At 45.6% G+C, this 143,605-nt stretch overlaps 2 protein-coding genes, 1 long non-coding RNA gene and 1 pseudogene across 8 annotated transcripts; 2 read left to right on the top strand and 2 right to left on the bottom strand.

Annotated features, from left to right (window-relative positions):
- The first annotated feature begins 45,723 nt into the window (after positions 1-45,723).
- Positions 45,724-82,039, top strand: TMPRSS2 (transmembrane serine protease 2). Of its 2 annotated transcripts, none has more exons than XM_077118955.1 (14): positions 45,724-45,925; positions 54,733-54,803; positions 56,804-57,026; positions 61,299-61,385; positions 62,310-62,429; positions 67,978-68,104; positions 69,608-69,718; positions 72,888-72,931; positions 73,978-74,149; positions 75,718-75,893; positions 77,035-77,097; positions 79,149-79,291; positions 80,445-80,597; positions 81,938-82,039. In XM_077118955.1, the coding sequence occupies exons 2-14, from the start codon at positions 54,789-54,791 to the stop codon at positions 81,947-81,949; spliced, it is 1,446 nt and encodes a 481-aa protein (XP_076975070.1). In that variant the 5' UTR covers positions 45,724-45,925; positions 54,733-54,788; the 3' UTR covers positions 81,950-82,039. The 2 variants fall into 2 exon arrangements, with proteins under 2 accessions (XP_076975070.1, XP_076975069.1); XM_077118954.1 differs by having other exon boundaries at positions 77,002-77,097.
- Positions 82,040-88,375: 6,336 nt separating this feature from the next.
- On the bottom strand, positions 88,376-89,077 carry LOC143647741 (isoamyl acetate-hydrolyzing esterase 1 homolog pseudogene; annotated as a pseudogene).
- Positions 89,078-89,190: 113 nt separating this feature from the next.
- LOC143648669 (interferon-induced GTP-binding protein Mx1-like) lies at positions 89,191-126,765 on the bottom strand. 3 transcript variants are annotated; one of them, XM_077118959.1, is made up of 15 exons: positions 126,721-126,765; positions 125,088-125,166; positions 122,905-123,046; positions 109,985-110,177; positions 109,249-109,386; positions 106,685-106,839; positions 105,825-105,963; positions 104,382-104,580; positions 102,005-102,083; positions 100,273-100,395; positions 99,714-99,855; positions 94,963-95,121; positions 93,673-93,749; positions 92,255-92,503; positions 89,191-89,857 (listed from the first exon to the last, which is right to left on the bottom strand). In XM_077118959.1, exons 3-15 carry the CDS (start codon positions 123,022-123,024, stop codon positions 89,627-89,629), a joined length of 2,004 nt encoding a protein of 667 aa, XP_076975074.1. In that variant the 5' UTR covers positions 123,025-123,046; positions 125,088-125,166; positions 126,721-126,765; the 3' UTR covers positions 89,191-89,626. The 3 variants fall into 3 exon arrangements, with proteins under 3 accessions (XP_076975074.1, XP_076975072.1, XP_076975073.1); XM_077118957.1 differs by having other exon boundaries at positions 126,616-126,757; XM_077118958.1 differs by having other exon boundaries at positions 126,624-126,754.
- LOC143648670 (uncharacterized) lies at positions 100,100-123,095 on the top strand. 3 transcript variants are annotated; one of them, XR_013158717.1, is made up of 7 exons: positions 100,100-100,310; positions 100,384-100,571; positions 100,802-101,034; positions 117,108-117,185; positions 117,699-117,850; positions 120,406-120,568; positions 122,932-123,095. It is a non-coding gene; the product is annotated as an uncharacterized LOC143648670 (long non-coding RNA). The 3 variants fall into 3 exon arrangements; XR_013158718.1 differs by having other exon boundaries at positions 117,699-118,025; XR_013158719.1 differs by lacking the exons at positions 100,384-100,571; positions 100,802-101,034.
- Positions 126,766-143,605: the final 16,840 nt, after the last annotated feature.

Here is a 143,605-nt window from a genome sequence, read left to right as displayed (position 1 = left end):
AACAGAAATGGAGAGAAGTAAATATTCAACTTGCACTAGAAATATAGATAAATCACTTATTATGTCTCTGTTTCAGTTTGCCCTAGCTAGTGGAATACAGTATACATGAAATGGGTTGGCTTTTACTATGGAGATTTGTTAGCTTACAAGTTTACAATTCTAAGGCCATGAAAATGCCCAAATTAAGGTATCAACAGGATGATACCATCTTTGGAAACTGGTTACCAGTGAGCTTGGCCTCCTCATCATCACATGATGATGTCTGCTTGTCTTTCTCTCCGGAGTTTCCTTGCTTCCACTTCTGGCTTCTCTGTCTGGAGCTTTTTCTCTCAGCTTCCCTGGGACTTTTTTTCCATGAGCTTCTCTCAATTTTATCTCTTAGCTTCTGTCTGTGTTTTATCCTTTTATAAAGGACCCCAGAAAGAGGATCAAGACCCACCCTGAAAGAAATGGGCCACATCTCAACTGAAATAGCTTAATTAAAAGGTCCCACCTGCAAGAGGTCTATACCCACAGGAATGGATTAAAAAGCATGATCTTTTCTGGGGTACAAGCTTCAAATTAGCATAGTCTCCTTTAGAAAAGCATATCCACTTATAGACATGACTGATATTATAAATAGTGCTCTATAAACTTAAAAAATCATCCAATAATTTCATGGTATTGTAACCAAGAGTTAAGAATTAACAAATAGGTGGTTCGGTGGTAGAATGCTCACCTTTCATACGGAAGACCAGGGTTCAATTTCCGGATCATGCACACACACACACCCCCCAAAAAAGAATTAACAAATAATTAGGATGACTGAATCACTATATAAACGCTTTTCTTACTTTCTCAAGTACTGTAAAATGACCAAAGGGAAATGTCTGAAATTGCTGACCTGTAACCCAGCTGCCTTGATCTTTGATGATGATTGTATAACTACACAACCTTTATCTTGTGATTATACAGACCTTGTGACTGGCCCCCGTTTGTGCCCCTTATTCCTGTTTTTCAACTTCAGAGTCTTATGATCACAAAGACAGCTCCTTCTTATTTATTACAGAAGGAACTGGAGTCAGCCCAGAGCTGACCCACCCCCAATTCCTAACCTATCTTGGTAGGCAGAGCTGGATCTAACCAAAACTGGCTCACAGACACACACAGTCACTTAAATTTTAACAAATAAATGACCTAAACCAAAATCACACCCATCACCCTATTGAGGCTGTCATTTTCTTACATATGTTCTGTGAGGGGCATGTAATCAATCTGTGCACACTCAATAATTAGATCATCTCTAACCTCGTCATCTCAAGCCACTGTGTGCAATTATCTTAACATCAGCCCGTCTTTTGATACTATAAAGCCATCAGAATTGGTGTAGTTCAGGGAGACAAATTTAGGCCATTTGATCTCCTCCTTCACGCTTAGCAATAAACCCTTTTTCTCTTTGAAACCCCAATGTCTCAGGAGATGGCCATTTGAGTATATCAGGCAGAGAACCCATAACTTTTGATCGGTATTGATACTGATTTTGAAAGAATTTTGCAACTCTTTTAATCTCAACGGATGCGCAGGCAGCGGTTCATCACTGCCCGGGCACCCACTGGAGTTAGACACACTTTATCAGAAGAGATCGGGGAACACGTCTGAGCTCCACTGGCACACGGCTTCAGGGCCAATTATCAGAAAATTATAGCCAAACATTCTATTGATGAATTTATGCTGGAGTTAACCAAACCCAAAGAAAAAAACTGACAACAATGAAACTAATTTAACAGTGGTTTCTCCGCAGAAAGCATGATAGCAGCAACTGAAAACCACAACCAACTCAACACTAATAACACCCTGAAAACAAAATCTCCCATCATTGAAATCACTGAATAAACCCCCAGTGAAGTGTTTTTCTCTCCCCCAAAAAATCATCCCTAGGAAAAGATCAAGTTGCCTTATATTTAGGTTCTTTGAAAATATTTCGTATTAGAAGGCAATCTCACATTTGTTTCTTTAATTAGGGTTTTTATTTTGAAATACAGCATGACTTGCTTTTTTATTTGCCAAAAGCAAGGTTCTTTTTCAGGGAAGTGCAATAGCCTGAAGTGACCTCAGTTGGTGCTATTTGGCTTAGTGTGGCACCAGGTTGAATCACTAACAGAAGATAAAGAAGAAAAGATATTTAACAGGATTGAATTATTCCTGAGGGATGACCGCACATCAGTCACATAAAGTGATGAAATAAGCCTTTGAGAGACCTCAGTAAAAGTAGTAAGGCACCTATGTTGTGGGAATCCACCTACAAGAGGGATGAAGGGGAATCACATGTTCTAATGTTACGTAAATGATACTTACAACTGGGATAAAGTTTCCAGGGACAGTATCCTGTAGGCGTCAGAGTGCTCTAGCGCAAGGAAATTAGGCAAATCCAAAGACCTTATAATGTGCTATGGAAACCATTAGACAGCTCAAAACTGGAGCCTGCAATGACAAGGAAACGATGATAAATATGCATGTAAAAAGTTTGAATGAAATGCATTTCTCAAGTGGGAATGCCGGGACAAAAAAAAAACAATACTAGTAATTTGCAGTTAATATACATGGTATCTGATTGTTTAATGTGTGCAGATAAATTAATAAATTTAATATTTAAAGTAAAGATGTTACTTTTTAGCCTGCATTTCAATTTTATGGATTTTCCCCAAAGGAATGTGCCTTTAACGACCAGTGTCGTCTTTTTGCAGGGTCACAGGGGAGAGAGGCTGGCTGGGCTTCTGCATTGAGAACTGATTTGGAATTTTTAGTGAACTGGCAACATAGTAATTTTAGCTAATGTATACAAAACATTAGTGACCTTTAGCAATTCATTTCATAGCTTAAAAGTAAACAGCCTGAGTACTAGCCTTTCATGAGGGAGATCCAGGTTCCATTCCTGGACCATGTACCCCCCTCCAAAAAAAAAGTAAATAGCCTGTTGTCTTACCTAAAAACATAAAACCCACCAATTATGCCTCTTTTTCAGGTGTGAACCCACAATGCTGGTTCTTTCTACCCACCTCAGTCCCCAAGGGGAGCAATTCCTGGTATGGATGGACTAATGTCTGGGGGTAGACAGAGGGACAGAAATGTCACCACAGAATGAGCGAGAGGAGAGGCGGAGTGCCTGAGAAGTAGAAAAAGGAAAGACTTGGAGAACTCAGGGCTCTGGTCTCAGTAACAGAAAGTTACATCACTTTTTTCTCAGAACAACAATATGCACCATGTAAAAGCCTGGGTCCTGCCCTAGTTTGGACTTTACTGGGTGCAGCCTGGCCTCCTGGGGATTTTCAGAGCTGCCCAGGTGAGTGTAAGAGACAGCCCAGGGGGAGGACTGCTGCACCAGGGCCAGGGGGAGCTGGAAGGCTGGTAACAAGCCAGCAGCCTCCAAGCCAGAGTGCTGACCACGGCCCGGGTCTCCTCGTGTCCTCCTGTCCCTCCGCCTTGCCTGGGGCGCTGTCCAGCAGGTCACTGATAGGGGAACACCCAGCTGCACTAACAGCAGTCTTTGAGAATGAGCCCTGAGTCCAGTCTCCCACCTGGTGCTGGGAGCAGCGGTCTTCAAACATTTTGCTTGTATTACTTCTAAAATAATTTTGAAAAACCGTGAGCCCCGTGCACTTTAAATTGATATCTAAACACTTTTATCATGCATTTAATTCGTGGTGCCAGCATATTTTGAATACTATGACAATGCTAAATTTTATCGAAGCCCTCAGTTTCTGAAAAACAGCACGGTTGAAGCAATCCCCCCACCTTTTTGTTCCAGAAATCAGCTCATTGCAAAGAAAGAACTGCCCTTTCCTCGTGTGGCCCAGATAAGACTCACAGGTGTCCCTTGTTTCCAGGACAAGGCCAGACACAGCCCCACCACGGCCCTGTTCCTTGCCTCATAAATGGTTAGCTGAACTGCCTGCCCCACTGAGCAATCAGAATTAAATGTTTATTAACCAAATTTGGGTGCAGCTTCTCTCCTTCCTTGGCCCCTAAAATTCAAGGGTGCTTCCCAGAAAATAGGCTGCTTCAGCATAAAATAGTCTCAGAGCTACTATCTGATCACGCCAACCTTTCATTGCACATCCCACACCTGCTTCTTTCCTCTCTATAAAAGAAAAGCCCTTTTTTCCTGATCCTGGCGATGCTTGCAGACTTTGTGGTCAGAGGATTCTCTTACAATAATCCTTTCAGATAAACTCTCCCCTTCCCAAGGCTGGACTTCTCTCTTATTTGACAATTGATATATATATATATATGTGATATGATATATATATACATTTATAAATATATATTTATTAGAGAAGTTGTAGGTTTACAATAAAATCATGCAGAAAATACAGAATTCCCATAAAACCCACCCGCCCACACAGTTTTCTCCATTATAAACATTTTGCAGTGTGTAGTAGCTTTGTTACAATTGATGAAGTAATATTATTATAATTATGCTGTTAACTATAGTCCACAGTTTATATTTTAGTTCACTGTGTTGTATACTCCATGTTTTTCATAATTTTTATTCTAGTGACATATATGCAATCCCTAATTTACCCCATTAACCACGCTCAGATATATAATTCAGTGCTGTTAATGACTTGCAACGTTGTGCTACCATCACCACCTTTCATTACCAAAGCTTTTCCATCCCCTCATACAGAAACTCTGTACCAACTGACATCCACTCCCTATTCCCTGCCCCCACCCTGGCTCCTGGTAACCAGTTTTCTAGTTTCTGAATCTATGTATCTGTTTTTTCTATTTCATATCAGTGAGCTCACGCAATATTATTTCTTTTGTGTCTGGCTTATTTCAATCCACATGATGCCTTCAAGTGTCATCTGTGTTGTCACATGTATCATAACTTCATTCTTCTTTAAGGCTGAATAATATTCCATTGCACATGAATACCACAATTTGTTTGTCCATTCATCAGTTCATGGACACTTGGGTTGTTTCCATCTTTTGACAACTGGGAATAATGCCACCGTGAACACTGGTGTACTAATAATATCTGTTCCAGTCTTTGCTTTCAAGTCTTTTGAGTATATTCCTAGAAAAGGGATTGCCAGCTCATATGGTAATTCTATACTTATATATCTGAAGAGACATGAAACTGGCTTCCACTGTGGCTGCACCATTTTGCATTCCCACCAAAAATGAACGATTGTTTTTATATCTCCGCATCCTCTCCAGCACTTGCAATTTTCTGCTTTTTTTTTTTTTTTTTAACATGGGCTGGCACCAGGAACTGAACCTGGATCTCCAGCATGGCAGGTGAGAACTCTGCCATTGAGCCACCATTGCCTGCCCTTTTTCTTTTATATTAGTAGCCATTCTAGAGGGTGTGAAGTGATATCTCATGTGTGGTTTTGACTTTCATCTCCTTAATGACTAATGATGTGGAGCATCCTTCCATGTGTTTATTGTTTATTTGTAAATCTCCTTTTAAGAAATGTCTATTCAAGTCTTTTGCCCATTTTTTATTTGGGTCAATTGTCTTTTTGTTGTTGAGTTATAGGGTTTCTTTATATATTCTGGATATTAAACCCTTATCAGACAAGTTGTTTTTCAAATATTTTCTCCCATTCGGTAGGTTCCGTTTTTACTGTCATGATGAAGTCGATTGATGTGCAGAAATTTTAAATTTTGATGATGTCCCATATATCACTCTTTTTTTTTTTTTGCTGCTCATGCTTTGACTATAAAGTCAATGATTGCCTAACAACAAGGTCTTGAAGATGCTTCCCTATATTTTCTTCTAGGACTTTTATATATATTTTTCCTTATATTTAGGTCATTGATCCATTTTGAATTAATTTTTGTATATGGTATGAAGTTAGAGTTTTCCTCATTTTTCTGCCTTTGGGCCTCCAGTTTCCTTATCCCATTTGTTGAAAACACTATTCTTCATCTTTGAGTGAACATCCTTGACAAAAATCAATTGGTCATACATATGAGGAATTATTTATGAACTCTCAGTTTGATTCCATTGGTCTAGATGTATGTCTTTGTGCCAAAAACATGGTGTTTTAATCACTGGAGCTTTGTAACAAGTTTTAAAATGGGAGGTATAAGTCCTCCAACTTTGTTCTTCCTTTTCCAGATGTTTTTGGCTCTCCAGGGCCCTTACTCACACATACAAATTTCGTGATTGGTTTTTCTATATCTGAAATGAAGGCTGTTGGAATTTTGTGGAGATTGTGTTGAATCTGTTGATCACTTTGGGTAGAATTGACATCTTAACAATATTCTTTCAATTCATGAATGCAAATTGTTCTTCCATTTATTTAAGTCTTCTCTGATCTCTTTTAGTAATGTTTGTACTTTTCCACATATATGTCCTTTACATCCTTGCTTGTAAAAGGAATTTTTTTCTTGATTTTCTCTTCAGATTGTTCATTACTGGTGTTGGAAACACGACTGATTTTTGCATGTTGATCACATACCCTACCACTTTGCTGAATTCACTTATTAGCTCTAGTAGCTTTGTTGTGTGACAATTGACATTTTATATAACATTTTTACCATCTTTAAAACCTAACCAAGAAGATCTAAACCAGCTGGCAATGTGATATGAGTCACTAGCTGTTTTTAAAGCTCCTAAGCAAGCTTTTCTTTTATAGTCAGAAATGTTACTCCCTTCTTATTTCCTAGCTGCTAAAACAAATACCTTACAATAGGTTGCCTTAACAACAGGAATTTATTTGTTCACAGTTCCAGAGCTAGAAGGCTTGCTTCCTCCTGCATTCAGGATCTTCTGGCTGGCCGGCAAACTTTTGGGTTCCCTGGCTTTTCTGTGTCACATGGCAATGCACATGGTGATACTCTCTCCCTTCTCCTTTATGTCCCCTTGACTTCCAGCTTCTGGCAGCTCCCTGTGGTTTCCTCTACTTCTAATTTCACTTACTAATAAGGATTTCAGCCACATGGATCAAGATCCACCCTCATTTGATTTGTGCACACCCTAAATAATAACTTCTTCAAAGGGCTTGCTTATAAATGGGGTCACACCTGTAACCAATAAATTAAGGATTAACAAATAACTAGGATGACTGAATCATTATACATTGCCTTTTTCTTACTTCATATATATTGTAGAATAGCCAAAAAGAAATACCTGAAGTTACTGAAACCCACTGCACTATAAGCCTTAATCATTGATAATGATTCTATAACTATATAGCCTTTTTTTTTTTTTACTTTTTTTATTGTATAGTGTAACATATATATACAAAGCACAGAAATAAAAAAGCAATAGTTTTCAAAGTACTCTTTAGCAAGTAGTTACAGGACAGATCCCAGAGTTTGTCATGGGCTCCCATTCAATCCTCTCATATTTTTTTCTTCTAATTACTCCAGAATATAGAAGGTTAGAGGGCTTAAATATTTTTTTAGCATCACAATCGACTTTTTCTTTCTTTTTTTGTGAAAAGTAATGTATATACAAAAAAGCTATACATTTCAAAGCCCAGCACCACAATTAGTTGTAGAACATATTTCAGACTTTGACAGGGGTTACAATTTCACAATTTTAGGTTACTGGAGACTAAAAGAGATATCAATTTAATGACTCAGCATTCATAGTCATTTGCTAAATCCTATCTTCATGTATAACTCCACCATCACCTTTGATCTTTCCATACCTCTCTTTAGGGGTGTTTGGGCTATGGCAATTCTAAATTTTTTATATTGGAAGGGTCTGTCACTAATTTGGGGTAGGTAGATGTTCTGGAGAGGCTGGGCTAGGTTTCAGGACTTACCTGGACCAGGGACCCATTTGGAGGTTGTAGGTTTCTGGAAAGTTACTCTAGTGCATTGAACCCTTGTGGTATCTTATATGTTGCCCAAGGTGTTCTTTAGGATTGGCTGGAATGGTTCTGGTTGGGGGTTGGCAGGTTATGATAGGCAGCAAGGTCTAACTGAAGCTTGCATAAGAGCAACCCTCAGAGTAGCCTCTTGACTCTATTTGAACTCTCTCTGCCACTGATACTTTATTAGTTACACTTCTTTTCCCCCTTTTGGTCAGGATGGAATTGTTAATCCCATGGAATCAGGTCTGATTCATCCCTGGGAGTCATCTCCCATATCCCCAGGAAGACTTTCACCCCTGGATGTCTCGTCCCATGTAAGGGGGAGGGCAATGATTTCACTTGCAGAGTTGGGCTTAGAGAGACTGAGGCCACATCTGAGCAACAAAAGAGGTCCTCCAGAAGTAACTCTTAGGCATTCCTAAAGGTAGTCTAAGCTTCTCTGCTACCTACATAAGCTTCACAAGAAGGTTTCATAAGCCTCATGATCGAGGGCAAGGCCTATTGATTTGGGTGTCCTTAAAATTTGACACAGTATCAGGATTCTCTGATGGTAAGGTTTAATAGTTCCATGTTCTTTCTCCCCTCCCTCAGGGGACTTTGCCAATACTTTTTGATTGTCTGCTTAATATACTCTAGAATGCTTCTAGGCATTATAATAATCTATACAGGATTAAAGGAACTCTTTCTTATTCTGTGCTCCCAGTGTTTCAATTGCTCAAATGAGCTATACAGATAGGTTGAATTAGATTATGCACTACAGAAAATTTCAGTTCCAGATCAAATAAACCTTTCTTCCATTGGTCTTAAAGAGTATGTGTGGTTCTAAAATATAGATACTGTCTTTCTTACCCCTGTGTTCTGAATTAGTTTGACCCCCACCTGTTCAGCTTTGTTCTTATCTCTAAATAGCAGGTTATATATATAACACAGCCTCTCAAAATCCAGAAATAATAATCACCACTCTGGACTTGATGTGTCTACTCTTAACAGCTTAAAATCCAGGCCCTTGTTTTCTCATAAGCATTTTCTAAAGGTGACCATACCCTTGTTGTTCTTTTGCTTCTGGTTATTTTGTCTCACCAAATATCCCACATATTCATCCACATCGTTCCTTGCCTCACAACTTTGTTCCTTTTTGTAGCAGCACAGCCTTTGTTCTTAAGTATACACCATCGTTCACCAATCTACTTTTCTGTCAGTGCATCCATCAGCCACCTGCATATTGGTCATCATGTAGAGGGCCCAAAGTCCACCAACATTCTCAATTTTAGATAATTCTATATAGCCCTTTTATTGGGATTGTAAAAGCTTCTGACTAGCCCTGCTTCTACCCCCTCATCTACTTTTTCAACTTTAGAGACTGTGATCACAAAGACAGCTCCCTAATGTTTATTAATGAAGGAACCTGAGTCAGCTGAGAAACAACCCATCCCAATTCCTGAACTACCTTTCTAGAAGAAGCTGGGTCTAACGAAAATGGGCCACCTGACATGCTCAGTAGTGTAAACTTTAATAAGTTAGCTAAACCTCATTATAAGACTAAAAATCATGCCCATCACCATATTGAGGCTGCCATTTTTGTCACATTCTATGACGGAGCATGAAACAATCTGTGCGTGCTCTAAACTTGTCATCTCTTGCGACTGTACTCATTATCCTAAAACCTGCCCATCTTCTGATGCAATAAAACTATCAGAGTTACTAAGGTTCAAAGAGATGGATTTTAGGTGGATAAACCACTGTTCTTGCTTCACACAGCAATACATTTTCTCCTTTTGAATCCGGTTGTCATAGATTGGTTGTTATGTGCATTGGGCAGAGAACCCCACACTTGCTTGTTATCATACCCACAGGGCTGCCTTTTGTGGGAGACATGATTCAATCTTCAGTGTTCCTTGAACCTGCATTTCCATTCCACTGTCCCTACAGATCTTATCCAAATATAATATATATTTATATATGTGTATCTCTTTTTTGAATTAACCTGCCTTGTGCCCTTATATAAAGGGCAGTAAATTGTCAAAAATATCCTCTGAATTGAGTTAACATCACAATTTTTAATGCACATTTAATAACAATATATAGTATAAGTTTTGATACACTTGTGACTCCTAAGCTTGAGAATTGCTTGTTGGGCAGACTTGAGAACGGAAATGCGTACCCTCCCCCACAGCTCACTGTTACCTTATCAGACTTAACTTCCCACTGTATTTCTTAGCATGGTTAAAGGTGAATTCCAAGAACCTTCCCCCAGACAAATGGGTGGGGTGTTCCTCAAAGACCAGTCAACTCCTCAATGGAAAAACAAACGGTTTGTGTCCTGAGACTTTTCCAAACCCTTCAACTACACATCCTTGCCTGTTTTTGCCAAGCCTGGCCCATCATCTTATAATTCTTGCCCAATCCTAATCAAGACCCTGCATTGAATGACCTACCTCAAACCAGACTTCAAATTCTTAGTACTCCCCCAACCCCCACCCCAGAAACTGCCCACACTCCCTCCCGTCCAATCCCAGTGGAGGAGGGGCTCAGCTTTCTCTTATCACAGGTTATGGGCAGGCAAAGCAGTGACAAGCTGCTCTCCTTTTCCTGTTTTGTTCAGTTATCTGTGGATGAATGCATCCTCTTATTAATTAGCATGAGACAGGTCAACATCAATTTTATTACTGTTCTTTGATTTATATTGGTAAGTGCTGAGAAAACTCGTTTGCATAAATAGGTAGATGGAAATAAATCATCAAAGTTCTTCCAAGGCATAAGCCTGACTTGTAGGGTCAAATCCCCACTGCACCGTTTACTAGTTGTGTGACCTAGGGTGGTTCATTTAGCCCCTCTGCTTGGTTTCCCTATCTGTGAAGTGGGCATGGAATTCTCAGTGGCAGGGGTGTGAGGGTATGTGGGTGAATGCTAGCCTGGCTCTCAGAGGAGGAGGCACACAGTAAGGACTCTGTTAAAGAACCAACGCTGTGTTTCATCAATTGTAACAAAGCTATCATATTAATGAAAAAGTCTTAATAATGGGACAACTGCAAGTGTGTGGGACAGGGGAGTGGTGGTGGTGGTATATGGGATCCCTATATATATGTATTTTTTGCATGATTTTTCGGTACATCTACAACCTCTCTCATTTTTTTTTTTTAAAGGATCATCAAGACACTTTTAATGATCTCTGAGCTGGCTACGCATTTAGGTCCTGCATTGGCTGCTTAACCTGAGACTGGAGATGGCCCATCTGCTACCCTTTGAGGGCGCTGGCTCTCTCTGGATCCCTCACCTGCTCTCACTTTTGGCAAGAAGAGTGCGTGGTCAGATAGTGGAAGGGAGGGGGTCTCAGTTTGCCATCACTGCTGTAGCAAAGTCATCAGAGTGGCCCGCTTAACTGCCAGGAATGTACTGCCTCTCAGCTCTGGAGCCAGAAGTTCCCAGTCAAGGCATCCATAAGCTTTGTTCATGTGGCCGCTCGCCCTCCTCCTGCTCCTTCCTCGGGCACCAGCCCCTCCCACCATCAGGCCCATCCCTATCCAGCTTGATCATGTCCTAATTACTCACTTGTTCACACAGCCAGGGCTAGGGCTTGACCAAGTCTATATGGGGGGCACAGTTGAGTTGACGAAGCCCTGTCCTCAGTGGCATCTCAGGTAGGACAATTTTAGCAGGGGTCTGGGAAGCAAAGATGGATTTAGGTTTGGATTACCTTAACTCTATTCTTGCCTGAGGGCCCCTTGGCAAGTCCCCAATGCCCCAGGGCACACATCAGGTAACCCTTGTCTTGCAGGCTATAGGGATTCTTTAGGTAGGTCCCAAGGCTGGGACAGACACTCAGATGATAGTTCTGGTCCAGTCTCAGGCTGGAAGCAGGACCACTGAGAGAGGAAATTAAACTGTTATAGGGTCTCAGTTAGAGGCCTGGGTGTTCTTAAAAGTTAACAGTAAGGCTGTTGGTTGGGGTTTGACAATCCATAGGAATTAGCGATTTCTAGCTGAAGTGTATATAAGAGTTGCCTCCAGAGTAGCCTCTTGACTCTATTTGAACTCTCTTAGCCACTGATTCCTTATTTTGTTATATTTTTTCCTCTCTTTTGGTGAGGAAAGCATTGTTAATCCCACACTGTCAGGACCAGAATCATCCCTGGGGTCATCTTGTTACTAGACAAAGGCCCTGGATGATTTTGCCCAATGGACTCAAATGACCAATTCCTGAGACATCAGGGATTCAAAGAAAGAGTTTTTACTAGCAGGAGATCAAATGGCCTATTGGCCCAAAATCAGTCTCCCTGAACTGTAGTAATTCTGATAATTTTATCAGAGAAAGAATAGGTAGGGTTTAGGATAATGAGCACAGTGGCCCCAGATGATGTAATCAGAGGCGATCCGATGCTGAGCATGCGTAGATTGATTACATGCTTAGTTACAGAACGTTTGTAAGAAAATAGCAGCCTTCCTAGGATGATGGCATGATTTTAGTATTCTGTTGAGGTAGAGGTGACTTGTAGGGTAAAGTCTAAGCTACTGCACATGTCAGGGGGGCCCATTTTGGTTAGATCCAGTCTGGGTTATCAAGATAACTTTGGACTTGGGGTGGGTTAGTTCTGGGCTGACCTAAGACCCTTCATTAATAAACATGAGGGGCTGTCTTTAGTGATCACAAGACTCTAAAGTTGAAAAACTGGATAACTGGGTACAAATGAAGGTTAGTCACAAGGTTTTTACAATCACTGGGACAGAAGATAAAGGCTATACAATCATGATCAGAGATCAAGGCAGCTGGATTACGATTTAGAGATTTCAGGAATTTCCCTCTGTCTCCTCCAGTGCACCAGAAAGCAAAAAGGAGTATCTATGTAATGACTCAGTAATCAAAATCATACCTTAAATCGTAATTTCTCAATTATGATGTCCCACACTGTCAGAGGGATGTTTACCCCAGAATGTCATGTCCACATAGGGACGAGGGCAGTGATTTTCCTGGCAGAGCTGGGCTAAGAGAGAGAGAGAAAGGCCACATCTGAGTCACAAAAGGGGTTTCCTGGAAACAACTCTTAAGGCTTATTATAGGTAATCTTAGCTTCTCCACTGCAGAAATAAATTTCATAAAGGCAAGGCTTAAAATCAAGGGTATATTTTACTTGGGAGTCCCCATGTTTGAGAGGACGCCAGGGTTTCCCAGATGAGAAAGTTTAATAGTTCTATATTTCTTTTTTCAGTCCCTCAAGAGACTCTACCAATATTTGTTAATTATCAGCCCACCACACCCTGAGATGGGTCTGGGTATCACATTGAGTTATGCCGAATTAGGCCTTATTCCTGTCCTCCACTCCATGAGTTTTGGGTTGTTTAAATGAACTATCCAGACAGGTTGATTTAGATAGTATGTTACAGAAAACTTAGGTTCTCGACATAATAAACTTCTCCGCCTTTGGTCTCCTACAGCAGGTGAAGCTCTCGAGTGCATGCTTACCATCTTTCGTGCTGTATTCTCATTTACCAATCTTCTACATTCGTGTGAGTCTGTTTCTTGACTTGCTGTTCTACTTCACTGGTATATTTGCTGTTCTCTGAATAGTTTCATGCTTCTGTAATTATTTACTTATAAGAAATGGTATTTGGAAGGACAAGCTCAACTTCTTTGTTCTTCCTCTTCAAAATTCTTGAACTTCTGCTCTTTGTATGAATTATTTGATCAACTTACCAAGGCACAAGGAAAGCCTTTAGGAATTTTGCTCGGAATGACACTGCATTTGCAGATTCCTTATGGGACAAGACAATTGACATCACTGTGATGTTGAGTTTTCCCATCTGTTAGCATAGCACATATATTCATTTGGGTTAACTTTACGTCCTTCAAAGATGTTTTCCTTTCTTTGGCTACTCAAAGCAAAGACCAGGAAATGGTATGATTTAAACAATGGGGGGGACAGCGTGATGGCTCAGTGGCAAAATTCTTGCCTGCCATGCTGAAGACCCAGGTTCGATTCTCAGAGCCTGCCCAAGCCAAATAAATAGATAAATAAAATAAAATGAAAATAAACATTGGGAATTTATTTCCTCCTGGTTTCAAGGCCAGAAAAATGTCCAAATCAAGGCAGCATTGAGGTGATGCTTTTTTCCTTTAGACTGACTCCTGATTCCTCTTTGATTCCTCTGCCAAGTGGCAAAGCACTCCGAGGTGCCTGCAGTTCTCGCCCTTCTCTTCCGGGTTTTGTTGATTTCAACTTCTTGCTTCCATGGCTTTCTCTCTTTCCGAATTTCATTCTCTTATAAAGGGCTCCAGTCAGAGGATGACTGAAGCCTACTAACAATGGGTTCACACCCACAGGGATGGATTGCATTTAAGAACATGTTTTCCTGGGATTTCCTCTTCAAACTACCGCAAAATATGTGCTTGATTATCCTTTTCCAGCTTCTAGAAGCCCTGCATTCTTTGACTCCATCTTCAAAGCCAGTACCAACACAGCTCTCTAACCCTATTGCCATAGTTGTATCTCCTTCCAACCTTGACCGTGGTGGAATAAAAGATATTTTTATAATTATGTTGGGCCCACCAAGATAACTAGGGTTAGTCTCCCCATTCTCAAGGTCCTTAAACTTCACATCTCATAGCCCCTTTTTCCAGGTAAGGCAATTTATGGGGATATGGGCATTTTGGGGAGAAATTATCCTGTCTACCACCCTTTCTGTCAATAGAAAATTAACATTCCTGTTATTTATTAACTTCTGTGTTTACCATTGTTTCTTAAATCTCCTAACTTCTGTAGTTTCTGTTTACTTCTTAGTGAAGTACATGCTTTGATACTTTTTGAATGAGAGATGTTGAGTGGAAAATTCTATTAATCTTTAATTGTCTGAAAATGCCTTTATTTTCACTCTCACTATTGTTAAGCATAAAATTTTACTCTGTGCCTTGAAGATCTTTGTCTCTCTAATATCTGGTGGGTGATATTTGAAAAGTCTGCTGTTGGATAATTTTTGTTCTCTTATCAGTACTCCATCTATTCTCTCTGGTAGCTTTTAATATTTTCCCGTCATCCTTGATGCTCTGAAGTATCAAGGTAACATCCCACATTGGACCTCGGTCTTATAAGTACTCAGTACGAGAGCCCAGTACTTGTAGGGTGCTTGGATGACCCAGCCAGAGTAGCAGCCCTACCAATGGAATCTGATGAGTCAGTGACCTTGGTCCTTGGGGGTAGGGGAAGGGGAGGGGTCTCAATTTCCTTAGAATATTAATTTTTTTTACCTTGCTATAGAAATATTTTTTTTAACTTTCTATTTTAAAACAATTTCAAACACACAGGAAAGTTGCAAATATATTGCAAAAATAATTCAGAGAGCCCCAATATAGTCCTACCAGCTACTCAGATTTACGAACTTTTAGCATTTTGCTTCATTTGTTATATCATCTTATCTATCTATCTATCTATTATCATCCACCTATTTTCTAAACATTTGAGAGTAGGCTCCATATATCATGCTCCTGTACCATTTAATAATTCCTAAGAAGGCAACTAATGTTTTCAAAAGATTTTTTTGAGATATAACTCACATGCTATCCCTATGATTCACCCATTTAAAAGTGTACAATTCAATGTTTTTTAGTATATTCATAGATATATGCACCCATCACCACAGTCAATTTCAAACATTTGCTTCACCTCTGGAGGAAACCCGGTACCCTTTAGCTTCTTCCCCTTTTGACTTCCCACCTCCATAAGCAACCACACATTTTTTATTCTCTCTGTGGTTTTCCTCTTCCGGACATTTCATATAAATGGAATCACACAATATGTGGTCTTTGGTGACTGGCTTCTTTTTTCTTTTTTTAATTTTTAAATTAAAAAAAAATATGACAAGAAAGAAACACAAACATTCTTAACATATGTTCATTCGTTCTACATATATAATCAAGAATTCACAATATCATCACATAGTTGCATATTCAGCATCATGATCATTTCTTAGAACATTTGCATCAATTCAGAAACAGAAATAAAAACAACAGAAAAAGAAATAAAACGAAAACAGAACAAAAAAATTATACACATCATACCCCTTAACCCTCCCTTTCATTGATCACTAGCATTTCAAGCTAACTTTATTTTAACATCTGTTTCCCCATTATTTATTTTTATTCCATATGTTCTACTCATCTGTTGACAAGTTAGATAAAAGGATCATCAGACACCAGGTTTTCACAATCACACAGTCACATTGTGAAAGCTATATCGTTATACAATCATCATCAAGAAACATGGCTACTGGAACACAGCTCTACATTTTCAGGCAGTTCCCTCCAGCCTCTCTATTACATCTTCAATAACAAGGTGATATCTACTTAATGCGTAAGAATAACCTCCAGGATAACCTCTCGACTCTGTTTGGAATCTCTCAGCCATTGGCACTTTGTCTCATTTCACTCTTCCTCCTTTTGGTTGAGAAGGTTTTCTCAATCCCTTGATGCTGAGTCTCAGCTCATTCTAGGGTTTCTGTCCCACGAAATTGAACATCGAAGAAAAATCAGATTTTAAAATTTACAAATTATTTTCAAAATTAGTTACAAAGAATCTTTGCTATGTGCAAAAGATGTCTTCCAGGACACCAAGAAGTCCAAAGAAACAGAGGCAGGTATTCCTCCATGTATTAGTCAGGGTTCTCTAGGGAAACAGAAACAACAGGAGACATCTGTCAGTACCAGATTTCATGAAAGTATCTCATGCAAATGTGGGGATGCAGGGGTCCAAATTCTGTAGGGCTGGCTGTAAGCTGGCAACTCTGATGAAGGTTTTTGATTAATTCCCCAGGAGAGGCTGGCTGATTGATGTAAAGGTGAAAATTTTCTCTTCTGACTGCTGAAATCATCACTTCAGCCCTTAACTGATTGGATTAAATGCCTCTCATTGCTAGAGACACTCTCCTTAGTTGACTGTAGGTGTAATCAGTCATAGATGCAACCAACTCACTGATGATTTAAGTCTGTAAAATGTCATTGTAGCAACGGTTAGGCCAGTGCTTGCTTGACCAGACAACTGGGCACTATCACCTGGCTAAGATGACACCTGAACCTAATCATGACAGTCCACCCCTTGTCCATTTACCAACTATACACATCACCTTAAACCATATTTAATCTCTAAATTAAAAAACAATAAGATATATTTTTCACCTAACAAAACTCAACAGTCCTGTATATAACTAGAAATACACTAAATCTCTCTAGAGTAGGATACAAGTCCTTGGGTAATATTCACTCTTAAATTTGATATCCTATAACTTAAATACTGTGTGATGAACAATACAACTTATGTTAAATGAGAAGGAGAGGAGATAGAGAAGAAAACAAAAATATTTGCTTTATGTATAAATACAAATATACTCATAACAAAACAAGGAGGAAATCTTCATACCATCACAGTCCTCATTTTTGTAACTGGTTATGTGGTCATATTTATCACCACCTTTTACCACTACCAGTCCATGTTCCCTTTACACTTAGCAAGTACCTCAGCTGGAAATGGTTCTTTGCCTGGGAGTATGACCCAAACTTTCATCCCTAAAATTTCTGGACCATTGCAGTCCTGCCTGGGATGGGTTGTTTTCCATTGACTTCAATCACAGAGCATGGTAGTTCTAAGAGATGCCCTAGGGGATCTCCCATATTCCATGAAAACTGTTCTTTAATGCCATTGCATAGTTGTATTCCTATTTCCACTTGATAGGATCAATCACTCCAGACTGAACTGTAATCCCCTTTCATGTCTGTTGATTCAGAGGTATGAGAAGCCCAAAGTGGCCAGGTAGCAGTCTTAACTTCCAGTGCAATGGAATCATTGTTCTATTTCCTGGTAGGAACACTCCAGCTTTTGTAACTAAGACATACAGCAAGCAGAGCTTAAGGATTCAGAGACAGGAAGCAAACTTCTTTCTAGTGGATCACTGAGGGTAACAGTGAGTGGTGCCACTCCCATTTGCACCCCTTGAAATCTGTATGGTGAATTCTGGCTATGGGAGAAACTGCACCACAGTGGACACTGATTTAGAGCATACGCAGTCTCCTGGAGAACACTGCCCAGTCCTGCAAGGTGTTGTTACCTAGTTGGTGCTGTAACTGAGTCTTCTTCAGAAGGCCATTCCACCGATCTGTCAATCCAGTTGCCTTGGGATGATGGGAAACATGGTAAGACCAGAGAATTCCATGAACACGTGCCCATTCCCACACTTCATTTGCTATATAGTGGATTCCTTGATCAGAAGCAGTGTTGTGTGGAATACCATGACACAGTATAAGACATTCTGTAAGTCCACAGATGATAGTATTGGCAGAAACATTGTATGCAGGGAAGGCAAACCCATATCCAGGGTATGTATTTATTACAGTTAGAGCAAATTGCTGCCACTTCCATGATGGAAGTGGCCCAGTGTAATCAACCTGCCACCAGGTAACAGGTTGGTCACCTTTGGGAAAGGTGCTGTATCATGAACTAAGTGTTAGTCTCTGTTGCTGACAGATCAGGCACTCAGCAGTGGCCATAGCCTTGGTGAATGGAAATCCATGTTGCTGAGTTGATGCATAATCTCCATCCCCACCACCATGACCATTCTGTTCATGAGCCCATCGGGCAATGACAGGATTGGCTGGGGAAAGAGGCTGACTGGTATCCACAGAACGGGTCATCTTATCCACATGATTATTAAAACCTTCCTCTGCTGAAGTCACCCTCTGGTGTGCATTCACATGGGATGCAAATATCTTCATGTTTTTTGTCCATTCAAAGAGTCTATCCACATGCCTCTTCCCCCGACCTCTTTGTCACCATGTTCCTTCCAAGTCCCTGACCATCCGGCCAAACCATTAGCAAGAACGCATAAGTCAGTATACAAATGTACCTCCTGCCAGTTCTCCTTCCAAACAAAATAGACAGCCAGATGCACTGCTCAAAGTTCCACCCACTGGGATGATTTCCCCTCACCACTATCCTTCAGGAACAGCCAAGAAAGGGGCTACAGTGCTGCACCTGTCCACTTTCGGCTTGTACACCTGGATATCATGCAAAACCATCTGTAAACCAGGCCCAAGTTTTCTCTTCCTCAGTCAGCTGACTGTAAGGAATTCCCTAAGAATTGGTAATTGGCTTGAAAAACACTTCTATTTCTTCCAGGCTGGGAAAGAGAAAGCAATGTGGCTGGAGTGGGGGCCATGGCATTTGGGCCACTTCCTCATGTAACTTACTTGTGCCTTCAGGACCTGCTTCAGTCCTATCTCGTATATGCCATTTCCATTTTATGATGGAGTGCTGCTGCGCACACCCAACTTTATAACTTTGTGGGTCAGACAACACCCAGCTCATGATGGGAACTCAGGTCTCATGTGCATTAAGCATGGGATCTCAGGTCTCATGCTTAACTTGGTGGCCCATAGTTAAACATTCAGTCTCTAAGGCCCAGTAGCAGGCCAAAAGCTGTTTCTCAAAAAGAGATTGGTTATCTGCAGAGGATGGCAATGTTTTACTCCAAAAATCCAAAGGTCCTGCGTTGTGATTCCCCTATAGGAGCCTGCCAAAGGCTCCGAACAGCTTCTCTATTTGCCACTGACAATTCCAGCACCATTGGATCTGCTGGATCATATGGCTCAAGTGGCAGAACAGCTTGCTTAGCAGTCTTGACCTGTCACAGAACCTCCTCTTGTTCTGGTACCCACTCAATAACTAGCAGCTTTTCTGGTCATTTGGTAAATGGGCCAGAGTAGCTCATCCAAATGAGGAATATGTTGTCTCCAAAATCCAAAGAGACCAACTAGGCATTGTATCTCTTTCCTCTTTTGTTTTTTTAGTTATAGGACGGACCAGATGCAACAGCTTATTCTTCACCTTAGGAGGGGTATTTTAACATGCCCCACATCACTGGACATCTAAAAATTTCACTGAGGTGAAGAACCCCGGTTTTTTTTTTTTTTTTGGCTATATCTCCCAACCTCTGACATGTACATGCCTTAACAATACGTCTAGAGTAGTTGCTATTTCTTGCTCACTAGGTCTAGTCAACATGATATCACCAATACAATGGATCAGTGTGATGTCTGGTGGGAGATGACATAGGGCTGGAGAGTTGATATATCCCTGAGACAGGACAGTGAAGGTATACTTCTGGTGGTCCTTATTAATAGCAATTGAGGAAAAAGCATTTGGCAGATAAATAGTTGCATACCAGGTACCAGGGGATGTGTTGATTTGCTTAAGCAACGATACCACATCTGAAAGAGCAGATTGCAATTGAAGTTACCACCTGGTTAAGTTTACGATGATCCACTGTCATCCTCCAAGACTCATCTGTTTTCTGTTCAGGCCAAATAGTAGAGTTGAATGGGGATACGCCGGGACTCACAACCCCCACATCCCTCAAGTGCTTGATGGTGGCATTATTCTCTGAAATTCCTCCAGAATTCCAGTTTTGCTTCTGATTTACTATTTTGCTTTGTAAGGGCAGTTCTAGTGGTTTCCACTGCCCCTTTCCTATGATAATAGCCCTCATGCCACAATTCAGGGAAAAAATATGGGGATTCTGCCAGTTGCTGTGTATGTCTATTCCAATCATGCACTCCAGAGCTGGGAAATAACCACAGAAGGGGTCTGGTGAGCCCACTAGACCTACTGTGAGACAGACTCCATCAATCACCTGACCTCAATAAGCTCAACTCTGGCTGTGACATTTTGGGTCTCCTGGAATTAATGTTACTTCTGAGCCAGTGTCTATTAATCCCTTAAATGTCTGATCATTTCCTTTTCCCCAATGCACAGTTACTCTGGTAAAAGGCCTACTCTGGCAGGTCTCCTTGGGTAAAGCTGGGAGGAAGATTAACAGTATAAAATTTTGGCAGTGTAACAGGGCCCTTTCCAAGTGTACCCAGCCCTCCCTTCATTCAAGGGGCTCTGGGTCTGTAAATTGTCTCAAGTCTGGGAATTGATGAAGAGGCCATGACTCTCTATTTTTGTAATAATTCAAGTTAGACTTTTATTCACTTGACCTAGAACTCTTCTTATACAAATCAAGTAGGAGTTTAGTAGACTGCCCAACCATTTTACTTTTAGGTACCCCATGATCTACCAGCCAATGCCATAAGTCTCTGTGAGTCAAATTATTTTGAGTGCTGCTTTGAGTCTGCTGTCTATTATGATAGCCACGCTTACCTTGTCTTTGGAGATTAAATGGTGCCATGTGGTTTCTGCCTACTTGGGATCTGGTCATCCCCACTGTGTTTAAGGATTCCAGCTCAGTGACAGCAGTTCTCACAGTAATATCTGACTTACAGAAAAGTGCAACTACAGAGCTCTTCAGGAATCATAGAGCTAGACTCACAAATTTATTTCTCACAGTTCTCATAAAAGGTATGTCCTCTGGACATTCCTGGGATGTGTGAGCAGGTCTTCCATGATGAATCCACTCTAACATTCCAATCTGTCTAAGCCTTTGGATCCCTTAATCTACATTATAACAGGGCACATCTGGCATTTTGACCTCATGTCAGCCACCTTTCGATCCATGTTTCAACCAACCTTCCACACAAACTGTTAATGCCTTTTCTAACCCCTCGAGCTATAACATTGAATGCAGAATCTCTGCTTAGTGGGCCCATATCAATAAATTCAGGCTGATCAACTTTCTATTCCTTCCACCATTATACCCCACCTTTAATATCTATTCGCACACATATTGTGCAGATTTCTGTCTGTGTAAATTGGAAAACTCACGTAGTTCTTTTGGAGTATAGCACACCTCATGAGTCACACTGTATATCTCACCTTTCAGGGCCTGTTGGGACTTTAGTCTAGCTACAGGTCTTGAAGAAAAGAAGGGTGGTGGGGTTGGGTTATGAAAAGAAATAGAAGCGTTTTTCAAGCCAATTCCCTCAGGGTATTCCACTGTAGTTCCATAGGGTGAAACAGGATTGATCTCTCCAGACAGGAGCGTGAGGGCTGTTTCCCCCGGGGAGATGGTTGCAGGTTTAGCAGGCACTGAAGGATTAATCTCTTCAGTGGAGGTTAGATGGCGGACACCTCAGGACAGACAGGAGGTTGGAAAATTCCTCAGGGCAGGTTAGAGATTGGGTGTCTGTATCCTCAGGGCAGACTGAGGAAAAGTACAGGTTTATCTAGCAAAAACTCAGGAGAATCCAGAGTTTCAGTGTCCCCACTGCCATTATTCTCAACCCATATGTCCCCATCCCAAGTTTTAGGGTCCCACTCCTTTCCAATCAATGCCCTTACTTTAACAGCAAACACCCTTGAAGATTGAGAATTTACTTTCCATTGTGAATCTGCTATTCACACAATGAGGCTTTGGGTCTGGTTTTCAGAGATTTCAAGTCTGCAGACAGAAGAAAAAAGATTTTCCTCCAGGGCAAACATGGAAACTTTTACAGTTTTCACGCAGCTCTTACATTGCAAATTTGAAGCCTTTAGATCATCACTTTTCTTTCATAACTGTATCCAGTATATCTATGAACAAACAGCTAACGTTATGATACATTTTAACTTCACAAAACTCTGTTGAGATGTCAAAAACACTGTCATCCAGAGCCTTGCCTCATATAAGAGTATGATTAGCAAAAATCAAATAGCGATATTTTGCCACCTCACACCATGGACTGTCAGTGCCATCTTGATTATCGGAAATACAGTCATTTGTGCCTTTGAATCTAATCAGAGCAGGAAGCCAATTGAAAATCTCATTTTTAAGATTCTATTTCTCAAGAACCATTCCTGGTACCAAAGCTGTATTAGTCAGCGTTCTCTAGAGAAACTGAACCAACAAGAGAAATTTGTAAATATGAGATTTCACAAAAGTATCTCACGCAACTGTGGGGATGCACGAGTCCAAATTCTGTAGGGCAGGCTGCAAGCTAGCAATTCAGATGAAGGTTTCTGATGAATTCCCCAGGATAGGAGGTCTGGCTGATGCAGAAATGAAAATTCTCTCTTCTGACTGCTGAAGTCATTACTTCTCCTTTAAAAACCTTCAACTGATGGATTGAATGTCCCTCACTGCTGAAGACATTCTCCTTAATTGATTGCAGATGTAATCAGTCATAGACGAAATCAGCTCACTGATGATTTAAGTCTACAAAATGTCCTTGCTATAACAGTTAGGCCAGTGCTTGTTTGATCAGACAACTGGGCACCATCACCTGTCTAAGTTGACTTATCACACTCCTCTTCCCAGGCTTTACATACTTATCTAAAATTCTAAATCAGATTTTCCAGAACATGAATTTGCCTGGAGACAAACCCCAATCTTTTGCTGGGTTTTCTTGGTTATTTCCATTAGCATTAGCATTTAACATGTATTATAGAATTTTGGTGCCTGGGTCCCTTTCCCGCAGACCTGTTTTGTTTATGTCATTTCTTTTCTCTCTCTTGGGGACCCTCACCCTCCACTCTGCCCACCTCGTGGATTTCTGAGGCTGCCTCCACCTGGCCTGCTGGTCGCTGCCCAGAACCAGGTGTAGCCCTGGCATTAAAGGCTCCTGAGCTGACGTGGTTGGGGTATCACAGGCCCCAAAGCTCAGTCTCTCAGTCCTGCTGGGAGGCTGCCTGGTCTTCAAGGAAGGTCTAAAGCAGTTTTATGCCAGCCTATACTGCAAGTCGCGTGTCTGATTCCGGTTCCTCGTGTCTTCTGTGGACTTGGGTCCCTGCTTCCCCAGGAGACATGCTCCATCCCTCTCATCTCTGGGGCCTCAGCAACCTGAAGCTGTTCCATTTCTGTCCCACCGAAGGGGCTTATCTAGTTTCTGATTCTGTGCCTTTTTTTGTTTTCTTTATTCTATTACTACTGTGCGTTTTAAGAAAATAAAGGTTTCAAGGCCCTGAACACATACCAGTTTCCATTTCTTTAATAAATAATCCTGCAATGTTTAAACTATTTTCACATTTATCTGCTAGTTTATTATTTTAAAAAAAGACAACTTGTCCAAACCTGCAGGGCTAACGGCTCATCTCCCCACAAACTTGCCCCATCTCCATCACCAGGCATGGGGCCATCCTTCCAACTGCTTGGGGCAAAGACTTCCAGGGCCTTCCCTTCTGGATAGTGAGATGAAGGCAATGAGCTATCGGCACTTCCTTCTCAATTAGCCAAATGATGCTGCAGGTAGTTAAGGGACCAGAGGCTCAACTTCACAAGCTGGAGCTCTGCTGCCTGGCCGTACCTGCTCCTCCTTCTCTGGCAGAGGTGAGGAGGGGCTTGGAGGGGTCCCAGGAAGGGCCTTCCCAGCAGGTCAGGGCTGGCTGGATGTCTGTCCTCTAGCAGCACGTCCTTCCTCCTGAGTCCCAGAACCTCACCGTTGAGCTCAGAGGATTTACTCAGAAACTAAGGAAGCCCAAGCCTCAGAGTTCTGAGATGGTGCTCATGTGATCCTAGACTGTTGCGAAAGTGACAGAAGTGAGAGCTTGTAACTGCAGTCATTTGGGGCTGCCTCTCTGCTCTCGATTCCCACCCCCTCTTTCTGATCTCCTTGGGATATTGCTGCAGGGCCCACGGGTATGGTAGGAAGGCTGCTTCGCAGAAGTTGGCTCGGGGTACGTTAAGTTTGGGCTTAATACTGTTTTTTTGTTGCCTGCCCTCATTCCATGGACAGGGAGTTCATTGTTAGCTGTGAGATGGAATGGATTCGGGACTACTCCCGCCCTGGGTAAGCCAGCCAAGACTCCAAGATGCAGAGCTGGGAGTCTTACCACCAGTGATTCCCACGGCCCCAGCACCAGAAGTTTGTCAGGAATGGGGGAGAAAAAGCTTCCAAATGTTTGGCGCTAGAAGTTAAAAACAAGTCTGGATGATCCTTCTCTTCTCAGAACAGAAATGCTATCTTTAAATTGTTGCCATAAAAAAAGTAAGTGAGGGGCGGGCCACGGTGGCTCAGCAGGCAGACTTCTTGCCTGCCATGCCGGAGACCTGGGTTTGATTCCTGGTGCCTGCCCATGCAAAGAGAAAAGAAAAAGAAAAGTAAGTGAGGGACTGGGAGGACTCAGCCCGAACGGGTGGTACCTTGGCCAAGAAGGCCCTGCCGCCCTCTCTGCAGTCCCCTCGCCTAGAGAGTCCCCACAGAGACCCCTCAAGGCCTCCGTGGCGTCCCTGGCCTCAGGGGTCCTGCTGCGAGGTGGCTGACAGCCCCCAGTGAGCCTGCACCTGCGCCTCCCCCTCCCCCCACGCAGGCCGCCTTCTGCAGCTCAGACCTCGCCATCAGGCCCGGGACCAAGGGGCCCGCAGAAGTCCACCAGGCCACCTTACACCAGCGCGAAGACATCCAGGGGACCGAGATGTTGGGAGCTTTTGATGCCTCGGGGGATGTCCCTGACATTCCCCGCACCCCCCGCCACGGGGCGCATCTGCGGATACCTCCACTGGTCCCAGAACCCGGAGAGGACTTTCTCCTCGCTAGACAGCTGCAGAAGGGAAACCTGCACGACACGGCCTGCTGCTCAGCGCCCGCCACCCCCCACCCCCGCAGGCGTGAGGAATGCACAGCGTTTCCTTGTTCACGGGCCCCTGCAGGCTGGAGAGGGCTGCTCACTCTCCAGCAAGGGCTTCCCGCCTCTTGCTTGCCTGCCATGGAGCCAGGGCTGGGCACAGCCCCGACGGGTTGCATGCTTGCATCCTGCCCCTAGTGGGAGCCCAAGCCTGCCTAGGTTCACCCACTTTCCAACGCCCATCTTTCTCCCAGATAATGAAATAAAAACAACTACGATCCTGAGAAAAAAAATGAAAAGTGAATGAGGAGTAAGTGGCAGAAAAGTGTAGTTGCAACATTATTATAATGTTAATAGAACTGTTAGCATAACTTCTCTGGATTTGTGATATTACAGTATGGCCAGTTAAAAAAATTAATGTCATGTATTATGATTTCCTTTCTATTTCCAAAGAAATATCTGCCTTTAATTTGACTTTCTGTTTACAATTTTTATCCATTTTCCTCCCTGGATGGGCCCTGGTTGTCCAACCTCTTGCAAACACGCCTCCTTCCCCTCCCAGGGCCTTGGTAAACAGCAGGTTTGGTTTTCATTGTCAGCACAGCATTGAGCTTGAGTGAGTCTCTCCCCCAGTTCCCTTTCGCTGCCCTGTGGGTTGTGATTTTATGTTTTATTCTATGCATTGGTTTAATGCATTCTTCTCCTTTCAAAGCACTTTCAGATTTATTATTGCGAATCACCATGGGCTCTGAGAGGTGAGGTAGGACAGGCAAGTCACAAAATCCCTGCTTTCAGGGCGGACACGGGGGAGGGGGTGGGTGGTCGTCAGGAACTTAGACTCAGATTTCGTCGCCTCTAGTCCTTGTCTTGGTCCGGGTGGATCCGGTAAGGGTTGGAGCCTGGAAGTTGCAGTGACAGCCAGGGCAGGCCGAAGGAAACCTCTCCTGCAGGCCCAGTGGAGAGGGGCTGGGGGGCCGCAGGGTTAGAGGCGCCCAGTGTGCTCCTGGTCCGACCGGAAAAACTGGGCCCTGGGTGCCTGGAGGCTGCCCCTGGGGCAGAAGAGGCACCCACGGGACAAGTGTTTCCAGATGCAGGCAGCGGGCAAAGGAGGAAAGAGCAGCAGCAGCTCACCCCTTCACCAGGTGGCCGCCAGCCCCCCCGAGTTCCCCCTGGAGGGATGGCAGTGGTGGGCTCTGTGGGGCACCCCCACCCCCACCCCCAGCAGTGTGACATCCCGGCTGCAAACTGCCGCTCAGGCACCCACCAAGGACGGGCGGGTGCACTTCAGCCCCCAGCTTTTCTCGTGCCTGAATCCCGCCAGCTCTCCCCACCCCCATCCATTAAGGCGACTTCTGAGTGGGCCCCCCAGGCTCTTCCGACCACCTCAGCCTTGACCTGTCACTGGCTCCAGGTAAGGAAGGTACCGCCAGGTACGGTGGGTGTCTCCTCCACCTTCCCACCCCACCCCGCAGGCCACGTGGTGCCTGCGACTTCACTGCATGGTCTCCACTCTCCCCCACCGCCCGCTCCCTCGCTCTTTCTCTCCTTTCTCTCTGGCACCTCACCTGCAAAACCTGGCGGAGTTGTACCTGACCATCCCCCATACCCCTCCACCGCCCCCCATTATCCCCACGAGCTGAGAGAACATCCAGGAAGCACCTAACAAAATGCTGGGCACGTGCTAACCCTTCTTACAACTTTTTAAAGAAACCAAATCTGTTTGCTTACCATTTCATTATGAATCACGGAAATTTACAATGTGAATATTGACTCTAATTACTCATGTGATTGGTGTCACTGATCACAGTTTGCAAGACTGTTTTGGTCTGTTGGTTGACCAGCATCTCTCCTCTTCCAAAGACTTTCCTTGTTGCCTTATAGGCCTACACTTGTCGCCACTGAGCAAGAACCAACAAGGACCCTCGAAAACCACTTACACTCCCGGGCTCACCGATACAATGATGGGTCGTTACTTTCTTCCTAGGAGAAATTACGTTAGTCCTGGATTTGTGAAAACGAGAGGAGATGAGCTTCCCCACTCCTCTCTTCCCCATTGGATTCGGGTGAAGGGAAGGCATTTCCACATAGAGATCCAGCCACCCTGGCCAGCAGGAATTCTCCGTGTGCGCGTGTCACAGATTCCCCGGGTGAAATGATGGGTTGAAAGTTTATGAACAACCAGACTCTGAGCAGCTGACCACGGTCTCCTCCCCCAAGACCTGGCCCTGCGCTCTGTCTCCCCTGGCTGGGGGGTCTCGCTCCCACCCCTCAGTTTTGTTCCAAAGCAGTCGTGACTGTTACTGTGTAAAGGTGGAAAACCTTTTCTGTGTCTCTTAATTTTCTTGGCCTAACCTGGGACCTCGTGAATGTGAGTGGAAGAATTCCGACAGTTGTCAGAGGCTGCGCAGGTCTAGTGATAAGGGTTTGGCTTAATGTGGACTCCAGCCAGCACTGTGCTGTCGTCGCATTATAGCCAGCGTGTTCTTTTATTTTAAAGATGTCCCCTTCCAAAGTGAGGCAGACATCTGAGAAGCTCAGGATCCCTTTCTCTAGCATTTTAATCCACTCGGGAGCAATTCCCACACTCGCTGGCTTAGCCCTACAGCTTCCTCTAAAATCACCTTTCTCACCCATTTCAGTGTTTGAAATAGAACATGATTTCCAGGTCCGGTGCTGTCCTAAGGATAGTAAGCAAATAGCCAGTGGCTTGAGGTTATTTTTATAACCATTCTAACTCAGAGGACTTCAAAAAGAAAAGATTCCATGAGGTTTTAAACTGTCCCTTTAATCTTTATTAATGTTCACAGCAGTGTGCATACTTCTAATCCACAGAACAAAGAAGGGCAGGTGCTGGGGGTCTGGGCTGATTGCTGCAACCCCCACACCTACAAGCCAAGGCGTCCAGGGAGGGGCTGCCTGGGGTGGTCATGGGAACATGCCTGGGAACAGCCAGACCACAGCCCAGATGGTCCCCCAAGGACACGAGGCCGTGCCCCTGCTGGAGTGAGAAGGCAGAGCCACCCCTCCACTTCCAGGTGGACCCCTGACTTGTAGCCACCAGAAGCCAACCACCTCTGGGGGCGACCTCGCGTTCCCCAAGCCCAGTGACTAATGGGGAGGGGGAGGCAAAATGTGGTCCAACCACCTCCATCATCGTCACCCCAAACGCCCAGACCACCTTGGAGGGGGGACCAAGAAATTAGCATTTGTAAAGTCAACCATTCTTAGTGATTCTTATGTACAACAAAGTTTGGGAATTAGTGGATGTATATGCAGATGAATATGCGCGTGCATGTAACACACACCGATGCACAAATAGGATCGAAACACTCATTTTCTGACCAGAACATTCTTTCCCTCTGGATAAGTTCCATATGTCCTTCCACAGCCTGAGCCTGGCCAGGAAGCCCAGTTCTGATGTGGGCATCCCCTCCTGCCATGGGCCTGGTCAGCACTGACCTATGACACATTTCTCTAACCTTCCATGGCTGACCTGATTTTTCTGGGTAACCCAATCTTCTGTTTGTGTTTGTTTCTTAGAGCCGTGCTCATACTTTCAATCACATTAAGATAAAGTCTTGCTGACACCGAGCTACTTTATTTTTTCAACGTGAGGCCGAATACTCGTGTTCTGACACTTCGGGAGTTGGCATTTGCACTTTCACTGTCAGAAAGCAATTATTTCAGCATTTTCAAGTTCTTGGGTCCTCCATGGAGGATACCAAATGCATTTTATTCATGTGTTTGCTTGTCCTGTCTATGATATTATGATTTATTATGCAGCTGGATATTTTAGATTTCAGCTTATGTTTTTTTCTCTCATGTTTCCTTTCCCCCTTCCTCTTCCATACTAGAGCTGACTCTGGACTTCTATCTCCAGGAGAAGAAGGTGGCGGGCAGAGAGACGTGACCGGTGGGTCTTTCTGGCTTTTCTAGTCCAAATGCATAAATCCTTGGGATATTTTTAGAAGATATCCTCTAAAAAGGCTGTAAAATGAAGGGAGAAGAGAATTTACTGGGAGGGAGAGGAGTTTCCCTCCTAGGGAGATGGTGGGATATGGTCCCTCATGGGCAGGCAGAGGCACTCACTCAGCTTCTCCAAGATTTCTTTGTCCCCAGCGTTGGACGGCAGTAGCTGAGATCCGCCAGAGGGGAAAGTGCACGAGGAGGGCTGTTAGGAGGTCCCCATGGTGGATAGGGAGGGCCATGGCAGGAACCCAGACATGGCCTGGGACACAGACTCTGTCTGAACACAGAGTATAACCGGAGAGAGCCCCCCAGGTACACCTGAGGTGGTGTGGGATTGGAGCTGAGTCAGAACAGAAACATTGCTCACACACCTGAGCTAATGGACTGAGATGCCGGCCCACCAAGAATGAGCTCTCAAATGGTTATATTTCGACTGCCTTAGCGATCCCCTATTGTTGGGCATTTAGGTTACGCCCACCTTTTCCTTGTTATGAACTTTGATAAGTGTCTTGCCATTTGTTTCTGTTTAAAGTTGTTTTGGGCTACACTTTGACTGGCTTAGTGATCCCCTATTCTTGGGCATTAGGTTATGCCCCCTTTTCCCTGTTATGAAAAGAATTGCTTTGAGAAGTGTTTTATTAATTTGCTTCCTTTTGAAGTTTTTTCCCCTTTTTTGAGAATATTTCTGGAGCTAGCATTTTTAACTCTTGCCATGTAGTTTGTGAATGTTCTCCAAGAAGATTAAATCTGTTTCGGTGCCACCTGCCAAAGCTTCACACTCTGGGAACTATTGGTTTTTATTGTTTTCAGTTATTTTTATGCTTTTGCTAATATTCAGGATGTTAATTCTTTAATAGTATCCTGAATTCCTTTCTTCACTTGGAATCTACACTGTGCACTTTTCTGCATGGGGATGAACTTATTTGACTTCCTGTTAAGAATTGACCCCCTTCAGCACAGGAGATTTACGGTTGACACAGAGACACTTGCAGAGCCCAGCCTCATCCCTGGCCATGATGGCAGTGTCGCGTTTCACCAGGATCGAGCCTCATCCTCCACCCCTCTGTCTCTGGGGCTCCTTTCTCCAGGGTGCCCTTGACCTTCGTTTCGTGTCTTTCTCACAAAAGTACGAAGTCAATTGTGCCACTTTGCAGCAGGGATTCCACCTATTTTTTAGGATTTGTGCCTTTCTTTCTAAGCTGCTACATAGTGTCTATTTTAAAATTTTTATTTTGAAATAGACGGATTCATTTGGATGTGAAAATCTGAGAGGTTGATGGCAGAATTTGTGATGGAGGGTGATAGCTCCATTTAAGAAACCAAACATTCAGGACTGGGAATCACTAGAAGGATGTGGAACAATTCCAACTGACCAGGATGTCTACACTAGAACTGTTTGAACTGAACAGGTATTTTATTGGCTGCAATGGATTTATATGCCACCTGTCTCCAAATCTGCTGCAGCCTTATTAAAAAAAGAGACAAGAACTATTAAGTGACTAAAATGCAAACAACTGGGGAAGACCAGAAGAGAAGGATAGGACGAAAGCAAGAGTGAACTACGTCAACTCTAAGGATTACCAGAGTCTTGCAATAAGCAGTAACTGTTTCTGAGCTTCCTGAAAACTGAAGAGGCTTTGAATGGGAAGAAAGCACCATAGATCGTACAGAGGGAGCCAGCTTGCCAGTGGGCTGTGCCACATGCTGGACCATCTGGGAAGGACCAGGCTCTCTGTGCTCAGATTCCTCTCTGAGGCAGGTACAGGAGCTGTGTGTGACAATGTCAGCCATGAAAGCTCAGTAGCAGTGCCTTTGCAAGTTCTCAAGGCTGGGTGTTCGTTTTATAAAGAATGTAGAAGAAGAGTCCTCTATGCAGACTGGTCCGAAATTGCTGTCTCCAAAAGGAATGCAGGTGTCAACTCCTCCTCTCCTTTCATTCTCTCTTGACCCTGCTCCAGTTGAGCTTTGTCTCCAATATTCTATTGACATTGCCTTCACCAAGGTCAGAGGGGTTGATCTGGCATTAGTCTTGGTTGGCCCTTACTTCCCAGGGCCCATTGCTTCCTTCTCTTTAAGCTCGCTCTCCATTCAGCCCCCAGACAGGGTTCTCTCTTGGTCCTCTCCCTACATCACTGGATTTTCCTCCAACCTCCCTCACATGCCCCCCTCTGCCCCTCGCTGATGCCCTGTCCACAAGGTTGCTCTCCTCCCTTGGTAGCTCATTCAAATCTCTAACTTTAAGTTGTATCTCTCCTGGTGACCCCAAAGTATATAGCTCCAGTTCCTGCATGCCACCTGCCTCCTCTTCATCTCCTTAGCATCTCTAACTTCATGCACTCCAAGACAGGATCTTGATTTCACCCCTGTTTTAGTTTTCTAGGCTGCTCAAGCAAATACCAGGAAATGGATTGACTTAAACAATGGGAATTTATTTGCTCGTAGTTTTGAGGCCTGGAGAATGTTCAACTCACGGCATCATCAGTGCTTTCTCCCCGAGGACTGTGGCATTCTGGGGCTGGCTGTGCGTGCTCCTGGGCTCCTCTGACACATGGCAGGGGACACGGCCACCTCTCCTGGGCTCTCTCTTCCCTTCCAAGTTCTGTTTCATCTTCTTGCTTCCTGTGGCTTTCTCTCTCTCTGTCTGAATTTCATTCCATTTACAAGGACTCAAATAAGATGATTAAGACCCATCTTGAGTGAAGTGGCTAACATCTTAACTAAGGTGGCCTCATCAAAGGTCCAACTTACAATTGGTTCACACCCACAGGAATGGATTAGATTTAAAGACTTTTTTCCCCTGGGGTACAACCAGCTTCACAACCCCCATATCTTCTTTCCCTATCTTAATAAATGGCACCCCCATTCTTTCAGCTCTTCAGGCTAAAACCCCTGGCGTCACCTCTGACTTCCCGCTTTTTCGGGCCCCACATCCAACTTGCTGACGCTCCCTGCCCCCACCCTGTCCCAGCTCCGTGGCGGTCCTGGCACCTTTGAAATGGAACTCCTTCTCCGTGACTCTCCAGCAGTTCACTCACAGCCACCAGACAGTCCTTTCAAAATGTAAACCAGACCATGTTATTTCTCTACTTTTATTCAACTCAAAATACAATCCAAAGTCCTCAAGCTTGCAGGGCAGTCCAAAATCTGCCCCACTCCGCTGCCTTCCTGACCTCACCTCTTAGCGTTCTGTCCTCTCCACACCCGAGCCTGGCGCCTGCTCCTTTGGGGGCCTGTGAAGCCCTCCATCACCTCTGCCCGGAAAGCTCTTTCCCTTTAGCTTTCCCTGCCTCACTGGGGACTTCCCCTGGCTCCTTTCATTACCTGTCTCCTTATTCTGGCTTTATGTTTCCTTTTAGCACTTAGCACTACTACTTATATCTATGGTTTCCTTGCTCCTGCCTTCTCTGATGGAGTAGAGACTGGGCAGCAGCTCAGCTGCTTCCTCTCTCAGCTCAGTTGCTCCCTCCATCAGCTCAGCTTCTCCCTCTGTCAGCTCAGCTGCTCCCCCATCAGCTCAGCTGCTCCCTCCATCAGCTCGCTGCTCCCCCCATCCCCCTCAACCAGGGGCTGGCACTCAGCCAGAGTTCCTTAAAACCTTGTGTCCCCCTCACAGGACAGGAGCAGGTGAGGAAGCAGCCCTCTGTCTTAGTCATCCCTCCTCACCCCAGAAAATTAGGAAGTGGGGAAGGAGCACAGAGGGAAGTGGAGATGGTTGCACTTGCTTGGCCGCCGTTTCTGGCCTCAGCTCTCCAGTGGGATGGGAACTCTGGAAGGTGCTGCCTGGCATCCGAAGTAGACCTGACTCCAACCACCGCTGCTAGAATAGCACATGGAAGTGTGGTTTCAGGTTCCTATAGTGTTCCACGTGGGGGCTGAGCACTCGGATGCCTACAGGACTGGTGAGGCTGTCCTGCCCCATATGAAGGGTGCCTGGCGAATCACGAGCCCAGTGAAGCAGGTCTTCCAAATGTTTTACAGAGAAGCTGGGAATCTTTATTTTAAAGGTTGGCCTAAATGTTTTGCAAGTTCTATGTGTTCCTAGTAAGATTTGGCACAGCAGTTTGGGCCCACTGGAACCAACCACAAGCTTTGTAAGAGTGCAGCCGCGGAGTTCAATCACTCCCGTCGCACGAGACACGGCGGGGACACACAGCTCCACCGCAGCCTGGTCAGCTCTCTTTGTGCGAATTGCAATCCGCCAGCTGTCCAGGAAGCATTCTGTGGAGTGTGCTGGGAAACTGTTGTGTGAATTATACACATCTCTCATGACAACAAAAGTGAAAGGAGCCCCCTACCTTTCTGCAGGGCACAACCTGCACAACCACCCATGGCGACCGCTGGTATGGAATTCTCTGTGCAGCCCAGCCCAGCCCTAGACTGATATGAGGGTCGTGTGAATTCCCCACTTCTTGGAAAAGATAACAAATTGTTTTTGTCTAGCTCCTTGCAGTTTGATTTAATCACCCGCGATCCTGAAATACGGCATTATACCCAGTTTATAGATAAAGGAAATCATTCTTAGAGAGGTTAATTTGCTCATGAGGTTACAGAGCTAGTCAGAGGTGGGGCAGGGCCCAAACCTCAATATTTTGACGTCCTGGAGGAGTGCACATAACTCTTGCCATCTTCTCCCTTTTCAGACCCACCCCTACCCCCACCCCAATACTGGTAGCCCACAATGAGTGCTCTCCTTTCCCTCCCAGTACAGTGCCCAAGGGCTACTGGGAACCAGTGCTCTCTGTGGGCAGGTAAAAGCCGGGCTGACTGTGGGGGTGCCTGCTCAGATGTCCCAGCTTCCACGGCATCCTCACACTGGCAGCACACCTAGGCCAGGTTCTTCCCAAAATTGTGCTGTGATGGAGACAAAGCTCACCACACACACCTGTTCTGTCCTTTTATTTAAAATTTAAAAAGCTCATTCCCTTGTCGTCCATCTCACGTTGGACAGAAATCTGGAAGCTTCCTGACATTTGTATTCAGGGATCCCAGATATTAAAATAGTCTTCAGACGCTTCCGTTTTTTCTAAGGATGGGGGGGGGGGGGGGGTGATGTTTGAAGGATGTGGTAGGTGAAGGAGGAAGCAGTTTCCTTTCTCTTTCTTCTTTGTAGAAGAATTTACTGTTTTACAGCAGACCTTTTATATTCAGATTTTTATAACCTGGAACCTTGGCCCCTGTTCTATTTTCATTGTCATCTTTATGGAGTCATTTAATCCTGTGTAACCATGTAAAACTGGCCTTTACTGTCATGTGCACACCCCAGATGTCACCCAGACGAGGCCGGGTCTCATGGGCCTCGTGCTCGCGGTGGCAAGCATTCCTGTGGCAGTGCTTCCCAGGGGGGCGGCAAGGTTGGAATTTACTGAAAATTGCAAACTCGGGCTAAGGCAAGGCTTTCAGGGAAAGGGGTCTGAGTGGGATTGGCATGGACCACCCAGCAGCCACCCAGAGTTGGCGGACATGGCCAGGTGAGGGTTTGCAGGCAAGAGGGTCAAAGACTCTTAAAATGCCAAGAGCCTCTGGACACCTTCCACTGAAGAGCTGAGGGGTCTTGTGGGAAGTTCCTGCGATGGGTTTCCAAGTCGCAACAGGAGAGCCCTGCCAGTGGTGGCAGGGGACGGTGGGGGGGTGGGGGGGAGCACATCCATGGAGACAGCAAGCCCCCTGAGCGCAGGTACTTGCAGTTCTCATTTTTAAGGACGGAATCACTAGCGCAGCCATGGTTTCTAGAAACCCAGGGAAAATGATCACCTGTGTACTCGGACCTTTAACAGCAGGCATTGCACTTTTAAATTGTGCTAGGCTTGACATATATCCCGAAACGATTGAACCAGAGGTGTGCGAGTCCAGGTGGGCCCTATGGCCGGCGGTCTTCACCGTTCCCTGTGTGGTGGGGCCAGGTGGCGGCCAGGCTGTGCAGGACAGCTCGGCTGGAGAAGCCACCACCCCCGCCAGCCTCCCCGGCCCTTTCTGTCAGCTGGGAAGTGCGCTGTGCCCAGCCCACAGATTTGCTTCTTCCCCTTTATTTTCTTCGGCTCTCACCTGCAGGACATTGTGTTTCTTTGGGGAGAAAGAGATCCCAGGGTTTTATGAACCTTTGGGCCAGCCATTACCAGGGAAGCAGGGGGGAAGCAGGGGCAGCACCCACAGTTCACTTCTGATCTAGGGTGGCACTGCAGTTTGGGGGGACGGGAGCGACCTGTGGGGGGAGAGTTGAGGGGAGGAAATTCAGCAGCAGCCCCGAGGTCTGGCTAGCCAGGTTTTGGGGGCCCCAAATGTTGTCTCAGAGTTTAAAAGGCATTTAAATGTGGGTACCAAAGGGAGCACCTGAAGCATTCGCAGGCTTGGCTTAACTTTTAAATTTTATTTTCATGTATTTTAGCCAGGAAAGAAAATCATGTGTAAGGGTGAAAAAAAAGCATGTTTTATGATGAGAAATATTTGGGAAAAATTAAAATTTGACATTTTAGGTCTTTATGAACTTATCATTGACAATGTTACATTTTACCTGAACCCCATGAGCCTGGAAAACAGCAAAGGTGAAGCAATCCCCCCACCCTTTTGTTCTGGAAATCAGCTCACTGCAAAAAAAAGAACTGCCCTTTCCCCGTGTGACCCAGGTAAGACTCACAGGTGTCCCTTGTTCCCAGGACAAGGCCAGACACAGCCCCTCCAGGTTCTCACTCTTGGCTTCATAAATGATTAACCGAACTCCCCGCCCTGCTGACCAATCAGAACAAAATACTTAGGTGCAGCTTCTCTCCTTCCTCCTGGCCCCTGAACTTTGAGGGTGCCTCCCAGAAAACAGGCTGCTTCAGCATAAAACAGTCTTGGAGCTACTCTCCAATCACAACCTTTCATCCCGCTTCCCTATACCGGGTTCTTCTCTTTCTGTAGAAGAAAAGCCCTTTTTGCCTAACTCTTGAAACACTTGTAGACCTTCTGTCCCTATTGCAACAGCCCCTCCCTCCTTTGCAAGAGCCCCTTGCTCCCTTACTGTCAGCTTTGCTAATAAATCTCTCCTTGCCAAATTCAGATTTGTGTTTTATTTGACATTGTGAATGGAATAGCAGTTCCAATTTTTCTCTTTCTCAAAGAAAGAGAAATTATCCAGGTTTTGGCACTTCTGGAAAGATTGTCTTTGTTGGGTGGGGGTGGTAGCAGGACAGAGGTAAGGGGAGCTTCTGGAGAGGCTTCTCTGGGGTCCTTTTTAATCAGAGTAACTTTCTTAAGAACAAAATTGCATTTGGTAAGGAATACATTTTGAATTTGTCTCGATAGACCCTATGTAACATGGATTCTGAAACCATTCATAAAAACCGTACTGCTCATTTCAGAAAAAAATTAATAAAATGCTAAAAAATGAAAGGGTGGAAGGCTAACTGCTATGCAAAGGAAGTGGTATTCAAAACCAGTCCCCTGAGCTTTCAGTCAGACTGAGCTGTCCACCCCAAAGCAGACTCGCCTTCTCCTGCTCTGCTACCTGTGCTGGGGAGGAGGGATCAGGGAGAAGGCCGGGGTGCAAATTTGTCCCAGCCCTTCGAGGAGACCCTTACCCTGGGCTCAAACCAAACTACCCAGCAGGAGGGAGCCTGCCGTGAGCCCTGTGGGCAGACTGAGGCCGGGCTCCTCCCTGCACTGCAGGGCCCGGGAAAGCAGGGGAGCACGTGCTTCAGGGGAAACAAGGCTGACCCTACCCCAAACGGACATCGCCAGGGAAGCTCAGGAAGATGCGGAGGGTGTCGAGACTTGCTTGCTCCTTCAACCTCGGCTCCCACCCCGGGAGCTGCTCACACCCCCGTGGGGCCTTGCCCAGCACACCCTGCTTCTCCAAGCAGCCACAAAGCCAGATAACAGGTGCCCCCCTCGCCTGGCTGAGGCGGCCAGTCAGGACCCAGACATACACCAGGTCCAGGATAACTTCCCCTGGAAGCCAGGTGGGCCTGGCAGCCCTGCCCTTCTGGAAAGCACGAAATTGGAAATTGAAACGAAGGGATTCTCCAGCGAGCTCAGCTTTTGGGACTTGCAAACCAGCCCTTGCTGCCCCACCAGCCTCCATTTATGTAACCTTTCATTCCGACTGGTCCTCTTCGGAGAGTCCAGGATGTGGACTTGAAATACAGTTCTGGGGGCTGACCTTTAGGTGAGTTTGTTGAATAGTAAATTGTTATTGCTAGAGCTAGTGCTGCACCTATTATAAAGCTTCAAGGGGCACAGCTGGTAGCACACATGGTCAGCATTTGCCCTTTCTTAGGGAACCTGCATTATGCTGCCATTTATTATCTAAACATTTTGGCTCAACAGTGTCATGAAATTATTAGTCTTGAAATGACAGAAACTAAATTTCCCTCCATAAGGCAGAAGAGAATACAGTCCATTGAAGGTTGGCCATCGGGGAAGGGGCTCTAGTGACAAGAGTTTTTGTGCTCCAAGGCAGAAATGTAGTTTGATAAGGAGATGAAGATTGGAGTTTGCCAGGCTATGATTGATGACTCATCCATCAGTGGATTAATTCTGGAATGGGCTAATTGGAAGTAAATTAATCCACATAGCTAGGAAGTGAATGTCTTTGCTTTGTGGGTGCCACTGAGAGTGCAGAGTTGTTCATCATGACAAAGTGGGTCAGATTCAGGCTGTTGAGTTTTTAGAGTTTTAGCAGGTAATTTTTTAGGGGGCGGGGAGAGGAGGGGGTACGTATGGGCCAGGAATCGAACCCAGGACTCCCACATGGCAGGTGAACATTCTACCACTGAATCACCCCCACACCCCTAGTAGCTCATATTTTAGGAGGAGGTACTACTACTTAGTGCTAACATTAGTAGTGGTAGTAATGGTATAACTAGGCATTTACTAGGTGCCAGGAACTCTTCTAAACCTCTTACATGCATTAACTCATTTCAACCCTGCCCTGATTCGATGAGGCTTTACAGAGGAGGAAACTGAGGTACGGAGAAGCAACTTCTAAATCCAAGGTCAGATTCTCTGGGAGGGAGGAAGATTTTTTTACCCCCAGAGATGCCATGATTATACAGCTATTAAAGTTAACCAGATTAATCAATTGCCACAATTTGTACTGCCTTTCTTCTGTCATTGGAGTTTCTAGTCTGTTTCATTTTTACTGGGAACACTCATCTGAAAGGATAACAGGGATGTCATAAGGTGTACTTCTTTCATCTAAACTATTTCATTACTAGCAAAAGTTTGCTCGCAACAGGACCAGCAAAGGTGCTAGGGAAAGTGTTCAGCGGGGAGTTTCTTTTGAGTGAGTGGTTGGCAAGGCCCTGGGGCTGAAGTGTTTAAAGGCGCGTGGTCCGAGAGCAGCGCCCGCGGGGAGGGGAGGAGGCAGAGCTGCCTGGCTTGCAGCCAGGGGACTGGTCCTGGCTCCCTCAGACAGCGCTGTGAGCTCAGCCTGGGCCGTGCTCTTCAGCTCAGAAAGTGCGGAGCTGTGGCTGGCGAGGAGGGGCAGGTGGGCATCAGGTGCCAAGGCTCCCAGCCGCTGGAGCATGGGTGCTTTGGTCCCAAAGGTGGGGGATTTGGGCAGCACCTACAGCCTGCTCCAGGTCACCCAGTTGGGCTGCTCAGACCAGGAATAGGAGCCTGGTCCCTTGGGGAGCGAGGCTGAGTCACTCCCCCTCATCCCTGTGAAGGGGAGTAGAGAGCTAGAGAGGGTGAGGCCTGTGGGCCGCTCAGGAACTCAGAGTCTCCAGAGGAGAAAGACTATCCGGGGAAGGGGGCTGATGTAGTAGATTGAATAATGCCCCCTGACAAAGACATGCCATTCATCCTTACCCTGAGTTCCTGCGGGTGTGAACCCATTTGTAAGTAGGACCCTTTGAAGATGACGGTGGGTGGAGGCATGGCCTTATTTGTGAACAGATCTTCTTAAAGTTATAGGCCCCCCCCACACCCCCATGCCACCCTGGTTCAGCTGGGCCTCATCTGTGTGGCCAAGGCCTGTTATTAAGAGGAAATTCAGATGCAGCCAAGGGACAAAGTGTGGCCTTATTGACAGCTTGGTTTTTGGGGGCCTCTACCTTCTGAAACCAGAGCCATAGAGTCCTGTTATTCCCCATCGTGCGGCTTTTGTCTCGGCAGCCTCTGGCAGACGAAGAAATGTGCTTGTCCGAATATTTGGAGTGACTGGGGCAGGTGCTCCCCAGGGAGGGTTTTGCACATCTCTCGTGGCCGCCTTCCCAGCAGTCCTTGCACTACTGCCAGAGAACCCAGTTAGGGCAGAGGGACCAGCCCGTGTGCAGGTTCCAGGAGCGGGTCTGGCTAGAACACCTAAGGAGACCTCACTGCTAGGAGAGGAAAGCTGGTAATCCCTCAACCCCTGAGGCACCTCTGAGACCCCTGAACTGGCAACTGGAAGTGGTTGCTTAAGAAGGAAGATACGAAGGAGATTCCCCTGAGCACAGGACAAGGGACGTCTGGATGGCAGCTGGACCAAGTGGAAAAATTCCACAGGGACCCTTCAGGACAGCAGGGTCGAGGGGTGGGGTGCAGAGGCAGGGCTGGTGCCTGGTCCTCTCTGCCTAGACAGGATACACGCCGAGGGCAGGCAGCCCCCAAGTGCTGCTCCTTCTCCCCTTTTCCGTGCGGGATGCTTTATTGCAGCTGATCCTATCTCCCGTCAGTGTTGGAGGTTGTGCATGTTGGGGGCAGCTCACATTCCCCTTAGTCCCTGAGCCAGCCTGGAGGAGATCAACAGAGGGGCCGCAGGAGGATGGTAGGGGGTGGGATGAGCGGAGGGGCACCCACCCGGTGTCCCTTCTTCACTGCCAGCTTCTCTTGCTGCCCGCCTCCCCACAGTGGCCTCCCTCTGATTCTGGAGCAAAGAGACTCTGTGGATTGAGCTGCTGGGGACAGTCCGGGAGCAGAGCAGCTCGCAGGCAGAGGGCCTTGCCCCGGTACTGGGACTGGGAGCCCTGGACTCTGGCTCTGGTCCAGCGCCGACGAAGCAGCCAGTCCATCCACCCGCCCTGGCCTCGGCTCTGTCACCCACCAGCTGGTCACGCGGGCTCTGGGAGCCCCAGGGTCCGCACTGTAAAATGGGGACCCACCCATCTCCCAATGACATCGTGCATATAAACTTGAGGCGTGCCACCTTCACCTGGTACATGCTGAGCCTGGAACCAAGCCTTAAAACTGCTCCAACCACTAAGTAAATATTAAAAATATTTTCCTTGTTTAAAGACGTATGATATGAATTCATCTGAAGAACTGGCTGAGAGAAACGAGAAAGACCGTTTCCTTTCCCCACTGGGGTGTGCTGACAAGGGGGTCATCCATCCCCAGAGGACATGGCAAATGTCCTGAACACATTAAGAGGTCAATTCATAGGACTTCTTGAAACAAAAGAGTGTTGAACCCTCTGTCCACATCATTTCAGTTAGAAACCCATTCTCCATCTCTTGACTTATCCAGGAACTTGTCAATTACCTTTTGCTCCTTCTGACTGTGAGGGCTCCTGAGAATCTTGGACTGCTAACATCAGAACTAAAATACAGAATTATCTCCCTCCTCTTAAGTACCAGGAGGCCAAATAGTACTGGATTACTGCCAGATCATGAGATAGACATTCCTCCCTTCAAGGAATCAGTTAGCTTTATGATGGATGCATTTCATTTTTAAAATTATGAAATATTCAATATGTACAGCAGAATATATGTAACACTAAAATAAGGTAGAAAGAAAAATATACAGTGAATACCTAGGGGCCCACAAGCCAGCTTAAGAACTGATTATTACCTGTACCAGCTCCCCAGAACTCCCTGTTTGCACCCCCACTCCCGTCCCTTTCCATTCCCACGGGGAAAACACAGTCCTGAATTTTATGTTTATCAATTTCTTTCTTATTTTCACAGTTTTGCTATATATACACACATCTCTAAGCAATATATTACTTAGTTTTGAATCCTTTGAACTCTATATAAATGGAATCATATATATGTGTCCTTCTGAACTGAGAGGAATTTCCAATCAGTATTTGAGTTGTTTCCAGGTTTTTGAAGTAGAAATAGTGCTTCTATGAGCATTCTTGTGAAGTCTTCTGGGCTTCTTTAGTGTGCATACTTAGGAGAGAAATTTCTGGGGAAAACTATGCATATCTTCAACATTACTGTATAATGCTAAAAGGTTTTCAAAGCAGTTCTGCCAGTTTGCATCTTCCTCCATTGCCAGCTAAGGGTTGCTCATTGATCCTCTTGGGCCACACGTGGTATTGAACTCCTTTGAGTTTTGCCAATTTGGTGTGTGTCAAGTGGTATGTTATTTGGTTTTAATTTGCCTCCCACTAACTATAATGATGTGTGTGCACATGTGTGTGCACATGTGTGTGTGTGTTCTAAGGGTGTCGTTAGAGGCTTTGGCCTCGCACAATTGTGGCAGCTTATTATCTAATGTCTGCATGGTTGTTGTCTTCCCATCTGAGGCTGAAGCTTGAAGTCCACTGGGGGAAGCAATGAGGAGGAGGGGGAGGGTGGGGGGAGGATCGGGGGAGGATGGGGGATGGGGGGAGGATGGGGGAGGATGGGAAACGGGCGAGCAAGGCAAGCTGGGGCCCTTGAGCAGGAGCTAGAACCCATGGCGAGGCCCCTGACCTTGGCATAGGTGTCCTACAGAAGCTGGGGCTTTTCACAGAGTTCAAAATACACACTGGCTCAACCCAGAGACGTGTCTAACTGTGGGTTTCTCTTTATTCAGCTCAAGATTTGCTGTGCTTCAAGAATCTAAGGATTTATGACTCACTGACTTTGGAAAACTCTTGATCATTATTTCTTTGAATATCGCTTCTACCTTGTCCTCTCTGTGATCTCATTTTTGGAAGTCTAATTAGATATATTTCAGATCTTACTCTATCCTCCACACCACTTACCTTCTTTCTCATCTTTTTAAAATAACTTTGTCTCCCTACATGCATTTGGATAATTTTTATATTCCGATGCATCAGGATTTAGCATCAGGATTGAGCGATGCTGAAGGAGGATCATGGGAAAATGGGCCAGTTGCAGGCCCGGCCACGACCCCACATCAGTGAGTCAGCAGCTCGGCAACAACGCGTGAGCAAACAGTGGCGGCTGGTTCACCTCTGCCCTCCACACCTCCCAAGAATCTTCCTTGCGACCTAACCAGAAACATACAGGAAAGGGAATTCTAGTGACATGGGCACATTACAAAGCCAAGACACCTTCAAGAACCTAACCCTTTTATTTTTACACGTGGTCTTTAATTCATCTGGAATTGGTCTATGTGTATGGCTGACGTAGGATTCTAATGTCATCCTTTTCTTTATACAGATCACCATTAGATTTCCCCATTGACTTGCATACCACCTGCAACATTTCAAGTCTCCAAATGTCTATGAGACGTTTCTAAGTCCTCTGTTCTTTCCCATTCGTTGGTGGTGTTTTTGTTTTATCTTTTCTATTCCCTGCACCATTATCATTCTAAGGCTTTATATATTGAAGCAAGATTTTGGGTTCAGTCTTCAGAGCGACAGGTGATTTGGGAGTGAGCCTTTCTTGTCTTCGTCTTCAGGTGTGTCTTTGCTAGTCTTGGCCCTTCGTTTCTGCACAGTCTTGCATACACATTTTAGAGGAAGCTAGTCAAACGGTACACATACACACGTTAGAGCATTGGTTGAAATTGTATTAAATCTCCCATGTCAGCTTGAGGAGATAATCAACACCTTTACAATACTGAATCCTCTATACGTGAACATGATGTGTCTGCATTTATTCAGTCGCTGTATGTACGTATGCCCATTTAAAAAGTCTGTTCGTTGCATTGTTACAGCCTTGTATGTTCTTATTGTTTTTGTTTGTTTGTCTGTTTGACCTATATATGACTAAAGGAGATGGGATTTAGGAAGAGTTTATAGTTTCATCAATTTTTTCTTTACACATTTTGGATGTTTTTAGGTATGTATTCAGGCTTCCACTTGGGAGCTATTAAATGTGTCTTTCGTCTCAGGATGCTTTTTAAATCCTCTCTTTATTTTAGAGGTTGAAATTTCACTGTGATGTGTCTAACTGTGGGTTTCTCTTTATTCTGCTCAAGACTTGCTGTGTTTCAAGAATCTAAGGATTTATGACTCTCTGACTTTGGAAAACTCTTGATCATTATTTCTTTGAATATTGCTTCTACCTTGTCCTCTCTGTGATCTCATTTTTGGAAATCTAATTAGATATATTTCAGATCTTACTCTATCCTCCACACCACTTACCTTCTTTCTCATCTTTTTAAAATAACTTTGTTTCCCTACATGCATTTTGGATAATTTTTATATGCCACTTCATCGATTCCTTCTTTAGCTGTGTATGATATATCTACTGAGAATTTGCATTTTTTTGTTTCTAGAAGTTCTCTTCAGTTTTTTCCTCCAATTCTGCTAGTTCATTTTCATTTATTCACTTTTATATTTTTTAATATAATAAAAACACATTTGATAATGTGTGTTTGATAATGCCGATATCTAGGTCTGATTCTACTGTTTATTATATTTGTTAAATCTTGATCATGCTGACTTCTTTCATTTTAAAAAATTATGAGTGCATTTTAATTGTGACTTGATCTGTAAGAATTTTCCTGAGTTGTGAGGCATTCATCTACAGAGGTTTTGAGCTTGTTTCTGCCATGTGCCTGGGGTATAACCAACTTAGAACTACTAAATTCGATTAAATTATTGCCTTAAAGTTATTCTACCACAAAGACAGTAGGAATTTGGGTTCAAAACTTAAATTCTTAGCCAAGGATTCACTTGTAGTTATAAATTCTCTGGGGAGACTTATTCTCCATCCATTGAGAGCTATGTCTAAGGCAGACAAGTCCACTAGCCATTGTCCTTCAATGGGATGGATGTAAAACAAAGTTTTTAATTAGTCTTTTTCCTGAAAGTGTAGCTTTTTTGGGTCTGACTTGGTGTGGTGGTATCCTAGCCAATTTCCAACTTTGTTATCCACTCCATCTCCTGTCCACACTAACAGAGACAGGCATTTCAGAATGCTCCCACTTCACATTGGACCTGAGGATTTCCCATGCCTTTCTGCAAATTCACCTGTCATTTGAAAGGATTTTAACAATCTATTTTTATCTGTGTTTTTGGCTATTTTGTAGTGCGAAAGCTTTTCAGGATCTCTGGTCTACCATATTGCCATGAACAGAACTCTGTTCTGTTTTTATTTTTCGTGTATAACAGTATTGTTTTGCATTCACTGCTTTTTAGTTACTGTTCATGGCAAATGATTCTGATTTTGTCATTTGTATTACTGAAAATCATCATAAAAGTTTCTCAACTTTAGAGGTGATTTGATTAAGTAGTTCAATAATGCCATCAAGAGTTGGGATTCTTGTCATCTCTATGCTGTGCTTTACACTGGATGATCTATCTTCATCTTGGTACTGGGTCTCTGGGGGTGAGAAGATAGCAACAAGTCTTGGGCTTACTTGCTTCCTTCTCCAAGCACGAGGAAGAAAGAGGTCTGTGGAAGCTCTCTTAGAACAAATAGTAAAACCTTTTCCTCTCCAAGCCCCATGAAACTTCCCCCTGTTTCTCATGTGTTCATCCCTGAACCAAGAATCCTGGCAGGGCATGTGATTAAGCTGGCTACCCTGTGCTGAGACATCTGCCCACCTCTGGAGCTGGAGTGGAGTTGGCTCTGCAAGCATATGGGCTGCTCCTGGGAATTGAGACCAACTCAGCAAAATTCCAGAAAGGCGCCAAGAGAAGAGGAAATGAACGTTGGGAGAACAACTACAATGCGTGGAGAGCCACCGCTCCTGGTGTGCAGGTGGATCTCAGGGGTTTGGAGTGGCAACGGTGTCACTTCCGGTGGGCACCAAGTAGGCTATTGAAAACAGAAATAAGCGAATCACCACCAGGTGACAACTAGGTCTTTCTCCTGCCTCCTGGAGATGGTGGGAGGGCCTCCTACCAAGGACAACCTGGAAACCAGTGAGGTATGAGAGAAGGGTAGATCTGGGGTATATAATGGCAGTCTCCTGCTGTGGATGCTAGAGCAAACTAAAGAAGGAGCAAGATGGGTGGAAGGAAGAACTTACTAGGAAAACCTGCAGGATAGGAGGGGTTCCCAGGGTCTGCAGGACAGAGAATGGAGACATGGCGGAGTGGATTGCTGAGCCAAGGCAGAAAGTGGAGAGATGGGATGAATGAATTAGGCTTTCTCCTTATATTTTTAATTTTAAAGCAATCCATGTTCATTTGTGTATCGCAAACCACATTGGAAAGAGCTTCTTAAGGACAGAGGGTCATCCATGCCTTCTGCGTTGGGGGTTATCCCACATCCGCCCCTTGGCTTTGGTCCTGGGAAAGACCTGGGCTATTTCAGGGGAGCCTCTCCCCGCAAACGTTCCGAGAGAGGGAGGGCCTTGGGAGCAGAGGGCCTTGGGAGCGGCCGGGCCTGGAGCGGAGCCGGGGCTTTCCCTCTGGGGACTCTTCCGTCGGGCCGGCCCCGCCCCCTGCCCGAGGTGACCCGGGGCCCTGCTTGGGCGTGTCGCCCTGGGCACTCGGACGTCACCTCCCGAGATTAAAGCAGGAGCCGGGAGGGTCGGGGACTCCGGCGACGGCCGCTGGGAAGGAGTAGGGGGGCGGAGGAGCAGGAGGAGGAGAAGGAGGAAGGGCGAGGGCCGGGGAGCGCCGGCCGCGGCCCGGGAGTGCGGCAGGTAAGCGGCTGGGGCTGTGGGCGCGCAGTCCCGGGGCCAGAGCGGAGTGGGGTCCCCCGGCGCCCGCGAGTGACCGAGCCCCTGAGCTGGGGCGGTGGCTGAGAGGTGAAGCGGGGTGCGCGCCGAGCCCGGGTGGCCCGGAGTGGGGCGAGCGCGGCAGGTGTGTCGTCGGAGCCGGGCAGGGCGCTCTCCGTGGGGGACGCGGGCGGCTCCGGTCCTTGGCTCGGGCCACCGGCCGCCCACTTTGGTACCGCGCGGCCGGGACAGGTCGCCCCGCGGGCCCCCCAAGTCCGTGCAGAGGGTGCCCGGAAGGGGGCGGGGCGGGGTCCCGTGTGCCAGCGGGGTCCTTGTCCGCCCGCTTCGTCCGCCCAATGCGGCCCCCGGCTGGGGACCAGGGGGGCGCCTTAGCCTTTGGGGACGAGGCAGGGGCAGGTTGTCGATCGATTTCTTTGTTCCGGGAAAAATCTCTGCAGACCCGAGTGTTACCTGAACTTCTTCCGCTGCTTAGTTACTTACTACCGAGGGGCGAGAAACTGGAAACTCCAGAGATGCCGGGAGCGATAGGGCTGGCGGCGGCCGGCCTGGAGGGCTCCGGGCTCGGCGACGGGTCCTTGGAGGGGCGGCTTACGGCTATCGGCGCGACCCGGCGGCGCGGAGAAGGTGGCCAAGGACCCTAGGTGCGCCCTCCCTGCGGTGCCAAGGCCGGGCACCCCAGCGCCTCTGTGCCCCCGCACCCTCGCGGCAGCCCCCGCGGCACCCCCCGGGGCCCTGCTGAAGTTCTGCCTTTGGGCCCCAAACTTTGCGCGTCCACGCCCCGAGGCCTTGGGTGCGGGTGGCCGCCGGCGCTGGCTCGTGCCCTGGCATTTGCTTGCCAGGTGTCCCGAGTGGGTGGCGCGGAGGTGGGCGCCGGCCCAGGCCGCGCGAGGGCACCGCGCGGTGTTCCCGAATCGCGTTTCTAGGCACAGACTTGATGCAGACACCCCACTCCCCACCCCGGTGGCCCCTTTGAGAGGGAAAGTTTAACCCGGCGACCCCAGGTCGGCACCCTGCGTTCACACCGTGTGCCTGGGTCCTCGGGATCGCCCGCGTTGCGATCCCTGCACTCCTGGAGAGTCACCCAAGGAATGGAAAAGTACAAGGGCCCCCGAGCCCAGGTACCTGGTGGTTAGAAAGCCTAAAGCACGCAGCATAAGTGTCGTGTGTGTGTGGGGGGGGGGGCTGTTGACCCAGCTGGGAGGCCAGGGAAGGTTCTCCAGGAAGTGAGGATTGAGCCAACCTCTCCTGGAGAAGGGGTGCAGGGGACGGGGTCGGTGGAGTGTGGCCGCAGAGTCTACCCTGGGCACAGGCCCAGCTGTGGTTCAAGTCCCCGATCCTTCGCTGCTCCTGCTGCTGGGGGTGGGGGGTGGGGTGAGGATGGGGGTAGGGGAAGCCCTGGTGGGCCGGGTGGGCCCTGGAGGTCCCCCAAAAGACGTTGAAGGGGCACTCACAACTCCCCCCAGCTTTCCTGTGACTCTTCAGAGTTGGGCCTGCCTGTCTGCCTCCCCCAAGGGACCTCACTGGACAGACTTGAAGTTAGAATGAGTTTCAAGGGCACCGTTGAGCAGGCAATCACTCAACTCCGGTGTTGGGGTGGGGTGCAGTCCCAGCGGCAGGACCTCTGCTGGACTTTCCGCCATTCAGCGCTTGGGTTTCTTGATTTGTTTAAAAAAACATGAATGGGTGAGCAGGCTGGGCACTTCTTTGTTTGTGGCAGGGACGTGTTTGCTTCATCCCAGCAATTTTCCTCTCGTTGATCCCCCCCTTCTCCAACAAGGTGCAGCTTTTGCTGGGACCCCCACTGAGCTACCGGGGGATTGCTTTGCCAACTCTCGCCTTTGGATACTCCCTTTGAGCTCATGCTAATTGTAGGTGTGGAGTCTGCCCTGCCAGGTTGTCATCACAATAGAAACCATGGGGGTGGGGGGCACATCCAGCCTGGCGCCTTCCAAGCTCCTTATAACTTACTTAACTCAATTGTAAGGAAACTGAGGCAGAGAGCTTAGGTAATTTGCCCAACGTCACATCACCTGTAAGTGGCAGAACTAGGCACGTGAGTGCAAATGCAGGCCACCTGATGCCCAGATCATGCACCCAGTGCCAGTGTCCAGGTTGGAGAGAGGATGCTAGAACAGGCCTGGATGGCCGTCCGTTCCCCCTCAGTCGTCCAGGAGGTTAGAACACCTGGGACAGTGGAGGAGGTCAGCAGGAAGGAGGAAGGAACAGTGGGAGGAGGCCCAGGAATCCTGGCGCAAATGAAGGCTTGCTGGTGCTCCTGGCCGCACTCAGCCTAACCTGACCTTTGAACTGAGGGGTGAAGCCAGAGGGGAGCACCTGCTGGCAGCACCCCCACCCGGCCCTCCTCCCCTGTGCTGGCCAATTCCAGCAGCCTGACCCAGGCGAGACTTCCGGGACTGCTTATCTGCTGAGGGTGGAGGAGCAGCCCCCCTGCCGCCCTCGCTGGGTGATGGAGGGGTGGTGGTGGTGGAAACACCTGCGATGACAGTACCCTAGTCACACCCGGTGTGGTGACACTACTCTGGGCACAGCCTGGGGGTCGGCAGGGGCGGGGGGATAAGTACAGGTAGGGGGGCGATGAGCCTATTAGGAAGTGCAACGTAGGGAGCCGGGCCTGGCTGCTCACTCTTTTCAACCAAACTTGTGTCTGAATTTCTTGAGCCAGATGCTGCATCAGACTCTGTGAGAGGTAGGATGGGGGGTTGGGGGCAGAACAGGAATTTTTCATTTTGCTTGTAAATCCTCCAGAAAATTCCATGTGTGGGAACCACTGATGAGGTGTAAGCCTTAGGCATGGAGGCAGTAAGGACACGAGCCTGGCTTAGTTTAGCAGCCGGTCAGTTTTGCTGGGTGGAAACGGCTGGTGAGGAGGGCGGAAGAGGGGTGTGGAGGCAGGGGTCTCCCGGTGGAGGCAGGGGTCCCCCGGCAGAGGCTCAGGACCCCACAGCCCTTCCGCCTTTGCTGCTAGTCTCTGGCACTCATCCCCTGTGCCCATCACAGCCCAGGCCTTGCTACCTGAGCCCTGCTCAGGATGAGTCAGGAGGCCCCTTGGGAGTGGGGTGCAGGGGCCTCACACATCCAAGAGCCGAGTCTGCCTTGGGCCTGAAGGCTGTCTGGGGGAGCTCTGGTTTGCAAGACCCCAGGGGTCATGGACCTGGGAAGGAAGATGGCAGGCCCCCAAGGCCCGTGCCCTTGACCAGGCTGGTTCCAAGGGCACATGGAATCCCAGGGAGCAGGGAAGGGCTTTCCTAGAAGGGAAGGGAACAGGTTACATGCAGTCATAGCAGCATCTCCAAGAAAGGCAGAGATTGCTTTTCTGGCTTGGTTGAGGGCAGAAAAAAAAGCTATTTGGATTGTAAACTGGATTTTCAACAGGGAAGTGACTCAAAGGTAAGCTTTGCCCTTCTATTAGAGGTCAGTCAAGAAAGAAGTAAGGACTTGCCTTGGGGAAAACTCCAGGCCGTTTGTTTGTGTGCTGGGAGTTAGCAGTTAGCCAGGCAGGACTGGCTGAGAGCGTAGACATGCAGTAAGGGTGCGGGATGTGTTTGCTGCTGAAGTCTGGGAGCTCACTGGGGGCCGGAACAGATAGAAGAATGTGGGAGCTCCAGGCCCTGAAGGTCCAGGGGACATTTGCTCAAAAAAATTTTTCAAATGAGAGAGGCATTGAAAGACGAAGCTAAGGCCAGCCTGGTGGCGAAGGTCAGTACTTTCCAAGGCCCACTGACCTCCTTCCAGAGGAGGCCGACACCTGTCCTTGACCTGAACTTGGGGGCGTGGGATTTGGAGTTCATTCTGCAAGTTCCTGTGCATGGAGAATATTGAGACATTATTAGGTGATAGATTTATAAAGTGTTGGGATCTGCTTTAAACGAGCATGACAGCCGAAGCCAACCTCTGTTCTAGAACATGCCTGAGAGAATGACTAACCTGGCTTGGATCAAATGTCTGTAGTTTGGAGGAACCTGGTACTTTCCAAGGTCACCAAATCCGTACTTGAACTTTCTAATTTTGGAAACTTTGAGTAAAAACTTGTCCTTCTGATATTTCTACCGGTTGACCCTTGCTTTGTTCTTTGGAATTGCATTAAATAAATCAAATCCCTTTTCCACATCACAGTCCCATCGATACTGGAAGATTCCTGCACTAAAAAGTCTGTAATCTCCCTGGGACAATGAGGTATTCATTTTAAAAGAAACTTGGATGGCACAGGGGACAGCTCTCCTGAGGTGCTCCCTAGAATTCCTGCATCAATCCCTGTGTGTGTCACTCCTCTGGTTGCCTTTTACTTGTTTCTTATATTGATCTGTTACATGATCTAACTTTCATCCAACAGGGAGTTAGATCCCCAAAGCGACGTAACTTCTTGTATAGCATTACATAGTGTGGTGGTTTAGACAAAAGGGGTTCTCGTTCATCATTTGTTCTTTGGCTGGGAAGAGTCCAAAGTTCAAAGAAAGAAGAGAGAATCTAAGGTCAGGAAGGTGGGCCCTGTCTGCTCCATTCACCATTGCCTGTCCAGTCTCTAGAACAGCCCCTGGCATGCAGTGGGGGCTCTGGGAACCAGCCAGCACGTGGAGGTGGTGCCCGGTGAAGTCGGTACGTGGGTGATGTACCCATCCTCTTTAGAGGGGAGTCGGGGTCCGTGAGGTTGAATTTTTTCATTGACTTGGTTGTTTTCATAAATAAGCCTCCAGCAAACCGGTTTTGGAGTCTGGAGGAAAGAAACTAAAAGAAGAAACCATTCTTGTTTTGGATACAGATAGGATCCCCAGCCACGTGCATTGCACCGTGGCAGGACCAGTGACTCATAATGATTTAGCTCTCTGAAAAGAAAACCCAGAGAGGTCAGGGACAGTGCAAGGAGAGCTCGTCCTTGGTGTGACTTGTGTGGACTATACTGCCGATGTCGAGGTGGCAGCTGGCTCTGAAAGTGGAGCGGGTTAAAAGTTTAGTCCCATCACTTAAAGGAAAGTTTTCCAAAGTGCCTCATTATGACCAGCTTTCTGGACTCAGAAACAGTGATCTGTGTTCTTCAATGACAGAAGAGGATGTTTACTAATGAGTGCATGTCCCTCATCCTTTGTCATTTAGGTCATATCTTGCTACTTTCAGAAACCAGTCCATGAGATGTGTTCTCTTGTGTGGGTGTGGACATGTCCTGCTTTGAAAATGAGCTGCCCTGGTGCATGGTCTCTGTACATGCTCTCCTAGGTCTCTGGACTGTGATGTCTCTGCTTTCATATCCATTGGCAGAGTTGGACATTACAGGCAGCACGACTCTTGTCTTCTATTCCAAAGTTCCTGGTAGCTGCTCTGGGCACACAGAATATTTTTTGTTTGGATGTTCTGCGGATCATGGGATCACCAGATGAAATATGATTATGGTCTGATTACTTCTGGGTCCTATGGTTTCTACTTGACAACTACTCATAGTCCCCTGTGTTCCTTCGTCCCCTTCGTCCCCTGGCTTCCTCTTTCTCCTGTTAGGGATCTTGAATGAATAGCAAGTTGGATTTTGAGCACTGACTCACCTTTCCTTTGAGAGGCACCGAAGCTGGGAAAGCAGCCAGTGGGATTTAATTTTCATTTCCTGAAACTTCACCCAAAGCTATAACTGGTGAGACAGCAGGTAACTGCTATTGAGTGCAGGGGAATCAGAGGAGTGAGAATGTGTTTGCTTAGACAGGACTCTTTTGAAAGTCATCTTAGGAAGGTGCTGGATTTTTCCTACTTAGAGTAGACAAGAATGAGGGATTTATCTGTTGTGTTAATGTCCAGCTTTAGAATTCTCTCTCTTTACAAAACAGACATTAGGGAAGGCATATTAATATGTGATAATCGCATCCATTTTGAAAGGCTTAAATGTTATGTATATATCCTTAAATTGGTGATCCCTCCCACCTCTAAACGGTCAGTTTTCTTTCCCCATACCCAGAAAGCTGTTGACTTTTCTTTCTTTTTTTCAGTCTTAAAAAATCTTGAAGCTTCAACATGAACTATTTTTTACATTTACCTTCACACTAAGAGTAAATAAACGATCTGATCCTTTTTTATCTTGACCAGTCAGTAAGCATCCCCAAGATTAACAAACCATATTCATGGTTTTCTTCATAGCAGCTTGTTGATTTTTAGTTTAGTGATTGAAGTAATAATTTTGCTTTGGAGATGTAGCCCTGGAGATGGAAAAGCAATGCTTGCTGGAGCCAGCACTTCTGAATTTGGCTTGGTTGAATTTTTAATTCTTTTTATTGACAAATCTTCACACACATACAGTCCATACATAGTGTACAATCAGTGACTCACAATATCAACACATATCACCGTGATCATTTTTAGAACATTTGTATCACTCCAGAAAAGGAAATAAAAAGGAAAAAGAAAAAACTCATACATCCCATACTCCTTACCCCTCCCTCTCATTGACCACTAGTATTTCAATCTACCCAATTTATTTTACCCTTTATCCTCTCTATTACTAATTAATTAATTAATTTATTTTTACTCATTTGTCCATACCTGGAATAAAAGGAGAATCAGACACAAGGCTTTCACAATGACACCATCACATTGTAAAAGTTATACAATCATCTTTAAGAATCAAGGCTACTGGAATACAGCTCTCTATTTTCAGGTATTTCCCTCCAGACACTCCAACACACCATAAACTGAAAAGAGATAGCTATATTATGCGTAAGAATAACCACCAGATAACCTCTCAACTCTGTTTGAAATCTCTCAGACACGGAGACTTTATTTTTTCTCATTTCTCTCTTCCCCCATTTGGTCAAGAAGGCTTTCTCAATCCCATGATGCCAGGTCCTGGCTCATCCTGGCAGTTCTTTCCCACGTTGCCAGGGAGATTTAGACCTGTGGGAGTCATGTCCGATATAGTGGGGAGGGCAGTGGGTTCACCTGCCGAATTCGTTTAGAGAGAGAGTTGGCTAGATTGAATTTTGAGAGTTGGTGGATTTGGGGTAGGGAGCTTGGAGTTGGCAATGAGGAGACTGCTGGACCATGAAAACCTGCAAGGGCTGCAAACCTGCCCTTTTCCTCAGCTGAATGAAATATTTATCAATTTATTAGTAAATAAACATAAGAGTGCTCTAAGAAGTAGCTTTAATTACTTCTTCGATTCTGTTGGCCATAAAATTGTATAGTCTGCAAGCATAAAGATGCGCTGTGGGTTATGATTTGCTGCTGGTAATTTGGTGCTATAAAATAAAGAGTTAGCTTTATAATTACTTCTGCTACGTTTAACAGACATTTATGAAACACTTATTAGGTGTCAGGCATGAGCTGTTTCCTAAGCATTAACTCGTTGAACTCCCCCAATGACCCCGAAGTGGGTGCCAGGGCATCTCTGTTTTGTAGATGAGGAAATGGAGGCACAGGCATTCACTTGCTCAGGTCACAGCTGCTGAGTGGCAGAGCAAGTGGGGCTCCCAGAGTCTAAACCTGGAGGCCAGGGGCTCAACCACTGCTCTGTGCTGCCCACACCCCACTCCATGGGATGGCCATCCACCAGCTTCAAGCCCCGAACTTTCTCCCAGCCCTATGTTGTGGATGGAGTAAATGTTCTTTGTTAATCTCAAGCCACCATGGGCACAGGGTGGGGAAAAGTCCTTCCTTTGCTTGCGAGCACCCCTCTGTTGCTGGGGAGCAGTTCAAGCTCACGGTCTCTGGATGTTACTAACGTTGGCTCTTGGAGGCCTAAACAAAACAGCCCAGAGCTTTCTTTGCAATACCACTACCTGAGGAGCACAGTCCAAATGGTTAGCTCTGGATTTCAATCTTGTTTGGATTTAGGGTACTAAATGGGGAAGGTTGCATGGGCCTGTTCCACACATATGTTTACTATAAATTGAGCAGTGCCATAGTGTTTATTTAAAATTGTCAAATGTGACCTATGCCTGGCATAAATTTCTAGATTGCTTCTCCATCGATGGGTGACATCCACATACCTAGGGGTGTCCTGCAGTGAGTCCCTGCCTCCTGCTCCCCAGCCCCCATGTTCCTCAGTGCCAGGCACTCTGCATGAGGCTTCATCTGGCATGGAATCCGGCTTTGGACAGAATAACAGTTTTCAGTGAGGATCAGTCACTTGCCCAGTGACAACCCCAGTGAGTTGCACGGCTGGGATTTGGACCCAGGTCTTGGCCTCCCATGCCTACCCTTCACCTCTCTGCTGAACCTGATTGGCCATAGGTTGCCTTGTGGTGGTTCCTGCATGTTTTCATTGCATGGATTCTCCTTCTGTTAGCTGTAACATAAAGGGGAGGCGATAGCATCCTGGAAAGGACCATGCCAGTGCACAAGAACTTGGAGGCCTGGATTTAGTGGTAGCATGACCATGGGGTGGCTGTGGACACCAGGCTTTCACCTGGCGAGCTCTTCCTCCAGGGGTCCAAGTAATTGAACCCTTACCTTCTACAGGCTTGCTTCCCAGGAACACCCTCCTGGCCACATTTAACATTGCAACCCACCCCCTGCACACATGGGTGGGTCTGAATCCCAGATCAGGAAAGAGGGATCAAACGTGCGCTTATTTCTGCAGTAAACCCTAAGCTGCAGGTCCAAACCTCATTAAATGTTAATAGCTGTGGCTGAAGAAGGCAAAAGGTGAGTGGGCAAAACTGTGGCTTGTTCTGGTGAGAGGTAACTTTCACTTAGAAAGTTTTCCAGTTCATTCTAGATTCATCTCCTAAAAATTAACTGCTATAGAAATATTACAGTTTTGTGATTCTTTCTTCTAGGTCATCTTGAACTTTCCAAATTCCCAACATTACCTGATGCTGTTGACAACATCAGGATGGCTTTAAACTCAGTAAGTGGTTAATTATTACCTTCCTATCCTTTTTTGTTGTTGTCGTTCCCTTTTTCCTTCTGTTATTTCCAACCGTGTGCACTGGTCAGCATTTTTAAGAATGGTTTGTAGCAAATGAATTCATTCACCATTTTGATGTCATTCAAGTCCTCTCTAGGTCACAGGTGAGTGGGAGAATGAGCCAACAGTGTAGGGCTCAGCAGAAGCACAGGTGAGAGTCTTGGAAGCCATCACTGGAGGGTGGCTGTGAGCTGATGGACAGTTGGAGGCCAGGCAAGGTGTGGGGGCAGGTGGAGGCAGGATGGTGGCAAGAGGGAGTACCCACCAACAGGCCATGGGGTGAATGAGTCCGGGTACCCTAGCATCCTAATTAAACTGGGAACACCCACTTTGGAGACAAATGACGTGCATTTTTTTGTTCCTTCTTATATGTATTCATTTATGCCTGGAGATGCATGCATTAGTTTAGTAAACGTTTATAGTTAGCAACAAAAATTATCTAGATCTTAGGCCTGGAAAATTTACCTTTTATTTTTTTCCCCTTTCTCTCAGTGGGAGGTATTTATTTTACTGGATCTGTTCTTAATTTCAAATCCATTGCTCAGGAATTCATGGGGTCAGACTATTTCGCTTACTGCAAACCTTCCCCTGTGAGGGACATCAAGTTCTTAGATGCTTTTGATACACAGGCCAAGCACACGTGCTTCTTTTCGTGCCCCTGCTCCATCCATTTAGATTAGAGATTACATTTCATTTTCCTTCTGTCTGCTGCTCTGGTTTAGAGTTGTAGTCTTTGGACTTTTGTTAGATAGCATTAGTGAGCTATTAAGCAGAGGTTAACTCTGGGTGCCTGCATTTTGCTCAGTCATTTATTATCACGCTTCCCTGGAGGTCACACTGAAAATTCCAAGCATTAAGCTGCCGCAGCTCAGAATACCTACCTGCTTTGAGGTCACAGACAGCAAGAGATAGAGGCAGATGTTGATAAGCGGGAAAAAGTTTTTGTGGGGATGTTCAGACACCAGTAAGAGTGCAAATTGTGACCTCCCCAAGTGGCCCAGTCACGGTCGATCCAGGAGAGGTGGGAGAAGGGCTGTCAGGGTGTGGGTCTTAGAGGGTCTGCGGGGCCAGCCTCAGGAAGTATGAATAAGACTTAGGTAGATAGAGGGGGAGGAGAAAGGGTTCCAAGGCGGCAGACCCCAGCAAGGTGGAGCTGAGAATAAAATGCTGGGGCTAGGTCATCCTCTCGCATGTTTCCATATGCACGTGCTTGGCCCAGAGATTCCATGTAAGAGGATGTGGCCACAGCAGTCCATGCACTCAATGCCATGTGCTGCCTAGGAGTGTTCATGGCTGCAGAGCTGGTGGCCACTGCACGTTGTCAGCCCACATCAGTGTCCGCTCATCGGATACTCAGTGCATTATGATGTGTTTCTGAGCGAGGGCACAGGGTGCCAGTGGAAGCATAGCTTGTGTGGTACCATCTTTAACCAAATTTCTCCATGACATAGTTTCCTCTCTGCAAAAGGGAGATATTTTGGAGAGGTGGGAGTCTTAGAGGGGTAGGGTCAGGTTTCTGGGGACTTGGCTGCAGGTGAGTTCACAAACGCTGGCTCCTATTATTCTCAGTAGAATTCTGGTATCAGTCATTCATAATTAAATCTCCAGGAGAGGCCTGGAGAAATAGATATTGGCCAAACAGATTCTAACCCCAGACTTCTGTGCAATTTTTTCCTTTAATTGTTTACTGACTCCTAAAGTTAGCCATTTGCTTTTTCTCTATTTCAAAGACAGGATGGTAAATAAATAAATAAATAAATTCCAATTGAAAAATCTGATCTTTTTTTTAAATCCTGGTTGAGTTCAGTGATTTGACATAATCATCAATGCCCTCAAAGAACCTGCAGGACCTTTTCAGTGTCCTGCCGGCACGTTGTATTTTTAATCCTTGCGGTGAATTAAGGGTTTTTATATCATTCGTTCTCTTTGGAATCATCTAGGGGCCATCGCCAGGGGACGGACCTTACTATGAAAACCGTGGATACCAACCCGAAAATCTCTATTCCCTGCCGCCCCCCGGGGCCCCCAGCCCCTACGCAGCTTACCCGGGTCTCTACTACGCGTCCCAGGTGCCCCAGTATGGCCCGAGGGTGCCAACCCACGTTTCCACGCCAGCCGTCCGCCTGCAGCCCGAATCCTCGTCGGGACCGGCGTGCTCGTCAAGTAGGATCCTTTTCCGCCTTCTTTCCTATCCTGAGCCCTGAGACTCTGGGCCCGCCTTCGCTATGGGCTCCCTGCGCCCACCGGCTCTGTCGCCAGCTCTTCACGCTTACAGGGCCCTCCCGCGGCGCCCATGGGTCTTTAAGTCGGGCCGCTCCGTGGGTCTCTCCACTGCACGGCCCATGGGTGTATCATCTCCTTAAGCACAGGGTAAGCGCCCGAGAGCAGGAACAAGCTGCCTCCTCAGTCACGCGAGCCATGTTCAAGGTGGTGATACTTAGTTCGGCAAATGCGATGGCCGCTGTGCTTGCAGCGTGCCTGCCCGTCTCCCGCGGTTTAACGACCCCCCCGTGGGCCAGACCCCGCAGACCAAGGAGTGGAGGGGCCCGAGCTCTGTTTCCTTTGCTTGCCTCTCTTACCCTCTTACCTCCTTTTCCTGCCGTTTCTTTTTGTCTTGTTTCCCTGCAATCCCTTCCTCTGGCATCCCCCCTTCCCGCATTAATTCTGGCTAGTTTGAATGTCTGGGGCATTCTACATGCTACAGCTGCAGCAGTACAGCAGTGGCCAGAACAGACTTTCTTATGGCTCATGTTTTTATTTTGTTTTGTGAAATCTGTGTACACGTTTGCACAGTGTGTGCATTTAAAGGTTAACGTTGCAGGGACCATCCCTGCCCTCCCCCACCCACCACTTAGGGAACCGCTGAAATAAGCCATGCAAGCACCATGTGAAGCCCCTGGGTGCCCACCCCCCCATGCCTCTCCTGTGCTGCACACTCGCCTTCCTGCCCCTCCTGCCCCCCCCCTCGGTCCCCACCTACTTCATGCCTGGCTTGCGACCTCCTTCTCCTCCCCTTTATCCTCTGCCCTCTTTCATGCCTGCGTTTCCTGCCCTTTGTGACCCCTCTTTAAACTCCCCTCTGCTTTCCCTTCTGTGGTTCTTATGGCTCATGTTTTTATTTGTTTTGCCCTCCGCTTAGGGAAACCTTTGTCTTTGTGCCACTGTCCTTCTGGTGGTGGGTGGGTGGGGCAGGCCCTGTGGTTCTCAGCCTGGGGTGACAGGGACCTCTAAGGGTCATTTGCCCAAGTCTGGAGATAGTTTGGGTTGTTATAAACGGGGGTGCAGGGGGTGCTGCTGCATCTTGTAGGCAGAGTCCAGGGAAGCTGTTAAACACCCTCCAATGTACAGAATATTTCCTCTATCAAAGAATTATCTAGCCCCAAATCTCAGCATGCCAAGGCCGAGGAATCAGTGGTGGTCGGGAGGAGACCAGGGCGAGGGGACCACAGAGCCTGCAGACAGAGAGGATGGCGGCGGATCCACGCCCCTGTGTTGAGGTTAGCATCCCCCAAAGGTGGTGCTCCAGCCCAGGTAGGCAGAATTGCTTTGGCCCACCTGCCTAATGTTTATTTAATTAGAAATCCCATATCTGTTGTTTTTTGTTTTTTTGGGGGTGCATGGTCCAGGAATCGAACCCAGGTCTCCTGCATAGAAGGCAAGCATTCTACCATTCTACCCCTGAACCACCCGTGCACCCCTCCTTATCAGTTGTTTTTATAAGGAAAGAGTAGGAGCCTATATGTATGATTTTGCCTTATGAAGCTTGCCCCATAAACTTGTTTTAGCAGTTGTTCTGAACTTACTTTGGTATCATTTTGACAACTTTTTATTAGCATATGGAAAAGCATACATTTCAGAACTGTGATGTTTTGGCCTTGAAAGTATTTTTCAAGTTGTTCAAATGGCACCAATTCTCAGGCCCGCCTACGGATCAGAAGGAACTCTGTTTGTACTTGAAGTATCTGCTTGCTTTAGCGACAACCATAGATGCTTCACTTTTGAAGCATACACATCTTAAGGCTGAGTTTTTGGAGAACTGAAGGTCAGCAATCCTGAGAAGCAAACTGTTGCCTTCAGGAACTGGAAGTCTAAATCATTAAAACACTAAACAGATGGTGATGAAGGTAAATGAACAATAAATTATAATTAAAATCAATCACAACAGTAATTGAAAGCCACAATCACCTCAAGTCTAGACTGACCACCACTGATTAGAAAATGTCCAGCTAGCAAAGGTCAAGCCAGGTGGCCCTGCCGTGCTCCCAGGGGAGCTTTGCAAACTGCACCCAGCCAGCCACGAGTGGCTGAGAAGGCCAGATTTTAATAGTTCCAATTCATCAGGCAAGTGTTTTATCTTCAAATGACACATAAGGAAATCACCCAAAGGAAGAATGTGTCCTTGGTTGAGAGGCCAGAGAGACCATGTGGAATTTCCCTTGTGAGCTTCCCTGGCCTCTCCCTGCAGTCCGGTCACCTGGACGCTGGGACGTGGTCTGTGCACATCGACCACTCTTCCCAGGTGGGGCCTCAGACCGGCGGCCTTGGCCTCACCTGAAAGTGTCCCCCACTCCCTGCTGAATCAGAACCTCCTGTCATTCTGAATCAGAATCTCCAGGCTTCTGATAACTTTTTAAAAAAATTGTGTTGTGGTGGCATGCACACAGCATAATATTTCCCATTTGAACGACCTCAAGTGTGGAGTCCAGTGGTGTTAGCTATATTCGCAATGTTGTGTTACCATCTCCACCATCCCCAGTGGGTGGTTCTCAAGGACGTTGACATAGGAGAACCGCATGGCATTACCGGAAGGTTGGCAAGGTTAGAAGGGAGTCTTTGAGCCCTAGACAGGTGGATCGTTGCTCCACTCAACGCCGGAAGCTGAACTTCTTAACCTCAAGCTCAGGTATGCTCAGGAGGGGCTTATCAGGCTGGGACTCCATCTCTCCAGACTTAGGGGCTTGGAGAATAGGGTTTAGATGTTCTTGCCTTCTCCCCACTCCTTTCTCCTCTGTCTCCCGACTTTTCTTCCAAGGTCAGCCCGCTGGAGCCCTGTGCCTGGGGCTGGCTGCCCTCTGCAGGAGTGGCTCAGGGTGAGGGCACTGGGTGCTGGCCTGGCTTGGCTGTTGGCCTGCATTCCTGGGCAGGACCAGGGAGGAGAGTGAGTGAGCGAGCAGGCAGGCTCTCTCTGGGGCGCCTGGTGCTGTCTACTAAACCTTGATGCAAATCTTGGCTTATGCACTCTGACCAGCAATTGTGCGTCTGCTTGTTTGAACTGGAGAAAATTGGTGACCTTTTCCAAACTCCTTCACTTTTACCTGAAATATGCCTTTATTTGGTGCACAGGTTCTCTGCCCTCAGACCAAAGGTTCAGCTTCAGCTATGCCTGATGGAACTTTCTGCAGAGACGGAATCACTCTGTAGCCACACTGCCCACTGTGATGGCTGCATGCTTGAATCGTCTATAATTTTAATTTCATGTAACTTTCCCTACAAAGAGCTATATGTGGTACTGTGGGACAGTGTGGGCCTCTGTACCAGCCATTCACCGAAAATAGGCCTGAGTCAGACAATTTATTTTGCTGTCTTCAGTACCCCTGCAATGGTGAAGATGGTTTTTTGGACCATATTATTATTTCATTCCTGCTTTGTCTTAGTTTTCTAAGACTGCTGTAAAAAAGTACAGCAAACTGATGGCCTAAAAAATCAGAAGTTTGTTGCCTCACAGTTCTGGAGGCCAGACTTCCAAAATAAGATGTGGGCAGGACCGTGCACCCCTGAAACATGTTAGGGAGGGGCCTCCTGGCCTCTTCCGGTTTCTGCTGCTTGCTGGCCACCCTTGGCAAACCGAACGTTGCCTCTGTCTCCACTTGGACTCCTCCCCTGTGTCTCTGTGTCCCTTTCTCCCCTTCTTAGAGGGACACCAGTCATATTGAATTAGGACCCACCTAATCCAGTTGAGGCTCATTTTAAATGGTCACATCTAAAAAGATCCTGTTTCCAAATAAGGTCTCACATTCATGGGACCAGGGCTTGAGACTCAAACACATCTTTTTGGGGGACACATCAACCCATAGCATGCTTGCAATTACTGTGATACCATGTGTCTTTTCATTTTGATCCAATTTTTGGCAATAATCATTTATCTGATGATTGTCAGGCCCTTTTTAGTATGCTATACAGTTTTTTTTAAGAGCTTAATGTGTGTATTTTACTTCATATTGTGGCTTTCCGCTTTGGATCACCCCCAAAGCATCAAGCTTAGGGGCTATGGAAAAAGTAAGATCTCCAGATTATATTCTTAAAATAGGAAGTTACATCTTTAAGCACATAAGAAGTTAATTCTTAACACTGTAAGCTAACAAAAGAGTGGATACAGTTTGAGGGCGGGACTTTCACAGACTCTGCCATTCAGTGTCCTCCTCCCATTTCCTCCAGAATCTAAAAAGGTGCTCTGCGTCACCCTGGCCCTGGGAGCCGTCCTCATTGGAGCTGCCGCCGCAGCCGTCCTCATCTGGAGGTTCAGTAAGTGCAGGCGGAGTGGGACCTCGAAGCGCACACGGGACCCCAAAACACATGTGGTACCCCGAAGCTCACGCGGGACCGCGAAGCACATGCGGGACCCCGAAGGGCACACGGGACCCCGACGCACACGCGGGACCCCGAAGCACCAGCGGGGCGGGCTCCTGGCCATGTCCTCATGGGCTGGCTCTCCACCAGCCATTCGTAGGTCCCTGCTCTCCAGCCGGCAGGGCGTAAAGCCCCCCACCCCCGACCGGAGCGTCCCTCTTAGAGCCAGGCTGTCTCCTCCCTCCTCTCTCAGTTACGGAGTTGCAGAGGGAGCCATTCGTGGAAGCAGCTGTACTTGTTGTCCTGTGCGTTCCGCTGGCTGGCGGGCGTCCTCCCCCGCCGTGGCGTGTCGGAATCCCATGCCATCTGCGTAGTGCTGCCGCGGGGTGGGAGAAGCATGTAGACTTTTCCCAGGGCTTTCGGGAAGCAGGTGCCACCGGGGGCTCGATCTCCGGGAGCCCCCACGTTGGGGCAGGGGCACTCATGTCCTGCTCGAGTAGCCACTTCCTGCAGTCACCGCCCAGGCCTTTCCCCCCAGCCCGGGCTGTTCAGGCTCACAGCGAAGGGGGGGATGGGGAGGCTACCTTAGGGCTCCCTGACTCACCTGTGTGCCAGATGCACAGGTAAGCCCTGTCCACAGGGTAAGAGGGTCCCCCCACTGGGTCCTGGGATTCTTTCTTACTGACTTCCAGCCCAACTCCTCTGATATATGTTGGTGACACAGATGCATCCCCTCCTTTTAAAAAATTATGGGTAAAAAAGGATCACTTCCTTTGTTACTTGGGGCTTGGAGAGTGGGTGGCCTGACCCATGGTGGGAGCTGTAGGGTTTTCTCTGCATCCCATTGTGACCAGCCTGTCCCTCCATTTCCCCTTCCAGTGGGGAGGGAGTGCTCGGTCTCAGGGATGGAGTGTGGCTCGTCCGGGACCTGCATCAGCCCCTCGTACTGGTGTGATGGGATATCGCAATGCCCCACGGGCGAGGACGAGATCCAGTGCGGTGAGTGCCATTGCAGTAACGGCGGCCGGGGCACCTGCCCTCCAGACCTGCATCCCACAGTCAGATGAGGAAGCATGTGCCTGGCCCCACACCTCCTGGGAATAGGGAGGGAGGCCCGGGTCCAGCTGAGACCCTCCCTCTTGGATCTCTGTGCCATAGGACATTGCTTTGTGGCGGTTAAAATGCACTGGGAGGACACTGTGTTATTTTCAAAACAAGCTGCCTTTAAAATTATATCTGATGGCTGCAAGTGGGCACTTCTGCTTGCTGGCTAAACATTAATGGTCCAAGGTGATTTCAAGGGTGGTAAAGAAACTATCACGGGGGGAGACAGTGTTTTGAGAAGGAGAGCTTGGCAGCAAGCTGAAATCTTTCAGTGCCACCCGAGGGATAATGCGCAAGCTGCTGTTTTCTACGCTGCTCAGTCTCCCATGTGGGTGGGGGGAGGCGGGACTCCAGGACACAGTGCTCCTCTCAGTGGGTTTTCCTGGACTCTGACAGTGGGCGCGGCGCTGGCTTATTTCTGCGTTTTTTTCTCTCCACTCCGAGAACTTCCTACGCTACCCCCACAGTGCAGTTCCAGGAAGTTATATGTGTGCTCACATTTTGGTTCCTGCTGAGCACACCTGATATGTTTATATTGAAACTGGTTTTTTTTTTTTAAGCATTTTTAATTGTGAAATAGAACGTATATACAGAAAAAGCAATAATTTTCAAAGTACATTTTGACAAGTGGTTATAGAACAGATTTCAAAGTTTAGTAAAGGTTATCGTTCCATATTTTCAGGTTTTTCCTTCTAGCTGTATATTGGAATTTTTTTTTTTTGGTCTTTCTTTTTTACATTGGGAAGAATTAACGTATAAACAAAAGGACAATAAATTTCAAAGCACACCACAGTAGTTAGTTATAGAACAGATTTTAGAGTTTGGTAGGCTTACAGTTCCATAATTTTAGGTTTTTCCTTCTAGCTGCTCCAAGACACTGGAGACTAAAAGAAATATCAATATGATTCAGGAGTCATGCTCATTGGTTAAATCCTATCTTCTCTGTTATAACTCCTCCTTCTGCTTTGATCTTTCTCCCAATCTTTAGAGCTATTTGGGCTCTGCCCTTTTTAACTTTTCCATGTAGGAAAGGACTATCGATAATGTGGAATGGGGAATTGAACTAGTTGATGTTCTGGAGAGGCTGGCCCTCTGGGTTTCTGGCCTAGGGCTCCATGTGGAGGTCGTAGGTTTCTGGAAAGTAATTATTGTGCATGGAATCTTTGTAGAATCTCAGATAAAGCCCTGGGTGTTCTTTAGGGTTAGCAGGAATGTTTTTGGTTGGGGTTTGACAAACCATGTTAAGTAGCAATATCTAGCTGAAGCTCATGTGAGAGTAGCCTCCAGAATAGCCTCTTGCACTATCTCAGCCACTGATACCTTATTTGTTACAATTCTTTTCCCCCTTTCTGTCAGGAAGACATTGTTAATCCCATGGTGCCAGGGCCAGGCTCATCCCTGGGAGTCATGTCCCCCACTGCCAGGGAGACTTTCACCCCTGGATGTCATGTCCCATGTAGCAGGAGGGTAATGATTTTCCTTGCAGAGTTGGACTTAGAGAGAGGCCACAACTGAACAACAAATCTGGAAGTTATCTGGAAGTAACTCTTAAGCATAACTACAGGTAGGCTTAGCTCTCTGCTACAGAAATTAGCTTCACAAGAGTAAGCCTCAAAATCAACGGCTTGGCTTACTGATTTAGGAATCCCTAATGTTTGAGACAGCATCAGGGTTTCGCTGGTGGTAGAGTTTAATAGCGAAACTATTTTAAAATTAATTTCTGAGTGCATCATCTTAGTTTCATCAGCAATCTGTTAGGCAGCTCTCTCCCTTCCCCCACCAAGCTTACTCCTAACTCCTGGGGACTTTATTTTAAAAACCCAACTGGACTGCAGAGCTGGCAGGCATGCTGGAAAAGGCAGTTTCCCACGGCAGCTGTGCTCCCCAGGGTAGCTTTTCTGTGTCCTTCTGCCTTCCAAGCCTCAGGGCCACAGACACGGGAAGGGTTGGTGGCCTGGCTGCGGTGTCCCTGGGAAGACAGGCTGCGGGCGGGGCTCTGCCCAGGTGGATGTGTCGCTCAGCGCCTGCCCACTCCATCCCCGGGTTTCCGCCGCGCAGCCTCACGCACTTCCTGGCGGGCCACCCTTTGAGAGGACAGGTTTGCTTGTGCACGCTGTTCCTTTCCTTTGTCTCCGTGATAACGCATTCATCACCGTTTTCTTAAATGTGGTAGGGGGCTTCTGAGGTTGAATTGAACTTGCTTAAAATAATAAGAGCAAGGACTTTTGATCTTTTCCAGTGTGGGTGTGGGTGTGTTTGAATACATACCACCAAGGGATTTTAACAAACTACTTAAGTTACCTGGAGAGTCCCTCCTTCATTAAATTATTAAATTATATTTATTTAAATACAATGTAATTATATTTATTTGATAATGTAATGTTAAATAAATATATTAATATTAATTTATACTCAAATACATTTAAATACAATTTATTTAAATACAATAGAATATGTTGAAATGATCACAATCCAGGAAGCACAAAAGGGTACTGTGCACGCGCGCACACACACACACACACACACACACACACACACGTGTTCACCAACCAATCACATCTTTTTCTCAGGGACAACTGATAGGGAGTTTCTTGGTTATCCTTCCTGAGAATTGTTGCATTAAAAAGCAACTATGTATTTACATTCTAGATCCCCTCTTTTCATAATGGTTACTGTCCAACTGCTCCTGGGAGCTTTACCATCCCTAGAATTTGTTACTTGTCAGGTATCAGTTCTCCTTGACCCCACCCAACCCCCCAGCTTGTATGCATGTCCCGCCGTTTAATCAGTCCCTTCCCAATGGGCATTTAAGTTCTTTCCATCCTTCAGTTTAACTTGCAGCTTGAATGCTGCAAGCCTGTGAGCATAACTGTAGGAAAGATTCCCAGCAGGAAAATAGCTGAATCAAAGGGTTTGTGTATTTGTGATTTGATAGATGCGCCTCAATTTCGTTTTATCTAATTTCCACATTGATTCATCTAATTTCCACATTGATTTGGTACAAGACAAAATAAACAGATGTGGCATTATGTGCATGTTCCCTCTTAGATCAGAACACGCATGTGGTGTGATTTTAATTTGTTCATCTCATAGAGTGGAAAGTATTTTCAGTGAAATATGTATACATCTTCTGACTGTAAACACACTGCCCGACCCAAAGAAGACACTTGAGCATGTGTGTACAGCTTTCTTTACAAGGACAGATTTTTTTTTAACATTAATTCAGTCTTCTTATTTCTATTACTATGTTTTCTGTGAGTCTTTCTCAAGATTCCAGAATAGACTAACAAACTGCCCCAATTCTTCTGTAAATCCGTAAGTTCTCAAATAAATAAATAAAAATGCCCACCCAACCAGCAAATTAAATAAAGAAAGAAAACTGTTTGAGACTGCTTTCACCTTTTCTTAGTTAGCATTTGAAGGCAGATCATTGGAAGGAAATAAAAATCCCTAAAATTATCCATAGACCAAGAACAAAATATTTCCCTTACTTTCTACTCTATCAAGTCACAGCAACAATTTTATTTTTAATTTTTGAAGTATATTTCATTCTAGTTACTTTTGGGGGGGAGGGGAGAGGGCACAGGGTCCAAGAATCAAGCCAGGGTCTTCTGTGTGGAAGGCGGGCACTCTACCGCTGAACCATCTAGTTACTTTTTAAAAAAAGTTAATAGATCTTATTTTTTAGAGCAGTTTTAGGTTTACAGAAAAATTCAGCAAAAAGGACTGCTTCTCTCCTCCCACCCCCATCCCCAGTTTTCCCAACTGCTAGCATCTTGCCTTAGCAGGTAGGTTTGTAACAGTCGGTGAGCTGGTGCTGATACATTGTTAGTAACTAAGCCCCCAGTGTTTGTAAAGGCTCCCTCCTGCCTTAGGCTGTTCTCTGGCTTTTGGCAAGTGCATCATGCATCCACCCTTAACACAGAATAGTTCCACTGCCCTAGAAATGCCAAATGCCCTGTGCCCCACCCACTCCTGCCCCCACCCTGACCTTGGCACCACTGATAGCGTGTCCAGGTTTGCTTTTTTCGATTGTCCTGTGGCTGGGTGGGCACAGCACGTGGCCTTTCCCTGCTGACTTCCTTCTCTGTGCAGTGTGCGCTGAGGCCCCTCTGTGTCTCTGCACGGACAGCTCATTTCTGCTGGCCCCGGAGAGGCTGCCACCGTGTGGAGGGGCCGCGGCTTGTTTTGCCTAACTCGTGGCAGCCCCCTCCCGGTGTGCGAGCTCACCCACCCCTGAGTCATCTGGAGACATTGGGAAATAGTCAGACCCAAGCCTGTCACTTAGTGTGGAGCAAGCCCTGAGATGGAGGCCGTTGTCATAAGACTGTCCAGGGAGTGAGTGACCAGACAGGAGCGAGATGAGGCCTCGGGACAACTGGGTCCTCCTTTTGTGCTCTGAGCACACATAAATCCACATCCCCTCCCGAACCATCTAGGACTGGTTTATATGCCTTTAAACTTCACATAGATAATATCATACCAAGCCTATCACTTTGCAACTTGCTTTTTTAAGGCAGCATTTTCAGGACTGGTTCTGCTTAATCCTAAAGTTATATAGGATCCCAGCCTGCATATCCCACACTGGATCTATTCTACATAACCCACAGGTCTCAGAACTCTACAGGGAGAAAGAGCACATGGAACAGGTGAAGGGACTTTACCTAAACTTCTAGTGCTTTATTTCTTTTATGAAAAAGAGCTGACGTACTTTTGGAAAACAGTTGATTGACTCAGAGGCAGAACCTTTACAGGAGGAGCCTCCAGTGGGTCTCTTGATGGCCTTCCAGGGTCCACAGTTTGCAGGAGAGGGGTCAATTCACCTCTGACCTCTTAAAGATCTCCTTTGAACACGCATGAGCATGGCCCTGAGTCCTGGCGCATGTGACCGTGGGGTCTCAGAGACCTGAGGCTGCTGTAGTAAAGTCCCGCAGACTGAGGGGCTTACAACAACGTCCTCTCCTAGTGCTGGAGGCCAAAGTCCCCACCCAGTGAGGGCCAAGGTCCTGGGGCCTCAGGGAAGGAGCGGCCCTGGCCTCCCCCAGTCTTAGGGGGCTGCTGCATCCTCCGTGATCTTGCCTTGCAGCCGTGTGGCTTCATCCCTGCCCCCTCCATTGTCCCATGACCTTCTCCCCATGTCTACCTGTCTCCTCTCCCTTCTTATAAGTTGACCAGTCTTGTAGGACTTCCAGTCCACCCTGCTTCAGTTGACCTCATTGAACTGCACTAATTGCATCTGACATGACCTTATTCCAAGGCCACCTTCAAGGGACTGGGGATTTGGACTTGAGCATACCCTTTGGGGAACAGTTCCACCTATGGAACCTGGGGAGCTGGAACCCAGGGCAGCACCTCCCTGAGCCTGTGTCCTCGGGGGAGGGCTGGGCTCCTGCAGCTGGAGGTCACAGGGTGGAGCTCACTGCCCGTCTCCCCCCTCCCGCAGTGCGTCTCTACGGACCAAACTTCATCCTGCAGGTCTACTCCGCACAGGGGAAATCCTGGCACCCCGTGTGCCAAGATGACTGGAACGACAGCTACGGGCGGGTGGCGTGCAGATACATAGGCTACAAGTGAGTGTGCGTCCCTATGGCCCTGAGAATGGGTGGGGGCGTCCTGAGCATGTTGGGTACAGCAGACGCCTAGGGTGAGTCAGCTTTGCCCTGGCTGGCCTGGGCACTCCTGTCTCCTTCCCAGGGGGATCCCAGAAGCCAGCCTCCGGATCTTGTCCCGCCCAGGCACCAGCTGGTGCTTACCCCCTCTTGCATGCAGTGGGCATGGCTTGCTGTCATCCTGCCCGACTGCTCCTTTGCCCACATAGGGTCCCACCGGTTCCTGGTCATGCTGCAGGGACAGGGGCTCAGACCCACGGCCTGAGAGCACTCCCAGAGCTGAGCCCTCAGCTGCGCTGGGGTGGGACCTGGGATGGGCAGCAGCAGCAAATTCTGCAAGGCCTTCTTTCCTGGGTGGGACTGCATGCAGGGGCCATGGGGAGGCACTGAAGCTTTAGAGCAGGGGGAGAATTGGGCATCGGATTTACAGTTTATAAACATTCATCCTTCTATGTGCAAGCTGGGGAGGGAGGAGAGTCTGGGGAGCGGGTCGGGGGGACGTCCTCTCCCTGTGATTTCTGGCCAGCGGCTCATCAGGCATCCCCCAGGGAGAGAGCCATCAGGAGTCACTGGGTTTTCTTGCCGCAGGCTGTCCCCATGTAATTTCTAGAACTTCTAGAGTATTTTCAGTATGCCCATTTTCAAAATGAATTACCAGTTCACAAAAAAGTTATCTAAATATCTCGGCTAGTGAAATATCTCAAAATGTCAGGCAGCTTTTTGTTTGCTAGGGCAGCTGTAACAAAGTGCCACAAACTGGGGGTGGGAGGTGGGGGTGGTGCTTAAAGCAATGGAAATTTACTCTCTCACAGTTTGGGAGGCCACAAGTCTAAAATCAAGGTTTGGGCAGGGCCGCCCCCTCCAAAGGGAAGATCCTTCCTTTTCCTGTCCCCTGGTGGCTCCCAGGCTTCCTCAGCTTACAGATGCCATTGCCCCATGGCCTTCCCTTCCCTCAGTGTCCCTCTGTGCCTCGTCTCCTCTTCCTATAAGGGCACCAGCTGTGCGTCTAGGGCCCCCAATCCCTGTGGCCTCATCTGACTTTGACAACATGAGCAAAGAGCCTGTTTCCAAATCAGGGTGGGGGGTGGGTAGGATTTAAGGGACCTTTTGGGAGGACCTAATTCAACCAACAGCACCCAGGTTTGAGCTCCAGAGTACTGAAGTCCCATTGCAATTGGGATTTTATAAGGGGGGGGGGGATTATTTCAGCCTCTTTAAATGTCATCATGTTATGTGTACTCTCATATGTTCTTATTCTCATTGTTTCGTAGCCCAAACTAGACACGTCAGGGTTGTTGCGATGACAAGTGACTGCAGGGCCATGCTATTAGATTAGAATGCATGATTTTATCTTCCAAAATGCCATGGACTCTCCTCTTCAGAACATTGTAGAAAAGAAGTATTATGTTGGGCTTGCTTAAACTGTAGCCATTCCTTTCAGTCCGGCTCTGCCTTTTCTTTCAGGAATAGCTTCTATTCCAGCCAAGGAGTACACGACGACACTGGTGCCACCAGCTACATGAAGCTGAATGCCAGTGCCGGGAGTGGGGACCTCTACAAAAAGCTCTACCTCAGGTATTTGGTGAAGTTTTTCTCCTGTGAAACATTTTATGAGAATGGCCGGGGATTTGGGCTTGTCCACGCTGCAGCTCTGGGCCTGGATGAATTTTTGTTTGGGATGAGCCTAGAGTCCAAGGGAGCCGCAGCGCTCTGCGCAGCTCATTCTTAGTGTTGCCGAGATCTTGTCTCTGCCCTCTGCCCTTGGTGGCATCGATGACATTGCAAAACGGAGATTCTGCTTCATTTGTTTTCCTTCCAAGCATGTGTGGCTGCCCCTGCTCGTGAGTTGGGACGTGGCCTTAGGAGTCCAAAAGAATACCCCAAGGCTCCAAATACGGTGACTAACTCACTCTGGCTTGGTGGTTTTAGCACCGGAAGTCCTGTTTCCCGGGAACTTCTCTGTCCTGGGCAAACTGCAGTCCCCACCCCCAAGCCATGAGCCGCTGAGCTGCAGCGCTCCCGGGGACAGGGAGGGCAGGCTAGTGCAGCTCAGCATGACTTTGCTGCAGTGTCACAGTCGCAGGAGGCTCTGCAGGTGCCGCCCCCGGGCTTGATGGTCATATCAGAAACCTGTAACTGCAGGAGCCCTTGGTGGGGCATGGCCTCCAAGGGTTCCTGCAGGCCCCCGGTGAGCTCAAACAGTAGGTCATATGTGACGACTCAAGTCTGGAGAGGCTGGAGGAGGAGCTGGCGCGAGCTGCTTGTTTTGTTTCGCCTCTGTCTAAACAGCCAGCTTTCTTCTCGGGATGATAGCTATCATCTGAGTGTTTTTCCACGTTAAAAATACACATTGTCCTTCTCTGCACACAGCCTTACTCATCTCCCAGGTCTGTCCCACCACTGCCAGCCAGGCGCCAGGACCTGGGTTTGAGGAAGAGATTGACTGGTTTGCACTGCCCTTCCTTTCCTTGCACGGGAGGCGGGAAGCCCGGTGCATTCCTGGGTGGGCCAAGGCGAGGTGTCCCTGGGGGAGCTGCCTTCTGCCCCCTGGGAACATAACAGGACCGGCCCAGGGGGGAGAGTTTTGCCCACCCAGGTGTGCCCCACAGAACGGCCAGGCTGCGGTTTGCCTGCCGGCCTGGGAAACCAAACACAACTGCCTGGGCTGTTTGTAGTCGCTGAGTGTTTCTTTGTCTTCCTTGGTTACGTGTGAAATCTCAGAGCCAAAGTAAACGGAGCTGAGGTGAGGGAGGGAAGAGGGATGGTGTGCCATGCCATGCCTTGGCAGGAACCTTGGGAACTCAAGGTGGCCGAAGGGCTTGGAAGAGAGAAGAGAAGACCATTGTCTGGGGCATCGGTAATCCTTGCATGTGGTGGGGCCTTGGGAGTGCCTCTTTTTCCTCTTCTTTTTTTTTTCAGAAATTGCCCTTCAGTACCTAAGTCTTAGGTTTGTGTCCAGGTCGGGCTGGTCTGAAATGATTGGCACGTGCCTGGATGTTGCTAGTTGCACCGATGCATTGAGCTACGTAGAGGAGTCCTGGCCTTAAGGCTCTTAGAAAACCTCTTCTCTTAGAGGAAACATTTCTTTTCTTGGCATTGGTGATGCCATCCAACCAATGTCTGCCAGGAGCAGAGCTGGGGTTACTGGCTTGTGGCAGTGAGGGAGATTGCCGACCGTGGGGCTGTGGGCTTCTCCGGGAGGCGGTGTTGGAGAGGCCTGATTACAGGACTGGGGTTTGCAGGAGATGGCCTTTGGGGAACATTCAGGGAAGTGGGCTTGGCTGGGACTGGACACCATTGGGCAGTTCTGTGACCAGGTATCTTGATAATTTTTCATCTAGAATCTAGGAGGAGAGAACGAGGCTAAAGCTGTGATAGCTAAAGAAGCAGCACTCGCTGGCCAGGACGGGAGCTGCTGGGGGCTTACTGGGTTGGACAGTGGTCATCTGGTGTCTGTGTTCCACCATGACTCCGGGCTGGGCTTGTTTTGGTCTCGACCCAGCACAGCTGCCGAGCTGCCCTGTCTGCTGCTGTGGAATTGTGTGCATTCAAGGTCAAGGCCAGCCATGGGTGCCAGGCAGGCCCCCACAGTTGGGGCTCTTTCTCTCTCTCACTGTATTAAGGGAAAAGTCACCACACAAGAGACTTCATTAATTAGTTCTTTTTCACCCATAACCCCTGATGTTTAGCTCCCCAGTGAGAAACTTATTTTCTTCTGCTTCCTGGCAAACTACTAGTTGAATTGTTTTCAATACTTTATATAAATATAAAGCAGTCATATGAACCCAGAAGTTTCCAAATGGCTTCCTTTCAAAATTATGAGGATGACTTTAAAAATCTAAGAATTAAGATAACATCAAGAGCTTACTCTCACACCCCCTTGAAGAGTTGATGCTATTATTATCCCATCTAACAGAGGGGAAACTGAAGCAAAGAAAGGTCAAGTCATGTGGTCAAGGTCAAACAACTGGGATGTGAACCTGTGCTTTGACCTTGTTCTTCCCCTCTGTGCCCTCTAGATTTTCTTACCTGATTTGATTTTTAAGTGGTGTGCCCTGTGTCTCTGCAGAGATGTTATTCTAGTTTGCAAGCTGCCAGAATGCAATATACCGGGAACAGAATGGCTTTAAAAAGGGGGAATTTATTAAGTTGCAAGTTTATGGTTCTAAAGCTGTGCAAATGTCCACATTAAGGCAAGGCTATGAAAATGTCCAGATTAAGGCACCAATAAGAGGTTACTTTCACTCAAGAATAGCCAATCAAGTTCAGAGTTTCTCTTTCAACTGTTAAGGCACATGGTGAACATGGCGACATCTGCTAGCTTCCTCTCCAGGCTTCTTATTTCACGATGTTTCCCCAGGGGCATTTTCCTTCTTCATCTTTCCTTTTCTTCAAAGTCTCTGGTTACATGGGCTCTAGTGGCTCTGAAGCTTTTTTCAAAATGGTCCCCTTGTAAAGGATCCAGTAAGCAACCCCACCTTGAATGGGTGGAGACACATCTCCATCTAAGCAAAGATTACCACCCACAATTGGGTGGGTCACATCTCTATGGAAACAATCAAAAAGCTCCCACCCAGGAATACTGATTAAGGTATTAAAAAACTTGGCTTTTCCAGGGTTCACAACAGATTCAAACCAGCACAGACAGAAAGTGGGAACATTGGAGGAAACTGTTCACTTCTGAGTATTTGGAGCATCACATGTATCCTCATTTATGACCCAAATGTCTTCTTTCTTTTTTTAGTGATGTCTGTCCTTCAAAAACAGTGGTTGCTTTACGCTGTATAGGTAAGTACCTCTGAATTTTCCTTTTTCATATTTTAAATGTATGACCTTCAAAAGAGTACCCTCCTGTGTTTTGGGATGTGGAGAAAAGAAACATGTTGGGGTGGGGTGCAGGCCCAAAGGCCTCTCCCTTGGTAGACACTGCAGCTCTGCCTGAGAAGCTCCCTTTTGGAATCCCACGGTGCTTAAATGCCTTCAGCCTTGGGTCACGAAGCAGCCCACTGAGGGCAGGTGGTCTCAGGATATTGGCAAGGTGCCCCTAGAGGCCCTGGTGAATGCCCGTCACCTGGGAGCTGGTGCCCTGTTTGCTGCTGGCTGTGGGCGTGAAGCATCAGCAATTTCCCTGCAGACCCTGGAGGCACCAGGATTTAGGAAGAGGAGAGGGCCAGGAGATCCCGGGTTCTCTAATGTCTTCTTCAGCCATGCCTCGGGTGGCCCTTAATCTGTGTCCAGACTATAGGGCGGCTCCAAACCTTGTGTCAATATGGAAGGGACTGTCCTCCCTTCTCTGGAATGGCCACACCGCTGGGGCTGGCTCTTGAGCTCACCAGCCAGCAGTCTCCCAGCCTCCCAGTCCCCAAGGAACTTCACAGCTAGGTCCGGCTGTGGTCATCTAGCACAGCTGCCAGGAGAGGGGGTCCCACCTTGCCCTGGGGGAAATGAGGACGGCACACCTCGGGGAAGCAGGAGTGGCCTCGGTCTACCCATAGGGGTGTTTAGGGGGTGCTCACGGAAGCCCCCTGCCTTGCTTCCCCAGGCACTGATGGGGTGGGGGCCAGGGAGGGGCTGGTCGCCTGCCCTGGCAATCCTGGGGCCTGCCCTGCCCCCCTCCCATCTCCTTTGCATCTGGTCCATTGTAAAACTTTTCCTAACGCCTTGGGGCTCCCCAAATCGCCCTCCCCTGGGCCTTTAGGAGCTTTCTTGGTGGGGGGGGGTCTGCTTTTTCCACCTGTGGTTGGGTCTCCAAAAGGAAGGGTAACAGGAGACCCCCCCCCCCCCCCCCCCCCCCCGCCTTGGCTGACCGCGCCGCCCTGTGCTTGTGGCTGCAGACTGCGGAGTCTCCTCCGCCGCCCATCTCCAGAGCCGCATTGTGGGCGGGGACGCCGCGGCGCCAGGGGACTGGCCCTGGCAGGTCAGCCTGCATGTGCAGGGCGTGCACGTCTGCGGGGGCTCCATCGTCACCCCGGAGTGGATTGTGACAGCCGCCCACTGCGTGGAAGAGTAAGTCCCTGGGCGGGGACACGGCGAACCCTTCATCCTGGTCTGTAAACGGGACAAGTGCCGTGCACTGGGCCAGGGCCCCGGGGGTGCACGGGGGCTGCAGCCCGCTTGTGGAGGCTGTGACACCCTTGGGGGACTGCACCACACTCGCCGAGGCTGCCGACACGCTCAGGGAGGCAGCTGTCCAGCCTGTCCTCCCCTCTGCTCTGTCATAGCCTTCTGGGAAACCACTGCCCTCTCGGGAAGGCTGAACCCCCTGGAAGCTTGAGCTGCTCGCAGCCTGCTAGAAGCTTCTCCATGGTCTCCTTGGCCACAGGAGCAGGGATGGGCTTGGGGGGCCATAATTGATAATGTCCACCTTCATGGACAAGCTACCCACCCCCACCCCACCTTCTCGTGTAAGCAGGGATTTAGCACATGACTTTTGGCAGTCTCCTCACTCAACAAGGCTGTTGTTTTGGTGGCGTTGAGCTCAGTGAGCTTGCACTAGTGGCACTGGCTACCGGTTCAGTACCTGTTTGGTCATTTTCTAACTGCACTGAAGGTGGCAGGATGAATGTGGAATGCTGGGGCTGGGGGAAGAGGACCCCACTTCGTGCATGCCTCTCGGCTGCTGTGAAAGCACAGTGGGCTTTTGGGAACTCCAGGTGCCTTCTCTTGACAGTCTTGGCCAGTAGGTCTGGGGTTCCCACGGCAAAGGTGTCTTATAAGCGCCCTACGGAGGTTTGGCAGGCAACCAGAGTTGAAGGGACTGGTGGAGTCCCACCCAGTTTTATGAATGAAGCTGCAATCAGCACCGTGGGAAATCCTCTGCCCCCTGGCCACTCAGTTCTCTGGGATGAATCTTGGGAAGGAGGGAATTGTTGATCAGGGACTGTAGACCCAATGTTGCCCAGTTGCCCTCCAGCCAAGCAGCCTGGTTGAGACTCCCCTGGCCACAAAGTCCTCCTCGTTCTGTAGATGAGGAAGGAGTGGAGAGACATGAACGGAGTTGGCCCCAGTCACCAGAGGCACAAAGGCATTCCTACAGAGCCCAGTCCAGGTGGGGAGGAGGGGCCCATGTGCAAGAGAATGGGAGTGCAAAGTAAGGGGTGTATGTGCATGTATGTGCGCACATGTGATTGTTGTGTATGACTATGTGACTGTGCAAGAATGTGTGACTACGTGTGTCTGTGTGCCAAGAGTGCATGAGTGTGTATGTTACCATGTGTATATGTGGGTGTATGACAGTGTGTGAATGCATGTAACTGTGCATTCATGCATGGGTGTATATGTGTACACATGTGACTGTGGGCGTGTGTAGTCACGCCACCTCCCCACAGCCACGCCACCTCCCCACAGTCATGCCACCTCCCCACAGCCTTGTCACCTCCCCACAGCCATGCCACCTCTCCACAGCCATGCCACCTCCCCATAGCCTTGCCACCTCCCCAGGGCCATGCCACCTCCCCAAAGCCTTGCCACCTCTGGGCCTTTTGGCTCCAGCTCATGAATTTTGGAGGCCTCCAAGAGAGGGCTTCCTGTCTGTCCTTCTGAGCCACTGAGCGTTGTCCACTTTGACTTTCCAGGCCTCTTTCCAATCCACGGTACTGGGCAGTCTTTGCGGGAATTTTGCAGCAATCTTTGATGTTCTATGGAAAAGGATACAGAGTAGAAAAAGTGATTTCTCATCCAAATTACGATTCCAAGACCAAGAACAATGACATCGCCCTCATGAAGTTGCAGGTGCCTCTCACTTTTAATGGTAGGTGCTTTGGTTCTGGGCTTAGGGTATGCGGATCATTTTGACCAAACCTTACGGAGCCAGTGACTGACAGGAAAACACGTGCTATGAAGTGGAGGGAGGGGATTTGCGTTGAACCAGGACAGTGTGCACGATGGGGTTCGATGGTGGGAAAGGGCTTCGTAGACGCCGAATCAGCTGACAATGTGCATATGATAGACTCAGGGCAGTGGCCACCACCTGTGCACTCCACAGATAGAATGGTTTATTCATACATGTATGGAATAAGTCGATGCAAGTGTCAAGAGTGGGGTTTCTTGCCCGCAGCACTACTGGCATTTAGGGCTGGGTAACCCTTTATGTGTGACCCGTGCTGTGCATTGTGGGATAAGCAGCATCTCTGTCCTCTACCCACCTGATGCCAGCAGCAACGCCCAAATATGACAACCCACCTTGTCTCCAGACATCACCCTGGTCCCTTGGGGGGTAGATTTATCTTCCATTGAGAACCCCTGCCCACACATTGCTTTTTTTCCACATACAATCATAAAAGAAGATATTTTAAAATAATTAAAATAATAAAAATATATCATTAAAATAATTAAAATCAAACGTGCTTCCCTTTAGCTTATTAGTCTCCTGTCTGTCCATCTAAGGGTCTGGAAGGTTCTAGTCCTGCATGAGCACAGAAGATGCAAAGCCTGGTACCTCCTCATGAGGTGCTTGTCTTCAAGTTGGGGGATGGTTCATATGTAGAAGCAGCAATCCACAGGCGATGTGTACTGTCCATCATGGGCCTCTGGGGCACAAGCCAGAAGTGGCCACCAGCTTTCCCGCCCCTTTCCCCTGAGTGGCTTTGGTGCCCTCTACCACCTGGCAATATTGAGTATTTTCAGAAATAGAGCTAGCAAATAATTCCATTTATAACTAGCATAGCATTCAGAGTGGAACTTCTTGCCTGCTGTGGGCAGAGAGTGCCAGGATGTGTTGGAATCTGGAACTTTCCTTGGGCAGGTTCACGGTAGTACCAGGCACAGAGGCGTTTACCTGGGAAAGTCTGGGTGGAAACCATCCCCTGAGGCCCTCAGGTAGACCAGATGGTTCAGGGTGCTTTCTCTTCTTCACACAGATAAAATAAGGCCTGTGTGTCTCCCCAACCCAGGCCTGATGCTGGAGCCCACACAGCCCTGCTGGATTTCCGGGTGGGGGTCCACCTATGAGAAAGGTAAGGCCTCCTGGGCACACAGCCCCCAGGTCACAGGGGACAGAGCATCAGGTGCGGAGGTGGAAGATCTGGGTCTTAATCCTGGTTCTTCTTAGGGCCTGGAAGAACTTGGGCCAATCACCTAGTCTTTGGGCCTCAGTTTCCCCAACTGCTGAGTGGGAAAATTCGTATCTGCCCTATCTAATACGCAGTGTTCTTGCTACGATCCAAGAGTGACGTGTGCACCCCACCTTCTGAACTGCAGAGGACAGATAGATGTGAGGTGTAGGAGGACTGTCCTCACGTTTGCGTCCCACGGTTGGTGGAGGGCTGCCTTACTTTGCCCTGTGATGACTAAGCATGACCCAGGAAAAATCAGCTGCAGGCCTCCAAAGCTTTGTCCAGTCAGTCACTGTTACCTGGTAGTGGTGCAAGGGATACACATGTCCCTGGCGTAGGCAGGTTCCTTAAGGTACAATTTGCATTCATTTCAGCTAATATCTCTCAAATGAAGGGATCCTGGTTGTTTCATTTTTATGGAGGATTGAAAGTGCTTGGTAGTACGAAGAATTATTTGATAATGTTGTTTCCAACCTTCTACTTCCAAAAAGCATTTAGGGCATACACATAGCAACTCCTTTAAAAGACATAGGAAGGACAAGGGCTGGGTGATTTGGGTGAGTGTTGGGGGAGGGGTGGTGGTAGGTGTCCTGGCCTCTGGTCTCCAGCCAGCTGAGCCTTGTGGTTGAGTGGGGCTTTCATAGCAGCCAAGATGAAAGGAAACGTCATTCTCTTATTTCCTTGACAAATATTTGGAGAGCACCTCATATCGGCTGGGCTCCCGAGATGCCAGGACTGCAGCCATGAACAAACAACACCATCACCTCTGCCCTCCTCTAGGTCTTGTGATTGGATGGATGTCTGGGGCCTGGGGTGGTCAGACAGATGGAGAAATAGATAACTGGAGTTGCTATTTTCACATAGTGGAGGGCTGCTTACTTTGAAGGGTGGTCAGAGAAGCTTCTCGGAAGAGGTGGCATTTGAGCTGAGACTGGAATGATAATGTTGAAGGAACAGAAAGACAGTGAAGCCAGGGCATAGGACATGGGGCTGAGACACTCGGACCAGTCCATGTAGGACCTTATAGGCTGGGGTGGGGACTCTGGCTTCTATCCTGAGTGAAATAGCAAGTGGTCAGGAGGTTTAAAGTGGGGGAGTGACGGCCCCTGTTTCTAAAATATGGATGATGGCTGTGTGGGGAGTGTTGGAGGAGAGCAAGAGTAGGAGGAGGCCAGTAGTGAGGGGGCCATGGCTGAGGTTCCCTTGGGACAAGATGGCAGCTCAGACCAAGATGGCGGGCATGAGGTAGACCAACAATGATGGATTTCAGGTGGAGCTTTGGTGATGGGTTGAATGGGAAAGGGGAGGGAGAGTGAGAAGTTGCACTTTTGAATTTGAGCACCAGGGCGTGTGGTGGTGCTGTTTTCCAAGATGAGGAAGCCTGGGTGGTGAGAGTTTGGGGGAGCAGAGTCTGTGATGAGGGCTTCTGGAAGCATGTTAGGTTTGGGGTGCCCAGCAGACATTCAAGTGGACGTAGCAAGGTGGAGGTGAAGAAGCACAGACAGCAAGTATAGACAAGGGTTTTGAGGAGTTGTAATGTGCAGGGACAGAATAGATGGAAGACCACTTGGGATCGAGAGGCTTGTTTGCCGTGGGGAATACAAGAGCTCATTGGGCATTCTCAGGGAAGGGCTGGTGAAGAGGGAGCCATAGAGGTGGGGAGAGGAGAAAATGGTTCCTAAGCATCAAGCCACCGGGTGGATGAGACAGGGCAGTTTAGGACACCAGTGGGCTTACTTAGCGCCAACGTCTGGAAGTCTCTTGAAACCGAGCTCTACAGCTATGATGAACCAAATCCCTTCCTGTTGCAAGGACAGCCCAGGTTTCCCAGGCGAGGGTGCGGGGTTCGGATGTGCTAATGAAGGAGGGTGGGGCACGGGCACCCCGAGAGTGCCCTGGGGGCTGACAGGAGGAGTCTCCCTGCTCCCCGACGCTTTGCCCTCTGTCCTCAGGGAAGACCTCGAACGTGCTGAATGCCGCCATGGTGCCCCTGATTGAGCCCTCGAAATGTAACAGCAAATCCGTCTACAATCACCTCATCACGCCCGCCATGATCTGCGCGGGCTACCTGCAGGGAAACATCGACTCCTGCCAGGTAACTGTGGTCTCTGCTGCCTCAGCTTCCCTTTTGGCCTTGTCTGGCTCCTGCTGAACCAACCAGGGCGAGCAGGGATCCCGAAAGAGGCAGGATTTTCCTGGGGTTCGTGGAGCCCCAGCTGGGATGAGGTGGGGGGCAGCCCTGACAAGTGGAGGCTGCTGACAGCACGAAAAGTACTTTGGGGGGAATGAAGCAAGTACGGCCAATAGACACCACTTGCCTCTGCTTCCTCTGAAAAAGCTTTGATTCGTTAAAAGTCTTGCAGAACAGAAATAAGTGCTTTGGCTATTGAAATATGAATGACAATTATTAGCTGACATAGACTGAAATTTATCACTGGGAAAGCCTCTTAGGGACTGTTCTAGTTTCCTAGCTGCCAGATTGCAATATACCAGAAACAGAATGGCTTTTAAAAAGGGGAATTTAATAAGTTGCTAGTTTATAGTTTTAAGGCTGAGAAAATGTCCCAATTAAAATAAGTCTATAGAAATGTCCAATCTAAGCCTTCCAGGGAAAGATACCTTGGTTCAAGAAGGCCAATGAAGTTCAGGGTTTCTCTCTCAAGTGAGAAGGCACATGGCGAACACAGTCAGAGCTTTTCTCTCAGCTGGAAGGGTACATGGCAAACACAGCATCATCTGCTAGCTTTCTCTCCTGGCTTCTGGTTTCATGAAGCTCCCAGGGAGGCGTTTTCCTTCTTCATCTCCAAAGGTCACTGGCTGGTGGACTCTCTGCTTCGTGGTGCTGCAGCATTCTCTGCTCTCTCCGAATCTCTCGCTTTTTTGAAAATGTTTCCTCTTATATAGGACTCCAGTAAACTAATCAAGACCCACCCAAATGGGTGGAGACACATATCCATCTAATCCAGTTTAACAACCACTCTTGACTGTGGTTGTTAGATCATCTCCAGGGAGGTGATCTAATTACAGTTTCAAACATACAATACTGAATAGCGAGTAGAAGAAATGGCTGCCTTTACAAAAGGGGATTAGGATTAAAACACGGCTTTTCCAGGGTACATACATCCTTTCAAACCAGCACAGGGGCTAAATATTTCCCAGATGTTCTCCCCAGGGGAGCTCACCCCTACCGCTCATGGAGATAAGAAAGGCACTAGCCAAGTCTCTGCTCTTTGTGACTTGTCCCTCAGGGTGACAGTGGAGGCCCTCTGGTCACTTGGAAGAACAGCATCTGGTGGCTGATCGGGGACACAAGTTGGGGATCCGGCTGTGCCAAGCCTAACAGGCCTGGGGTGTATGGAAATATGACAGTATTTATCGACTGGATTTACCAGCAGATGCGGGTGAGTCTCTCGTTCTTCTGACTGAGTTCGCTGGCCCACTGCATCTCAGTCCAGAGCCCCAGGCAGTGTGGCCCCACTACCAAGAAGCTGCCTGCTGGCCACCATGGGCTGGGGGCTTTGACGTATCATGGTCAGCATCGCCTTCTCCATCCCCACTCTGCCGCTGCCCAGTATCACTTGTGTCATGGTCAGCGGTGCTTGGATGAAGGCATCTGGGACGCAGCTTTCCAGGGTCTGGAGCTAACCGCACATGGGTCACCGTGCCTGCCCCCCGCCCCCTCCCCCCCCCCCCCCACTTCAATCCTTTAAGTGGTGTTTGGGCTATGGTCATTCTAACTTTTTATTTGGAAGGGGCTGTCAATAATACGGGGTAGGGAGATGGAACTATCTGATGTTCTGGAGAGGCTGGGCCCTTTAGGTTTCAGGACTTATCTGGACCAGGGACCCATCTGGAGGTTGTAGGTTTCTGGAAAGTTACTCTAGTGCATGGAATGGGAAATACATTCCATTTTTGGGGGTGGGGGCCGAGGAGGGGAGAGACCCCTGGGTTCCTCCGTGATCCTAACCCACACCTCTCCTTGGCACTTCCCGTTTCTTGGGTGGGAACCGAATCTCTTCTCTCCCTCGCAGAGTCCTCAGGACCAGCACTCTGCAGAGCAAGTGTTCTGTCTTTTCCCTTTTAAGTAGCCAAAGGTGCCCAGTTTATTGAGGGAGGGGCAGAACCAGAGGACATTGTCCCAAAGGTCTGGCCTGTGTCTTCCTCAAATAAACCAGAGGACCCAGTGTCTTCAGATGACCCTTCGTGCCAGCCCTTTGGGAGCCTGGCCACTGGTGGGAAGTGGAGAATCCCAGCTTTCCTGTCAGGGCTGGTGGCCAGGAGGGCAAGACATTCCAGTTACTTCAAGGCGGGTCTAGCCAGGCGAAGGGGTGGACTGTCTCCAGTGCAGGAGAGAACGAGACAATAGTGGCTTAGGGGACTGCAAGGTCAGAGCAGTGAGTGGCCGGAGAATGGTGGGGTGGAAAGCAGGGACTCACCACTAATTGATGTAGTTCAGTTGCCAAAGTCAAGCTTGATTTTTCTAGCAAAAGGCTTGTGCCCCAACTTTGCTAAATGATTCGGCCCTCCACATGCCCCATTCTCCTTGGTACCTCCTCTTCACAAAGCAGCACTCTCCCTGGGGGCCCATTCCCCAACACTGACTTTCACACTGTAGGAAAAAGAGCCCTTATCCTGACAAGCTTGCTGATTTGGTTTATAAATGCCTCATGTCAATCTAGGGAAAAAAACATTGTTTTTTGCTTTAAGAAAATAACACTTTTCTTTTTTCCTTTCTGAACAGGCAAACAGCTAATCTAGTCATCCTGTGTCCTTGAAACCACTTCCTCAGAAAATGAAGGGGCAGATTTTTCATTCCCTCTGCATTATATGTTTTTAAAAATGATTCAAAGGTCCTTTCATTTTTATGAAATAGTGTACTTCTCTGACTTTGGCACTTTCCATGGTCTGTGCTGGCCACAGTTGCGGCCCGTTGGTCTGGGCTTGACTCTTTTGACTCTTTGCCTTGTCAGAGAGAGGTGACCAGGACTGGCTGGGCCAGGGGGGCAGCAGGTAGAGGCCACCTCATTGCATTCCTGCTGATGAACTTGGAGATGGTGACTCAACTGCAGGATGGCTTGAGATGGAAAGAGAAATGGACATGCTGGAGAAATCGGGGTGGGGGGACCCTCAGGCCTGTGCTCACCAAGGGTACTTGCTGACCATCTTAGTGCCTTCTTAGCAACTCCAGACATGGCTGGAAAGGAAGGGACCTGTCCCTCATGAGCGATGACCTTGACCCTTGTAAGGGCATCACATGCCTTTTTCTTCTTCCTGGGGTGAGTGTGGGCAGAGCCCGTGGAGTAAGGGCAGCCACTGCGCAGAGTCCCCACGCGAGCCCGCATACTGTCCTCTGCTGGGCCCCAGCCTGCGTGTTGCCGAGCAGGGCTCTGGGGCTGCAGAGCCAGCCTCCTCCCTCGCCCCCCTCCTGGCTGCCTCGGAGAGATCCTCAGAAAAGTGCAGAGGCGGGGCGTCCCACGGTCCTCCTCATGCCCGCTTATCCCGTGGGGATGGAGGTGACCTGGGCCAGCCAGGGACCCGCAGTTAAGGATGCACTGTTTCCACGCACCGGCTCTGCATCTTGCTACCTCGCTGCCCCCGTGGAGGTGGGAGCGATCCACCTCCATCGGGCTCTCTGATGAAACTGCCGCCCTTGTGCGGGGTGGGCACGGTGATGTGTTTGTTCTCAAAGTGACTGTGTGGAGAAGAACCACGTGTGCTTGTGACAAACAAGAGGGGTGCCCTCTGGACCCCCGGTGGACTCCCCCGGCCCCTCTGGATCACCGCGGAGTGGGAAGCTGCAGTGTTTTTGCGGGGGTCCCCGCCGCCTCTGCGAGAACACCATCGGCAGGGGGCAGGGACACCGCAGCGATTCCCCTGCTGGATTTAGCCTCGGGCGGAAGGTTGTGACAATCCCATTTGCCCGAGGCCTCTCCCCCACGCGCCCCAATCCCAGGGACCCTGCAGACTCGCCGCGCCCCAAGGTGCGCCGTCCCCAAGCCAGACTTTAAGAAAGGGCGCCACGGCGAACGGGTGTTTCTTCTTTTGTGTGTTTTTATTTATGTGACCAACTGTTTGTCTTCTGTCTCATGTCTTTTTTTAAACTGTGACATTCCGTTGTGAAATGCCATGCAAATAAATGATGCAATTTTGTTTTCCGAATATTTCCCGAGTCTTTGGAGTTCTGCACGGGGAGAGCGTCTGAGTTTCCTTGTAGGGCCACGACATTGCTGGGTTGCTGTGGGGCTGGGGGGGGGGGGGTGAGGGTGCTGGGTGGAGGGCGCAGCTGAGGGGGCGTGGGGGCTGGACGGACCCCGCCCTCTGCATGGTCCCATCCCTCCCCCAGCCCTGTCCTGCTGGAGGTGCCCCGCAGTACTCTGGAATGGACATCTTCTACAGCCCAGAGGACCAGCTGTCTTCTAGAACTTTCTGCCCAGCGTCCCGTGTGTCTTCAGGCCCAGCCTGCCCAAGGGATTCCTGCAGCTGCATCCTCAAGTGTGCTTCTCACCCTTCCCTATAATTATGACCATGGGTGAGAGGCAACGCTTAGGGCACTTTATTCCCTGCTCGAGGACAGAAATCAATTCTTCTCCATCCCCAAATCTAATCTTGTATATGACACAAGATTGCAGGAAAAAAAATTAAATTGACTGAATTAAATTAGAATCACTTTTCCTTCTATAAATTAGCGATTAAAGATGTAGGAAATGAAATTTAAAAGTGGCAGCAAATATATCTACTTTAAAATTATCAAATTCCTACAAACAATATAAATAATCCAAGATCCCATCATAAAAAATATATTAATATTTTTAAGGACTAGAAATCAGCCATAAATAATTTGAAGAATGTAAACTGTGTATCAGATTAAAATGGTGTATGGAGTCGTATGTCAAAATGTGTTAAAAATATGGAAAAAAAAGTGTAATAAGTAAAAAATCTCCAATATTTTTTTGGTTAGACAATAACACCAAAATACACCTAAGATGCCCACCAGAGCAAGGCAGTTGACATTCTTTTTAGTTATCAATGTCCTAGTGCAGTTACCTTGGGAAAAGATCGTACTTTTGGTTGAGGCTGATTTCATGGAAAAGATCTAGACAGAGGGCTAAGAGAAGTCTCTGGAAATACATTTTTAAAAACTTTTTATTGTATAATATAACATCTATACAAAACAAAGAAAGAAAAAAGCTAAAGTTTTCAAAGCACTCTTCAACCAGTAGTTACAGGGCAGATCCCAGAGTCTGTCATGGGCTCCCCTACGATCCACTCAGGTTTTTCCTTCTAGCTGCTCCAGAATAGAGGAGGCTAGAAGGAATATATTTTTATCATCACAATAGAATTTTTTTTGTGTGTGAAAAATAACATATATACAAAAAAGCAATAAATTTCAAAGCACAGCACCACAATTAGTTGTAGAACAGATGCCAGAACTTGACATGGGTTACAATTCCACAATTTTAGGTTTTTACTTCTAGCTGCTCTAAGATACTAGAGACTAAAAGAGATACCAACTTAGTGATTCAGCATTCATCTTCATTTGTTAAATCCTATCTTCTCTGTATAACTCCACCATCACCTTTGATCTTTCTGTCCCTCTCTTTAGGGGTGTTTGGGCTACCGCCATTCAAACTTTTTCATGTTGGAGGCTCGGTCAATAATACGGGGTAGGAAGATGGAACTAGCTGATGTTCTGGAAAGACTGGGCTCTCTAGGTTTCAGGGTTTATCTGGACCAGGGGCCCATCCGGAGGTTGTAGGTTTCTGGAAAGTTACTCTAGTACATGGAATGGGAAACATATTTTTGTATTTAAAGATTTCTAAAACACATAAGTTAATTCCCTTAGCTTAATATAAATTAACCCCCTTAATAGAAATAAATGCTAATGAATGAGAACATTAAGTATCACCACCAGTGTGTACTTTGTGACAATCATTTTGTGGCTCCCGGCAGCTAGGTGGGTGAGTCCAGGCATTGAGGAACTCCCTTGGTCCGTCCGCCTCTCACCAAGGGAAAGGGGTTGGTCCTACCCAGAAGTCACCCATGAGCTCCTGGTCTGTTCCCAGCTCTTTCCGGCTCTCCTGTGGCTTACCTGCTTAGCTCCAATTTCAGAGCCTTTCCCCCACTGGCCAAAGCTATCTCGTGAGACATAAAGAGTCATTCACCCCTGGCTGGAGTTAAATCTTGCAGCCCATGGCCACAGCACTTTGCTGCTTCAGACACACGGAGTGGGAAATAACCTAATATGACATGGCTCTCACTTTTCTCGTGCACCCAGTGTTTGAAGACAAGTTCTGGAATTTATGCTACTTCTAAAGTAATGTAAAAAAAAAAAGTAATGTAATGAATACCATCACTTAAAATGAACAAATACTAGTGTTTGCACCTTGGTGCTTGCTAGAGCCATCCACTCTACTGCGGTGAAAGAGGCTCATCTAGTGACAACAGGAAAGTCCATTCTGCTACTGGGACTGTTGGATATATTTTCCCTTGGAGGTAAAATAAAGAGGAATCTGACAAACTCAAAGTGAAGGCTGGTGTACCTTTTTGTTTCTTGTATGTCTGCCTTGTAGAGGATTTGCCAGAGAGGGGAAATTCCCTTTCTCTGAAAACAAGAACTGATGTTCAGGAGAGGTTTCTGGCTGGCTGGCTGCCTGGTTGATTGGTTGGCTGGCTGACTGGTTGGCTGGTTAACTAGCTGGCTGGTTGGTTGGCTGGTTGGTTGTTTGGTTGGCTGGTTAACTAGCTGGCTGGTTGATTGGTTGGCTGGCTGATTGGTTGGCCAGCTGGTTGTTGGTTGGCTGGTTAATTAGCTGGCTGATTGGTTGGCTGGTTAACTAGCTGGCTGGTTGGTTGGCTGGTTGGTTGTTTGGTTGGCTGGTTAACTAGCTGGCTGGTTGGTTGGTTGTTTGGCTGGTTAACTAGCTGGCTGGTTGGTTGGCTGGTTGGTTGTTTGGTTGGCTGGTTAACTAGCTGGCTGATTGGTTGTTTGGTTGGCTGGCTGGTTAACTAGCTGGCTGGTTGATTGGCTGGCTGGCTGATTGGTTGTTTGGTTGGCTGGCTGGTTAACTAGCTGGCTGGTTGATTGGCTGGCTGGTTGTGGTTTTTTGGCACAAGGACAGTAAGAAAGACATATGCTAAGGATTCTTAGAATATATTCACGATTCCAGGAAGTCCTTTAAACAAGTCTTTATGCCAAGCGCCCCCTACTCCCCATTCCTCTCCCCAGCATTGTATATTAAACACCTGCAGCATATCAGGTCCTGTGTTTTGGAAAACTGAGGCTTTCTATCTCAGCCCATTCGAACCTCTCCAGTTCCTCTCCTGATTCTGCCCCGGGCTCATGCCTGCTGCTGAGGGTCACTGAGCCTCAGGCCAGCCTGGAGGTAGCAACCCCCAGGAGACGTTATTGATACTTCAGTCTATGCTCCCTTAAGCCAGTGTACAGAGCAAACAGCATGGCCCAGAGATGCAGACGTTGGGCTTGGTGTTGCCTGTCAAGTGTCAGTGTGGGGAGGGGCGTGGAGGGCAGGGCGGCCGCCTAGTGCGTGCCTGAGCCCCACACCCCCACTGTAAGAGAAGGCATCACCCAAGTGCTCTCAGGCTTGCTCTGAGTTTCTAAAAATTCCAATGAGGTTGGACATGTGGCAGGAGGAACAGGGTCTTCTCCCCCATAGATGGCTATTGTTGGGGCTGAAAGGAAAGTGACTACCAGTTCCTGGGTGAGTCCCTGGCAGGTTCATTGCCCCCAGGTAAAATCTTTCCTCTAGAGTACCCAGTATCTGCTTTCGTTCTCCATCCTCTCCTGGTATCTCCGGGAAGACTGCAATGCCATCAAAAAAGATTCCTGTGAGACACATTTGTCACTGTTGTTTCTGGTCCCCACAGAAGCTTGCTGTCCGTGGAAGGTAGCTGGGGTCAAGGGAGAAGTTCCTCAGGCCTGCCACCAGGTGGCACCAGCATGCCTGAAGGCAGTAGCTTCTCAGACAGCAGAAGGAGAGACTCTAGGCTGGATCTAGTCAAGGGCGGTACAGCCAGGACTGAATCGGGAACCCCTGCGCCACCTGCCACCCTTATTGCATCCTTGCAAACAAAAGGCCATGTGCATGTCAGTAGGGTCTTCCCTTTACGCACGGGGCAAACTGACCTGGTCCAGCTTTCTGTGTCAACTTCTGAGTCCACTTTCAGGTGAGCCCTTCCCATCTGGGAGAGCAGTCACCGCCTCAAGTGGGCGTTGATCTGCACTTGTTGAATGCCTGTTGTTCTCCTGGTACCCTCTCTTAGAAATAAATTCCAAATGGTTCCGAAGGAGTAAGGATCACAGAGTTGGAAGGGTCAAAGGGGCGTGGAGGCAGAGGGCAGTGCAGCCACAGAACCCCCTCCCTGGCTTAGCCTGGCGCCCTCCCTGCAGAGCTTACAGCTTTGGAGGTGGCCATTCCATTTCTGGACATCGGGGAAAGAACCTTCCCCCACTCCCTCTCTCTTCACCGGACCAGCACACACCTCCTCCCGGCCCATGTTTCCAGCAGCCCTTCCAATGATCCCCAAGCCTTCTCTGTTCGAGGCGCAGAACTTGCAAGCCTTCAACATGGCACCAGGCCTTCTCAGCCCTGCCCCTCCCCAGCCCCCTTGCTCCATTTCCTGTCCTGTTCCCCCAGGGCCTGGGGCGGGGTGGGGGGCACCAGGGCAGCAGCTCAGAGCTGTGGCTCTCAGAGGGCCAGGGTTAGGGTGCTTGAGTCTCCCCCCCCCTGATTAGACCAAAGAGATCCTGAAGTCTGGGCTTTTCTCCTGCAGGTCAATTCCTGGTAAGTTTTCTGTCTTTTCTTGTTTCATACCATTCCTCCTGCCAGGGCATTTGCATGGAAAATCCTCCTGGGCAAGTAGCTTTCGACTTATTATTTTAACTACCTTCCAGGTACCCAAGGACAAAACAACGCTTGGTTGGCACACAGCATCAACAATGTCATTTGGTTCTCATTATTATTATGTTTTTAGTACAAAGCTTTCCTGAAAAATTGTAATGCTTTTATTAAATATCGGTGGCAAATGTTAGCTTTTTCGGCTCAGAGCCTTAAACAAAGTTCTAAGCTTTAGAAAAAAGTGTTCTCTGACCAACCATCTTTGTGTCGTGGCAACTTCATGTTCTGTAAATTAATGGTCAAACTTGACTGTCTGTGATTAACTAATGGTCCTCATTTCCCAGAAGACTTAGTTTGGGTTTTGCTTCTATATATCTCACCAGTAGGGAAGAAGCAAAGGCAGGGATGCAACCTTCTCTATCAAAGGCCAGAGATGTGAGAACAAAAATTCATTTCCCTTTGGTGATAAATGTAGTCCGTGGACAGAAAGGCAGAAAACTCCTGACTCTCCTTTTGCATCAGGGCCCAACGGTCAAGTGCCTCAGACCCCATCTCAGGCCACCTGTAAGCAGGCACCGGCATTTTCACCAACAACCAAGCCCAGGTGATGTAACTTGCAGCCTGGCATGCTACCCTCCACCTTTTCCAAGCCGCTTCACAAAGCAGGGGCTGCGGGATGAGAAGAACTCTATTCACAGGGACGCCCAAGGCCTCACTACTGCACTGCACCTCAAAGTGAGCTTGCAGCATGCTCATCCAGCGGGGTGTGCTGTTCAGGAGTCTCATCTTCTAAAGCACCGTTGTTGGCACCAAAGGAAAATTGTAAGTGCCACTGGGCTTTCCAAATTGCCTCCTTTCCTGACAAATCGTGGAAGGATGGTTTTGGCCCATCTGGTACTGTAAACCGAACATCATGATTCAGACCATCACGTCTGCTGGGAGCTGGAGCCTCGGAAGAGCAGCCCAGGGAGTTCGGGCAGTGCCACGGCCGCGCCCTTTGTCACTGCTTTACCCTTGTCCCCCATTTCCCTTCTACCTCTTGAAATGCCAGACCACATTCTTTTGCTGGGAACTAGTGCCACTGGGTCCTACCTACTGCTATTTTCTCCCCCCAAAAAACACTCAAATCAGAGAAACATCAGGTGGGAACAAGTTTATTACAAATCTATGAACTCTGGCCCCCGACAGCCTTATCTATGCATAATGCCTGTGCCCCTACAACTTTGGGTGTGTTGAAAGAACCCCACAAAACCCAGAAATAATCCTACCACACTCAGCACGGGTTGGTCTCTGATAAAGACAGGGAGAAGGCGGTTCAGAGAGGAAGGGCAGTTGCAAAGACTGAAAATGTTTCCTACTCAGGAATGCAGGATCATTCAGCCCGTCTAGAGCACACGTCTCCTAAGGGTGGACTGCAGCTGCTAATGCGTGAAATCAGGTTGCTGCTGACGGGCGGACCCGCGGGCAGCGGCCAAGGCTGCGGCTCAGCAGCGCTCCCGAATCCGCAGGGCAGTGGGCTCGGCCGCGCTCAGGGGAACCTGCGGAGGGCCCCCCGCCCCCACTTCCTGGGCCCCTCACCCCGGGAACTTGGCCAGGCGCCGCCGGGCCTGGCTCAGCCGCTGCAGCCGCTCCTTCAGGAACCGCCGCTTGTCGCTGGTGTCACTGCGCTCCTTCAGGAGCCAGCCGTAGGACTCCTTGTCCTGCAGAAGCTGCAGCATACCTTTCCGCAGCTGCTGGCCGTACCTCTGGAGGACGAAGAACTGAACCGTCAGGGGGATGTGGCTGGAGATGCGGCTGCTGGCCTCCTGGAAGGAAAGGACAAGGCACGGTAGGGCAGGGTGGGGGCAGGGTGCAGACAGCACCCCAACTTCAAGGCGCCAGGCCAGCCTGGGCTCTGTCTTCCCTCCCACCTTCCCTGGCTATGAACTGGTTCCTTCTGATGGAACAGGGTGACCAAAATGCACTGACAGACGTCTACATTTTAAAATTATTTACAACTCTGTAGAAAAAGCTCTTATGGCTTCTTCGTCTTCTTTTTAATCAGCATTCTTATTACTTAGCAGAAATGAAGCTTCAGAAGGGGCCTCTGCCTCGCGGGCATGTAGAAAGTCTGTTTTCACCCTGCGCCTCTCCCTCCCTCTCCCCAAGCCATTCAGGAGTGAAAACTTTCTCAAGATACTGATTGCATACTTTGGGCAAGTTATCTGACCTCTCCCAGCCTCAGTTTCCTTCTCTATAAAATAGGGCTACTATTAGTACTTTTCCTCAGGTGATTTGTTCAAAAGATGACATGAGTTAAAGGAGAAAATTAAGTACTTGGTGGATGTCAATGGTGAGATGGAAAGTACGTTGAGGAGCCGGGGCTGGCCACCAAATGCATGGGGAAGGCAGGAGAGAAGGAACGGACTGGCCAACAGAAGGAACTTGAGAACAAAGAAGAGGGAAGCCATGTGCGTGGCCCCAGAAGGGACACAAAGTTGAAAGGGGTGGCTTCTGTCTGGAGACCATCAGGCGTCCAAAATATCTTTTGAGACTTTGGGTACAAACACTGTTAGAGAAATCATTTTCTTATCCTGAGAATCATTCCCAGACATCCAGTCTGACAACTGAGAGTGACCCAAGCCCACAGTTTAGGAGAAAGTAGGAGGTATGCGGTCTGCAGCCTCAGAGCCAGGGGGAGGGCCACCCAAAGTGGGGGAGGGGCGGCAGGCAGAAGCCACACTGGAGGAGCGGACGGAAGGAGTGGAGGGCCGGGAGGGCAGGGGCAGGAAATCCCAGACAGGGAGATGGAAAGATGGAAAATACTTTGATCCATCCTTTCCGGGACAAGGAGTGTGGTAAAAATCCTTCCTGGCATGGCTGGGTTTGGGGGGAAAAAAACAACTCTTCTGCAGACAAAGTTTGGAAAGTATGTGAGTTAATAGGGCTTCTGGAGTGGGTAGTACTTATTGATATAAAGCAGGTGCTATCCTTTCCTCAGCAGCCTCACTTCTAGCCATTTATCCCCTAGATGTATGATGTTGGGACAAGCCTGTCCTCAGCAGCACCCCTTGTGCTAGCAGAAGACTGGAAACAAACTACATCCGTTCCCAGGGATTGGTCTGGCATCCTACATGGCTGCTGCTGCCAAGAACGAGGCCACACTACATGAACTGAAATGGAACAATCCCCAAGGTACAGAGCAGGAGGTATACTGTGCTCCATTTGTGTGGAATCAGTGAAGCTGCACATATGGAGGTATGCAAATAAAGTCCCTCTTGGATCAAAGAAATTGGAGATGGCCAACTCTGGGGAGTGAGAGACAGGACTGGGGATGGGGTGTGGTGGATACTTACTTTTCACAGCCTACCTATGGGATTCTGCACCTGTGCAGGCATTACCTATTCTAGAAGGTAACTGCTTGCCCTGTGAGGTCATGTGACCAGGCACATCTCATCTGCAGCATTCGCAGCTGCACGCTCTTATCTCGTCCTCAGCTGGATTCGTGTGCCCTGCCTGGAGCCCGGAGGGATGTGAGTTTGACACTTGCCACTCCAGGTGTGTTCCCCCGTCAGCAGTTTGGGCACCCCCCGGAGCCTGCTGGAAATGTGGAACTGCAGGCCCAGCCCCACACCTGCAATCACAATCTGCTTTTCAACAAGATCCCTGGTAGTTTGTATGCACGTTTGAGCTCGAGCAGCACTGGTTTAAAGCAGCCAAGTGGTGAAATGAAGGAGCTATCTGGTAAGCCAGGTGATTAGGATTTGCTTTCCCAGTCCAGACCGGTCCAGTATGACAAGAGCTCGAACTGAGGAGTACCCTCGTCCCTGGGAGGAATTAGACTCCCGTCCACATTGTGTGAAACGGGCTGCAGCCTGCAGAGGGGACTAGAGGAGGCAGCTTCCATTCGGTGAGGGGCTACTGCGCTTGGACCCTGCACTTGTCTCAGTGACAACTCACAAGAACCCTCTTTCCATTTTACAGAGAAGCAAGCGGAGGCTCAGGGAGGCCTGGGAACTTGGCCAGAGAAACACAGACACAACCAGACACCGCCTCCCACCACAGCTGCTGAGGCCGAGCGGCTTCTACGGAGGCTGACAAAGGGCTGAAGGTGGAGCTGGCAGGTGTTCACGCACAGAGACAACGGGACTGATGAGAGAAGCACTGAGAAGCGAAGAAAACACAATGGAAGCCGCCATTCTAAGAGACATTTGCAAGCCCACCTGTCTGTAGGCCGTCAGGTGCTGAAAGATTTCAGCCATGGAGAACTCGGCTGTAGACTCGTGGCTGAGGACCTCAAAGCCTGATCTCTTGTTCTTCTTTTCTTCTTCGGCTTCCTGCTCTCTGACCTTCTTTAACGCCCCTCTATACTCTCTATCCTGGCAATAGACAATCTGCTCCATCTCGAAGTGAAGTCGGATCGACTTCTCAGCTTCTATTTCTTGTTCTGATTTAATGTCTTCAATTTTGGACTATGGTAAAAGAGAAACATTTAGGTTTTCCTCAGGAAACAAATGCTTGGATCATTAGGAAAATAAATATAATCTGAAAGTTCCACAAATATCAGGGTATCCATTTTGAATGAAAGTTACACACGACCTTGGAATGTTTTCCCCATACCTGGCTGAGACTCAAAGCACCCCGAGGCCTGAGCCACCCTGCGGCCGAAACCATCGCCCCAGGTCCCCAGGACCTGGGAATCTGTATGGGCTCTGTTCTCGGGCCTGCCCGCTCAGATTCCTTCTCCTCTCCTTCATGGGCTTTTTACACCTATGGTAAGGAGTGTTATGTCCACTAGAGAATTCACACGGGTGAGAAGGGAAGAGAAACTGAAGTCAGTCAAACTTGATACTCTTCATACTCCTGCAGCGACAGAACAAGCTGCCAGAATCCACGGAAGAGGCTTCCGAGAAGATCCCATGTGCTTCTGGCCTCCCCACGATGCCCAGTGGCATCCTGGCACTGCCCTCTATGCTCATGACCACGACTCTCCAGGGCAGGGATTACTGGCCCCATTTTACAGATATGGAAATGGAGGGCTGGGGAGCCCGTTTTTCAGCGGGTGGCTCAGTCTGATCTTTTGGCTACCTCCCCCCACCCCCCGGCCCAGAAGGTCTCATTTCCTTTTGGCTCTTTTTCTTCTCCTTGAACCAAACCGTTCTCATAGTGGGCTTCCTCAGGGAGTTTCTGGATTGGACGATTAGTTTCTCCATTAGTTATGGCTCTTTTGTTCCTATAGCTTCAAATATTTTATTTCTAAATTCTCTCTGTATCTCTCTCTCTCTTCTCTCATTGCTTTTAACCAGACATCACTGGTGATATCGTTAGTAAGATTCCAACGCGAATAGAACCCTAGTTAAACCACAGACTATGGTTAATAGTACAATTATTAAAATCATCAATTGTAACAAATGTACCACACCAATGCAAGGGGCTAATCATAGGGGCGTGTATGGGAACTCCACATGTTATACACAAGTTTTCTGTAAACTTACAACTTCTCTAATAAAATAAAAGATTCAGTTATATTTGCTTCTCCAAAAACACAATGGGGAGATGATGTTGAAATGGTCTTAATCCAAGAAATTTATTTTATTGTACCAGGCTTAATTTTTTAAAAAAGTAACAGTACATTGGTTACCTTGGCTGTTCTGTAGAGGTTAAAAAATTCATCAAAGTGTTTTTTCGAAACATCTACAAAGGCACGTTGGACCAATTCTGATGAAAGAAAGAAAGTTCATTAATGGTGGAAATATTTATTGTCTTCATACACTGCAAACTAGAGGATAAATGGGAAGAAACTTCCCTCTCCCTCCCTCCTTTCCTTTTTTTCCACCCTTCTTTCCTACTAAAGGAAGTATGTGTATTGTTTTGTTCTGTGAACTTCGTATTTTTTTGATCAAGAACTCTCTGGAAGAATTTTTTTAAACTGAAATGTTCCCCAGAATATTTATTTGACGTTTCAAATTTTATTCCTCCCTTAAGGCATGATAAAGAATGTAATTTCCAGCAAACTGCAAACATATTAATAATTTAAATCAACTGCCACACTTCTCTTAAAGGTAGGGGTGGACTTTGAATGTTCACATTATCCATTTGAAAAAAGATATGTGAACAAGTTTTTAATTACATTAGAGAATGTATTATTTCTTTTTATTTTTGACACTCATATTTCCATTCCACTTCCTACAGAATTTCATCCTAATATAACATCCAGTTTCTAGGCTTGAAAGTCTTTCACTGACCCCCATATCTTTGACCAGAAGGTGTATATATATATAGGCTTTCAAAATCTCTTCAATGACTGTATGGCTCTAAATATTATAAATTTTCTTCTGGAATGAGTTGAGAGTGCACCATTGAACAAAATAACACAATGGCAGATTTTGGTATAAAATCATTAAGCTTGAAAAGTAAAATTTGTTGGAAAAAGTCTCTTAATGAGATATGTGGGACTGTTTCCCCACTCCTGCCATGAGCTCCGGGGTCTGTGAATATTATTTATGCTGAACTGAGACAGGATCCATTGAAGTTTGAACAAATGCAGGACCACTCAAGTTCAAGCAGAGATCTGTCAGCCCTGGGGAGCACAACTGGAAACCACGCAATACCATTTTTCAGAAACCACCCGAGTAAAGCACTTCCAGGAGAAGGGGAGGCCTACAGTGGCCAGTGCCGTGTCTCTCCCAGGCGGGCTGCTGGCAGGGGCTGCAGCAGTAAGGCCACCCTGGAGTCACAGCCCTTGCGAATGTTCTAGACACTTCTACAACACACAGGCATTGAATACGGGCCTCACTTCTTAGAGATTCTAAATAAACTGCGTTTGGAGCGTGTGAAGCAGCCGCAGAGGCAGAGCTGAGGACTCCGAGGCTGGGCAGCAGCTTCCCCTGCCCTGGAAATACCACGTCTGAATGTGAAGCCAAGAGCTCACCGGTCACCCTGTGGAGCATACTGACAGCAGGCTCTTCCAGTTCTCTGATTTGCTGTTTTATGATGGTCTCAAATGTCCTGTAATTCACAAATCCTGGCAGCTCTCTGCCACGATACTGATTTTCAAATTTCGAGATTTGCTGACATATACTTTTGTAGCCTGCAACAGAAAATGACAACCCTGAACGACTTCGCAGAACCGATCGGGCAGGTTTCCACACCCGGTAACATCCTGGACTTTCGGAAGCACAGAGCGGCAAGAGAAAAAGCAAATCTAGGGCGGTGCAACTGTGGCTGGGTGCAGAACCTGCTGTGCCAGAGACCTGGGTTCAATTCCTGGAGCCTGCCCATGCCCAATATATATATACCAAATCTAATCAAATTTGGTTTACAAATTGAAAAATATTCAGGGATTGCCATAAAGAAACAGATTTCAAGAAAACGTCCCTTGATCTTGTCAAGAATGCAAAAGCAGAATCAGGGTATTGTACCAGCATAAGACACATTCCTGAAAAGGTGTTTGAAGTTGAGATTTTGGAAATCGAATTTGATTTTTACTTGTGAAGCTGCACCAAGATATTTTATATTCCTCTCCCAGAGCCAAAAAAAATGGGAGACCCTGGCCACTAATTGTAATTGAACCAATTTCACAGCACCAATCCATGTGCCTTAGCCGAGTAGGAAGGAGCTATAGATTAAAGGGGATAATGGAATATCCAGGCATATAAAATCTTACTAATGTGAGATTACACTATAAACTCCAATTTTGGTTCTTTATACTTTTGTAATTCTTTTACCCTAACAAACTAGACTCTAGAGAAACATCCCCAGTCAGGGCTCTCTAAAGAAATTCAGAAAGGCCCTGGGTTTTCTTTTTGGGGAACTGAGTGGGAGTAGGGTCTGGGCATCCTCGTTCGCTTAGGAGATACTTTCCCCTTGGAAAGGTTTGTTGAGATTTAATTCACCAACTATAAAATTCACTTTTATTTATTTATTTATTATTTTTTTTTCATGGGCAGGCACCAGGAATCGAACCCGGGTCTCCGGCATGACAGGGGAGAATCCTGCCTGCTGAGCCAATGTGGCCCGCCTAAAATTCACTTTTAAATTATACAATTTAGTGTTGTTCTTTATCGTGTCCACAAAACCATGCAACCATCGCCACTATGTAATTTCAGAATATTTTTGTCAACGCCCCCCCAAAGAAACTTGAATCTATTAGCAATCACTCCCCATTCCTTCTCTTCCCGCAGACTTTTGGAATGTGGGGTGTTGGGCTTCTTCACTGAGCATAATGTTTTCGCGGCCCATCCAGACTGCAGCATCTGTCAGTACTTCATCCTTTTTTATGGCCGAATAGCATCCCATTGGATGGACACACCACGTTTTCTTTATCCATTCATCAGCTGATAGACATTCAAGTTGTTTCCAATTCGGGGCTATTATGAGTAATGCCAGTATAGACATTTGTGTACCAGTTTTTGGGTGGAAATATGTTTTCAGTTCTCTTGGGGATATACCTAGGAGTGGAACTCCTGAGTCATAGGGTAACTCTTAAGTTTAACTTTGTTAGGAACCACTAAACTGTTACCCAAAGCTGCTGCCCCATTTCACATTCCCACTAGCAGTCAAAGGATACCAATTTCTCCACATCCTCACCAACAACTTTTTTTTTTTTTTTTAGTGAACAATTTTTATTGAAGCCCTCAAAGATGAAAGAGGACAAAATGGTGAATTTGGTTACCATAACAGAAAATCTCACCTAACCGTACCATCATTCTACAGGAATGAACAAACCCAAACAATACAAAATTAGAATTCCTAAGTAATTGCTGCAAGTGGACGTAAATAAGTAATCATTTTATCATAGCCTTTCTTTAATCAAGAATCAATAAAGAAGGGAATTTACATGGTATAACAAAAGATATGTAAAACTTAATGAAAACGCAATTTTCTTAAATTTCTCACACATTTCTAAAGAGTGAAAAATGCACTTGAAATGATAAAATGACTTAGGCTGATTCTTTTTTTTTTATTGTGAACTGTTTTAACACCGCTTTACTCCCATGCATGGTATTCAAAAAGAACACAGCTTTTGAATTAGAAAAATCACTTTAGTTGAAATGAGGAATTAAGTACTGACATTGGGAAAAGGCTGGGGTTTCTTTTGAAAGGAATCTTCAAGTGCCAGTAGGTATAGAGAAAGAACACTAATTCTGGTCATATTTTCCCCTTACTGTTAAATATACAAACTATAATGCCTTTCAAAATAAAATTTCCACATAAGATAACTATAATAAGAAACATTCAAACCAGCAACTTAGAAAAACATTAAGCAAGAAATTTACTGGGCCAATAATTTAATTTGTGATTACTCAAACACTTGATTATGTATCTCCTGTTATAGAGCCCAGGTTCTCTCCCTGTGGTCCCTGCACAGCTAAGAAAGATTTAATTAGTTGTGCTATTCAGACAACCTTTGATAATTTCACTCATGGGAAATACATCTTGCAGTACACTGACACACCAAGCAGGAAGAGAAGGCAGGTGGTCTGGAGACAACTTAAATGGAAAAAAAAAAAAACCACAAAATTCAAAATTACCAGTTTGATAGGGGGAGAGGGGACCATTTATTTATTCTATTTTATTTTATTTTTTTTTACTTTTTTTATTCTTATTTCTTTTTTTGGCATGGGCAGGCACCGGGAATCGAACCCAGGTCTCTGGCATGGCAGGTGAGAACTCTGCCTGATGAGCCACCGTGGCCTGCCTACCTTTCTTTTTTTTAAACCAAAGGAATGCTGCACCCATTTCACTTAAGATTAGAAATCCATCTCCAGCACCTTTCACTGTCTTTTTTATTATAGCCACCTGAGTGGGTGTAAAATGACATCACATTATGGTTTTGAATTTGCATTTCCCTTGATGGCTAATTATGTTTAGCATCTTTTCATATGCTTTTGGCCACTTGTATATCTTCTTTGGAGAAATGTCTATTCCAAAAATTTGCCCATTAAAAAAATCGTGAATTTCTGGTTGCTGGCCCTAAGTACTTATCATAATAAGCTTGCTGAGAATTGCTGGAAGGTGAGGCTGGTCCTTTTCCTTGAGAAGAGAGAAAGGTCCTCTGAGAACACACCACCTGGCAAGTGCTGTGGACGGAATCACGCCCCGACAAATGCATGTTCAGGTTCTAAGCATCTCCCCCCATATGGAAACAGGATCTCTGAAGGTGTTACTAGTTAAGGTGAGGCCTAACTGAATCCGGTGGGCCTCAATCTAGCATGACCGGAGTCCTTACAAGCAAAAGAAATTTGGACACAGGTGGAGGGAGAGATTAAGTTATGGATGGCGGGCAGGCCACCACCGGAATGCAACAGACTTCAGAGAAAGTATGGCCCTTTCAACAACTTTGTCTAAGATTCTAGCCTCCAAAACTTTGAGGAAATCAATCCCTATGGTTTAAGCCAACTAGTCTATGTATGGCACACTGTCACCCAGACCTGGGAAACGAAGGCAGCAGGTGTTCAACCCTTTGGCCTCTGGACTAAGCAGTGGCAAGTGGTGTGGGGGTGGAGGACAGCTGGTAAGGGAACACCCTGGAAATGTGTGCATGGCTTCCTGAATGTCTTTCCACCAAGAAGCATTGTCATTTATCCTGTCTTGCCCTTGATGCCCTCTGCCATGGATCACAGATGTAGTCCAACAGCAAAAAAATTGTGTTTTCTCAAGTTCATTACTCAAAGCCATGGAGAACCACCAATCCTGAGCCTCAGGTCAGAAGACATAAAGTATGGTTCCCCATCAAGCTGGTTCAATAAAAACAAGTTACTTGAAACCTTCCTCGCCACCACAGCTTTATCACTGGTCAACATATGAGTTCCTTTAGGCTCTTGAAATATTTATAAAGAGGCCTGAGAGCACATTCTCTACCTTTTTTAGACTCTGGTGAATTTGAAGATACAAGCACGGTAAGTAGCATGATGTTTTATTTTCATTTCATCGCTGCCGCTACAGAGCCAGGAGGAGAAATTCGGGCTTCGAGACCTTGGCCCATTAACCAATATTGGGTTCAGGTATTTCAGTGGCAGAACCATTTGTAGCACTCTGAGTGTAATGCTGACTCACTATTGAGGGAGGGCTGGCTTTTCTAGAAGTTTATGATTGATGTGGGCTGATTAGTTTGCATTTTCTCTCTAGGTTTCCTCTGAAATCCATAATATACCCTTGCTGGCCTGAGGTCAGTGCAATGCTACAAAGCGAATATGCTGCTGCTTCTTTTTTTTTTTTTTTTTTTGCATGGCAGTTTTTAATAATTGTGAATGGAGATTAAACATGGTACTATAAGAATACTTAAAATAGAATTACAGGTCTGAATGGGGGAGGTTCAATGAGCAGATTATATATTGGCCGAGCCTTTTTCAGAATTTTTGAAGAGGCAATACATTAGAATCCCTGCCCAGTCTCTCCCTAAGCCAATCTGGCAGGTGAACTCACTGCCCTCCCACCACACGGGACATGACTCCTACAGGTGTAATTCTCCCTGGCAATATAGGACAGCACTCCCGGTTTGAGCCAGGGCTCAGCATCATGGGATTGAGAAAGTACAAATTTGCCTCTGACATGTAGCAGCCCTGTGGCTTTTGGGTCACCAGCTCCTTACTTTGGCCATCCCCACCAACTGTACCACCTCCTCCACCATCCTCCATCTCAATCCAAGACATCAGCTTTAAGTCAGCACTGTCCACTTACTTTTTTCGAAATTTTTTTCAATCACTATACTCCATTTGTGGAACTCGTTTCGGAGTTTGGTAAACAGGCGGCTCTCTTCTTCGCCTACTGATTCCTCCCCTTGTATTATGGCATTGATGTCCTCATTAAATGCATTGATTTTCTGTCAAGAAAGAAGAAAAGTCAGGATAAGTGGAGATGCTCAAGACACAAGTGTCAAGGGGCCATGTGTGTGCTGAGGGTGGGTGAGTCAGCCCTTGCTTCCTAGGGGGCAGCTGCAGAATGAGCGAAAAGCACAAGCTTTGGCACCAGAAAGTCTCATCACTCTCCTTTCTACCTGCAAGACCTGGGGAATGCTCACGATGACACAGAAGTGACTGTGACAGGTACTGATGACCTCACCACCACTCCCGCCCATCGCCCGGTTTCCACCCTCCCCCTCCCCATTTTCAGTACCAAGGGCACAGCATGTACTTGGCTCAGCTTTGGGGGAATGAAGAGAGCGGTAAATAAGGCACACAAGGCCTCTCCTGGACAGTGACGCCTGAGTCTCCAACCCAGTGCAGCTGGCAATACTCACGTCAATCAGAAACAGCATCTTCGCAGCTTCTTCCTCTGGTATGTCGACACCACACTTTTGTAACTCCTCTGATATTTTCTCATGGTTCTCCTTTATCTGGTTTTCTAACAGAGGCAGAGAGTTCTGAGGAAAGTGGAGAGAAAATAATGATGATACATGAATGGATAGAAAACCCAAAACAGATGCCATGTCCAAACTCCTTCCAAAAGCTTCCAAGTTGCTGCTCAGTACATCTGATTTCTCAGCTTCAATCTAAAAGGAGGATTTTGGATGTGAGAGGGCTGCCGCTTTCCATCTAGGTATTTCTGTTTCCCTGCTTTTGTGGGAAAAGCCTCATGACCCATGCTGGGCCCCTACTTTGTTTGGTTCCCAAGCCCTGCCAGTGCCCCCAAAGGGGCAGCTCCATCAGGGGTCATTTTGTAGAACCTCTCTACAGGGATATTAGAAAGACCCACACATCTAGTGGGCTTTTAAAAAGCAACAGTTGGAACAGTTTGAGATTTGACAACTTTTATGTTGTCTTTCACAGAGAAGTTAAGGGATTTTTTGTTCCTGATTGAGAGGTTGTGGTGGTTGACCCTTTCACTGCAAACATCTAAAAAAGCTGGTGAAAATGTAAAAATGCATCCTTTTAAATGCATCAGCAACCTGGCAAATTAATAAGGGATCAGAGGACAAAGCTACGGTGACAGTGAGAACTGGGGGATACAAGAGGAGTAAGCAGCATTGAAGCTGGATTCTAACTTGAGGGCATTTGTCAAGGTAGGAAAAACTTGACCTTTTGTTTCACGGACTGACTCTGTACGGGGGTGGGGGGTGGGGGAGGCAGATAAAAGCCCCAGGTGGGCCTCCTAAAGGTGGGGAACCTAATGAGACAGCACCCTCTTTCTGCACAAATCTGGAACTCCAAGGAGCTACAGTCTCATTATAAAGATAGACTAGAAATAGCCCTGCCCTCTACCCCTGCTCCTGGAACTGCTTGGAAAATCCTTGAACTTTTGACTAAAGTTCAAAACCACACTCCCCACTGGGCATCTGTAATCACAATTCAACTGCGAGGTAGGTTTGCTGCCCAAGTTAACACTCGCTGAATGATTCCCAAAACCTTCAAGCTGAAGGCACCCCAGGGCTCCAGCAGAAGCAAACGCTGACCCTCTCTGGTTGGGGTCCTAAGGAAGAAAGACTCAGAGGCAAAGCTCCAGCCCAAAGACACAAGGTGGTGTGGGCAACAGCCAGAAGAGGCAGCCAGCACAACCTACCATACTAGACTTCAAGATACTGGCATCATCAAATGCAAAATACAATATAAATCCATGCAAAGAAATCTATACAGAAGATTGGAAATTTGTAAAAGCAAGCGACTATGTCCAGGCAGATTTGAAAAAAGAACCACAGAGAAATGAAAAAAGGAACTTCTAGAAATGAAAGTTATGATAATGCACGATACCCCAAGATTGTGAGAGCAGCTAGCAATGAGAAAGGGAGATTTCCAATTTCATTGAAGCCTAGTGGATAGGGTCTAAGCCCATCCCACTCAAAGTGCGGGCCATGCAGCTGCAGCACTGCCTGGGTGCTTGTCAGCAATGCACAATCTCAGGCCCCACCTCGGAGCACCTGGATCAGAAGCTGCATTTGACCAACCACCTGGCCCGCATGCACCTGCCGGCTGAGAGGCCGACATGGTTCAGTTTCACAGCCCTTTTAGAGATGGGCTATCTCTGCGTGAGCTTACAGAGATGTGTGCGATGAGCTCAGCCGTCAGTCTTTCTGCCAGGTGGGGAACTGTAGCCTTCCCTTCCTCCAGCAGAGCCCTGAGGGAGAAGAAAGCATAGGTTTCCATCTCTCTGTCACCTCCAACTGCAAATCTGCCTTCCGCCATGGGGAACGTCCAAGGCATATGACTTCCAACTGAATGGACTGTCTTCTAATTGGTACCCCCCAAATATTCAAAACTTGATGACAAAATTATGACTGAATTTTAGTAATTTTGTTATTTCGACAATGGTATAGAATTTTTCCTTCCATCTGGTATAATAATATGTTGCTCCGAACAGCTGACTAAATAATAAGTCTTCATGAAAATACATATACACACCTAGAGATACGTTTTCATCACACTCGCACATACGTACACTCACATGTGCACTAGATGTGTCAGTATACACAAAGCATATAAGTATGTTTTCATTAAAATATATTCATGCACATTTGCCTAAGAAAACACATATAAGTAAACAAGTATGCAAATCCTGAACACCGACTGAGGTAGATACTTCCTCACTGAACAGGGGAAGCCGTCCCCCTACCCCCAGATAAGAACTTAAACTATTGGCTCCTTGGGAGATAAAGCCACGCGCTTGTCTTACTTGATCCCAATGTGGATTCACAGGGGATGTAATTACAGGGCTTTCTACAGCTTCCAGGACCTTTAAGGATAAAAGTCTCTGCATGTCTAAGCTTCAGCTTCTACATCTGTCCACTCCAGCTAATACCCCGCCAAAGGCTTCTTGAGAGAGTTGAACACAACTGCGTCCCTCCAGCACACGCGTCTCCCTGAAGATGGTGGTTGCCTTTCACCGGACCCTAGCCAGCTTTCCACTGCCGTGAATGGTTCCACCAAAGCATTTCAACGGTTGCAGATCATCTCTGTGTTTTGTTTCCCCGGCCCCCTGATTATCTACATTTAGAGTGTTCCCAAACTTTTTTTTTTTTTTTTTTTTTTAACATGGGCAGGCACCGGGAATCGAACCCGGGTCCTTGGGCATGGCAGGCAAGCACTCTTACCTGCTGAGCCACCATGGTCCGCCCATTCCCAAGCTTTAATGATTTCAAACAAAGCTGTGCAGAACCTCCTTCAGCCGACAGCACTGCACATGCCCCTGCAAGCTCCTGGGCAGGATTCCAGGCCTGCCGTCGTGCTACCCAGCCCCGCAGAGAAAGGGCGCACGAGGGCAGCTCCTGCTTCCTACCAGCCCTGCCTGTGCTCATTTTCCATCTAGCCAATTCCATCAGTCTCTTCTTTGTAAAAAATGTTTTCTTGGTGCATTAGGGTTAGAAAGGTCTACCCCAACCCAGGATTATTAACTATCCATCTACGTTTTCTTCCAGGATGTTTATGGCTCCTTTTCTATATTTAATTCAGAAATTCAATTGTTACTGCTGGAATGCAATATACCAGAAATGGAACAGCTTTTAAAAGGGGAATTTAATAAGTTGCTAGTTTACAGTTCTAAGGTCAAGAAAATGTCTCAGTTAAAACAAGTGTATAGACATGTCCAATCAAAGGCATCCATCCAGGGAAAGATATCTTGGTTCAAGAAGGCCAATGAAATTCAGGGTTTTGCTCTCAAGTGGAAGGGCACATGGCGAACACAGTTTCTCCCTCATCTGGAAGGGCACATGGCGAACATGGCGTCTTCTGCTAGCTTCTTCTCCTGGCTTCCTGTTTCATGAAGCTCCCCGGGAGGCATTTTCCTTCTTTATCTCCAAAGGTTGCTGGCTTGTGGGCTCTCTGCTTCTCGTGGCTATGTCGTTCTGCTCTGCTCTCTCTGAATCTCCTAGCTTACTCTCTTGTTGTTCTCTTTTATAGGATTCCAGTAAACTAATCAAGACTCACCCAAATGGGTGGAGACACGTTTCCCCCAATCCAGCGTAACAATCCCTCTTGTTTGGGTCACATCTCCAGGGAGATGATCTGATTACAGATTCAAACATGCAGTATTGAATAGGGATTATTCTGCCTTAACGAAAATGGGATATAGATTAAAACATGGCTTTTCAAGGGGACACACATCCTTCCAAACCAGCCCAGGGTCTATTTTGGGGCTGTCTACTTTTTCGTCCCTGCTCTTTCTATGTCGTTATTCCGATTCTAGCATCACACAATTTAATTATGTGGCAATCCCTCCTTATTTTTATTTTCTTATTTTGCAACCCTTTGTGGATTTCCCTTTTATTTTTCTAAGCAAGTTCCAGCATCACTCTCAAGGTACAGACACACTCAGATGCACACAATACCTACATTTCAACAGTGGCAATTTTGCCAAGGAAGGATAGACACACTTTCCTTAGGTTCCTTTCACCCTCGGGTGCAACACAGCAGAGCGTACCTAAAAATCTCGTGGTCTTCAAAGAAGCTCCTCTCTCTCTGCAGCGCCTCGGCCAGGCTCAGCCTGTCCTGGATGTCCTGCTGGCCCCGGCACTTGACAATCATGTAGCCCTTCTTCAGGTGGCACACGAGGTTTCGCACCACGTCCACGACGTTCTCCTCTGTGCCTCTGTCCACCAGGTCGGGCTTCGTCAAGATGCCTATGAGCCAGAGCTTTTCAATTAGAGAATGAAATGCAGGGCAGCTCACACCCCTGGTGGCAGGAGAACCCCTCAGCCTTCCAGCCATTCCTCCCTCCCTTTCTTGAGAGCAAACAACAGTCCTTCCAGAATCAAGGTGCAAGGTGACGTGCCAGCCCTCCTCCTGGGAGAGCAGCACAGTGCAGGTGGGAAGAGGGGACTGTTCTCTTACTATCAGCTAAGGTGCCTCTTCCTCAGGCTCCCTTCTCCTTGCCACCAGGCCAAGGAGACAGCAGCATGCAATGGCCTTTGTGTATTTCCCACCTCAACAAATGAAAGAGCCCATTCTCTAATGTAATGGTGTCCAAACTTTCCTGTGGCACAGAATCGCCCCAAGGTCAGGGTGAAAAATGCAGAGTCTCAGGCCCTGTCCCACAGATTTCAATTTGGGAGGTTTAGCGGGATCCAGGAATTGAGTTTCTAAAAAGATTCTAGTTATTTCTGATGTACGGGTGCTCTGGCACAGCCTTTGAGAATCACAGGTCCAGCCAGGACTGACAACATAATCTGTGGGGTCCAGTGCAAAATGAAAATGTGTGCCCCCTTGCTCAAATATTATGTTTCAAGAGAGCAAGAGCAGAGCCTTAAAGCAAGCAAGAGGCCCCTCCTAAGCACAGGGTCCCCAGTAAGTGCACAGGTTGCAAGCCCACGAGGCTGGCCAAGGTCTAAGCCTGGGGTTCACAGGGTCCACTAATAAATGCTGCCCTGGCTGAAAGCCTCCAGCCTAGAACATTCGAGCAGCCACAAAAGCCGGAGAATGAAAGCTGACAGGTTCTGGATGGTGGAGTAGAAAGACCAACGCCTCACAACCTCATTGAACAGCTGTACAGATGCTGGCTACCTTTACTCAAGTTTTTTGTCATAGGTGCAAATTATCGTCTGTTTAAGCCACTATTGTCAGATTCTGTTCCTTGCAGCCAAATGCATTCTTAACAGACACAGTCTGCCTTCTGATTTTGCTGCATCTCCAAGCCCCACCACACCTAGTGATAAAGATTAAGAGTCAAGCTGTGGTCTTTAATCGAGTCCAGCTAACTGGCCTGCACAGGCATCAAATGTGCCATGTTTGCGATTCTTATCTGCTACAGGTGGGTCATCCTGCAGCAGCCACTACCGCCCTGAGTGTGGGCCAAGTAACAGCCACCTGGATTTAAGGGTTTCCCACCATCGACACTGTCAGTTCTGAGGTTCTCCTCTCGCCTCACCTATGGTCCTGTCTCCTTCGGGGTCCACCTCCTGAGCCATGCTCAGCGCCTCTGTGGTCGCAATGTCCACGTTACTGGGCACCACCACCAAGTTGATGGTCTCCTGCTTATTTATGTACTTCCTGATGAGGGTCTTGATCTGTGGGAAAACAGGAGCAGGTGACTTGTGAGCACTGCAAAGGGGATGAGAGAAGAGGCGGTTCCTGACCTGCATTTGCTTCATGCCTGAAGAGTCGTGGGACTCTTTTCCCCAAAGAAGTAACTATGGAGAAAGGAACCCATAAACTCAACCTAGTGGTACTTCCCACGGCAGTTTTAGGATAAACTAAATTCCCTGAGGCAGAGACATAGCCATGGGATCAGGGAAAACCATAAGGCGTTAGCTGATCGACTAGTCCCGAAGACCTCCAATCAAATCTGACGGCCACAGGAAATGCAAGATGCCAAAAATCAGCTGGCTTATTCTCTAAATCTTTAATCCAGAGAGTGAGAGTCACTGACACTCAGACATCATTCTGCCTGTTTCTAATGCTGTCACAACAGAAAACCCTTTCCTCATAACAACCAGTTTAGATGGATCATGAAACACAACCATAACCAAAAGTGAGTCATTGTGTAAAACACCAAACAAATATGAAACATATTTCCAATATTACTGGCTTGCCTTACTCTCTCTCGAGAAAAGCATCCATCAAACTTGACCAAGGAGACTGCAAGCAACAGTCTCTTCAAAATCCCTATTCATGCCTCTACATATGCACCCCTCCAGTCTGAGCCCTGAATCACTGCTATTTAAGGCCGCCCCCCACACACACACACCCGCCGCCAGGGCTGAGGATTCTTGGAATCTGAACTTTCACCTGCCGTCCGATGTCAAATGGTTGATTGCCCACAGCTACCCTGGTTATACCAGGAAGGTCAATCAGGGTCAAATCCGGGACATGTGGGGAGCAGACCTCCAGATTAATTAGCTCGTGACTGATTCCCAATCCTTCCCCAGCGATGGCAATCTGGGCTAGAGAGGAGGGAGAAAAGAAAAATGGAACAGAGCTGAGGATGGACATCCCCCATAGCAGTGAACCCTCTGAAAACACCATCTACTTGCTATGATTCATGGATAAAGGCACCTCTGAAGCATTCACTTTTCTGCTATTGGAGCTATAAGAGAACTCAAAGGAGACCTCAGTACTTTTCCTGCCATTGGCTAGAACTGCCCATGGAGAGAACTGCTGGGAACATCTCCATGAAAGACACGTATCTGTGCCGGCCCAAAGCCGGCCAGAGTTCGGAATGACATAGCCAAATCCCTCCCATTGATGTCACAGGGAAATTAACAATGAAGGAAAATTCAAACAAATAACAACCCAGTGAATTCCTAAAACATGAGTTGGAAAATTATATAGGAGAAAGGGCTTATTTTAGGCAAGATGAACTTTGGCTGTTTGTATTCTGTTAAGAGGTTTCATTTTCTCATTCCTCCTTAATAATGAAAACTCTACAGCAATTTAGAATATGACCTTTTTTCATCAAATTGGTAGCTAATGCCACTTTACTCTTTTAGTCCTTTCTATATCCAGAATGTCTTTTTAGTATTTTTTTTTATATTGATCTAGAACTTAGATTGGAAACAACAAACTACAGATGGCAGAGTTGGCTAATTGTTCCCCAATATCCATTCACCCCTCTTCCTATGAAATACAACCTTCATGTTTTTAGCTGATCATGCAGCAATTTAGATGAAAGACTCCATTTCACAGGCTTCCCTCCAGCTAGCTGTGGTCGTAAGATTATGTTCTGGCCAATGGGATATAAGTGACAATGTTACGTATGACTTCCAGAAAATGTGGCTAAAGGCCACGGCCATGCCCTCTGCCAATGTCCAGTTGGGTTGGCTGGAATGCTAACTCACCAGTCAAATCATGAAGGTGCCTTGGGAATGGAGGTACAGACAGTGAAGCAACAAGGCAGAAGTCTGGGTCACTAGCAATGCAGAACCCCCAAGTCATCCACAGTTTGCACACCTCCAGATTTGGGTAGGAGAGAAAAAGAACTTCCACATTGCTGAGACCAGTTGGCAGGAGTTGCTCACATATTGCTTCAATAATTCCTTCCATTCCTGTATGCATGCTCCTTTACAATGTAACTTTGCTGCTTCTCTCATAGAGAGAATATATGTATTTCTTCCTCTGCCCCTCAAAATTGGCCTTGACCATGTGATTTTCTTTGGCCAAAGGCACATAAGAAAGTGTGATGCCAGCAGAGATATGAAAGGTGCTCACATGTCAGGAATTGCCCTCTCCTGAGATTGAGAACCTTTCTGCCACCCTGTGAAAAAGCCCAGGCTGTCTTGCTGGTGGATGACAGGCCACAATGGAGAGAAAGCCTGGTCATTCCAGCCGAGGCCCTGGGTGTGACTGAGGTCATCCTAGACCATCCAGCCCCAGCCAAGCAGCCCAGATGAGAGTAACTCCCTAGCCAGTCCATACAATCAAAAGACATGAAGTTTTAAGCTGTTAGTTTTGAGATTGGTTTGTTACTCAGCAAGGACTAACTGATACACACAGTTATCTTGAGTCTTCTGCCATAGGTAACCAAATGAATCCTAACTAATACAAAATATCATTTGGTCTGCAACATTAACATTTTCTAAAATAGTCAACAGATGTTAACTGGTTTTCCCATGTTTATAAAAGTCAAACCCATCTTTTCCTCCTGTTGGATATTAGTTTATACAATGTTTGTACCTTCTGAAGCTGAGTGAAACTTAATTATGTGACATGTGAGGGAAAAAATTTAAAATAAGGAAAATTTATGCGTTCATCTCACTGATGGGTACCGTTTCTTGCCAATGACTTTGTCCTGATGTATATTTCTTCTGGTATTATTTCCCTTTTCAGATGTTTCAAATTGATTTTCCTTTGTGATTTGCATTTTTGACACCTTTCACAAAATTAGTCTAAGCTAGGATTCTGCAAACACACACATTTCCACCAGTTCTGAACAGGGTGATACTCCAGTCAGCATTTTGGAATTATGTTTTTATAAGGGTGTAAGGATTCCCTGTCCCCCATGCCCAAATCCTTTTACATCAGATCTGTGGAGTAAGAATCCCTTGTGCAGGGGTCAAATTCTCTGTATCTGGACACCAGTTTTAAATTAAAGAATTCATGATATTGTCAGGTACTTAACTCCATACTAATAAATTATTGATGTCAAATTAGGTCCAAAGCTCTGGTCTTAATGAGGGTAAAAGAAGGGTTCATATGAAGCCTGTGACAGAAAAGGGAGGGCAGCAAGGGGTGCAGTAGATCCTAAGGGAGCAGGACAGGCTAGAAAGGGAAAGTGGCAACGCCCAGGTGGCCCCCCACTTCAAAGGCTGGGCCAGGCATCGGCCGGTGATGATGAACAAACAGAGGGTACTCACCTTTATTTATCTCCACTTCTACCTCGGAAGCATCTGAAATGTCAATCTCACAACCCAGGTAACTGACTTTCCCTTTCCACTCATTTTCAGTCGTAAGTTTTTTCAGTTTCAGCACCAGAGGACATCTCGTAACGATACCTAGGGGGCATTTCCATATCAGTACTTATACTCAGCTCTTAAAAATTCTATGTGATAGTCTTAGACCCACCCACTTTGGCTCTCAAAGTTTTTGTAAACATCTAGGGAGAGTATTCAAAATGTAAACTCCCTGGTCATAACCTCAGATACTTTAAAGCATTATCTTTGGGGAGGGCCCGGATTATGTACCGTGATTGCCCATCCCAGGTGACACGTGGCTCATTAATGAACTGAAAGGCAGTTTAGATTTTGCCCTTCGTCCCAGGGTTCTGCCATCAGCTCAGCTGATGAACTGCTAAGCTTATGCAAATACTCTCGTTGTCCCCAATATATACTCCACTTTCACTAGAAGTGTATGCTGTCCACACAAGGCCACCTTACCATCACTTTCCCACTGTAACCCCCTCCCCAATTCCTACATATTTTCCACATCCAACTCTTATTTCAAGAGTTATTCCAACTCAGGCCTCATTTCAGGAAAGACACCTGCATGCCCACTGTTCTGAGCTGAGGTCCCACATTCACTTACTCAGATCTTCCCCCAAATGCTGGCTGCACATAACTTACACGAAAGTGTGCATTGAGAGTAAGTTCTTACCGCTGCCTCTGGGAAGCGCAACCCCTGACAGAGCCTCCAGCACGGAGCTCTTGCCCGAGCTCTGGTCTCCAATGACGGCAATGGCGGGCAGGCTCAGGTCCTGCTCCACACCCAGGGCACGCAGGGAGTCGATGAGGTCGATGCATGGACGCACCTTCTCCTCATACTGGCTGCACAGGTTGATCTCAGTGCCCTGAAGGAGGCAGAAATGGAGAATTGTGTCATGGCCTCTGAGCCAGGCTCCATCCAAGATGGATCCCGGCCATGGTTTTTATATGGGAGCAAGTCAGATGAAATTTCCCTACTCTATGGTGGGTGTTGGACCACTCTAACACCATTCCCCAGGGTGGAAGACTCCAGCCTGTAGTACCTACTGCCCACCAAACCATAGCACTTCCCACCTAATGACAGAAACTGTCAACCCTAAGGAAGACTCAGAGCAAGGGAAAAGATCAGCCTAAAAAAACAAAAGTGTCTCACAGTGGATGCAGGTGATGGGCAGGTCTGAGAAAGAAACAATGAGTTAATAAAAACCACCGGAGGAACTTCCACTTCTGGCCAAGATGAAATAATAGGGATAGATTTGCCCACCCTCCTGGACAGACAGAAAACTGTGCAAAATAGGGGAAAAGATAAAACAAAACATTTTCATTAGGGGCAGCACGGGACTGTGATCCCTGAGAAAAGGGGAAGACTCAAGTTTAGCTCTGAGACTTCTAAACTTACAACTGGGGGCAATTTGCACACTACAGCACAGAGGAAGAGAAAAGAAGGTCAGAAATGTGGAAAAGAGGAGAAAAGAAGAGAGGGTTGAAAAGACAACTAACAGAAAGGGAGAAAATATTTGGAAACCATGTATATGATAAGGGTTTAATATCCTGAATATATAAAGAACTCTCATGATTCAACAACAAAAAGAAAACCCAATTAAAAAATGGAAGGAAAATGAGCCAAGAATTTGGGGAGAAATTTCTCCAAAGAAGACACTCAAAGGGTAAGTTAAGTATGTGAAAAGATGCTCAACATCATTAGCCATTAAAGAAACGGAACTTAAAACTACAATGAGATAGCACTTCACACCCATTATGATGGATATTATTTTTAAATCTGAAAAAAAAAAAAGTGTTGGTGAGGATGCAGAGAAATGGGAACACTTGTACGCTACTGGTGGAAATGGAAAATGGTATAGCCATGGCAAAAAACAGTGTAGGAGGTCCCCAGAAAGTTGGACATAGAATTACCATACGACCCCACAATCCCACTCAGAGGCAAATACCCCAAAGAACTGAAAGCAGGGACTCAGTCAGATATTTGTACACCAAGGTTCATAACAGCATTGTTCACAATACCCAAAAGAAGTGACTCAGATGTCCACTGATAGATGAATGGATAAACAAATGGGACATAGTCATACAATGAAATATTATTCAGCTTCCAGAAGAAATGAAGTGCTGGTACCTGTTATGACATGGATGAACTTTGAAGAATCAGATTGAGTGAAATAAGCCAGACACAAAAGGATAAATATTATATGATTTCTTTTCTATGAAATACTTGGAATAAGCAAAGTCATAGTGACAGAAAGCGCAACAGTGATTACCAAGGGTGTGTGCATTGGGGCAGGGGGGATTGAAAGTTATTACTAAATTAGTATGTATTTTGGTTTGGGATAATGATGGAAATAGTATGGAATTAGATAATGGTGAAAGTTGCACCATGTTGTCAGTGTGTTTAATGTCAAATAATTGTCCACTTAAAATGATTTTTATGTTATATGTAGTTTACCACAATTTAAAAATATGTTAAAAAATAAAATAAAAAACTAAATTGTTAAAACAGGGAAAAGGAAAGAAGGATATACCAGGCAAATATGAATTAAAAGAGAGTTCAAGTGGCCATATTATTCAGACAAAGTAGACTTCAGAACAGAGCATATTAATGAGAGACACAAAGGGATGTTTTACAATAATAAAAGGGTCAATTGTCGAGACAATTTTCATATTCCTAAATATGCATGCTCTTAATAAAAGAATTTAAAAATACATGACAAAAAACTTCATCATAGTGAAAGGAGAAATAGATAAATCCACATATAGTTTCAACACACCTCTCTCAGTAATTGGTAGAATATTTAGAAATTCAGAAAAAAAGAAAAAAGAAAAAAGAGAACTTAAACAACAATGTCAATCAACTTGACCCATTTGATATTTACATAACATCTGGCTCAACAACACCAGAACATACACACATGCTTTACAAGTATATATGAAACATTCACCATGCCAAATTATATTTTGGGCCACAAAACAAATCTCAAAAACATAAAAGGATTGAAATCATGCAAAATATGGCCTCAGTGGAATTAAGAAATCCACTGCAATACCAATCCAATACCTGGAAAATCTCCAAAGATTTAAAAAATAAACAATGTACTTCTAAATAACACATGGATCAAAGAAGAAATCACAAGGGATAGAAAACATTTTGAATTGAAAAAAAAGAAAACATAGCTTATAATTTTGGGGACGGAGCTAAAGCAGTGTTTACAGGGAAATTTTTAGCACTGAACATTTATATTAGAAAAAAGATCGAAAATCAATAATCTATGCTTCCTCCTTGAGAATTTAGAAAAGAAGAGCAAATTAAGCCCAAATTCAGAAAAAAACAGTAAGAAATATAAGAAAAAAGTCAGTGAAATAAACCCCTGAAACTTGAGAAAAATCAGTGGAAAAAAAGAGCTTGTTCTCTGCAAAGAGCAATAAAATTGACAAACTTTTAGTCAGAGCAATCAAGAAAAAAGAAAGACACAAATTACCAACATAAGAAGTAATAAAAGGAACATTACTACAGATCTCACAGACATTTGGCATATTAGGAGTAGCTCCACGCCATTCAATTCTACAGTTAAAATGACATGGACTACATCAACAAATTGGATAACCTATATGAAATGGGTAAATTCCTGAAGCACACAAACTATCAAAATGGACTCAAGAAGGAACAGAAAATCAGAATACACCTAGAAGAAGTAAAGAAATTGAACTGATAATCATAAACCTCCCAACAAAAAAAGGCCTAGGATCAGATGGCTTCATTGTTGAATTATATCAAATATTTAAAGAAGAATTAACATGAATTTTTCCAAAATCCTCAAAAAAAGTGAAGAGAGAACATCTCCTAACTCATTCTATAAAGCCAGCATTATCCTGACACTAAATCCAGACAAAGACACTACAAGAAAAGAAAACTATAGGTCAATATCCCTTATTACCGTAAATGCAAAAATCCACTGCAAAATATTAACAAATGGATTCAGCAGCATATTAAAAGCATTATCCACCATGATCAAGTGGGATTCATCTCCAGTATGCAAGTATGGTTCAATATAAGAAAATTAATCAACGTGATACACCAATTTAACAGAATGAAGGAAAAAAACTATAAGAGCCTCAATTCATCATAAACAACTTTTGACCAAATTCAACACCCTTTCATGACAAAAATACTCAATAAACTAGGAACAGAAAAGAAATTCCTCAACATGATAAAGGCCATGTATGAAAAATCCACAGGTAACATCATATAGGAGGATGAAAGACTGAAGCCTTTTCCACTAAGAACAGAAATGAGACAAAGACACCCATTTTCTCCACTGCTGTTCATTGTAGTAGTGGAAGTTCTAGTCAGAGCAATTTAGACAAGAAAAAATAAACAAATTTGGACAGAAAGAAGTCAAATGACCTCTCGTTGCATGTGACGTGATATTATGCATAGAAACTCTTAAAGAATCTCCACCCAAAACTATTAAAGCTAATAAATGAAGTCATTAACATTGCAGGATACAAAGGAAATGCTAAAAAATCTGTTGTAATTCTATGTATGAACAATGAGTAATCTGAAAAGGAAATTAAGAAAATAATTCCATTTTGATAGCATCAAAAAGAATCAAATACTTAGGAATAAATTTAACCAAACAGGTGAAAGACTTATTGTATGGAAACTAAAACAGTTTAGTTTTGCTGAAAGAAATTAAAGAAAACCTAAATAAATGGAATGACGTCCCATATTCCAGGATTGGAAGATTTAATATTGTTAAGATGATACCACTACTGAAAGACCGAAAGTGATCTACAGATACATTGCAAACCCTATCAAAATTCCAACAGTGATTTTTGTAGCAATAAAAAAACCCATCCTAAAATTCATGTGGAATTTTAAGGAATTCTTGAATAGCCAAAATAATCTTTGTTCCTCATCTAATAGGAACAAAGTTAGATGACTCAGACTTTCCGATTTGAAAACTTTACTACAAAACTACAGTAATCAAAAAAGCACGAGACCAGCATAAAGATAGACATATAGATCAATGGAATAGAATAGAGAGCTCAAAAATAAACCCTCCCATATATGGTCAGTTGGTTTTCAACCAGGGTGCCAGGTCAACGATGAACTGATTTTAGATCATTTAATGGGGGATAGGACAGTCTTTTCAACAAATGGTGTTAGGAAAACTAGATATCCAGAACCAAAAGAAGGAAGTCGGACCTGTATCTTACACTATATATAAAAATTAACTCAAAATGGATCAAAGATCTAAATTTAAGAGCTAGAACCATAGAATTCTCAGAAGCAAATATAGGGGAAAATCTTCATGACTTTCCAAGGTCATGCCTTGTTGGCCTTGGCAATGGTTTCCTAAATCTGACACCAAAAGCAAAAGAAATTAAAGAAAAAGTAGATAAATTGGAATTAATCAAAATTAAAAACTTTTGCACATCTGTAGATACCATCAGGAGAATGAAAAAGACAACCCACAGAATGATAGAAAATATTTGCAAATCATAAATAACCAATAAAGTTCTGGTACTCCAAACAATTAAGGAATTCTTACAACTCAACCACAAAAAGACAAATAATCCATTTTTTAAAAAAGTCAAAGGATTGTAAAGGATATTTCTCCAAAGAAGGTATACAGATATCCAATAAACACATGAAAATGTGCTGAATGCCGACAGACATAGGGAAATGTATATCAAAACCATAATGAGATACCACTTCACACCCACCAGGACAGCTATTATCAAAAATTCAAAAATAAGCGGTGGTGAAGAGAAATTGGGATCCTCATGCATTGCTGGTGGGGATGTAAAATGATACCGCCACTATGGAAATAAGTTTAGTGATTCCTCAAAAAATTAAACATAGAATTACCATATGATGGAGCAATTCCACTACTAGGTATGTATTCAAGAGAAATTAAAGCAGTGACTCAGATACTTGTTTGTAAACCCAGGTTCCTAGCAGCATTATTCACGACAGCCAAAGGATAGAAACACCCAAGTGTCCATTAGCAGATGTCTCAATAAACAAAATGTGGAATATCCATCCAGTGGAATATTATGTAGTCAAAACAATGAGTGAAGCTCTGATACATGCTACAACATGACTGGACCTTGAAAACGCTATGTCGCATAAGGACAAATATTATATGATTCCTAGGAATACCTAGAACAGACAAATTCACAGAGACAGAAAGTTGATCAAAGTTTACTCGGGGCTGGAGGGGGGAAAGATAGGAAGTTATTGCTTAATTAGTGCAGTGTTTCTGTTGGGGCTGATGAAAAAGGTTTAGTAATGAATGGTGATGATGGTTGCACAACATTATGAATATAATTAAACGCCACCGAATTGTACACTAAACATGGTCAGAATGGCAAATTTTATGATATATAGATAAATGTATGAATAAAATTTAAAAAAAAAAGAAAAAAGCTTCAGAAAAAAATGGTTAAAATGACAAATTGTGTTAAGTATAATTCACCAGAAGAAAAAAGGGTAAATTACTGAAGAGAAACAAACTACCAAAGCTCATTGAAGAAGCAGACAGCTGAAGAGCCCTATGCCTGCAGAACCTCCCTACAAAGGCAACTGGAGGAGTCTGGTTAAGGCCTTCCCATTCCAGCCGAGATGGAGCAGCCCAGAGGAGATCTACCATCTTGCCTAAAACAACTGGGAAAAAAAAAAAAAAAAAAAAAAAAGGGCATCAGGCAACAAAGGACTGCCATCCGGAAGAAATGGAACCCAAAGGAGGCAGGTCCTAAGACTGAGGAAGTTCCAGGGATGCAGAGCAGGTAAAGGGATCTGAAGTATCTGAAGCAGAGCCCCTTGGACCCCTGGAGTTGAGTGCGCAGAGCTGAGGGTCTAAGGAGACCCAGGCAGCTGGGGTTCACAGGACTGAATGCTGGAGAGAACCCCGGAGGCCAGCAAAGGTCAGCTGAGTACTGACAAAGGACTGGTCCTCAGAATATACAAAGAACTCTCAAGGAAACAAACAATACAGTTAAAAAATGCACAAGAGATTTGGACACTTTGCCACAGGAGATATCTGGGGGACCAATAAGCACATGAAAAGATGTTCAATAGTACTTATCTTTGGGGTAATACTTGAAATTAGTGAATTTTGTTGAATGTAAATCAGATCTCAATAAAGCTTATTTCAAAAAAGATGCAAGTAAATATAAAATTTACACCACACATGGAAGGTGTAAATGAAAATTTCAAGTGGCTTATCAGAATCATAACCAAAACAATTATTGTTCCTAAAACATGATATAAAAATAAAATAGAGAAATAAAAGCAAACAAATGACAAAAACATAAGATACGCCCACTATAATGCTCTCAGGCAAGGAGGATATAAAGATAGAATTCGTTTTCAGGGCTTTTTAAGCTCCTTTTTCCTTCTTTCCTTTGAAAATACCTGCCTGAGCTTTGAGCCAGATTTCTTTAAAGAGAGGCAGGGGCCAGGCTCACCCTTTCCACCCATCATCACCCATGCCTGCTGCTGATGCCATTTTTCAAAAGTGGGCTGACTGGCACCTGGGAAGAAAATAAGAAAATTCCCTTTGTTTATCTTTTACCCCTTTCTTTCTAATTCCTATTTTTGTGTATGCTTTATAACGCACATAAATTTTACTAGAACAGTGCGCTTATAGTAAGAAACTATGCATATTTTGGGACAGGTGATGTAACCAAGAGTTTTGAATTAAAAACAATTATGATTATTGAATTACCATTATAATTATATATTATCATTATATAGATATTTCTTTTTTACTTTCTAGTACATTAGAATAACCAGAAGGAAATACCTGAAATTACTGAACTGTAATCCAGCTGCCTTTATCTCTGATAATGATTGTGTAAGTACAGAGCTTTTATCTTGTGATTGTAAAAACCTTTGACTGGTCCCATTTGTATACCCCAATCCTGTTTTTCAACTTTGGAGTCTCATGATCACTAAAGACAGCCCATAATATTTATTAATGAACTAGCCCACCCCAACTCTAACCTATCTTGCTGGAGATGGATTTAACCAAAATGGGCCTGCCTGACATATGCAGTAGCTTAGATTTCAACCTATAAACGACCTGTATCTCATTATAATACTAAAAATCAAGCCCATCACATCAAGCCTGCCATTTTCTCACACAGTACTGTGACTAAGCATGTAATTAATTTGTGCAGCTCAATTTTTAGATCATCTCGAATTGCATCATCTCAAGCCATTGTACTCATTATCCTAAAACACACCCATCTTTTAACGCTATAAAACTTAGCAGAATTACTGCAGTTCAGGGAGATCAATTTTTAGGTTGAGAGCCATTCTATCTCCTGCTTCGTGCCTGCAATAAACTCTCTCTTTGAAACCCTAGTGTCTCAGGAATTGGGTCCGTTGAGCGCACTGGGCTGAGACCCCACAGCTTTCAATGAAGATGAACTTGGTGACTCCGGTGGGACCAGGTTCTAAGAAGCAAGGAGTCCCTTTGCCCGAAGTTCTGGAGCCCCAGTAGGACAGGACACATGGGTAATTGAGCCTGTGGCAGTACGAGACGCTTTTAGTCTAAAGGCGCAGTAACTGCGTTTTTCTCTACTCTACCAGCACTCCAGACCCTCGGTGCTTTAAAAAGTTTCAAAGAGAGAAAACAGTTTCCACTTCCAAGTCTGGACATCTGACCAGGGAAGTGGGTTCCAAGATAAAAGTAGGTCGGGAAGTCAGTACGTGAGTTCGAGTCCCCTGGACCTGGGTTCAAAACCCAGGGTCCTGCTTTGCTCTGACCTCTACACCTTTCCGTTTTCTGTCATGTATACTCCTGAAAAATAAGTAATCTAAGCAATTAATTGGTATTTAATGCAATTAATATCCGTTTAAATTGTTAATTGGTCTGTTACTGCATTTGTTTTGTTCAGGTGTTCCTCATTGGTTACCGATTACTGAAATTCTTTAAAATAGGAAACTGATTCTAACTGCATTCCTGAATACAGTCTTTTGGGTTGTATGTGGAAAATTAAAAATATTGTAGTTATGAGTCCATGAAAAAAAACACAACAAACAGTTTATTTCTGTAACACAGTCTAGCCTCAATATGACTTAGAATCAGGAAAGAAATGGCCTGAAAATAGTTCTGTAGAAAAGGACACTGTATTACAGCTAGAGTTGTTCTTCAAAGAGAGCAGAAATGCAATGGGATATATATTCAATCCTCTCTCTCTCAAAGTATATTTCTGTGTTCTGTTTTTTGTGTATCTAACTTTCTATTTGCATCTGTCTGCTTATTCCATGTATATTTTCATACCTCTGGATAATAATAGCAAATTAACAAAAATCCTTAAAAAGCTCTATTCAAATTGTTTAAAGATAAATAAGTGCCTGTGCACATACATATAAATGCATACTCCCGAAGTCCCAGAAAAAAGAAAAATAACCCTCCAGGAACCAGGGTTCCAGGCTTCAGCACTAGTAATTACTGCAAACAAAGCCAGACATTGTAAAGAAGCCACCCTGCCTGGAATTTCCTGAAGGCAACAGAGGGCTGCCTTGGGAAATGGACAAAGACATTTCTAATTGTCTTTAAGCAAAAGCTTAAAGGCAGCTTTAAGCAAAACAGATTTAATAATTAGAAACAATTAAAAGAAAGGCATAGGAACTCTCATCAACACTAAGGCCACCTTAGGGGTCTTAAATCCCACTGCCCTCATTTAGAACCTTTTTTTTCACATTTCATATCAACATTACCCAATGCATTCTCCTACTTGCCACAACAGAGGTTCAAAATACTTTCTACTTCCTCCAATGTCACTACTGCTTTTCTGCTCTCTAATCACTTTTCTCAGATGGCCTAGATTACTGCCACCCTCCTCCAACTCGTTTTTTTTTTATTTTTATTTTTTTGGCATTTTAAATAAAATACAACCATTATAAAGCCTGTGTTTGTACAGCAAGTTCCATAAACCAATTTAAAATTAAGGCAAACAAGGAAAAAAATCTATAGATACAAATATCAGAGTTTCTTGAATTCTAAATATTAAACATTAACTTAAATACCATTTGATTAGCTATCAAAACTGTGCATTCTCAAAATATCAAGTAGAAAGTTATTAGATACATCAACTTTGGTACAGTAATGACCTATGTTACTGAACATTTTCAAGATTTTGGTTTCGGGAAAATACAGATGTTCTTACAGTCAACATATGAAAATTGTATCTCTTATGGTATCATAACATATAAAATATTTAAAACTTTAAAAACCAAGTTCAACAGGCCAGGCCTCATTTCTTTCTGTCTCCTGCCCCTTGGCCAAATATGAATGAATCAGTTGCAGCAGCTACAGGAGAAGGGCTGGGTGTACAAACATGGGGGAGGTGTGGGCTTAGTCTAGAATTCTTTCTACCCGGCCTAGAGATTAACAGGATAAAAGAATGCTGCTAAATAGGCCACATTTGTTCTGACAGACTTCCTCAATTAAAAAAAAAACAACTTTTTCTAATGATATCTTTTTGATGGTAACTGCAATAAATTATTAAAACATAAATAGCCTTGAGATAGAGGTAATTAAATAAGACCTAACTGCCAATTTCAGTAAGTAAAGGAAAATGGTCTTGAGAACAATGGAAAAGTTTACCTGGATTTATGCTTAAAACAACTGAGATGCATTTTCCAGAGCTTGATAGACAGTATGCTTTTAAAGTTGTTCATAATTTTAAGATATTGTGAAAACAAAGAAATTTTTTTAACCTCCAATAGAAAAAAGGCAAATACAGGAGAAAAAAATGCAGTGACAAAGTCTAGTCCTATTTCTGTTTTCGTGATTACTTTTTGAGCTAAACAAGTACAATTTTATTGTACTTAGCATTATATCCATTAGACCTTTAAGACAGTTAAAAATTTAAGTTTGTGTTTAATGAAATTAAACTATTATTTTCACAAACTTTATTTTAAAAATAATTGTTTCATAGGATTGTTAAAGATAGTATCAAAGATCTTTTTGATAAACTAAAGTATGTTGGTATGTAAAGGTAAAGTCACATTTATTCCTGAACTCTAACTGTTATTTCTTTGCTCTGTGTGTTTATTGGTAGCTCTCTGGAAGTTTGGGTATCTGTGTGACACCTGAAACTCAGATTTAGAGTTTCCCAACTCTGAAAGTCAGCATTACTCCATACAACAACTGTTAAAGAAGCTGAAAAAAGAGATCAGATAAAAATTAGGGATGTGAATGAAGTTGATCTGGTTAAGACTACGGTAAATCAAAATACAGGGTAAAAGATGTCTGTATTCTAAGAATTTAATTTCCTTGTGAGACCAAAGGAGGAAAGATTTATTTTGTCTAAAATTTAAATCATTTGTACACACTGTCTGATTTAATTTGTTCAGTTTATTTAAACAACCTAAGTCAGCTTTGTTTGACACAGAACCTAGAATAGGAAATGAGATCTTGATAGTCTGTACAGTTTGACGTAATATCCTGATGCATTTCAGAGTATTTGAGGCCAAAAATGAAAAGTATTTGCAAAGTCCCTTGAGGGACTGAAGAAACAAAGCACAGAATTATTATAATTCCTTATTTGGGAAATTTCTGCTATCCTCTCAAGCAATAAGAGCTCCCACTTTAATAAGCCAAGCCCTCGATCTTGAGGCTTGCCTTTATGAAACTTATTTCTGTAATGGCAAAGGTAATTATAATTAATGCCTAGGAGTCACCCCCAGAAAATCTCTTGTTGCTCAGATGTGGCCTCTCTATAAGCCAAGCTCTGCAAATAAGCTCACTGCCATCCCCTCTATGTGGGACATGACTCCCAGGGGTGAGCCTGGCCCTGGGCATCATGGGACTGGCAATATTTTCTTGATCAAAAGGGGGAAAATAAATCAAACAAAATTAAGTTTCAGTGGCTAAGACATTTCAAATACAGTTGAGAGGTCATTCTGGAGGTTACTTGCATGCAAGTTTCAGCCAGAAATTGCAAACTACCACAGTATGCCAAGCCCTAAGCAGTAATATTCCTGAAAACCCTAAAGAATACCCAGCCTCTAAGACTCTTTAAAAGTTTTACTTGTTAATTTTTTTGGAGACGTAAAGCCTCCAGACTGCTCCTATGTCAGTTAAGCACTGAAACCCACTGGAACTGGTCTCTCCAAGAATAATAACCAGTTTCATCCCACTACCCAGTATTATCAATGCTCTTTTCAGTACGAAGAACTCAGCACAGTTGCTGCCCAGATATCCTTCAAGACTGAGAGAATGGACAAACGAGAGGGGAGTTTGTAATTGAGAGTTAAGAATTAACAAATGATTAGATCACTAAATCATTATACAGATATTTCATTTTAGTTCCTAGTGTATTAGGATAGCCAGAGGGAAATCCCTGAAATTACTGAACTGGAAGCCAGGTGCCTCGATCCTTGATAAGGACAGTGTGACTATAAACCCTTTATCTTGTGATTGGCCTCCATTTGCATTTCCAACAACTCCCCAGGTGACGGTGATGCTGTAACCGAATTCCCACAAATGTAATTACAGTTACTAAAGCATTATCTAAATGCTTTCTAACTTTCTGATATGTTGTGATGTAGTCAGAAGCAGTTTGAGGAGACAGATTTGAAGAACCGTCTTCATGAGGAAAGCCTTTGCTAAATAAGTGTTTTCTCTTTTTCACATCCCTGTGTCATTTAATTGGCTCTTGTGCATATCAGGCAAAAATGTTGTCATTTTTGAGCAACAACAATACCATCAGTTCCAAGAGCATACTTTGAGAGCCATTGCTCTAAGGTCTGCACCTAGAAGTGGAGCTGGTGGGTCACAGATGCACCTGGGCTCAACTTACTTGGAAAAAGCCAGGCTCTGCCACCTGACAACACGGCTGCATGGAGGTGGTCCTGGGCCGGAAACCCAAACGGGTATCTAATGGGCAGACCTTCTCACTTTTCCATGTCTTTCACCCACTGTTTTTAATATTGTCCAAAGTACTGCTTAACACTGTCTATGGCAATGGAGTCACTACGGAATGGTTTTGTTTCAAAATATAAAACAGTAAAAAGCTGAGCAATGTCTAAGTGCCCAGCCTTCCCATGCTTAAGTCTCACAACGGCCACACGAAATAAATACTATCTTCACCCCCATGTGGAGATGAAAAACCAGGCTTATAAAGGCAAAAACACCCACCCAAGATTATGCAGCCGGACGGGTCAGAATTGGAACCAAATTCAGGTGTGACTGATTCCAGAGCCCATGCTTGGGTCCCATCAAAAATTACGTCTTCATTCTGGGAGAACAGATAGCACCTTCTGAAGCCTCGGGGGGTGTGTAGCCTGATCTAGAACCATGAGCTGGGAGGGTGACAGCGTGGGGCTTCTGCGCTCCAGGCCAACAGCTATGTGAGCCCCTCAATGCCTCTCCCAGGTCCTCAGCCACGGCTGCACCCTGTGCTCGTTGTCACCTGCGGCAAAGGGTCCATCTTGGGTTGCAAGATGGAACCAGGTAGAAAGAGGGAACAAAGCTGAGCAAAGCCAGCTTCCTGGGGCAGGGCCCTGCAACGGGCACAGAGCACATCCGCACCTACGGTGATTTTCGGACAACTTACTGTTCCCTGCCCTTTTTTCTGTGGCAGGCACACATCGTCAGCGTTCCCGTTGACCAATGGAAGCATGTCAGTTGCAGAGGCTGAATCAGGCTTTGCCTGTTTCCCTTTCGAATGAACCATCTTCTCCCTTTATTGGCCAAGCCTAAAAATCAAGCAGATTGATATATTAACAAAAAAATAAAAAAATAAAAAAAAGCAAAATCTGGGTCCATTCAATCACAGCACCAAAGCTGTCACTAGACGGGAAGTTCCACCAGGGCAGGGCCTGGGTGATTCTTTCACTGCCTTGTCCCTAGGGCCTAGCAATACAGGGTTGGTACTTCACTACTCTACTGACCAACAGAGAAATTACAGGAGGACCATGGATGGAGCCAATGTAAGATAAAGAAAAATAATAATAATGCTGCATCTCAGCTCTGGAGTCTTCAAGAATAAGCTGCCATTCTCCAAAAAAGTGTAAAAAACCAAACTAGATAGTCTCTCAGAATTTTAAGTTTTCACTACCAATTTAAATAGTTGCAATGGATGTAATTTCTGATGTGTTCAAAAAAAAAATCTACATTTCAGAATAAAATTGCCACCAAATCCTTCAAATGTAGCCAATAAGGGAATCAAAAAATTATGGCAATTTATTATCAAAATCTCTAGTTTTAAAAATCAATGAACTTCCCGGTACCTACCCATGACTATATATATATATATATATATGAATTTATATCACTGGTAACAAATGTACCACACCAGTGCAAGGCTTAATAACAGGACATTATTATTTTATGCATGATTGTCTGCAAACCCACACTTCTTTTTTTTAGTTAAAATAATATATATCTGAACTCTAAATTGTTTTCACTGTTCCTTTTGTTCCTCAAATTCATATTTCCATCCCATCTCCCCCACATAAGTGTATCTTAATGTCATACATTCCATTCTTGAAAGCATTTAACTGACTACCTGTTCATGCTTATTTCCACTGAAAAAAAATCATGTAGGCATAGATTAAAATTCTTTTTATTTTTATTTTGCATGGGCAGGCACTGGGAATCAAACCCAGGTCTCCAGCATGGCAGGCGAGAACTCTGCCTGCTGAGCCACCATGACCCGCCCTAAATTCACTTTTAAAAGTTTTCTGGGACTAAAGGTTCTAGATGTTACATTTTATAGCATATAATAATCTCTGGACAAAAGTCAGTGAAAATGTCTCTACTATGAGTTGAAATAAAACCTATTAAAAAAATAAAGCACTCTGATATTCTCGCAAGCAGTGAGGATAACCAAATCAATAGGCCGAACCCTATAACAAACCTGGGGGTTTGTTCATATGAAACTTATCCCTGCAAAGAATAGGCTAAGCCTACCTAAAATTAGGCCTACGAGTCGCCCCCAGAGAACCTCTTTTGTTGCTCAGATGTGGCCTCTCTCTCTCAGCCAACATGGCAAGCAAACTCACTGCCCTCCGCCTCTCTACATGGGACATGACTCCCAGGGGTATAAACCTTCCTGGCAATGTGGGACAGAAATCCTAGAATGAGCTGGGACTCAGCAACAAGAGATTGAGAAAACCTTCTCAACTGAAAGGGGGAAGAGAGAAATGAGACAAAATAAAGTGTCAGTGGCTGAAAGATTTCAAATAGAGTTGAGAGGTTATCCTGGAGGTTATTCTTACGCATTATATAGATAACCCCTTTTTTAGTTTAAGGTGTATTAGAGAGTCTAGAGGGAAGTGCCTGAAACTGTAGAGCTGTGTTCCAGTAGCCATGTTTCTTGAAGATGATTGTATAATGAATGATGCAGCTTTCACAAAGTGACTGTGTGATTGTAAAAACCTTGTTCTGATGCTCCTTTTATCTATGGTATGGACAGATGAGTAAAAAATAGGAATTAAAATAAATAATACGGTGAACAAGTGTTAAAATAAATTGGGTAGAGGGAAATACTAGTGGTCAGAGAAAGGGAGGCCTCGGCAAGGGGTTTGGTATATGTGAGTTTTTTCTTTTTATTTCTTTTTCTGGACTGATGTAAATGTTCTTAGAAATGATCATGGTGATGAATATACAACTATGAGATGATATTGTGAGCCACTGCTTGCACACCAAGTATGGAAAGTTCATACATTAAGAATGTTCATGTTGGATGTTTGGTTTTATTAATAAAAATTTAAAAAAAATAAAGCACTAACTTACCTCTGATACACGCTTCTTTTACTTGAGGATGTAAGGTTGATTAGTCAGATGGAAATGCAGAACTGTTCTCCTAACCTCCCTGAAATCATGCAAAATATATAAATTAGAAGACGCAGGCAAATAAACGAAAGTATTTTTTCATTTGGGGAATATTTTGTCCCTTGGGGAATGTCCCCAAGAGACATTCCCACCACTGAGAAAGATGCTTAGAAGTATGTATCAATCAGGAAAATCTCGAAGCCCTGTTCCAGTTTATGCTGCCTCAATTTAAGGACATATCACAGACATCAAAATTTAAAACTGCCCCTCTGTGGCACTTTGAGGTTTACCTGCCTCCAGGACAGCACCTCTTCAGTTTGGAAGGGGACAGAGAGATGCACTTCCTTGTAAGGTGGGAAAAGGGCAATCATGAACAGCAATCAATTTTGAAGTGTACTTGTGGAAAAGACAATCTGGAAATTGATTCCCCAAGACCCTCCATGCCTTTGGAAACACTTCTGGTGCCAGGGGGGTTCCAGGCCCCTTGCTGGAGACTCTGCTTCATCTGCCTCTCTGGAGTGCCATACCTTCTGAGGTGGGCTGCTCAGGTGACCTCACTGGGTGGTGATGTCACAGGGTCACCTGAGCTTTCTACCCACATGACCTTGGTTCAACTTGATCAGCTAAAAGAGAGCTTTATTAGCATATTTCTTTCTCCATTTGTTTCAGAAAGTGAGATTCCCTGAAAGCAAGATCTTGTGGGTTTTATCTAAAACTTAAATGTTTGTGCCTTTCTTGGATCAACTTTGAAAATCAGTTTGGATTGCAGAAACCTGGCAATCTCAGTCATTAAAACTAGCTTGCTGCTCATTCATTACACTCGGCATCCAGCCAGATGGGGCCTTGGCTTGTAAGAGTGAACAGAGAGGATTCTCAATTCTGGCCTTGGAGGAGTCAAGCTAGGGCAACCCCTAAGCTCTCAGCCCCAAACCTCTCAGAAAACCCTTGGCACAGCCCTCTGTGTGCACACATGACTGCAGGGGAATCAGCCCACCCTGCTCCGCTCTCTTTCTAGCTCTCGTGGACCTGAGCTCGGGCCACTGTGGCAGCATCTCCTTTAGCCTGGGGGCAGTTATGAATGGTGGGGGATGCATGTGGCCGCCCAGAAGGGCCGAAGTCTTACCAAGCAGGTATTCCTCCATGTTTCCTCATGACTGCATCCCATTCCCACACCCAACACCCCCCACCGCGCCCCCCCCCCAACCCAACCCTTTGGTCAGATCCTTACTTAACCCATGGGAAGAGTTACAGTGCCTTGAAGATGGGATGGGGTCGTTGTCTCACTCCTAAAATCAGGGAGGGGAGACGGAGCCCAGGGGCAGCGGGCTCTCTCCATTCACGCCCAGGGCAGGTCCGCACTGCTCAGGCCCCGCCGTCCCTGGGGGTGCGATAGGGATGGGGCCGGGGCGTCCAGGCCCTGATCCCAGAAAGGAGCAGGGACGGGAATTAGGATTCAGGACCCCACCTTCAGAGTCCGTAAAGATCTCACCTGCTAACCTCGGGAAATGCCTAGGGTGCGGAGATTCTGCAACCTGCCGGACAAACGCCTCTCTCGGTGGTCCCCAAGCCCGGCCCGGAGCTGCGCGACACTCACCGGTCCCCGCGCTGTCGCCGTGACACCCGCGTTCTCGCTCCGCCTGCGCCTTTATGTGCGGCGGCCGGCCCCGCCCCGTCCTCCCCCTCCCGGCCCGGCCGCGAGAAAACGAAACTCCCCACACTGAGCCTGCCTACCGGGTGCAGCAAACGAAACTCACCCCGCAGCGCGCTCTGCCTCCGGAACGCCTCTCAGCTCAGTAACACAGGCGTTCGCCAAGCGGGGCCCCGGCCCGCAGCAGCACCCTCCCTGGGAGCTTGCGGGAAATGCAAAATCTCTCCCCCAGTTCAGATCAGCTGAATCAGGAACTCTGGAGCCCCGCCCAGCAATTTTTTGTTTTATATATATATAATATAAAAATTGCCATTTCAGTAATTTTTACGTGCTGCACACAGTGGCATTACTTACATCTACAATGTTGGGCTACCATCACATTTTCCCTTATTAAAATCTTTTCATCACCCAAAACAGAAATTTTGGCCCCCAGTCCCTGGAAACTTTGTCTGCTTTATACCACTATGAATGTGCCTATTCTAGATATTTCATAAGAGTAGCATCATACAACATTTGTCCTTTTGTGTTATTTCACTGAGCATAACGTTTCCAAAGGCTCATCCACGTTGTTCCAAGTATCAGAATTGCATTCATTTTTAAGGCTGAATAAGATTCCACTGCATGTATATGCCACATTGCTTTTATCCATTCTTCTGTTGATGGACACTTGGGTTGTTTCTTCCTTGCGGCTATTGTGAATGATGCTGTGGTGTGGACAAGTGTCTGTTAGAAGCCCTGCTTTCAACTCTTTGGAGTGTGTACCCAGGAGCGGGATTGCGGGCCACATGGTAGCTCTGTGCTGAACTTGAACCGCTGCCTGAATAGCCTGGAGTTAGTGCAACCAGGACCCCTGGAACCAGCCTTGGTCTTGGAGTTCCCATTAGTGCTTGGTCTTCCAGAACACATGCATTTACAATTGGATGTCTTAAATTCCTGCTAATGGCTCAGTGGGATCATTCCAGAAGCAGCAGGGGTTCTGGAACATTCTCTGTGAAAAGATCCTTTAATGGCACCCCTATCCTTAGCTCATCCCACCCCACCCCATGCACATACCCTCTCATCTTCCTCCTTTCGCATTAGCCCTTGTCTACTCCAAGACTTCACCTGGTTGCTCCAGGACAGAAATGGCTCAAGTGGGCAAGCAGACCCAGGGAGGCCCTCCTGGGGGCCCCTGAGCCTGGACTATGGGCCTCATGGGTGGTGAATAACATTTTCCTTTGGTAGGGGCTGGCACTAAACCTCCATTCTACTTAGTTCATTTCAGAATCCCTGACACAGACTCCCCTGAGAATCCAGAATCTTCTCCAGCTCCAAGTATTGGGGTCAGGGAAGGCTGGGCAGAACCAAATTAAATATAGTTGCCCACAAGAGAAGGGAAAAGACCCGCAGCATGGCCCCATCGCCTGAAGTCCCTCTTGCTCTGCGAGGGCCATCCTTGAGGTCTGGGCCACCCTGTCCAAGGGTGGTCTGGCAGGAGAATCCAAGCTCTGCCAGTAATTAGCGATGGAACCTTCACCGGGCCACTCAGCACCCCTGGACGTCAGCTACTCCTTCGACAAGGAGAAGTGTGACACCATTTCCTGCTGGACAGAGAGCACAATGGGCCAAGGCTTTCTAAAGGTGTCCAAGTGCAACTGAAACACAGGGAACAGTACGAGGCAAGGGGCTGGCATGCCTCTGACCCCCGATTGCACTCTGAATGATGACCCTGTTTTTTCAAACCACAGGAGACTCTCCCTACAGGAATGAAGACGTCCGGAGGGCGCTGTGGGCAGAAAGGAAAACTGAGAGGCACCAGAGCTGTCATCTCTGCCAAGACAAGGGGAAGGTGTCTTAGTTCCCCAGGGCTGCTATAACACAGGACCACAAACTGGGCAGTTTAATATAAGAGATATGTACTTTCTTACAAGTGGTAGAAGCCAGAAGTCTGAAATCAAGGTGTCGTCAGGGCTGTGCTCCCTTTGAAGTTTCGAGGGGAGGACCCTTCTTTGCTTCTTCCTGCGTCTGGTGGTTCCAGGTGTTCCTCGGCAACCCTTGGCTTATAGCTGCATCACTCCAATCTCTGCCTCTGCCTTCATGTGGACTTCTTCCCTGTGTATCCCCTCTGTGTTTCTGTTTCCCTCTCCTCTTTCTTATAAACACACCAGTCAATGGATTTAGGATCCTCCCTCATCCAGTATGCCCTAATCTTACCTCGATTCCATCTGCAAAAACTGATGTCCAAATAAGGTCACTTTCACAGGTGTCAGGGGTTAGGATGTCAATATATCTTTTTGGCAGACACAATTCAACCCACTGCAACAAGTGAGGCACCTAAGGCACACAATTTAAGGAGCCCCTTGCTCTGAGTTGATGCAAATGCCTCCTTAAATTTTGTACCCTGGCACCTCACTCCTTTCCTCCACCATCACCCCCATCCTAACCCTGGACTTCAGTTGTTGTACTTGCTTTAGGGTGTGATTCAGCTGATATGCATTGGCCACCTAGGATGTGACAGTTTAAGTGCCCCTTGTACAATAGCCCACTCACATTCTCCCATCTCTTCCCCCACCATGAGGCAGGTAATACCATCACCTGCTTTTCCCATGCAAGAGACTGATGCCTGACAGGTTAGGTCACTACTGGGCCTTGCTGCTAGGAAATGGTTGTGCTACAATCCCCAAATCCCAATCCAGGTTTTTACTCCCAAACCAGCATCTTTCTCCTTATTCTGTAGTTGAGAGGCAGGCTTTGTCCCCAGATGCTCACAGCCTTCCACCTGAATTGCTGTCGATTCATTCTTTACCAAAGAAGCACCGATTTCCTGCCAAATAAATCTCAAACACTAGAGCCCTTTGAGAATTTCTCCCCTCATCCTCCCGACAGCTTGAATGAGGCACACAGTTCACACCCTCAATCCTGTGTTCACACCATTCCTACCTTGGCCTGTCCTTCCATCCAGGCACCCTGAGAAATCCCACTGTCCTGCTCAGGCCACCTGTGATGTCCTATGCAGTTGTCCTGAGAACACTAACCAAGGCTGGGCCACATCTCTTCTGGGCTCCCAGGAACTTGAGTTCGGGCCACTGTTGCTGCATCTCCTTTAGCCTGGTGGCAGTTATGGATGGTGGGGGGTGCATGAGGCCACCCAGTAGAGCCAAAAGTCTTACCAAGTAGGCATTCTCCCGGTGTCTCCGGTGGGCTCAGCAATGCTTAATAAACACGCGCTGAATGTGATTGCATGGAGGTGCCCAGCTCCCTCTGCCTGCCTGGGGCTTTCAGGGAGGCCTAGCCCTGGTCCTGTCCTCCTAAGGTTTCCTGCCTCCTTCCAAAGGCATTTGTCACAACACACCACGCAGAGGGAAAGCCTATTAGTAGTGGTCAATCACACTAACTCTCAAGCTCTACGGCTTGCAGCCTAGGGTGCCCCAAGGGTCTTCTCTATTTATTCATTTATTTATTTTTAGTTTTTAGTTTTTATCTAAGTGAGGACATCCTGGATGTAACCTTCTACAATTTTATTTTTAGTAATACATTTATTTTTGGAGAAGTTGTAGGTTTACAAAAGTACCATGCAGAAAATACAGACTTCCCCCTCTTCCCCGCCCCACATTAACACTTTGCATTGGCGTGGTACCTTTGCTTCAATGATCATAATTCTACTTTTTATAGTGTGTTCACATTAGGGTTCAGTGGTGTTTAATTTTTACTCTAGTTACAGATACACACTCTAAAATTGCCCCCTTTAAACCACATTCAAATATATAATCCCTAATTGGTTTCCGTAAATCTCTCTCTTCCCCTCTCTCCCCCTCCCATTTCTCACGCTTTCCCCAGTCATCTCGGATTCGGTTTCAGTTTCTTTTTCCCTCCGGAATTTGCAGAGAGGAATGTCAGGCGCCCACCCCTGAGGCTGTCTGGGGAGGAAGCGGGCGGGGGAGGAGGGGCTGCGCCGGGTGGGGCGGGGCGCGGGGATCCGGCGGCGCCAGGGCCGCATGCACCCTGCGCTCCCCGACGTCGGGGCCGCGCGCGTCCGGCCGGCCAGCCCCGGGTGCTTCCGGGACGAGGAGGGGGCGCCGCGGGTCCCCGAGCAGCCGCAGAATCCCCTGCGGACCACAGGCCCCCTGCTCCGCGCCCCGCCCTGTCGCGCCCTCCTCCTGCACCGGCGCCCAGCCTGGCCGGTGGCGAGTCCAGGGTTTGGTTTCGTTTGATCCGTTTTCTTTTCTCCTTTGCAGCCACACGTGCTTTTCACAGGTGTTTCCGCGGCCAGCAGCACCGGCTGCACCTGGGAGCTCCTCAGAACTGTGAACTCTCAACACTGACTCAGAGTCTTAAGGTTTAGGGATTCCCCGATGATGTTAGTATGAGAAGGCTTGCTCTATATTGCTTCCTCAAGGACAGCCCCGGCTTTGCCTTCTTGTCTAGCCCGGGGCTGGCAAGGAACAGATTCTGAGAGCCTATTGGTGTGACTGCTGGAAGTTGCGAAGAGCTGGAAGTCCCCAGGTTCTCGGGCAGGTGGCTGTGTTCAGGTGTCTTAACACAAGGCCACTGGGGAAAGGCTTGCAACTTAGGAAATCGCTTTTCCTGGACAGGGCCAGTCATACCCCTGGCATTTGCCTGGTGACCTGCTGGGAAGCTAGCACCTTGTGAAAATTTATCTTTCAGATGGGGTAGAGAACAGAACTTGTCATCTGCCCTCCAAAGACGTTTCCTCCAGGGTTTATGGGAATTCGCACAGCCTGCTCTTTTCACCTGTTCTTCAAAGAGGGCCCTAGCCCCTCTGCCAAATTCCCTGTTGCTTCATTCCTCTTTGCTAGCATAAGAAGATGAGAGACCACAACACAGCATCTTTCTATTAAAATGCTGTCTCTTGGTTATGGGGCACCCATAGACTGGGCCAAATGCTTTACACATATGGCCTTTAATGTGACAAGAATCCATCAAATAAGAAATTGAGCCTCAGAGAGGTGGGCTTTTTGACCAAAGTTCCATAGCTGGTAGACAATGGGACCTGGTCTCTTTCTGCATGTTCACGAGCCCCCTTGTCCTCTCTATTGTTGCTGCACTTATCTTGCAACCATCATGCACTGCTCCAAAAATATTTTAAAGTATCTGCCATGAGCAGACACCTCCACCACTCAAGGAGCAATGACTTTTACACCAAAGAGAAGTTCCCACACCTGCCAGTCATCTGAATCACTTGGGTGGCTTAAAAAATTAAGTAAATTTATTTTAAAAATACCATCCTGACAATTCTATAAAGCTATCCTCTGGGGTTTTATGTTGTAAGCTGCCCTGAGGAAATGGCTGATAGCAAGGATCTTTGGACAACAGCCAACAAGGACTTTAGACTTGTCAACAGCCCCATTCGTGGTACCGGACAAAGGCCACGGATTCTTTTACCTGACATAGTCAATAATCGATTCCTGAGACACGAGGCTTTCAGAGAGAGAAAGAGTTTATTACCAGGCGTGTAGTAGAGCAGATGGGCTATCAGTCCCAAATTTTCCTACCTGAACTGTAGCAATTTTGATAATTTATTAGAGAAAAAGATGGGCAGGGTTTAGGACGATGAGCACAGTGGCCCCAGATGATGTAATTTTTAGAGGTGATCTAATTATTGAGTATACACAGATCGATTACATGCTTAGTCACAGAACTTATGTAAGAAAATAGGGGACTGAGCTGTAGGTGACTTGTAGGTTAATGTCTAAGCTATTGTGCATGTCAGGTGGGCCCATTTTAGTTAGATCCAGTCTGGGTTATCAAGATAACTTTGGATTTGGGATGGATTCGTTCTGGGCTGACCTGAGACCCTTCATTAGTAAACATTATGGGCTGCCTTTAGTGATTATAAGACTCTAAATGAAAAAACTGGACAACCTTCATTAACAAATGAAGGTTAATCACAATGATTTTACAATCACAAGGCAGAAAATAAGGGCTATACAATCTCACTCAGAGCTCAAGGCAAGTGAATTACAATTAAGAGATTTCAGAAAATTCCCTCTGTCTACTCCAGTATACCAGAAAGTAAAAAGAAATATCTGTATGATTCAGAAATCAAAACCATCCCTTACATTCTGTTTTCTTGGTTATAATTCCTCCCTTTCATTTGAAAATTGTCTCTGAATAGGGAGGGATACCGGGGCGGTGACTCTTTTCCATTAAGGGACAGAGGAATGAAAGGCTGAAACCAGTTGTTCTTGCAAGGTCCGGCCATTTCTGGGTTTCAGAGCTTTTCTGGCACTGGGATAATCTAGAGGTTGCAAGTCTCTGAAAATTTTACAGAGCCTAGAATATCTTTCAGGGTTTCCAGGAAAACTGTTGGTTGGGGTTTGCCATACTGTGGCAGTTTGCAATATCTGGCTGAAACTTGCTTAAGAGTAACTTCCAGAATGACCTCTTGACTCTATTTGAAATCTCTTAGCCATTGAAACTCTATTTCTTTTCCCCCTTTTTTGTCAGCTAATCCATGATGCCAGGGCCAGGCTCATCTTTGGAACTTATATCTCATGATGCCAGGGCCAGTTATGTCCTGCGATGCCAGAGCCGGTTATGTTTCATGATGCCAGGGCCAGGCATACACACCTGAAAATCATGTCCCATGTGTGGGGGAAGTTCAGAGTTTGGCTTAGAGACCACATTTGAGAAGCAGTGGAGATTTTCTGGAGATGACTCTTAGGCACTAATTATGAGTAGGTTTAGTTTACTATTACACAAATAAGGGCGAGACTCAACATTGAGGTGTTGGCTTATTAAGTTGAGAGTCCCTTTTGCTTAAGAAAATGTTAGGAGTTCCCCAGGTGGAAAGTTTAATAGTCTATTTTTCCCAGTCCCTCAAGGGACTTTGCAAATACTTTATTTTCTTCCCCAAATACTCTGAAATGCATCCGGTATAATATTAACTTGAACAGTATATTAAGATTTTATTCCTCATTCTAGGTTCTGTATCAAATAAAGCTGAATTAGCTGTTTAAATAAACTGACCAGACAGATGAAATTAGATAGTGTGCTACAGAAAATACAAATTTTGGACAAAATACGCATCTTATTTTCGTCTCACACAAAAGTCAAAAGTTTAAGATACAGAAAATAACATTTTTTTAAACCTTATATATTGATTTGCCTTAGTTTTAACCAGAACAGTTTCATGATCTCTTTAATAAAAGTTTGATCTTTTCAAGTCTTTCGTTTTTTTCAGCAGTTGCTGTATGGACTTATGGTGACTTTCAGAACTGGAGAACTAAATCTGAGTCTCAGGTGTCACAAAGATACTTAAGGTTCCAGTGCACTACTAGGTTATACAAAAAGCAAAGCTTTTCAGAATTTAAGGATAATAGTTAAAGCTTACAATCTAAGCTCTAGCTTCTATAAGCATTTTTAAATGTAGCTATTTTCAGAAATAAAAACATTAGATAGTTGTTTTATATTAATAAATCATAACAGAGATTTTGTTCTGTTTCACTTTCACACATTTACCAGAGTTATGATAATTAACAGATAAAATATAACATATATTTGTCCTGCCTCTATTTTTTAAGTCTTTCTTTGTTACAGATGGAGCTCTGATCTATAGTTGAACATATATATTTTTAGAGAAGTATTAGAGCAAAGCAGTGCAGCTGACAAGTAAACTTGGCTATTGTCTATGAGCTGTAGCTTTTTAAAGAATAACTAAGCCATGAGTAACAACACCATACCACTGTTTAACATCATTCAGATTGGTATCAGGATATAACATGGACAGGGAGAACACTGTCAAATTTTTAAGAATTTTATACAATCTTTAAATATATGAATATTATTTTGCCTATACAATTTTAACCAGTAACAAGTTAGGAAATCTCTTTTAACTGCTTTAATAATTCCCAAACACCTCCCATGCAATAGGTTAAACTATTTTAGCCTCTTAAGAACTAATTATTTGTAATAGTTTTTCCCTTCAGTGTTTCCTGAAATAAAGGATGATAATGCCAACATAGACATTAACAAGGATATTATTCTGACGTAAAATCTTTGTTTTCCAGACAGAGTACTTGGATGATTAAGACAAACTTTCTACAAAACTTTACAGTAAGAGCAGACTCACAATCCATGTTTTTTAATGGGGAGGAAACTAAACTTTAGTTTTGTATGGATACCTGGTTTGACACAAAAGCTTTTTCTTTTTCTTTTTTGTTTGAGATATATTATAAACAGACATTAAATTTTGGTTAGCACTGACTATGATAGAATTCACTTTCATAAACTCCTTTTTTACAACTCTGTATAATCATTCAGGACTTATAGTCAGCAATATTTATAATAAACAAAATTCATCTTCTCTAACTCTCTCCTACTTTCTGTATTCATTCAGGGCTTGTAGTCAACAATGACTATAATAAAGAATATTCATTTCTTTAAACTTTCTACCATTTTCCATGTCCGTTCTACCCATAGTTTTGATTTATCCAGACTGGACATAATCAGAAATAAATTTGATAATAAATTCAAACTGCATACTTCTTTCCAATAACAATATTCATGAAGGGTACATGAGACAGAGATACTGCAAAATAATGGAAGAAGGAAGAAATTTATGCTTGAATCTGGAACACAGCCAGGTATCTATATGTTTTATACTCAAAACCTACAAATGATTACTTTACAATGTACCTAAGATCTCTCAATCCATTCCAGCGTTACTTTCAAAGGTAAGAAAAGTCCAAGGTTGAAATATAACCAGGATTTCAATATCTAAGTGATCCATATCCAGAAAAACTCTAAAATTTTAAAATATTATTCTCAAGTGTGAAATAATACCAGGAGCATTTTATTTTACAAAACTAAGTTCAGAGTTCTATTTATTTAAATGCTACCTAGCTAGGCACAGCCCTCTCCCTACAACTGCTTTAGGTGGTTGGGCCTTGAGTCAGGGACAGGTTGCACAGACAGGATGAAGCCTGGCTTTTTGAACTTTTAGGTGAGGGCAATGGAAATTTGAGAATTCCTATGCCCTTCTATATCTATATCTAATTATTAGTTTTATTTTCTAAGAGCTGTGGCCAAAAATTGGAAAAGGTCTTTGTTCTTTCCAGAGGCAGCTCTTTAGTAGCTTTCTGCTGACTTCAGGAAATTCCAGGGGACGGTTTTTTCTAAGGTCCAGGTTTGTTTACAGTAATTACAAAACTAAGGTTTTGAATCTTGCCATTCAGAGAGTTTTTTTCTTTTTACTTTTACTTCAGAAGTATCAATTTGTATAAAATTTATATACACCAATTTATTTCCAATTCCAATAGAGCTTTTTAAAGAATTTTTATTGCTTTATTTTTACAGTCTGGAGGTATGAGAATATATATTGAACAGGCAGACAGACACAAATAAAAAGGAAACAGAAATACTTCTGAGAAGGAAAACTAAAGGCTTGAATATATATTCTCTTATCTGATTTCTACCGTTATGCAGAACAATTTTAACAGTAATATCTTTAATTTTAATGGTAGTATTTTCATTTAAAATCATCTTGAGGCAAGATTATGTTATAGAAATAAGCCCCCTTTTTTTAGATTCATTACTAAAATCTTTCCAATTTTCAATACAGCCCAAAGCTTCTCTCATTGAAGAATTTCCATAATCAGTAACATAATCAAATGTTCCATAATCAGGAACATTTGACCAACACAAATGCAGAACATACCAACCAACAAATTCAAACAGACATTTAATGCTTATTTTATTTAAGTAACACACCAATTAATAACTAGACTGAACATAGCAACTAACAATTAAACAGGCATTAAATGCTCAACACACCAATTAACAATTAAACAAGCATTTAGACTCTTACTATGCATAGGTAACACATTGACTAGCACTTAAACAGGCCTACTTAACTTCATTAAATACCAATTAATTGTTGGATTATTAATTTTCTAGGAGTACACTCAGCAGACAAATTTAAGTCAGGGCCTCACACCCCATGCAGCAGGGGACCCAGAGGACTGGAAGGTGTAGAGGCCAGAGCAAGGGGGATCATTCTGGAAGCCTAGGCCAAGGGGATGTGGACCACCATATTTACTCCCTGGTCTGCTTTTACCCTGATGACCCACTTGCCCAGTCAGATGTCGGGACATGGAAGTGGAATTGGTTTCTCTCTCTGAAACTTTTTAAGGTAAAACGCCTCTGGAGTGCTGGCAGAACAGAGAACCCCAGTTGCTAAGCTTCTAGACTAAATTTAGTTCAAGAGCCACAAAAGATTCTGCTATCTGGCTTACCTGCTCTGCTGGGACTCCAAGTGTTCTGGTTTGCTAGCTGCTGGAATGCAATATACCAGAAATGGAATGGCTTTTAACGAGGGGAATTTAATGAGTTGCTAGTTTACAGTTCTAAGGCCGAGGAAATGTCCCAACCACAACAAGTCTATAGAAATGTCCAATCAAAGGCATCCAGGGAAAGATACCTTGGTTCAAGAAGGCTGATGAAGTTCAGGGTTTCTATCTCTCAAGCGAGAAGGCACATGGCGAACACAGTCAGGGTTCCTCTCTCATCTGGAAGGGCACATGGCGAACATGGCATCATCTGCTAGCGTCTTCCCCTGGCTTCCTGTTTCATGAAGCTCCCCAGGAGACATTTTCCTTCTTCATCTCCAAAGGTCACTGGCCGGTGGACTCTGCTTCTCGTGGCTATGTCATTCTGCTTTCTGCTTTCTCTGAATCTCTTTCTCCAAAATGTTTCCTCTTTTATAGGACTCCAGTAAACCAATCAAGACCCATCAAATGGGTGGAGACATGTCATCCCCTAATCCAGTTTAATAACCATTCTTGACTAAATCACATCAACCAGGGAGATGATCTCATTACAGTTTCAAATATACAGTATTGAATAAGGATTATTCTACCTTTAAGAAATGGGATTTATATCAAAACATGGCTTTTCTTAGGAGGTATACTTCCTTTCAAACCAGCACACCAAGTTTGGGGCATCCATTCCATCTGGGTCGCCAATTTGTTACCAGAAGACAAAGGCCATGGATTCTTTGGCCTGACATGCTCAATAACCAATTCATGAGACACTGGAGTTTCAAAGAGAGAAAGCTTATTTCGGTGCATAGTAGGAAAGCAGTTGGCCTGTCAACCCAAAATCTGTCTCCCTAAAGTACAGTAATTCTGATAGTTTTATTAGAGAAGATGGGCAGGGTTTAGGATAATGAGCACAGTGACCCCAATTGGTGTAATTAGAAGTGACCTAATTATTGAGCATGCGCAGATTGATTACATACTTAGTTGCAAGTAAGAAAATGGTGGAATGAGGTAGGTTAAAGTCTAACCTCCTGTGCATGTTAGGTGGGCCCACTTTGGTTAGATCCCGTATTGGTTATCAAGATAACTTTGGATCTGGGCTGGGTTAGTTCTGGGCTGACCCAAGACCCTTCATTAATAAACATTGGGCTGTCTTTAGTGATCACAAGACTCTTGGACAACTGGGTACAAGTGAAGGTTAGTCACAAGGTTTTTACAATCATGGGGGCAGAAGATAAAGGCTATGCAATCATTATCAGAGATCAAGACAGCTGGATTACAATTTACCTGATTGTAAAATACCAATTTCAGGTATTTCCTTCTGTCTACTCCAATATACCAGAAAGCAAAAAGGAGTATCTATATGACTCAGTAATCAAAATCATTCCTTAAATCCTGATTTCTCAGTAATATTAGTGGGCTTGCAAGCTGTAGGAGTTTCCTGTATCTGTTCTAAGAAGGGAGCTTAAATTCAGGGACTGAGAACATTAGGAATTTATTCTCTCACAGTATTGGGGAGCAGAAGTCCAAAACTGTTTCATTGGCTGTGGTAGTTAGACTCAGTTGTCAACTTGGCCAGGTGAAGATGCCTAGTTATATTGCTGTGGACATGAGCCGATGGCATGTGAACCTCATCTGTTCCTGATTACATCTGCGGTCAGCTAGGAGGCGTGTCTGCTGCAATGAATGATGTTTGAGTTAATTGGTTGGTGCTTAAATGAGAACGCTCAATGTAGCACAGCCCAAGCAGCTCAGCATACTTCATCTCAGCACTCACAGCCCAGCTCAGGCCTTTGGAGATGTAGAAAGGAATCACCACGGGGAAAGTTGCTGGAACCCAGAGGCCTAGAGAGAAGGCCAACAGAGATCGTCCTGTGCCTTCCCACATAAGAAAGAACCTCAGATTAAAGTTAGCTGCCTTTCCTCTGAAGAACTAATGAAATAAATCCCCCCTTTTTTTTTTTTTTTATTTTGAAAGGGAGGAAGGGAAGGAAAGACAGAGAGAAGGAAGGAAAGATGGAAGGAAGGAAGGGAGGAAGAAAGGGAAACATCTTTAAACATTTTCTTGTTTTATTGTATTTTGTTTGTTTGTTTGTTTTTTACATGGGCTGGGGCCGGGAATCGAACCGAGGTCCTCCGGCATGGCAGGCAAGCACTTTGCCCGCTGAGCCACCACGGCCCGCCCTAAATCCCCTTTTATTAAAAGCCAATCTATCTCTGGTGTGTGTTGCATTTCCGCAGCTAGTAAACTAGAACACTGGCCAAAACCAGGTTGTTGGCAGGACCAGACTCCCTCTGCAGGCTCTAGGGGGAAATCTGTTTCCTTGCTATTTCCAGCTTCTAGAGCTACATTCCTTGGTTCACGACATCTTCTTCCATCTACAAAGGCATCAGTGTAGCATCTTTTAAACTGTCTCTGCTCCATCTTCACAGAGCCTTCTCCTCTGTATCAAAACTCCCACTAGTTCACTTTTTAAAAACTTTTTTTATTGTATAATAAATTAAAAAATATAACATTTTTGGACATCTGGAGAAGATGGCGGCTTAGTAAGACGCGCGGGTCTTAGTTCCTCCTCCAGAATAGCTACTAGAGAAGTAGAAACGATTCAGAACAGCTCCTGGAGCCACCAAGAAGACAGCATACCCCATTCTGGAATGGCTGACTGGCTGGGAGAACCCGCTCTGGTGAGATCGCCGAGGGGCACGGGCTTCCCTGGGCTGGCATGGCAGGTGGCCGGAGTCCCTCCCTCCCTCCTTTCCGGGCTGGCTGGGAGAATTGGACAGGCGGTCCCCTCAAGCCACAGCGGCTGGCGCGCCCCCCCCACCCACGCGCGGCCCCCCGGACCAGCTGGGAGAATTGGATCGGAGATCCCCAAGCCACGGAGAACGGCAACCGGGGTCCCTTCCAAACATGTGACTTCCCGGTACAGCTGGGAACGGTGGATAGACACTTCCCCAAGCTGCGGCAGCTGGCGCCCCCCCGCCACGCTTGGCGCACTGGGCCGGCTGGGAAATTTGGACAGGCGGTCCCCCAAGCGGCTTCGGCTGGCGAACCCCCCCCCCCCACAGCGAGAGTTTTCCAAAGTTAAAGGACCCACAGCATCTTTTACTGGTGGGACCTGCAGACAGATGAGTGCCACGAGCGCCACCTACTGGGCAGGATAAGAAAAATAGAGCCCAGAGATTTCACAGAAAAATCTTTCAACCTGCGGGGTCTTACACCCAGGGAAGTCTGATTAAATGCCCAGACGCCAGCAGAAGATAACGGATCACGCTCAGAAAACTGAAAATATGGCCCAGTCAAAGGAACAAACCAATAGTTCAAATGAGATACAGGAGTTGAGACAACTAATGCTGATTATATGAACAGAAATGGAAAACCTCTTCAAAAATCAAATCGATAAATTGAGGGAGGACATGAAGAAGACATGGGCTGAACAAAAAGAAGAAATAGAAAAACTGAACAAACAAATCACAGAACTTATGGGAGTGAAGGACAAAGTAGAAAAGCTGGAAAAAACAATGGATACCTACAATGGTAGATTTAAAGAGACAGAAGCTAGATTTAGTGAATTGGAGGATGGAAAATCTGAATTCCAAAAAGAAACAAAAACTATAGGGAAAAGAATGGAAAAATCTGAACAGGGGATCAGGGAACTGAATGACAATATGAAGCGCACAAATATACGTGTTGTGGGGGTCCCAGAAGGAGAAGAGAAGGGAAAGGGAAGAGAAAAACTAATGGAAGAAATTATCACGGAAAATTTCCCAACTCTTATGAAAGACCTAAAATTACAGGTCCAAGAAGTGCAGCGCACCCCAAAGAGAATAGACCCAAATAGGTGTTCTCCAAGACACTTACTAGTTAGAATGTCAGAGGTCAAAGAGAAAGAGAGGATCTTGAAAGCAGCAAGAGAAAAACAATCCATCACATACAAAGGAAACCCAATAAGACTATGTGTAGATTTTTCAGCAGAAACCATGGAAGCTAGAAGACAGTGGGATGATATATTTAAATTACAAAAGAGAAAAACTGCCAACCAAGACTGCTATATCCAGCAAAATTGTCCTTCAAAAATGAGGGATAAATTAAAACATTCTCAGACAAAAAGTCACTGAGAGAATTTGTAACCAAGAGACCAGCTCTGCAAGAAATACTAAAGGGAGCACTAGAGTCAGATACAAAAAGACAGAAGAGAGAGGTATGGAGAAGAGTGTAGAAAGAAGGAAAGTCAGATATGATACATATAATACAAAAGGCAAAATGGTAGAGGAAAATATTATCCAAACAGTAATAACACTAAATGTTAATGGACTGAATTCCCCAATCAAAAGATATAGACTGGCAGAATGGATTAAAAAACAGGATCCTTCTATATGCTGTCTACAGGAAATAAATCTTCGACCCAAAGATAAACATAGGTTGAAAGTGAAAGGTTGGGAAAAGATATTTCATGCAAATAACAACCAGAAAAGAGCAGGAGTAGCTATACTAATATCCAACAAATTAGACTTCAAATGTAAAACAGTTAAAAGAGACAAAGAAGGACACTATCTACTAATAAAAGGAACAATTAAACAAGAAGACATAACAATCATAAATATCTATGCACCGAACTGGAATGCCCCTAAATACGTGAGGAATACACTGCAAACACTGAAAAGGGAAATAGACACATAACCATAATAGTTGGAGACTTCAATTCACCACTCTCATCAATGGACAGAACATCTAGACAGAGGATCAATAAAGAAATAGAGAATCTGAATATTACTATAAATGAGCTAGACTTAACAGACATTTATAGGACATTACATCCCACAACAGCAGGATACACCTTTTTCTCAAGTACTCATGGATCATTCTCAAAGATAGACCATATGCTGGGTCACAAAGCAAGTCTTAACAAATTTTAAAAAATTGAAATCATACACAACACTTTCTCGGATCATAAAGGAATGAAGTTGGAAATCAATAATAGACGGAGTGCCAGAAAATTCACAAATACGTGGAGGCTCAACAACACACTCTTAAACAACGAGTGGGTCAAAGAAGAAATTGCAAGAGAAATTAGTAAATACCTCAAGGTGAATGAAAACGAAAACACAACATATCAAAACCTATAGGACGCAGCAAAGGCAGTGCTCAGAGGGAAATTTATTGCCCTAAATGCCTATATCAGAAAAGAAGAAAAGGCAAAAATTCAGGAATTAACTGTCCACTCGGAAGAACTGGAGAAAGAACAGCAAACTAACCCCAAAGCAAGCAAAAGGAAAGAAATAACAAAGATTAGAGCAGAAATAAATGAAACTGAAAACATGAAAACAAGAGAGAAAATCAATAAGACCAGAAGTTGGTTCTATGAGAAAATCAATAAGATTGATGGGCCCTTAGCAAGATTGACGAAAAGAAGAAGAGAGAGGATGCAAATAAATAAGATCAGAAATGGAAGAGGAGAAATAACTACTGACCTCACAGAAATAAAGGAGGTAATAACAGGATACTATGAACAACTTTATGCTAATAAATACAACAATTTAGATGAAATGGACGGGTTCCTGGAAAGACATGAACAACCAACTTTGACTCAAGAAGAAATAGATGACCTCAACAAACCAATCACAAGTAAAGAAATTGAATCAGTCATTCAAAAGCTTCCTAAAAAGAAAAGTCCAGGACCAGACGGCTTCACATGTGAATTTTATCAAACATTCCAGAAAGAATTAGTACCAACTCTCCTCAAACTCTTCAAAAAAATCAAAATGGAGGGAAAGCTACCTAATTCATTCTATGAAGCCAACATCACCCTCATACCAAAACCAGGCAAAGATATTACAAAAAAAGAAAACTACAGACCAATCTCTCTAATGAATATAGATGCAAAAATCCTCAATAAAATTCTAGCAAATTGAATCCAACAACACATTAAAAGAATTATACATCATGACCAAGTGGGATTCATCCCAGGTATGCAAAGATGGTTCAACATAAGAAAATCAATTAATGTAAATACACCATATCAACAAATCAAAGCAGAAAAATCACATGATCATCTCAATTGATGTAGAAAGCATTTGACAAGATTCAACAACCTTTCCTGTTGAAAACACTTCAAAAGATAGGAATACAAAGGAACTTCCTTAAAATGATAGAGGGAATATATGAAAAACCCACAGCTAATATCATCCTCAATGGGTAAAAATTGAAAACTTTCCCCCTAAGATCAGGAACAAGACAAGGATGTCCATTATCACCACTATTATTCAACATCGTGTTGGAGGTTCTAGCCAGAGCAATTAGACAAGAAAAAGAAATACAAGGCATCAAAATTGGAAAGGAAGAAGTAAAACTATCACTGCTTGCAGACGATATGATACTATACGTCGAAAACCCAGAAAAATCCACAACAAAACTACTAGAGCTAATAAATGAGTACAGCAAAGTAGAAGGTTACAAGATCAACATTCAAAAATCTGTAGCATTTCTATACACTAGTAATGAACAAGCTGAAGGGGAAATCAAGAAACGAATCCCATTTACAATCGCAACTAAAAGAATAAAATACCTAGGA

This window comes from Tamandua tetradactyla, chromosome 10 (genome assembly GCF_023851605.1).
Source record: "Tamandua tetradactyla isolate mTamTet1 chromosome 10, mTamTet1.pri, whole genome shotgun sequence".
NCBI classification, from domain to species: Eukaryota; Metazoa; Chordata; class Mammalia; order Pilosa; family Myrmecophagidae; genus Tamandua; species Tamandua tetradactyla.
This window is presented reverse-complemented; position numbering and strand designations above follow the sequence as displayed.

What these genes read in the sequence shown, in the direction of transcription:
- TMPRSS2 (XM_077118954.1), top strand. An exon ending in TGCAGATACATAGGCTACAA is followed by an intron (nt 68,105 to 69,607) that starts GTGAGTGTGCGT and finishes CTTTTCTTTCAG; the next exon opens with GAATAGCTTCTATTCCAGCC. An exon ending in GGTTGCTTTACGCTGTATAG is followed by an intron (nt 72,932 to 73,977) that starts GTAAGTACCTCT and finishes TTGTGGCTGCAG; the next exon opens with ACTGCGGAGTCTCCTCCGCC.
- LOC143648669 (XM_077118959.1), bottom strand. Translation starts at nt 123,024, where the DNA reads ATGGTTCATTCGAAAGGGAAACAGGCAAAGCCTGATTCAGCCTCTGCA. An exon ending in AGATGCTGTTTCTGATTGAC is followed by an intron (nt 99,856 to 100,272) that starts GTGAGTATTGCC and finishes CTTTCTTGACAG; the next exon opens with AAAATCAATGCATTTAATGA. An exon ending in TGAAAAAAATTTCGAAAAAA is followed by an intron (nt 95,122 to 99,713) that starts GTAAGTGGACAG and finishes TTTCTGTTGCAG; the next exon opens with GCTACAAAAGTATATGTCAG.